Below are 143,947 nucleotides of genomic sequence, written 5' to 3' on the forward strand. Positions count from 1 at the left end.
CTACATACAACTAATTAATACAGTGAAAACTCCCTTAATGGATACCTCTTTTATCCGGACACTTCCCTTGGGCGGAGAAAAATTGGCCGACCGTGAATGTCCGGCCAAGAGAGTTTTCACTGTACTTATAATCAGAAAATGAAAACACCTTACATCTTAAGTTAGGTACTTATTTAAGAACAAATAATTAACTTCTTTTAATACCAAAAGCTCATTGCTGGCAAGTGCGAGTGCATCGGAAAAAAAACTAAGTTTCGCCTTTCTCGGGGTAGCTTTTCTACTTCCTGAGATCCTTATATAGACTGACAGGCGTACAGGCGGACGGACAGACACACTTGGCTTCATCGACTCGTCTTGGAATATTGATTTGTGGGTTCTCTCTTTCTCTGCCACGCATTCTTCAGACCTCCGCTCTGCATTAAACTTGTACGAATTTAAATACTCTTGCATCATTGCTTATGTTTTGCTTAGAAATTGCAATTGCTCTGAATGCTTTTGTTCGTGTCTCTGTTTGGAAGCAACTTTTCGTAGAAATTTGACGTTCATTTCTTTCGACCTTGCGCAATAATTACTTGTATGTAAAAAAACGGCCGATTTTCGGCAGGGTTAGTGAAAGTTGGCTCATTTTTTGGATTTGCTTCTCAGCTACAACGATCTCCCGCATTAATCGCATGACGAGCACACATACACATCTATGCAGTGCGGTCTAACAACTATTGGCTGTATTTAGAGGCCGAGAATTGAAATCAAACTACTAAACTACAAGTTTGGGCTCAAGTAGTGCCTCCCCATGGCAACAGAGTAGAGAGCTAGTGGATTCACTCAGCACCAGCCGTGTCAGCAATCACTTCAACTGCCAATCTAACATGATGGCGATTTTTGGTCCACGGGCCATGGTTATGTTGCAACCGTTGCCACCGTTGCCACCGCTACCACCACTGCCGTCAGCACCACCAGCGCCGTCTCCGTTTCTGCATTTGTGGCAGCTGACCCGAAATCCAAGCCGAATAACTGTCAGGCAAATCAAACTGAAAGCACTATGTGCCACGTTTTCAATATGGTTTGTTAGTGTGGCCGTTGATTTGGCGCGGCTTTCGTTTTGGGACACGGCTTTCGGTTTTTGGAGCACAGCCCGAAATGCCGAATATTGATTTGAATCAATTAATTCGTGCGGTTGTCGCTGGAATTACTCCCTCGAATCTAATTAATTTTAATGCACGACTACACACACACACAGACTCACACTGACACGAACAGTGCAGTGGTGTATACACACACGCATACAATGAGGCGACATTTTGGCAGCATTTTAGGTGCAACGCTGAAAATTTATATTGAAGTCGAATTATGCAATTTGCTACTAAATTGATTGCATTTGCACAGCTACACGCTGCAGAGGCACCACCTCTGCGTGTATGCGTGCGTATGGGTGTATGGGTATGTGTGTGTGTCCCAGCTCATGTGTGTGTAACTAGCATTTCAACTATTCCAAAAAGCTTCACTGGCGCCTACGTCTATAGGTATTTGTGTGTGTCGTGTGCGTGTGCGTGTGAGTTTGCCTGCACATGATTGAATTTCCTTTTAAAAATTATAAATAAATAATATTCAAATCGGCGGCAGCAATTCAAATCGCGCCCTCTGTGTGTGTGTATTAATTCAGCGAATCCCGCTTGACCAAGGCTTAAGGCCCAGGTTGCAGGCTGTTAGACCAATTGGCTAGTGTAGACAATATAGTTGGGCTTGGGTTTCAGCTAGGAGTAGCAGGGCACTACAAATGCTTACAAATGTAATGCAAAGTATCAGGAACATATACTTGTATACTATGTTGTTCGGATAATCTTAGAGCAGATTTTAGATGGCAATGTTATCACTGCCCCAGTGCCTGCAATAAATTTTTCAGCAGCATAATAAGCTAACAGCATACTCTTATATTGTCACTGTTGATAAGTAGTTATATGCAGGATATCCGGAGAAGAGAAGGCGCTTCCTTCAAGTAGTCTATCCACAATTAGTTAGAATATAGGCCAGACAAATAGCCCACCTAAATATTCATTTACAAAGGTTTCAGATCATTAGATGATTACTTTTCTTACTGAATTTTGTCTAATGGGTTGCCGCATTGTCCTTTTGTTACCATTTCCAATTCAAATTGCGCCTTGCTCCTCTTGAAGATCTTCATTCAATATTTCAGCTTATCGCTAAGCGAGTTGTATAATTTTTTTTCGATTTATTAATTTTATTTATTTTTAAAATAGAGGATTAGTTGCATATTGTTCATTTTCAGGTTGAAAAGTTCAGTCCGGTGTGCAGTCCAGAATGACACTGATCCGATCTGATCTGATCTGAGTCCAGGTCGATGTAATGTTTGATTAGGACTTTAACTCCAAAAACTCTATAGATAGAATGGTCTATATAATTAAGCAAAGTTGTGGAGCAACTGGTATATGTGGTTGAGTCACGTTATAGGACTTCCGAAACTATTATGTTTTCAATTCCAATCGCATCCTATGAAAATATTTGTATTTTATTGTAAATAACTGCAATCTCGTTGGACCTTTGTCTATTGTGATCAACGTAGTGTGAGCTGAAGCAGAAGCTAGTTGAGCATTGTACTTGTGCGAATAGGCCTTAGTGTACTGCATTGATTAGTGATTTGCCTAAAAGTATCATGTCAATATTATAATATTACGAGTATATACACATTCCAGATATGATTTACAGATTTTCTAGCCAATGCGTTAAGAAAACTTGGTTCAACATTTTAATGAGAACAAGTAAATGAAATAATTTCTGTAAATCGATGCCAGTTTTTTAAGGAAGTGCTATGTGTTTCTACAGCAGCGACGGTTGTGTTAAGGCTATCAAGAGATTTGATTGAGGAGGATAGTCATTTCATTAAACGAAACAAAATTCTAAAAACATCGGAGTAGAGCTGATATTACACAGCTTAATGACTTCCACCACCGCTGTCTTGCATAAAAATTACATAGCCTACGCCTGCCCTATTAATAGAAATGGATGACTGGTTTTTAAAATACCCCGTCATAAAAGTCTTTTAAGTTGCGGGCTATGGTATTGAGGACAACATTTATCAGCAGTTATTTAATAGGGACAAGTACTTGTGCGGTACACAACACAATTAAGTAATGCCATAATAAGAATAGCTTCAGCGTAAAGTGCAATAGTAATCGGCCAGAAAAACAAATCTATAGTCTGGAACGGCTACAGAAACAACCTGCGAGTGAATTGTTGAAGTGAAACGCAACGGCGAAATCAGGGATCAGCGTTTGCCAGAGCTATTATCCAAATACTATACAATATTATTATACCCCGTTTCCAAAGGATAAATGCTTAGTGTGAATGTATGTAGCACACAGAAGGAGGCGCGGAAGATCCCACAGAGTATGTTCTTAATTAGGATGACCAGATAAGATATAGCGATGTCCGCCGAAACGATCTTAAGAAGAGAGACAGCTATAATAACCATGCTATCCAGGTTCCCCTAAGCCCTAAGCAAATCAAGGTATTGTTTTTTTTTTTCCTCATTTTCTTCAAAATAATCACAGCATTTGCATGATCACGAAACATATTCAAGTAGAATGAGTGCTTTAAGCGGACGCCCTTAACGGCCTTCAGAATGGTGGTAAAAGCCTTAAACGTGCTTATAGCGCTTTTCTTTCATGGACAAAGTCAATTTTCCGAAAAGATAAAGACATACGGAACCAAACCAGGCGAATGTGGGAAGTGGGTAATGGCTGTAATGCGATTTTTAGCAACAACCGCTTACTTCCTCCTTCACAATATTCGAGTCGAATTCGCTTTTAAACACCAACATAAAAAATTAAATTTACAGTATAGGTGCGTCGATCTATGTGCTTCTAGATTGAAAACACTACAATGATGTCTTTCCGAATGTTAATTCAGATCAAATTTTGATTTTCAGTTTTATTTTGCAGGACAAAGCAAGTTTTGAAATATTGCACTTCATTTCCATTAATGTTACCGAAAAAGTTGGCTGATTTATGTTAAATTGAATCACGCATAAACAATTTATGGTGATAAATGCTTCGACAAAAAAGTTGTCCCGAGCTTAAACTGCCCTAAATACATGCTCCTATGTAGTACATATATGCAGATAATAGATGTTTCACTTTTAATTCCCTGTTAATTCGGTAGCCTTTCAACAATCGAAATCTACCCATATCATCACATAAGCTCATTTGTTCACGGAGGTGCTTAATATTTTTTGCATCACTTCTAATGGCGACTAAAATCATATTTCATATTTAATAAAATGCATGCATTCATGCATTATTATTATTATTTCTATTTATGCTATTTGGCTTAAAACATTCAACTAGCTACCGACCACTCAAAGCCAAAGCGGCGTGCGTTAGTGTTACCACACAAAGGGGTAGCGACACACACTAAAACGCACACACACGCACACACACACACACACACACACACATGCAAACAAACAAATAGTATTATTATTGTTGGGCATGTTTTGTTTTTTGTTATTGCTGCTGCTATTTCAGTTAGTGTTGCATGCCGCGACAACAAAATGATTTTGATTTCGGCAGCGGCTGCAACAATTGTGAAATAAATGAGATCATTTTAAAACAAAATGGCGTCCCCGCCAACACCAACAACAATGCGATGCCATTTTACGGCATGTTATGATGATTTTTAATACATTTTGGGAGTTTGGCGGCGGCTGCAGCGAAAGCGGCAACAACAGCAGCAACGGGCATGACAGCAACGGCCAAAATGATTTGAAATCGTTTTGCGGTTTTTACGAGTTGCAAATCATTTTAATTAAAATATCAAAATTAGAAAATGGAAAATGATTACATTATTCATTAGTTTTCATTACGCATGTTTATTTATTTGTGCGCGTTGCACTTTTGATTGAAAAACGATGCCGCGGTTCGCGCTCTACGGTTTCAATTTATACACTGTGGCGCCATCTAGAGTGCGCTCCAAAACCAGCAACAGCGAAAAAAATACCCACAAAGAAATGTCGGTACACTTTTAATATCCGTGCAATTTTAATAAGCGCCAAAAGCTTACCCAAGGAACTTTGCTTAAGAAAAATTTGACGGCAACGTCTTCGACTTCCTGCGCCGCCAATGCGAAGCCAATGCTTCTCTATATGGGTGTGCGTGTGTGCCTGTGTGTGTGTCTGTGTGTATGTTGACGTAATGCGCGCGCGCAGAACTTTTCCTTAGACTTTCACCCCTTTAATGCGTTGAACGGGGTCCTCGACAAGGACTCCAAGGGCTAGCATCTTGGGCACACTCAAGACGTTCTTTTTGGTGCTCGCGCAAACTTTTTCAACGTTCGCAATTTTTTTTAACCTTCCCAGGCACTGAAAAAAGTTTCGCAGCTACGCGCGAATCACGACAGATGGCGCCTCTCAAAAGCTTTCAATTATCTTCGTATTTTTCTTAAAATATAGCCTGTTTATTTCCCAAAATATGAATCTTTGATTGATTTCTAAGTCAACTCTTAGTCGGACGCCATTGTCTTGGGCCCGCACCACACATGCTTACATACACATTTTCGCACACACACACACGCATTCACACAGACCCACATGTTAAGGGTAAGTTGCCGCCCAGTCGAGCATAAGGCATTCCGACCAATTATAAGTTGCGGTTAACCGCAACATTTATTCAAGAAAATTTTCGGCATATGCACCAAGAGTGTGTGCGAGCGAGACAGCATTGGCTAACGGTAATGTGTGTATGTGTGCGTTGAAGCCGCACAGCCGATACTGCCGGGTGGTGGGTGTCGAACTCAAACCAATTGGAAACGTGAGCTACTTAAGCCTTACTGTATGATTACAGAAAAAAGTCATCTCCACATTTATGGCAAATCTAATTCCTATGCCCGATAAATTCATAATTTTCAGATCAAAATCAACGCGAAATAACTGCGAAAACAAAAGCCATAGCATATACATGTACAATACTTTTGATGTTATGATAAATACATTTTTTTAATGATGAAGTTTTTATGTAACACGAGTATGTTATTATACTATACACTATGCACTATTATTAGCTCGGAATGTTTTTACACAGAGAATATGTAATTTGTGCGTTTTTTAATTTTTCAGATCAAAATGAATTCGAAACAAATTTAATTTCTTATTTCAATTATCAACAGCTGTTACTTGAGAAACTCAATTCAAAAAATATAGAAATTTTAATTTTATCGCAGCTAAAATAGTTCAAAAATACTGAAAATGTTTCTGCTTTTCTAATTGGTTACTTTGTTAGTTCGACTTGAAGACAGGAAATGTAAGTAAAATTATTTGGATTGGATAACTCATTTAAGTAACATATTCTTACCACTTGAAAGCTGTACTGAAATCGGTTTTTGCAATCGGTTTTTTAAATGCAAATACTGTATGTATGCGAACAGCATGACGAGACGAATCCAAATCGCCTTGTCCATACAGTCGCACAGTCCAATCCCTTCTCCTCCTACAGTCTTACAGCTGTCGTAGATGGTGGATTCGGTTCGATCCTTCAATTTTGATGGACGCATATACAACTTTAAGATCGACCATGTCAGATTACTATGTATATCATTATTCTATTAATAGACACAATGAGACTTACAAAAACTTTTTGTACTATACGTACAAATTTTTGTTTATGAAGATATTAAAAAAACAATTGATATTAATGACCAAATGAAAAATAAGTAATAAGAATTAAGCATTAGAAGTAGAGCAGAGGCAGTGATTTATTTTTTCAGGTGTACCTTTCAATGTACAAGCGACATTCGCATTAAGTCTGCGAAAAGTAGCAAAGTGCCAAAGTAGCAACAACAATATCAGAATGAAACTTGGCCATTTTCCAAGGTATTAAGAATATTGAATACCATATTTGGTCATTATACAAGTAGAGGAGGTCAGGCAAATAGAGACACGGTAGTGACTCATCTGATTGTACTGATCCCTTTTAATGATAATGTTTTTCATTATGTCCAGGAGCTCAAATGAGCCATATGTGACCAATTTCATTTGCTTTACATTTCATGGCATGAACAAACTCGACAAATATAAAATAAGTGTTCCAAATAGAACCGGCGACAGCCTAAACATAGTGGGTTCAGACCTACTTAATAGAAACTTAATAAAGAATATTAGTTTAAGAAACTAGCTGTTGCGCGGGTTGCTTGTAGTGGGCGTCCTATCGTGGGGTTGGATAGTTGCACCTTTAATTGGACCCGGGTAATAGGATAAATTATAGATTATAAGCTAGTACACCGTTTTACCTTTAAAAAAGAGGATGAGCTATGAAAAATCTGAAGAAAGGACGCAGTTTGCATACCATGATCCTGGAGTTGTTACAAGGAATACTTACGAAGGTGCCATCTAATCTGGATTATGTTCAAAGCATCAATATGTTCTCACAGTAAATGATTTTATTTCCTATTTGTGGTACTTTAACTATATCTATTCTCATTTTAAGCATCTTAAACGACATACATATTTTTATAAATTATAAGTGTCTCGAAAAGAGAGATTGCAATTGGGGAGCTTTCTGCGCACAGATAATTAAGGCAATTAGAAGATGACAATCTCAAATTAGAAATAGAAACATAAACTGAAAAAGTCTACAAATTTCAGTTAAAATATATAAACTTGCTAGCGTGTGAATGAATATAAAAAGTAAAACAAATGCCTGTATTTACTTTTAAAAGATCGAAAAACAACTCCAAACAGGCGGCCATGTACGTATTAGAAAACAAAATAAAAGGAAACAAAATAAATAAAATAATTTCAATTTTATGAAATCTAGGATCTGATGGAGGAGAATTCACAAACCACTTCGACAAGCTATGCCACAATCACAAGTTACTTCTGTGAACGTAGACTAAAATTATAAAAAACCAGAAAGGAATGCTAAAGTCGAGCAGGCTCAACTCTTAAATACCCTGTACCAGAAAAAATGAACAACCTCGTCCTTTCTCGGGCTCAGGAGAATCTGTATACCAAGTTTGGTTATTCTAGCTCTTATACTTTCTGAGATCCTTGCGTTCATACAGACAGACGGACAGACAGATGGACAGACAGACGGATAGACGGACAAACAGACGGACATGGCTATATCGACTCGGCTTGTCATGCTGATCAAGAATATATATACTTTGTGGGGTCTGCCACGCCTCCTTCTGTGTGCTACATGTACACTCGCACAAAACTAATATACCCTTGTACCCTTTGGGTATAGATACTCCCATGGCTGAGGACAAACGATTTAAATGAGAAGAAATGGAATTTGGTCGAGGAACTGGATTTTTAAATCCCTTTGCTGAAGTTCTTGCCAGTTAGGCACGGCCAGATTCGAGGTACAATTCTACTCGTAAATCTGAACACATGTAATGTGTATGTATATACTACGATATGTACGAATGTTTTGTATACAAACATGTGTGGAAGGACACGCTCGCCAAAATTAATAGTTTGCCAAGTTAAAATGAATCGCCTTTCAAGTAGCAAGCCACCAACAATATGTTGACGAAGCAGCTGTCCACAAGAGCACTAAAACAATAAGATAATAAAAGGACGAACACGAACAGACACGAGAGGTGGGGGAGAGCCCACGCAGAGAGGCCACGCCTTGCCTGCTAGATTTTAGTTGACATTAGTTTAACGCTCTCTAAATCCATTAAAAATCCATACTAATATATACGAGTGTGTCAGCTGTGTGGCAGCGCATGCCACAGCGCATAATGAGTGCCGAGCTTAAAATAAGATGCCACACACTCGAACACACAGAGACACACACGTGGCACAGACACACACTATTTGTCAGACTGTGCTGCCTCTTCGCTTTACCTTTTGGCTTAAGCACAACCATGCTTTCATCATTTTTCAAAGTGCGGTGTAAACGGGTCCTGGCAGATGAGGACACAAGGAGATGAGGAGAGGGGATACGATGGGTATGGACTGGCTGAAGTTTAAAGTGCGCGACCTTCTTATTACACTTTAACAACACAAACCAAATCCACGAGCATTTTGTTGTTTTTATTGCCTTTGCTGCGCTTCTCTTGCCCGAGGGCCCCCTCGTTTTCTTTTCTCATTTTTTTGGTATTATTATTGATTTCGTGAAATGTTTTTATTAATAAACATTCGTAGAATATCCAGCTTAGCGCCACCCGCAACAACAAAATTCGAATATACACAATGGAATTTTTTAATAGACGCGCCAGACTCACACACACACAAACACACAAACACACACAAAATAGTACTAGGGGCAGGCAGCGAGGACGATGTAAACATTTCAAAGTTGCTACAAGATGCAAAAAATTGGCAACTTAAAGGGCATGCTCGAATCCTTTACACGTTCCAGCAAACTTTAATAACGAAATTGCCAGCGATCTAAAATTTGCAATGTGCGGGAAAAAATGTGAAATGCAAATAAAATGTGAAAATGCCCGAACAATTAAAATCGCTGTCAAGATGTTCAACGAGTTCCGCTGCGAAGCGGTGGTGCTGTGGCGAAGTTTTGAATCTAGCCGGGTCGGCCAGCCCAACCAAAAGACTTCAAAAAATGCCAAAAAGTTCAAACACTAATGAATTATCCTTTATTAGGATAATGTATGATGTGGTTCTGAAGAGTTTCCTTTGGCGTTGGCAAACGCAGCGCAAGTCCAACAGCAACAACCAACAAGTCAGAAAACTCAAAAAGGTTCACTACAAGCTCTTTCGCCTTTTTGTAATAGAGCCAAGGGCCCAGCATCATGGCATGCGAACTGAGGTGATGAAGGGCGAGTCTTTTGGCCGATGTGGTGCGGGATCGGGAGTGGGAGAGGGAGAGGGAGCGGGGCTGTGGGTGGGCTGTGGCGGCGTTACGTCGCTGCTGGGGCGATTCCGGCCAAAGCTGTTGGCAATTTATGAAAAGATCCAAATTAATCAGACTAATAACGAAAACACGCCGACAACGAAAAGGCGCAAGCGTTCTGAAAAAGAAATGGCCGAAGGGGAGCTTGCCAACAGAAGCAGAAGCAGTAGCAACAACAACAACAACAACAGCAACAACAGCAACAACCAGTGAAAACTTATGCAAAGTTTTCTTAATGAAAAGATTTACGATGGCAATACTGAAAATTAGCAAAAACTGAGGTTGTGGTAAACAATAAGTGGGCAAGGATGCGGGTGGGCAGTTGGCCGACCTCTGATATGATATAGAGCCGAGATGTAGAATGCAGTGTTTTCGGCCAAAACAGGCCGAGTGCAGATAGGGAAAGTGCCTGCTCACAAGAGCCTGGCGGATGGTGGTGTGCGGTTGCCGCTGGCCAGTTTACTGGAGCATATTTTTCGTATACAAGTATATATATGTATATATACTATAAGTACTATATATATGTGTAAAAGTTTCCACTATTACTTGGCCGGTGGTTGATGGAAGCAACTTGCATCCAAAGAAAAATTCGAACTAAACTGCAGCTATTTTCGGTTACTCTCTCTCTCTCTCTCTCTCTCTCGCTCTCTCTCTCTCTCTCTCTCTGCTTCTCCCCTTCTTCGCTAGTTAGATGAGGAAGGTGGAGAGAAATAACAATGATATTTCAATTATGCAGCTACAAATTATGTTTCAGTTTCAGCCCTTTGTTATATTTGTGGTCCTCAACACATCTTGGCCAGAACTTTTCAGCTTGCCTGCCAATTTGGACTTCTGCAAATGAAATGATTCGAAGGGCATTTTACGGATCGATTGAATACGGTATATACTTAGTATTACATAGCAAGAATTTAAAAGATGATGTACCTGAAAATAAAAGTAAATAAATAAAATGTGGATTTTTTTTAAATGGCTTTCTGAATGGTTCATTACGAGTTATTGAAGAGAAACTTAAAGTTAATGGTAGTCCGAGCAAGCACGGGCTAGCTGAGTCTATTCAATAGGTGTTGGGAAATAATTTATAATAATATGAATTTTGCGTCCTTAGATGTTTCAAAGATGGTAGGGCGAAATGAGCTGAGCCTATTTTCACATGAAGGAAGAGAACGATCGAGTTTCCAACACTTTCCCCGAAGAGAAAAAATAGAAATAGCTTCTGAAGACCCCATACACACAGGAGCGGTACTCTAAAAAAGCATAACTTAACTTCATCAGGAAACATAAAGACCTTTTCTAAAATAATACGTGTGGCCATCAAATGCAACATTAATAGGTTTTTAAATGGAATTCTAAGTACGATCCGACAAATACAAAACTATCTAGTCTATCAGATTTTATAGAAAGCCAAGAAGATTCAGTATCAGTAAAACTGAATTAAAGACTTTTCAATAATCTGTGGGCGGGAAATCAAAAAATAAAATAATCTCGTGATGTTTAAGGATAAGGAGAGTCTCCAGGAAGAGAGGCTTCTTTCTGCATGTTACATACTTTGCACAAACCTAATGTGCAGGGGTACAGGGGTACGGATACAGGGGTACAGGGTAAAAACAAAGCTATTGACACAGCAGAGGATATAAAATCGATAGAGCTGTCCACTTCTTGCCATTTCCTTTGCACTAGCGTTATTGCATATATTAATCGCAAAACTACTTAATTTTTGTTCTTCGGTTCTGGTAGGTTTATCAATCTTTCTCTTAAATTGTTCTTAATCAAATGTTGAATGAAGGTTTGGGGTTCTATTTGAGTTTTCATTTATTTATTTATTTATTTATTTATTTAAATCAACAAGTAGTTCTGTCGATTTATTTCAAAACAATATATATGTATTAACATATTATATATATATTAAGATTAAAATTAAAAATACAAATATGATTAATATAACAAAGTCTGAACTTACAAGATAAGAAAGCCTACAAAAAAGCTGTACAATAACGTCTATAAATGCCCCCGAAACGTTGGGGGAATTTTATTTGCCAGTTGGCCAGCTATGCCCCGATTCACAGCCATATATGGTCAGAGACATTATAGACCTGACAATCTAAACAAATAGTATGTAGAAGATGAAAATTAATTCTACTTAGGAGCTAAAGTAAGGAGTAGAAAGAGACAGAGGTAAAGAGGGAGAGAAAGGAAGAGGAAGAGAAAGGGGAAGAGAGAAATATTGCTTCATGATTGAATTACGTAAAAAATATTTATATATATATATACATGTACAGAATTTTGTTAATCTTATATCAACAATATGTTGCTAATTATTTAAAGCATGAAAATTCTTGATTTAAGATTTATTTCCAATTGGTTTTAAGCTATTTCGTTCGGGCGCACACTTGCCGAAAAAGCAAAAGTTGGGGCATAAAATCAAAAAGTAAAATTTTAAAATACAGAAATAATCTTGTAGTACTTTTATAGAATTTACTTAGACAAAGAGATAAAAATACAAATGTAAAATTAGTTTTGTACAACCCTGGTATTCTTACGGCGCCCTTAAAGTCAGATGATTTTACTATATGGTTCATTACTTTGAAAATATTTTGCTGCTACTGAAATTGTTCAAAGCAAATTCAAAGCAATCTAATATGGTTAATATGGGAGATAAGAGTGGGCGTGGTCCGATCAACCTAAAATTTTTCCCAATTTATATATTTATTATTACAATAAACTGTACCAAATTGGAAGTCCCTGCGAACCGCATTTTATTTTTTGCTTTTTCGGCCAGGGTGGAGCGTAGCGAAAATGAACGATATACTTGTACGAGCATAAATAAAGCCTGAAACTGATTTAAAATAAGTAAGATTATTTTCGAGTGTAATAAAATGATTTAATATCGGTGACACCCCTTTTACTTTGTACCCGAAGGGAAAAAGGGGTATTTTAGGCTTCACAGGTAGAAGGAAACATCTTCATATATAACTTATTATCTTATCAAGAATATAGCCTTGCAAGCCAGATAGATTTAGATATGTTCTGGACATACAAGGTGTGTTCCAAAGTAAACAGGACTTTTTGAATCTAGCGCCCCCTTGCGCTATCTATATGTCGACTGGTGCGTTAGAATCTGCTATCTTTATCGATTGTCCAGTGAGAATTTCATGGCATTTCATCGATTGGAAGTGAAGTTATTGCGTTTTAAGTGTCAGTATGTTTGTGTTATCGGTGCGAAAACGAGCTTCGAACAAAGAGCCAACATTAAATTTTGTTTTAAAATTGGTAAAACTTTTACCGAAACGTTTCAATTGATGGAACAAGTTTATGGCGCTGATTGCCTATCCCGTAGCAGAGTGCACGAGTGGTTTCCACGTTTTCAAGGTGGTCGTGAGGACATAAATGACGATCAACATGTGGGCCAATCAAAATTCGTGATCACCGAAAATTCCATCGAAACTGTGCGTGAATTCATCAAAAATCAGCCGAAATCATCATTGAAATTGATGGAAATGGAATTGAACATCTCCAAAACATCGATTTATCGCATTTTGACCGAACATTTGGGCTTACGAAAGGTGTGTGCACGGTTTGTTCCGCACACATTGACTGATGACCAAAAATTGCTCAGAATCCGTCTCATCGATCGCATTTTAACCATTAACCATTAACCACTCGCCGTATTCACCTGATATGGCACCGTGCGACTTCTACCTTTTCGGAAAAATCCATTTGCCCATGAAAGGAAAGCGTTATGCAGACGTAGAGGCCATTCAAAAGGCTTGCACCGGCATACTGGCGGCCATACCGTCCAACGAGCTAAAACACTCGTTCGACATGCTTTCGGATCGTGCAAAAAGCTGTATTGAAGCAGAAGGAGACTATTTTGAATAAAATAAATTGATTTTGCCAAAAAAAACCATTAGTTCTGTTTTTTTGAAAAAAAAAAAGTCCTGTTTACTTTGGAACACACCTTGTATGTAAGTCTCGCGCACTGTTCTCGTTTGTCTCATTTAATTGGTAAGCAGAGTATATATTAGACTCTCCTTTTTACAAACGTAAATTTTATGTAAGTCTCTACTTCCGTTTAAAGCTGCAACATCGGGGTCTCTCTTTTTCTTCTTTATTTTTCCTCTGCGATGCGTGCGGCGGAAGTCCTTCTGGGCACAGAATGCTCGACTGCATTGGAGCTTGAACCCAATTATCAAAACAAGTGATCGACAACCAGGTTATGGATGACGTGAGGACTTTGCACAACAATTGAAATGAAGATAAAAATGAATATATACAAGAATTTGTGCCCATCAATACCACCACATATACGAGTATAGTATACGTTTATTTGTATACCTCTAGATACGGACTTATTTTAATTGCGCACATGACATGGCATGTAAGTAATTGCTCGTTAGTGTAGCAATTGTTGTCGCTGTTGTTTTTACCAATCAAGATTTCCTTGGATAAGTTATTATTTCTGTATTAAAGCCTTGTTGGGGTGCTTTAAGATGTTATTTCTCGTTCAATTTGTTTTGGGGAAAATGTGCAATTGAATTTTTTAAATCGATGCCACGAAGCTGTGCCCCACAATTCACAAAGCGTGCAAATCTCCCCAGCTGCCACTTCCGCTCTGGCAACAAAAACAAGAAAAAGGGTTAAAACAATAGAAAATATTGCCAACGATGTCGGCGACGGCGAAAACAACGAAAACGACGAAAAGGAAAGCGAGCCTGTGGAGGGGGAAATTCGGCAACGATTCTTTATAATGCCAATGCCACCGTCGACATGGCATGGTTGACGCTTTTAAACGGCTCGTTCAGCTGTTGGGCTGTTTTCTGGTGGTTGTGAACCAAATCATTATTACAAAAACAGCAACATCAGAAACAATAACAACAACAACACTGGGAAACAGCACTGGGCACTAAACGCAAGTGCTGCGCCTTGACTGCCATAAGCTGCGCGCCCTATTTGCTCGACATTTTTCAGCTCGCTCGCTTGCTCACTCGTTCATCCGTTTGCTACTTACATCCTTGTGCGCCACGCCGCACGGACGGCCATCGAATCCTTTCGTTCATAAATCAAGTCTTTGGTTTAATTAAATCTTGTGTTGGCGGTAAAAATTGTGAAAAAGCCACTGGCTGTCTGCCTGCCTGCCTGCCTGCTCCTTGCCTGCCTGACTAACTGTCTGACTGCCTTGTTGGCTGGCTAGAAGGCATTCACCAAATAGGAGCAGCGGCCAAATGCTTCCACATACATATATACAAGTAGTATACATACATATAAAATATTTGCATAGCTGCAGGCGCACGCGAGCGTCGAGCGGAAAGAGGGTGGGAGCCAGGAAAGAATGTGGGGAAGAGCGAGGGAGCGCTTAATGCCCGGCATAGTCGACTCGTCACGTTTTAAATGTCGTCGCGGTTGTGCTTTTGATATTTTCCTTTTCAAACTCATTTCCTTTTCGGTTCGGTGGCTCTCTTTCTCTCCCTCTCTCTATGTGTGTGTGTGTGTGTGTGTGTATTTGTGTTTGCGCCTCCATGTGTTTGTGCATGTTGCAAAAACGACAAGATTCATACATGACTTGTTAGTCCATTTATTTCAATCTTAAAGATGTTTCGGTTGCCACCCGGTAATATTCTCCGAGACAGCTGTTTTTTATACCCTGTACCCGTAGGGTAAAAAGGGTATATTAGGTTTGTGCAAAGTATGTAACATACAGAAGGAAGCATCTCCGACCCCATAAAGTATATATGTTCTTGATCAGCATGACGAGAGAAATCGATCTAGACATGTCCGTCCGTCTGTCCGTCCGTCTGTCCGTCTGGATGAACGCGAGGATCTCAGAAACTATTAAAGCTAGAATAACCAAAGTTGGCATCCAGATTCTCCTAGGTCCGAGTAAGGACGAGTTTATTTTATTTTTTTAATTTTCCCCCCCTTCCTCCGCTACAGAATTTCGTCAATAGCGTCCACATTTCAAATGCTACCTAAACCAAACTTTGCACACATAATTTATTTATAATTGTCTACTGTTTTATTCAATTCGGTCATTTCTAAGAAAAGTTATTAGCGAAACAAATTCTCGCCAGTACAACCCCCACAAACTGCAGCAACAAGTTCACTCTTCTTCTTCCTCTTTTTGCTGCTGCTTTGAGCGCATATAACTCAGTGACGGAAGTTTACCTGGGTACAGGGTATTACACTGTCGGGCTTGCTCGACTGTAGCGTTCTCTCTTGTTTTTTTTTTTTGAGAAATGGTTTTTAGAACATAATAAATAACTACTTTTATAAAGACTCTTTGAATATTAAAAACGTTTCATTCATCTAACAAAAAGCTTACTTCCTCAAATTCTGAAGGGCTTTTCTTTATCAGACTCTAAAGTAGACGCGTCGGTTCGCAGCTTCCTCTTGGACTACCGTTGTTAGTTAGTCGCGATTCTTTAGAAACCATTTTCCCAATCTGTTATTAATTATTATTGACATTTTAATAATAGGTAATAATCGAAACACCAGAGTCCCCAAAGTCCACACATATAAGTAGAATATATAGTAATATTTTTAATGAGCTCATTCTTTGTTGAAATTACTCGTCCCCAGTCCTTAAAATACTATGTAAAAATACTAAGCAAAGTAAAACGTTATAAATACACCTAATTCTGTTTTTACACTTTCCTTTTTTTTGCACGGTTTTGATTTAACACGGTTTGAAAATTAAAAATTGTACATTTTTTTATGGTTGCACGTTTTTATTCCATTTGGCACGATTCACAATAATGATATGATCAATGGCTTTTTTACACGGCTTTTTCTGGAACCAATCTGCTGTGTAAAAACAGAATTGGGTGTTAGGAATAATAACAAGTATATATTTTTAGAGCTGCAGTTTTCGATACAGGCTGGCGTTGCACTGCGGGGCTTAGCTTGCCAAAATCAAAAATTTAATTAACGCTTTGGGGATCATAAAGATGAGCGTGTAATAGTATTGAGAAAATGTTACTCTCAAAGTAATCAGAATTATAGATTAGGAGATATACATATGCACACAAACTTGACCCCTTCTACTCAATTTTATACAAATGATACTTCTAGTTATAAAATTATCTTAATTATGGGTCGAATCATTGTTGTTTTGATTTGCATTGCAAAGTGTATTTATTTAATGGATTATTGAATTAAAACAATTTCTTTTGGATTTGTAGTATTCAAGAAACGTTTTTTTATTTCAAACTATCTATTTTTAGGGCGTTTTTTAAGTTTGGTGGAAAATAAAAAAAATTACCCCTCTCGCGGCGTTTCCTTTACTTTCTGGCCTTACACGTCGCTCCTGGATTTCCAGTTAGCCCTTTCAAGTAGGCTGGAATCTATTGAGCGTCCTGCGATGTCCACAATAAAGTATTCAAAGGCGCTGACGAAGTACTGAATCCAACGATTCAAGACTGGAACCTATCACAGAAATTATTTTTATTGTATAACAAATATTTATTGTACAAACAATAAAAAAAGGCAAGAGCAACACAAGATTGAACTAATTCCCATGAGGTTCTACTTAATACGCTGGCAGCAGGCAGGCATTCGGACCCAGTAAAAGCATACAAAAACTAAGTTGGAAGAAGAAACCCAATTATTAGATACAAAATAATAGTTTTAAGCTCAGAAAATACATATGTACACATATTAATCAATACCTCCTCAAACGAATTTGGCTCATAATACTAAAGCAACAAATTGACTTTGCTGGCTAAAAAGTTACAGAGCTTTTTCGTAATTGAAAAACGACCCCGAGCTACTGTGCGCTGATGGGAAAATTAAAAGGACATGCAGCATGCTTTCCCAAAGCAGAGTTTTTAACGCGTAAATATCTGTAGTATACGTATATGAGTATGTACATGTATATGGCCGCAGCTTTCTCTTGGCGGCTATCGCCGACATTTGTTTTTGTCGTACGAGTATTCTTCCATTTCTTTTTTACGAGCATGAAGCATATTTTCAATGTTTCCTCATGCTCGTACTCGGAGTATACTATATGGACTACTATTTGTAGTACGTGTTTGTTGTTGGCCTGCGTTGTGGCCAAGGCGACAATAACAAAGTGTTGCCGCTGCAGTTCCGACACTGAAGCACTTAAAGCCACTGTAATCTTGGCATTTAACAGACTGGAATGAGGGACGGAGTGAAAAGCGAAAACGCTAAATTGCATGCAAGACACGTTGCAGGCAGATTTATGGCCAAGAAATGGCCGCCGAGTGCAGACTAATAAACAGAAAGCCGGCAAAAGGGAAGACAACCGACATCGAAAAAAATGAGAAGAGAACAAATTATAATAAAAACAAAAAGCAAAGGCTAGCAACTGAGGCCGAGAAAAGGTTAAAATGGCGAGGCTTCAAATAACTGTGGAAATTAAAGACAAATACGAAACGCTTAGGCAAATACGTGCGGCAATGTCGGAGGAACTTGTGGCCCGGAGGCGAGCAAGGACCGGTTGACTTGATAACTGAGCGTGCGGCACAAAAGAAATGAAATCCTTTACCATAAGAATTTCACGCACATCAACACGTGTTGGCAGGCCAGGACCACCACCACCATAAGGACCAGCGCCACTGACAGAGGCAAGAGTAAAAACACGGCAACGGCGTTGACAGCAGATAGCCAGGAGCTCGCTTGACTGGGCCGTCGAGTTGTAACAATTTCTAATTCATATGTTACGGCAGAGGAACAAGGCCCGAGGAAGCGAGCGAAGGAATGAAGGTCATTGCCAGGGTAGGCAAGCCATGATGATTTATGATGCACGCACGCGAATACAAAATGAAAGGCGCAAAGCTTTGTGGGCATCATTGTCGTCCTCCTCGTCCACGTCCACGTCCTCGACCTCGTGCTCGTGCTCGTCCTGCCACAGTCCAGCCTTTTAATCATTCAATAGGCAATTTGTTTGGCCTCTTGGCTCTCTCGTTTCTCCGGCGCAAAGTGAAATGAAATGAAATATTTCACACATTAGACGTGCAGGACCAAGCCAACTACTTGTACTTACACCCGCCCCCGCACCCCAACCCGCTATATTTAATATCATTTATCTTCCTTGCAGGCCAATGTGCGGTTTGAATGTGCCCGAGCCCAGGTCGAATGTGTTGAGTGTGCGTGTGTACTGCTCTGTTGCTGTCGTTGTGATTTATGTTTATCAACGTATTTGTTACCTTTATGTCGAAATTATTTGCTCGCCCATAAATCATTTTGCCAAGTTCAGCGCTCGTGTTTTGATTAATTCCCCGATTTGGTGTGATTGGCGCCGTTTGATTGAAAACATACTCGCATCCATTTGTTGCTTGCAGTTTAATTACGAGAGGACACGTGCGCGCATAATTCAAAGATCTGATTGGTCAAGGCAAGGACCAGTTTCCAATTTCTTTTCGAACTCTCGGAGCTAAGGCGAAGTGCTGCCCCATGAATTATTTATTTGGATTTATTTGAGGCGAAGTAAAACAAATGACCTTACAATCGACACTGCCTAGTCGCATCAGCGTTAAAAAGGTCCACAACAACCAAGCAAATAAAACAAATAAAACAAATTTCACTGAGAGGCAACAACAAAGTGGAATAAATAAATAAACAGCAAAACACAAAGCATATTAGGCTAAGCTACTCGCGATTTCCGTTACATGGCCGGAAGGCAGACCAGCTAGAGGTGGGACCCACGAATCTGGTGCGTAAATAAAAATGCGGAAGCTGATTAGCCGCCACCCCCACACACCCACACCCACACAACACACACACACACACACACTCCCACATATACACGAAAACCAGTAGACAAAATGAAGTCGCAACGCCTGTGGGGACACTCGTCCTTCCGGTGCTGCGTCCGTTTCCTCAGTTGCTCCCTCGTCAGTGGTGGTTGAGTTTTATGAGGCACGAAAATTTACAACGCCTTAGAGGTAGAGATTTTTTTCTTGAAAGTCAGGATAACAACAACAACAAAAATGGGAGAACAAAGTTTCCAAGTCTCATAATCGAAATTGGTCACAGGTGGCCAGCCAGTTGACCAATAACCTGGTAATGGACTCGGCCATCTGCAGCTGTTGCCTGCTACGTCCGGAATGTCCTTGTTGTCCTCGACACTCGCTTATTGAAATTAAATGTTGTAGCCAAAAGATAATACCCATTTAGGGCGTGTTTAGTTAAGTTGAGTTTGATTCGGGTGCAGCTAAGGCTGTAATTTATTGTACGATAAGCTACTCCCGTTTGAAATCAGTACGAGTATTAGGTAGATGGGATAAAGGGTGGCGAGTAGCCGGTGAAGGGACAAGGGTGCATTAAAGGGCCCGTCAAACTGTTTATTTGATTCTAAAACAATGCACCGCCAGCTATTTATAAACGTATAATGAATTCTTTCAGTTTTTGTAACACCCAGAAGGAGTTATATTTATACTCGTATGTATAGAATGATATTGACTGCTTAGCAGACATTTACGTCTGTCCGTAAAAAATTAAGGGACCCGAAAGTATATAGCTGTAAAGTCAGCAAACTTGCTACAAAGAGCCCATTTATCATCGATAGCTATAGTCTCCGGTCTGCATAAGAATGGAATTCCCTGGAAGGTAGAAGAAAAGGAAGGCCCCGCAATATCTGGAGAAGAACTGTGCTTGCTAAATTGGATACCATTGAATCGAGATGGGCACATTTAAAAACAGTAGCTGTAAATGGAACTAGATTTCGTAGTTGGGTTAAGAGTGGAGTGAATGAAGAGTGGTCTCCAAATTGTACAATTCCCCTAGATCCCAGAAAGTACCTATTGTAATTTATTTTCAAAATATGTACGTGATTCAAACGAAAGAAAAATGCAAACAACAAAGCAGCGCTGTAACGCGTATTACAAGATATATATATATATATATTCTTCATCAATATGATGAGATTCTTGCAAGTCCAAAGACCAATTCCGTCTGAAGGAATATGGGAAATAGGAATGCTGGAATCATAGGTATCATTGGTATCTTGGTTCTTCTAAGTCCGAGTCATAATCTCTGCCTATGCAGTCCATGTTGTTGCTGTTTTGTCCAAAGTCAGTGACGAGAAATGCAACGGAAACTCTTTTAACGGACATCTCATTTATATTAACCGGAAATAAATACTATTTTTCGTGAAATTGAATTTAATTGCCATTGGTTTTGAATGACTTAGTAACAAAGAACGAAGTCGCAGCGAAAAACATTAAGAGATAATGAACCTGAATCAGAATATAAAGTTATTAATAATGATTCCGCTCAGACTTAACCACCATTTTAAGCTTGAAGAAATTTGAAGAAAGATTATATCAAAATATTTTTATGGATTTGAAGTTATAATTTGGTTTGTGTTTTTGTTTACTCGCCCTTTTGCCAATATAATATTAAAGACATTAACAAGAAAGGAATGCTAAAGTCGAGCAGGCTCAACTCTTAAATACCCTGTACCACCCCACGAAAAAATTAATTAATTAAATGTAATTAATTAATTAACTAAATTAAATATAAAATATTCCATACATACATACATACATTTACATTTACTTCAGAATCGTGTCTATGCGTGTTGGTGTACTTGTACATACTTGTATGTATGTGTGCATTGGGCCTGGTTATATGTCTATAACTTTATTTCTAATTACCCTATCATAATGAAACTTGGTATACGGATATATAATCACTAACTGGATGTGTCTACCAAATTTTAGTTCATTCCCAGAATTCCCAGAATTACGGGAGTTATAGAAAATCTTGAATAGGGGGAGTGGGGGGGTGTATCGGGAAAAATGAACAAACTCGTCCTTTCTCGGGCTCAAGAGAATCTAGATACCAAGTTTAGTTATTCTAGCTCTTATACTTTCTGAGATCCTTGCGTTCATGCAGACAGACGCACAGACAGACCGACAGACAGACGGACATGGCTATATCGACTCGGCTTGTCATACTGATCAAGAATATATATACTTTGTGGGGTCTGCCACGCCTCCTTCAGTGTGTTACATGTACAAAACTAATATTCCCTTGTACCTTTTGGGTAGAGAGTATAAAAATTTCACTTGAGGAAGGTGTAATTCATGTACGAATTCGTCTTTGATTCTTAATTTAACTTTAAATGAAATGCACTGGATACCATCATCTGTGTCCTTGTTAAATCAAGCTAAAATTGTTCTCTATAAATGTTTTCTTAATTTTCCCTAAAAACTTATTGCTATTAAACGTTGTTTAAAATTATTCCCAATTTAACTTTCGAAATTCTTACGTTGTAGGGAGACATGTAAGAACATGTTCTTTAAACAATTAAGAATTTGGGCCATCCGTCTGTTTTGATTGCCATTAAGGCTAATAAGGTGCATTGGTATAAAGCTGAGTTGAACGACGCACTTATTTGTTGGCGCTGCTGTTAATTCTCCCGAAGTGGGCCCGTCTCAGTGAAGCGTCGAAGCGGGTCCTGAGCGCCTCCGCGAGGCAGATTTGTTGCTGCCAGCACTTCCCCAGTCGCCTCGCTGGCGGTCCCTGCTGCTTTGCACTCCGGCCCGCTCTTGTCATCGCTCGGCTAAAGGACGATTTACGCTACAATACCTTTGGCTTTTTGTTACATTTAAAGATAACAGTGCCAGAACTTTTTCAAATGCAGCTAAAAGATAAATATTTTTAATTTTTTTTATGTGTTCCGCCTATTTTTACCATCAACAATAATCTGAAAGTTCATTTAAGTCAGTCCTCTAGTGACACCAATACTTTCTCTTACCATACCGGCTTACTGCAGTGTGCAGACGGAAGTTGCTGCGCTGCAGGAGGCTTCAAGACGCCTACCCCCTACCAATATCCATATACTAATCGGACAACCAAGCGACGCCTAAGCTACCAACATAGACATCTTCAGAATCATGTCTAAATGCCCAGCAGGTCAGTGTCAGCCTTATCGAGACACCAAAACATTAACGGAAACTGCATTCCACACGAGCTTCCGAGAGAGGAAACTAGTGCATTCATCTCTTCTGACAAGAAGGAAATAGGTGAGCTTCTTAACCCTTTCAGGCTGTCGACGCGCACCCACATACAGGAAAGGACACAGCAGCGCTGGGAAAAGATAAAATTGTGTGGAGCAAGACAACTTCGCTCCTAGAACTGAAAAGGAAAAGTTACTGCAGAAGCTGTAGATATGGGGAAGAGCTTCTTATTTTATTTTTGGCCAGCACTAAGCCAACGCTTCCAAAATGGAGAATTGAGATTATTAAACTAGCTTAATTCATTGGTAATACGGGGTGGTTTAAAAACGGTTCTAAAAAAAGCAATGGACTTATACAAGTATATGAAACAAATTGGTTATGGGGTATACGAGACTACAGACTTCCGAGCGTCCAACTCATTTGACAGCTATTGTGTATGTGCCAGACTTCTTATTTCGCAGTAAATATCGTTAAGAGTGTAGTACTTTTTGCAAGGATTAATTTTCATATCAACTGCGAAGCCTCTGCTCATTATCGCCATTATTTGCACACCCTCTTCCTTCAGGAATACTGTCAAAACAACGTCATGCATGTCTTTGGGTAGCCACCACAGCCGCTGCCTCCACCCCACCGCCATCAGCAATCACTAGGAAAGATTCCTGACAAGCTGACGCCACCTCCAAACCTCCAAGCCAACAGCAACAACAACGCCAGCCACTGCGAGCAGTAAAATGTGTCAAGTCAAGCTGAAGGCGTGATGGCATGACGTGTTGGCCGCTCGTCTCTGCTTAAATTTTTAATCAAATCTGCTGAACGACAGCAGTCATTAATTTTCCTTCAGTGGTGGAAGCCATGGGCCAAGACGATGGTCGTCACTGTGACGACTGCTCAGGACAAAGCGCTATACTATATAGTAAGTATTTCCTTCACTTTTACTTTTAACACACACGTACGGGTATATTGGCTCTGGTCTCATGCTTATACGGGTGTGTACAGACCTGCATCACATTTGCGTACGAGTAGTTAGATATGCAAAAAACTTGCTATTGACCAACGGGGCCAGAAGCAGAAGAAATGACCACAAGGGTTTGAACTTCGAATAGAACCACCCGCCCACGCCCCTAGTGCTCTGGAAGGGTTGTCGCACAAAACTTTTGATCTCTTGATTTGCCTACGCATCGCAAATTGAGTCGGTGGCCGGATGAGGATGTCATGACTTGCAATTAGAGCCACAAAACTACCCTCCATAGTCTAGGTAGTCTGTCGGATTACCCACGGCTATTATATATGTATACCAGAAGAGAATGCTGCCACTTTCTGGTTACATAATTAAGACATTTCAGGAATCAAAATGTGAAAGTCAAACGTGTTTAGACAGAAAACAAAATTACAATTTTCAAATTTGAATTGCAACACATACGAGTATAACATAATACATGTCAATTATTAACTCCTATTGATTAAAAAAAAACATATAAAGAGCTTCATGGCTCATGCTACTCATACTTGTATTGCAAATATTTTAAGATTTGTCCAAAACCCAATAGGAAAGCTAAATAAAAACTACAATGCACAACAAATATGTATAGTATGTACGAAATGCAAACCAATCGGTCGATAAAGCTATATTTAGTTCACAGTTTAATATTGAATATTCTTTTTATCGGTTATTAACTCTGATTTCGAAATGCTATGAGCTGTCAATGCTTTTAATTGTTCAATAGGCGCCCCAATGTACCATAAATTTTCACAATTTTCGCTTTATTTGTATTTAAAATGTAAAGAATCAAATTTGTTTTATTTGTACAAATAGGTAGGGTTTGTTTCATTAATATGTCTATCCTGTGATTTATTACAATTCGTCTACAAAGACTAAAAAGGGTGTGTGACGTTTGTGAAAATGTAAGTTATGTAAATTTAGTTAATTCTGTACACCTCTTGTGTACGTAAACCACATTTTGAAGACGTGTCTTTTGTGTAATACCCTACTTGTAATATCACAGATAAAAGAGGGAACAAAATGCCAGATTCATTCCAATTTTAATTTTCGGCTTATATACTACGAGTAAATGTTTTCTTACATGTTAATATAGACAATACTTTCTGCAACTTTTCTTAAACAGCACTTGGCAATCATTTCTTGGAAAACGAAAAATATGACCAAGTATAAAGATCAAGCTATTTATTATTATGCTTTATGCAGCACAGATATAGTTACAACAGTATTATGAAGAAGTCGAAAGACTCCCTTCTTTATCTATTTCCTTGTAGGTTATCGATCACGCAATTATTATCGAAATATATAGAAGCGTTGTATACTCACTTTTCATTTATGCAAAAAAAAAAAAAAAGGTGCAACATATCCGCAGAGATATTCAAGGCACATCTTTAAAACATGACAGAGCCAGGCTAGCGAAACGCTGCAAATGGGTTTCAGCGCCCTATTAAATATTAAAATATCAATGACACTGCTAGGACGAAGTATGTATGTTCTCTAAGCAAGTCAAAGTTAGTTTTATTTTCCATCTGTTTATTTATTCTTTATTCTTTATTTAAGATCTGTCCTAAATGAGCAATTCTTAAATCAGTTGATATCCCTTGAGTAGTGGCATCTCACAAATCACACGATTACATGCCCTTTTCCAATGCAACATGCAGATTAGAAATTAAGTTAAGGAAAGGATTAAAATTGAAAGTTACCCGGAAGACTATACTTGAGACGTCTGTGATCTCGTTGTTATCGAGTGCTAAATAAATGTCTTGGAGACGTTAACTATTTCCACGAGAAATATAGTATTTCCAAAAAAAATATCCCTAATCCGTAAAGCATATACTACAATCGCAAAACGACAGAAAATGTTATACTTATACTTCGTCGGTACATACAAAATTTTCAATGAGATAGGATTAAAACAACCAAAAGGGTTATACGAGTTTAGATACCCTTCACTTTATATATTGCTTTTGGTGTATTACAAGTAGTTTGAAGCACCCATAAAGAAGAACGGTACATGTTTGTCTGTCTGTCGGCTTCAATCGCGACTAATTTACACTTATCGCGTTAGAGCTTTAAAACAACAACTGGTTTAAGAGGCACAAACTAATTAAACAAAGCAAAAAATCTTTTTATTCATGTACATTTTGAATTTCAAATATTCGCAACAGGTTTGTTTTTTTTTTTTTTGCATTGGGGTAACACTATTATGTGAACTTGAACTGAGAGCACATAATCACTTACTATATACGATGAAGTTCTCTTGAGAATAAAGAGAGCTGTCAAAGATCATTATTAGCGGAGGTTTGTGGGGCTGCGTCCGGTAAAAACACCAACTTGCTTCGGGCATTGGAGAATTTGAATTCCAAGTCTGGCGACTCTGCTACACTTAAATTTTCAAAGATAATCGACTTGTATCCCCATTCCGAGTATACTTGAACAAATTGATTCAACAACTATTTTACCTTTGGAGTAAACGGTATAAACAAATTTGGAAATGGATAGTCAGTCGACAGCGTCAGCTCGCCACTAGCATTCCATTCTTGTTTAAATTTTCAAGCTACTTAGCAGCATTAGGGAGGACTATTAAGAATTTGTTAGTTACTCGCATTGGGTTTTTGCTACTTTAAGATGCAAACCAGTTACGGCTGTGCCACACGGCCTCTTAATTTAACTAAAATGCCAGACAATAAGCGAAGCTAAACAAACAAACCGGCAGGCAGTCCAGCAGGAAGCTAGGCAAGTCGCGGGTCGGCGCAGACGCCACATGCGATGGCATCGCAAGCTCCACAGAGGCACAGGAACCACAAAACATTTTGTTGGACAGCAATAGCCAGCAAAGGACAACGATGTCGACGGCGCTGGCGGCCTTTCTAGCTCACCCTTGACGCCGCGTCGCCCCAAACAGTAACATGACAAGTGGCAAACGTCGCTATCGCCATCGCCATCGCCAACGCCATCGTTCCCGTTGCCGTTGCCGTTGCCGTGACCATTGCCGGAGCCCGTGCCCGTGCCCGTGCCCGTGCCGGTGCCGGTGCTGTTGCCGTTGCCGTTGCCCACGCTTTGTCACAGGAACTGTTAATAATGTGCAGCGTTGAACGCTGTGGGCGCTACGACGGAACAAAATCAGCGTCATTGGCGCACCTACAACATGCGATGTTGCGGTTTGTGACAACTTCGTGCCGTATCAGCGCGAATAAAATGCCCAAAAATAAAACAGCCCATGGCCGTGGCCTCGACCTGCGGCCCACGGTCCGCGTCCCACCCGCCAGCCCCCATGCCTTCGAACATCAAGAGCGCAGCATGAGTGACGCAAATTCTGCTATTACTGTTCCCCTTATTGTTGTTGTCCGTGTTGTTGTCGTTGCTGCCCTCCACTTAAAGAAAAAACTCATCAAAGATCAAAACATTTGTTAATAAATAAGTTTGTTAATAAAAAAATGCTAAGAAAATAAATTATGATGCACGCTGTTTTAGAATCAAGCAATAATTAAAAGGTTCACAACTGCATTTTCAGAATATACTTGTACATAAGATCTGGAAACTTAAGAGCGGATACGATCTACAAACTACGGCTATATCTAAGGGAAATGATATGATAGAAGGGTAAAAGGGTATTCAGTTTCTGATTTCAGCTGTAATGTTTGAGTCGATCTTTATACAAGTATGGACTCCTGTGTCCGCCCGTCTCTCTGGAAAAATCCAATTTCATTTCGAAAAAACGATGAAGTGGATGTAGAGTACATACTATATGCTATGCGTCTAATTCCTGTCTGTCAAATTGTCTGTTTCAATCACTACTCCTTTGATACTTCTTATAGAGATTATATTAGATCCAAACTGCATTTTAGGAAGCTTCTCATCACGATAATGGCAATAGTGGGCATCTCTACAACGGAGAAGACAGTTAGAAAGCTAATCAGCTTGTTTAGTTGTGTACTTTTTTTATTGAATAGATAATTAAAAAAAAAAACAAAAAAACAAAAAACATGAATGGAATGCTAGAGTGGAGCGGGCTTAAATACTCTGTACGCACTCCCAAAAATAAGAAAAAATGTTGTATTTTAAATTAATTAATTATTTAAATAAAAATTATTCCACACACCCTTTGGGTGCAGGGTATAAAAACATGAATATAGGATTTCAAGTGTTTAACTAAATAGTTAATGAATTGGGTTAGATTTAGGTTGTAGTAATGGCAATAGTGGACATCTCTTCTATGGGAAACACAGCCTAATATTTCAGGTAGAAACCTTCTCAGCCTCTTCAGTTGCTTACTTTTTATTTAATAGTTAACAGACAAAAGAAAACATGAATATAGGATTTCAAGTGTTTCTCCAGATAGTTAATGAATTGGATTGCAATATGCTGGCAGCTGACCCGTATAATCGTCTAAACTGAGGCATCTTTTCTGCAAGTTGTTGTTTTGCTTGGCTTGTTGCTGCTACTGCTGTTGTTGTTGTTGTTGTTGCCACGGCATCAGACGCATGTAATTTTCATAGTTTTTCAAAAATTCAAAAACAAAAACGCCCCAGTAACAACGACGACAATCGTAGCAGCAACTAAAAACACCCAAAAATGTGTGGTGCCGTGCGGTGCGGTGCGCTGTAGTGTGGTGTGGGGTGGTGTGGGGGGGTGTGGGGTGGTGTGGGGTGGTGTGGTTGTCGGCGGGCATAAAACGAAAGCGCGCGAGCTCGCTGCGTGTGACAAGTAACAAAATGGCGGCCAACTTGCCGGCGTGGCTTTTTGGCGCGTTTCAATGGCAACTAGAATTATGCAACGTTACCTCCACCCTTGGCCCCACAGCCCCCGCCCCACTCTTTGCTCATCAACGCAGCTTTCCGTCGAGCATCCCCTACCCTGCACCCTGCCTCGTGCACCCTGCACCGAGCACCGAGCACCGTGCACGGCGTTGTGCATTATAACGTGTAATTGTTGAACGCTTCAGTCAGCGGCCCGTGAATGTGGATGTGACTGTGAGTGTCATTTAATGAGCGCCCTGCGCTTTAGCATAGAAACGGTAACAACAGCAACAACAATAACAACAACAACGGCAGCAGTTATAGTGCAACAGCTCTTTACAATTTTCATAGGCATTCCATGCATTTTGGTCAGTTTGATGTGGGTTTTCCAGCCTGTTGTTGCTGCTGCTGCGCTCAAAAAAAAAAAAAAAAAAAAAAGAAAAGAGCGACACGCTGCTATCAACGTCAACAAAAACCCACTCATATACACCCTCACACACACACACACACACACACACACACACATACAATGCAAAGGTATGCATGTGGATGTGTATTTTTGGCAAAATTCGCGCTAACGCAAACACCAGAAGCGTCCTGTTGCCGCTCCCCACACCGCTCCCAATCCGCGACCCCTCCCAGCTGCCAGCACCCATTGTTACCCATTTCCGTCGTCATGCTCAGCATCGTCGTCACTGTCACAGTCACCGTCACCGTCATCGTCATCGTCGTCGTTGTCGTAGTCGTTGTCGTAGTCGTCGTCCCAAACAATAATGAGTTCGTAATTTGATGTCGCTGCAGAAAATTGTTGAATTTGGCCAAGTGTGTGCGTTCGCATATTGGTCGCGCGTTTGGATGCCTCGCTAGATTGATGGGGGGGACTGGGTATGGGTATGGGTATAGGCATGGCTGTGGGTGCGGGTGCGGGTGTGGATGTATTGGTTCGCTGGTCAGCTGAACGGTCCACTGGCTGGCTATATGCTACGTTTTCAAATAGCCGAGCACCAGTCCCCACATCTCGGCGATTTCTATACAACAGACATATGTGATTTATCAATGTCCAATCGTCATCATCGCCATCAGCTAACCATTTACCCAACTAGTAGATCCTCCACCCCTCACCCCAAATATTATGTCAACAACATATGTTACATCATGCCTCACTAAAACTATAGAAACACTCGGGAAAATCAATTCTCTTGATTTTAGAAAATCGCACCATCTCTAATATCGTCCTTAAATTTCAAAAATATGGTTGTTGCCATTACAATTGCCATTACGAATTCCTTTATAGAGTTTGTATACTCTATAAAGCTTGAAAGCAATCAGTTGAAAAATCAACATTTTTCATACCAATATTGAAGCTGGTTTTCCACCTTTTGCAGTTTGAATTTTCCAAAACCGCTTTTTATAGCTCACATACTACACTTGATTCCAAATTGTAGTTCTTATCATTTGATATATTTTGATATCCAAACACTATAGTATTTACCTACTTTTTCCAGAAAATGGGGATACGCACGCATCCCTGAATTGAAGCATTTTTAATCTACATCGTAAATCTACTTGTATATAGATTGTATGATTGTACGGCTCAAAATATTGCATTTCATTTATGTTGCTATTTAAAATAGGAGTCTAAGAGGGAACTAAAACAGCCACTTCTTTACCATAACGGAATCAGCGGCGATGAATCATGAAGAATGCCAGAAGGAGCCTTTTCTATTATGAAGTGTTGTCGGGAGTAACAAATTGCACAATTTTTGTCTTGGCTACAACATTATCATGAATGCAATCAATATGCCTGATAAACTAATAATAAACTAACCGCAGGTCGTAATCATTAACATCATAAATAGTGGAAATTAAATTTTTTATGCAGCACGACATTATTGGCTGGACTGATTTTCTAAAAGACTTTGAAATAGAATGCAGAAAGTAGTTCATTTTATAGACAATTATAATCGCGAAGGAAATAAATTTATGTATACTCGTATTTATCGAATGCTCGACAGAACTTTCTCTTTCTCTTCAGTAGCAATCAGAATGTCATCTTGAAGGCACAACCTCCTGTATTTGACATCCCATCATTTTTCAAGTAGTGTAGTCGTGTGTTTGCGAGTTGCCGCATTTGAAAGGATAGAATATTTTTAACACAAAATTAACTCGGCTTATGGGTTGGAACTGACAAATTGTCTTGCCTGGCAAAATGTCATTAAAGTTACGAAAATTAACATTCTAAAAACCCCCAAAAATCTCGCACACATTTACATACGCGTACACATAGAAATATACTCGAACACATGCAGACAAGGACATTTCATGCGTTTGGGCAACCTAAAAATTAAAAATGAATAACACAAAATGTAACAAAGTGGAACGCTTCAAGTATACGAGTACGTATAACTTGGCCATGGGATCAGGGTGTGTGCGACCTCTCAAAAGCAAATCAACACGTCTGGGATCTCGGTCTTAGGGTTGTTTCCACTGACAACGCTGCCTGCCTGCGTCTTCCTGTCACCTTTGACACCGTCTGGTCAGAGGCTGACACTTCCTCCTGCCACCTCCTTCACAAACAAACACATGACAGGACAGACGGCTCCGACTCTGTCGCTCGCTCGCCTGTTCCTTCTTATCTTTTTCAAGCCAGAAATTTTTCTATAAAATTTGATGAGCCTCATGCTGGTACGGTCGAAGTTCCCTATAACGAATTTCCTCATATACGAGCAATGAGCAAAAATTATTGCATTATTAAGCAATTATTACCATTTAAGTGGCATGGCTAATCGATGATTCTGATGCCCTAATCAGGCTCCTCATTCTTCAAATTTTTCCCTAATATGACTAATATGGTAATGGTTATCGGTATATGTCCAATTTATCCAATTGAAAAATTATATCTTATTTATATGCATATATAGGTATTATATTATTTGTCTAGTTTGTTGTGAGTGTAGAGTAGATACTCTATTCCTATATGAAATTTGATTTAATTCCAGTTTGTATTGAGTTTTGAGAGTCAAGTGCCTCAAGTGCTGTAAAGCTGTGCGATAATGCAGATAGATAATAATAGATAATGTAGTCTGCCCCAGCTTATAAAGAAAACTGTAGTTCAACACTACTATATTTTACTTGTTATAGCCTGTACCCAAAAGGTAAAAGGCAACACTATTTGTGTGCGAATGTATGTAACAGGGAGAAGGAGGCGTGTCAGACCCCACAAAGTATATATATTATTGATCAGGAAGACAAGTCGAGTCGATATAGCCATGTCCGTCTGTCCGTCTGTATGAACGCAAGGATCTCAGCAAGTACAAGAGCTAGAATAACCAAACTTGGTATCCAGATTGTCCTAAGCCCTAGGCAGGCCAAGTTTGTTTTTTTATTTTGATACACCCCCCCCCACTCCCCCGCAATTCGTGTCAATTCTAAAAAAGGTAATGCCCATAAATAAAATCACTGCCCATGCTCCGCTTGTAGCTCTGCCCGCAGTTGTTGTTGCTGCTGCTTTGGTTCATATAAACACGCATAGACACGACGATGTCAATGTATGCTGTTGAAACTGTACATAAACATGTCTTCTATGTATGTATTAAATAAATTTTCTTTATTAATTTAATTAAATAATTCCATTTTTTTAAAAATTAAATTTTTTTTATTTTCCTTTTTTTGTGGAGAGTAGAGGCTATTTTACTATCGGGCTTGCTCGACTGTAGCGTTCTCTCTTGTTTTATTTGACATTTAATTAGTTTCATTTTATTTTATTAAATAACAATTATTGGGAGAATTCGCATTCTATTCTTGATTTCTTCGCAGAGCACTCTTTAATTCTTAATTTGAAGAAAAAGTCCTGAAAGGTTTTTCTTCGATACCTCTTCAAATAGCGCTGTTTTAATATGTATGGGAGACAGTTAGTATACAAATAACTATATATAGCAGAAAAACAGTGACCCATATTTGTGTAGAGTTCACAGCGCACAAACAAAATAAACAAGCAGAGAAGTACCCCCAGATCAACCAATATGTCATAAAGTCTATAACATATTCGGCTTGTGTTGGTGGAAAATACCCAACGCTGAGAACAGTCAATACTACATTACCTCATTTACAACAGATTAAGCAATTTGAAGCAAAATGATTCGAAAAGAATTCTTATCTTTCGAATCTTAATTCGTTTAGGACAGTTGTTGAAAAAAATAAAAAAAAATTGGGACAATGCTATCTTTTGAGGAAAGACCAATTTATTTACCATCCAAGAAGTTAAATATTATTACATTACAATCATATTTTCTCTAGCCTAAGAAATCATAAGTATTATCAGGTTGTAAGCTCTGGTGGAATCCAAGAGACACAAAAGAGAAGTGACCTGCAAGGGAATTGAAGAGAAAATCAAATCGATATTGGATTTTTAATAAAATGAATCTAATATGCAGAAGGAAGATTTTAAAATATATGTTCACTTAAGCCCATCATAAAAAAGACAGGCTAAAAAATTGTATTGGATATGCTCTATTAAATGTTAAGGAAGAGAAGAGGTCCGCTGTAGCACTGACATTTCGACAATTAAAAAGAGAGGGACCGACAATGTTGATGTGTAGCTTTAGGTTTGAGCAGAAACTGCTTTAGAAAAGTTTTAATTATCACCAAATTACAAAATATTTGGATTGGGATTTATCTAAAATAAAATAAAATAAAATCATTATAAATGTACGCATTTATTTGATCTCTTCGCTAAACTTAAGTACGTAGCACAACAAACTGTAAAATCTAAAGTTTAGAGAACTTCTAGCTCTAAGAACACTTTCCTATTGGATATGCAGGCGTAGAAATTTTCGTAACATGTTTCGAAAAAATAGTTGGTACCGAGGGATGATCTACCACCTCAAAAAATGTTTATTTTTTAGGCACATAAAACGCCCTAAGTTCTTTTTTTTATTAGAATTTGAATTACGCACATAAGTTAATCCAATTATAAGATAACCAAACAGAGAGATAATGATATCAGTTTTTGATCAGTTACATTAGCTTTTGTGACCCAACCGCAGCTTGTAATAGCAATAAACAACAATAATAAAATTACGAAGTGCATATTTGTATAAAATCTTATCAAAGAGGCCGAGATTTGGTAAAAGTGAATAAAGAATAGACTCTGAAGAAGCACATAAAACTAAGGTGTTGCTTGTAAGAATGAAATTTTCCATTATCCGACTTTAACTAAAACTGGTCTTCTCGCCCCATTCATTCAGTTTAATAATTTTAGTTATCTACCGATTGCGAAAGTTTGGAAGTTTAAAGCAAGTACAAGTATACGACATCAATTTCTGAATAAGGATTGCATCATAATAAATAAATATTTGGCATGCAGGATATTCGAGACAGAGAGCGTTTCTTCAGCTGCTTCTCTGCAACCGCGCTTTAAAGGAGACCCCTGCTTCCAACGTCGAAGCCATTTACAATTTTAAAAATACACGAGTAAGTGTATTGAACAGATAGTACGGCTAGCAGGCCATGTCGTGGAGAAAAAAACCGCAAATGGATGGAAAATTAATTAAAATATGAGACTTCAGTACAATATGCCAATCGAAAAGTATAGAAACACATATTCAAAATTTCCGATTTCATTTAAGTGGATTTCATAGCTGCTTGAATGCTTTTTTTAAAACAAATTGTTGATCCTAGTAATTCCGCTTTCGACGCTACACAAAACGTTGGACCCGCCGCTCAAAAGGTATGTATACACAATCGTCTAAATTTATATCGGAACAGGGAGTACATATGTATGTCTATTTCTGTGCATGTGTGAACAACAAAGTGGAAAGTTCACAATATTTATGACTATAATTCCCATTTCAATTGGCCCATCTGAAAATGTAGAAACTTATGAGTAAACGTATTACGCGAATACGATTATTCACTTCCGCTCTAGCTCCATACTTTTCGATGGAGATACAAATATGTTCTTTGGGGGATCTGCTACGTGTCTTTCTGTGCACTAAATTAGTATACCTTTTTAGTCTTTAGTCTTTTTTATTGAGTTTTTTGTGCAAATTGTTGTCTATTAATATTTGCAGTACTTTTCCGAATCCTTAGTAAATTTCGTAATTATTAAAGTGGTCTAATCTTTAGCCGATCTTTTTTCGAGCTTTCTTTTGTTTTCCCTTTTGAAGTTGCTGTCGTGCGGAAATAGTTTCATGGTTTCATAGAGGTTGTTGAATTGGTGTTTGATTTGTATGTATGAACGACAAATTGACATCAGTCGATTGCAAACAAAAGAAACACGTATAGTTATCAACATCTGCTGACTTCTCTACATCTTTTGTCCGCAAACTCGAAAACTGAAACAAACGTTTAAGTATAATTATTTATAATTTTATATTTCTGTGTTTCCATCAATCGTTGTGTATAAGTAGTTAAAATATAATTCAAAGCAGGGTGTATTTGTATGTTCTGTGTAAATATGGAAGTAGATTGCTTCTAAGCATTTTGTGTGGGAGATTCATTATAACGAGTTTCTACTGTATGTGTTTGTATTTTCGGAATGGAAATATATATGATTTTCTGTCTGGCGTTGCCATGACATATACTTGGGTCTTGGCTTGCGCACGCACACAGGCCAAGGATGTTGAGCAGAAATCTTGAGCAACGACACAACCTAATAAATTGTTGCCCAGGACAACGAGGACGAAGATGACGATGCTGCTGATGACGAGAACTTTGGCAACGACAAAGGCCAGTAGACAAAACTTTCACATTGAGTTTGAGGTCAAACAAGTTGAAATTAAAGCGCCCATTTGGCTGACTGACTCACAACCTCACCCCCACCACCACCCTTGCCGCCCTTCCCAGCCGAGCAATGTGCTGTCGCTCAAGCGTTAAATAGAAATTTTTATAGGTAGAATATGTGAATACAAATACACCTGCCAATATTTGTTTGTTTGTGTGTGTGCGTGCGCCCTGGCAACCCAAGATCAAGAATTTGTTGCCATCTCTGATAATTGGCTGAGGCACTAAGGCTGTGCAGTTGCTGCAACTGCCACTGCTACTGCAGAGCTTACTGCTCCTCGCTGGTTCTGGCCACACATGTGGCTCACCTTGTGTTCGCATTTCAATAAGTAGGCATTCAATTAACATGTTTGCCACACCCCCCCCCCCCTCCCCACTCTGCCCCACCAACACATAGTCACACATTCTCACGTGGCAACATGACGTGCCACCTACTGCGAGGAGGATGGGGCAGACAATGCCGCATGCCTGAAGAACGCGACGGCGACGGCGACGGCTACGGCGACATTGCCATCACGTTAGCAATTTGGCTTTACGTCATTATCAACGCCAAGTTGTGAGATTTTTGGCGAGGCATGCCAATGAGGCACACGTTCGTACACATATGTATGTATGTATGTATGTGCATATGTGTTCAAGTACCATGCAGAGGCGTTGCTGATGCTGTTGCTATTATTCTGTTGCCTGTGATTGCTGATGATGCTGTGGCCAAGACATAAGCCATACCTTCCGAACACACGCAACCGTTGGTTTTAGTGAACTGTAATCAAGACGCCTATAGAAATTTTAATAACTTGACACGTGACTATAAACATGTCGCTAAATTGTTCAGAAAAAAATCAAGAAAGAACGCTACTGCCCGACTGTAGCCATACAGTGTCATACCCTGTACCCACTCCTAATTACCAGATTTTAGTTTACAATTCCCAGAATTGCGGGAGTTCTGTAACATGACTTATAACGGAGGGCATCGTAAAAAAAACTGAAACTCGCATGTTCTCGTTCTTAGGAGAATCTGGATACAAAAATTCAGCCTTTGGGTACAGAGTATGGAAACGCTAACAAATTCCAAATAAAAATAAACGTAATTAAATGAATATACCACGAATAGAACAACAAGTTCAATCGTATTTACGTTACGCTTTTTAAATATGTATTGCTACATTAAAAAAAAAGTTGCCAAAAGAGAGTTGAAGTGCGATCCAGCAAAAAGAGCTATAAATATCAATATTACTGGGCATCGCGAGGGTTGCACTTAGTAGTTCGACAATGCTTGCCTATATTTCTGAAACTAATCAGGTCTCAGCATCAGCGTGTTGGAAATATTACATAATATTTTTCAACTGATTACCCATTTTAGATAACTGGTCCAGAAATAAATCAGCGACTTCAAAAGTCCGATTTCAAAAAAATTGGTTTCATCAACCATTTTCCTGATGATTGTAAAAAAAGGCATATTTTCATCACATCTTTGTAAAACATTAAACAGCCAATAACCAATGTGTTTTGGAATATTGCCAATATTTTATATAGGGTAGAAAGGCTGTATTAGGCTTGTGCAAAATATGTTACTCAGATGCCAGATTTACATGGGAGATAGGTTCCATAAAAAACCGTGTAAGAAAGACATTGATCATATGCAAAAATAGCTAATTGGTAATCCTTATGTGTTTTTCTGCATCATGCTACTTAAATGTAAAGTTATAGACACAAATTTTATGAAAATTGTATGCAATTGGTGAAATACAGATTGCAAATGTTACTTCTCTTATTATATCAATTTCACCAATTTATAAAATTTAATTTATACCAAAATGTTGATATATTAAATATATCTAGTATATACTATAAATATTTTATATATGAACGATTATGTACATACCCATTTATATATATTTATTCATCGTTAAAAGGAGCCGCTAATACCTTTACTTATGAAATTAAGTGATTATTTTCCTTGAAAGTAAATTCAATATTTCAAGAAGCTTATTAGATGTCGATGCCTCATTAAGTTACACGAGAAAAATAGGAAGGAGAACAGAAATCGTTGCCACCCGTCGCCATCGCCCACTATTTCCTCTGTCCCCAGCACTGTCTGTCTCTAAACAAAGGGAAAATTTTAATGTACTGTAATCATTGTTTGTAGAAGCATACAATTTTCGCATTTGCTTACGCTAAATTTGTACACTGAAACAAATTGCATAACACAAATAAATAATTACATATACATTGTTCTTATATCAAATATTCCTTTCTGAATGAAATACCCATGTGTTCTAATGAACTGCTCGCCGCTCAGATTTAAATGCACCTTAATACTTAGAAGGCTCTTAAAGATGGTTTTGCCCTATAATGGGCTAAAATTGATCAAAAAGTGATTCGAAATCTAATTAATTCTATTTAATTAATTATGGCCTTAAATATAATAGCGACTCGATTTAAAAAACCTAATGATAATGATAATGTTTTTAACTTCGTATTTTAAAATAGTTAATATATTAAATAAATATTTTCAGTTATTTGTCGTTATGCTACTTGTTTCGTTCTTGTAAAAGAAGGTGCAAGCTATTTTTAGTCAAAGCGATACAAATTATAGTAGGGGCACTTTTTGGAATGTTGTTAAGCCCGCAGTGAAGTTTAAATTTGAATGACATTTAAAAGACGAGTCAGGAATTGTGTTTTTATTATGTGTACAAGGTTTGGTTGATGTAAGTAGCTTTAGAAAAGTGAACGGTATTAAAATTCTGTAGCGGGGAAAGTGGTGAGCCGTAGGAGCGCCCTGTGGCACATTTTGCACTTACCTAATATACCCTTCAGGTACAGGTGCCCCGTCTTTGAAATAAGTGCACTCTGTACCTAAGTGCACAATAATTATAGAAGCTAAAAATTAGATTTCAAACAAATGTTTTAATGCAAAAAATGTTGATCGAGTATTGCTTATTCGATAAATATTGGGTATTCGCATCAGAATTGTATCTACATATGCGTGTCTGTGTGTGAGAATGTGTGCAGTGCCGAGTTGGGTTGGGCTGAGACTGCATTTATAGCTATAATTTCTCTTCAAATTGACATACTGATGAAGCTTCGCATACGAGCACATAATTCATAACTGAAGGTATTTGCCAAATTAGAAAATTCCGAGAAGGAATGAAATTGGTAAAATAATAATTCTGAAAATTAAATGCGAGTTATTGATTCTGGTAGGGTTATGTCATCGACAATAGTGCCTGGAGCTCGCGATATGTCTTTAAAGCTAATGCCTTCTATTTTTTATTTAATTTAAATGAATAAATTTATTGTAACATTCAACAGTAACTTATTTTATATTTTTGAAGCTATCTGATCCGACAACTCTTGATCCTTCATGCTCCCAGTAACCGCTGAAAAGTAACGTCTTGAGGTTCTCATAGCCATTTTTTATCTTTTATTAAAAAGTTGAGCCGACTCAACTTTATATTACATTTTGTTTTTGACATTTTAATGTAGAATTGAAGTAAATTCAATCAAAAAATACAGGCTATAATTAGAAGTTATTAACAGCAACCAAATGTAACTAATTTAAATACATATACAAAATATGAAGAGCCCGTTTCGAGGTATTTGAAGTAGCGCAAGAGTAAATTTTCCAATTTCATTATTTATATAACACTTTTGTTTTGATTATATTTCTTAAAGAAAGATATTTTTCAGTGGCTTTTGCAATTCAAAATCTTTCTCTAAATACAAAGAGTCAAAAAATGAAAATGCCTAAGAAATCACCTCTCTACTCTAATATTCACAGCATCCACATATATAGTACTATGTACTTTCTCTGGTAAACACCAATTTATAAATCTTTGAATTAAATTCGTGATATAGGAGACTGGATTTTCATTTTACATTATTCATTGTCCATATACATATATAAGTACAGATCTTCCATCGAGATTTAATTAATGTCAATTCCAAATTAAAAATACAATTAAAACTGAAATCATAAATGTAATAGGTGCTTAATTTTTTAGCAAAAATATTTTAAATATATACTAATCATTACGTTTGATCAACAGCTAGCCGATTTTTACGTCATGTGTTTAATAAATACATAGTAAAAGAAAACAATTGATGGAAAAAAGAGAGTAAAGATTTCCTTCTATTGTTGGCTTAGACATTTGATGTTGCCATATTTTGTGATACCTTTATCAACGGCAGCGTTAAGTTTGGACTTCTGTAAGTTGTTGTTGTTTCGTTATGTGAAGGAAATATCTCTTCTGCAAAAGATCGATAATCATCATAAATATTTCTAAGGTATTTCATTACTTGCCTTTATGCCGTAATGAGGCTTTTTTGTATACGATTCCAATATATGGTGTTTCAGTTCAATTGGATGCAGCTTCTTGTCGATCCCAAGTTATCGGATAAATGATGCTTATGTACTCTAGTTGGGTACAGGCGACACAAACATGAAATATTCCACTATAAAAAGGCATTTAGAATATTTCGAAGTGTCTAAAAATGATTCATAAGCTGCGAAAGATATACATAACTAATATATATTAATGTTTGTTATCTGACAGTAATAGGTGAGCGGCTATTTTTGTATAGCTTGTACCGGATGACCGAATAATTACATATGGTTTATACTATAAGTATATTTAAATTTGATCAGCATGAGTGGATCAGTTGATATAGCCTGGAACGCTTTTAGAATAATATATAGTAAATGAACTTGGTAACACGTTCTCTTAGAAAGGACAAGATTTATATTTATTTATTTTTTGGGGCACTCCCTACTTGTACTATTAGCTTGTTTTCAAACCTACCTTAACATTAGTTTCGTAATTGCATACTGTTTGTTGTTATTTGTTTTCTTATCAAGTTTCTCCTCCCAAGCTCTGCCGCTGTTTTTGGGTAAACACCCAGAAGGTGATTTTCATCAGTATAACGAAACGCGTCAATATAGTCCATCTGTATGAACGAAGATCTCAGAAAGATCTCGAAGTAAATGTGTGGTTTTTTTGTGCTACATTATCTGAAGTTATAACTTTTACACCCGAAAGGTGCAGAGGTGTACTGAGAAGGCTATAGGTACATATGTATGTGTATAAACATGACTAGATGAGCCGGTATGTAGAATTCTGTAATTCTAAATACTCAGAGCAAGTTTACTTCAAGGCATTATTATTATTTTGTATACATATGTAGCTCCCATAGGACCGATCGAAATGAACTCTTAGTGTGATAAGTGAAGGTGTTTGAAGCTTCAGCCAAATTCGTTCACTATATCAAACATATATATAGCTGCCATTGGATCGATTTATGTAACACAGTTTTGTCAAAGGAGTATTGGCAAGAGAAGATACAGGATATGCAAGTGTCAGCATTCCCATCCTGTTTAAGTAAATAATTATTGGGTACACCCAAAGGATAAATAGTTATAATACTTTTTATTTGTGTTTTGGATATTTATGGGTCGGGACAACACTATCATACGATTCGTGCTATTTCCTCAAGTGCTGTCTCCCGACAGTGTTTAGTTGTCCTAAACTGCCTATTCTGCATATGCCTATTGCTCCTTCCTTCAATCAGCTAGGACGATTTGCAAATTTGTCGCCTTCACACTTTGGCTCTGCTAATTATGTCATCATTCGAGTCGACAGACTCCCCAGCCTGCTTTCTTCCGCCAGATGTAATAAATTCAGCGCCGTCATCGCCGTTGTCGTTCGTCTCCCCCAAACCAAATCACCCTCCATCCACCACCCCCAACCCCCACCCCCACGCAAACCTAGACACTTGCAAACAGCCCCAAATTATGCGAACATCGTCTACTTCGGCTTATTGCAAATTGTTGTGTGGAGCGTTTGACTTGGGCTGCTGTTTATTATGACACCTACAGACGTGTGTGTGTGTGAGTGGGTGTGTGAGAGAGAGAGAGTGTGTGTGAGAGGGTGCGTGCACGTACGGGAGCGGGTGCATCAATCAGAAGTGCAGCAAGTCAGACCCACACGACTCCACAGCCTCTGCAGTTGGCATCGGCATCCCCCTGCCGATCCCTCCTCCCCATCAAAATAAACATAAACATGTGCGAAAGCGCTAATTGTTGCTTATTACTAATAAATTGTTTGGTTGCCGTGACGCGCACACAGAGTGGTTAGCAATTACATCTTGTTGTACACACACACACACATTTGAACACATGTACATACATATGTATATGTATATACTACATAAAAGCTAACGATGTTTGTTGCCGGCTATGCTGCCCCAATTTTTAGCCACAGAGCTGCATTCATAAATAAATATTATACAGAAAAATTGTTTATAATTTTTTCTCTCTTTGGAAATGTCAATTCCCCGAATGGTGTCTCACAAATACTTATGGGCCTGGCATAGCGCAACGAGCTAAAGGGAATCCGATAATGTGAGTTCGTTCCTGAGTATATGACTCGGTTCGAATCAACGCATAAAGCATGATTTCAAAATTACTTACAGTTTTAAAAACTCTGTAGGTCTCATATCTAAAAATGTTAAACTGTCATCTGCAGCATAAACAAAAATAAATAAAAAATACTTATTTCCTAAACTGAAATAATATAGTATACTCTGATAAAAAAAAAGCACGGAAATTTCAATATTTACACGTAGATTTAACTATTTTTACCATCGATTTTGCGCCATCGTGTGTTTTAGTAAATATGAAGTGTGCACACTTAAATTTAAAAATTTAATATTCAAATATTAAATTTAAAGTGTGACGATATTAAATCACAATGGGGAGACGTGGGTTTGATTCACGCCAAAGGTTCATTTTTTATAATTATAAAATATTTTTTCCACTTTTTTGTCTACGCTGTTTTTTCTTTAACCCTTTCCAATATTGACATTATCATGATGCATATTTTATTTCTATATATGTATATATATATTTTTTCTATAGAACCACCATTTTTAGCAGAAAGTAATTTTAAAGTTCTGTTGTTATCATAAATTAATTTTTTGATGCATTTTAATATTAATTTAATATTTAATAGATATTGTTTGGATCAATATTAATATTAAAAGTGAGAAGAAGCTGATTGATTAACACTTACTTGACACATACCTAATGACAATATTTGTATGTCAAGCGGTTACACTTTGTATTTATACCACACAAACGCTGAAAACCGACTTGAGAATTCTAGTCAATTGGAATATATTATATAGTGCTAGAATATTTAAATCGGCTACAAAAAACTTCAAATTAAAGTTGAGATAAATATTATAATTTACTATGGAATATAGTAAATTTAAATATTTGTTTTTTGAAGTGTGTGCATATTAATATTTAATATGGTTCAACATTAAATTGAATATGACACACTTTAATAACGAAGTTTTACACTTTGTTTTGAATGTTATTCATATTAAAATCACTAATTGAATATGTTTTTATTAAAATTTACGATGTTTTTATTTGATTTGAATATAAAATAAGTGAACATTAAATTTAATATGAAAATATTCATCCGTACTATGCAACTTTTTTATCAGTGTATGAAATATTCTGTTATCATATTGATATATTCTTATTCCGGAATGGTTCTACTTGCCGATTAATTACCCATTTAGCGAAAATAGTTCCATTTTCATCCGTCTGTTAAATAATATGTACCCTGTATCCACATCAGCAATTCATTAAATTAAATACAACTTTTGAACTTTGTTTTGTGTAAATCTCAAAATTCAAATTCAACTCCATTCCGGATCAACTAGAGTTTCCAAATAACTTTGAATTTTAGTCTTCGAAGCTCCATGTTAAATTAGAAAATTTATGCAATTTTGTCATTGTAAGATGCCACTTCTCAAGGCATATGAATTATTTTAGGACAGATCTCAAATAAAGCGTCAATTAATAAATAAAAATAGCTCCAGCACTGTGGGGAAGTAGCGATTGAAATAAACAGACGGACATCGCGTTTTGGATTCATTCATCGCTCCCAACTCGTGCTAGTTTCCGGCTTAGTAGTCGCGCTCTCCTTCCCACAGAACTTAAGCTCAAATCAAATTTGCAAAAAATTAGAATATAAAATCGAGATCGTAATGTGGCCGATAGTTCCTATAGCAGCTTTAAGTTATGAAGCATCTATTTTATTAAGAAATAGAGATATAGTGAGACAGCTTGGCTACGAATTCAGAACAAGAAACGTTGTTACAGTCAAGCAGCCGGACATGTGTGTAGAGTTGGAAGATGAAAAGCCTCCTCACCTGTTCTTATGTCTGCTCGGAATGCAGATGTCCAGCTATGGCAGGAATTGAAGCAAAAATAGGCAAAGTACAAGTATGCTTCCTCCCAAGTTCCGCCGTCGATCTCCTGATACTTGAATTGTTTTTACATCTATAATCACCCCGTAATCTTAAAGAATAGCCAATGTCGCTTATACATTCGCTAATTGCTTTAGTCCGTTGATAAGCATCCGCATGTCCTAAGCTCAGTCCGTCACCTCGTTTTGGTGCCGCTCCGGTCCTCATTTAATATGCGCTTAATGCTCATTCATTATTCTCGATTTAAATAAGCTGCTAAAGTGCATGGCAATTCCCGGACGAAAACCAGAACCCAGATATGCTAACCCCTCGTGCCCCAAACATGAATCCTTCAGCTCTGCCCACTCCAGCACTGTGTCTTGCCCCAGACCAGTTCTAAGGCGCGTCAACATCGGTTTTCTGCCCTTCACTTAGCCGCACAGCCCTTTACAATTTTCTCCCGCCTTTGTCACTTTCCCACCCACTCCACGCTCCCAGTATTTTTTCCCTCTTTCGTTTTACAAGTTTGACCATTTATTTAAACTTTTTATACGCCTGATTTTTATTTGCGCCAAGTTTACGCGGGTTCCAGCGTATTCAACGTGTTTAGCGGGCCCAGCCATCGCTTGGCCTTTTAACCCTTTGCTGCTGCCCCAAAAATGGGCAGCAAAAGAAATGTGCATTAATTTTCTTAAAAGCTTTTCTTGGTGGTGCTGATTATCTTGATGCTTTTCTGACTGTGTCTGTATGTATCTATGTATGTGTGTATGCGTGTGTGTGTGTGTGTGTCGCATTTGGCTGGAAAATGTAAAAAGGCGCATAGATTTAAATAGTCGCACAAACACTCGTATACTAAGTATACGAAGTCGAAGCGGAGTTCTCCCAAAGTGTTCTTCTCTTTTACTTTTGCTTGAAATTTTATTTTAACGAAATTTGGCACACAGCCACGCTACCTATTTACAAAATCTCTGTGGGTGTGTGGTTGTAGGTGTGTTGTCTTAAATTAATTTTCAATAAATTTTAAAAGATTTCTCATTACTTTATGCATTTAAAAAAAATACCAGTTGCTTATTTCTAGTTTAAATATTTGAAAGAAAAAAAAAACAAGAAGAAAAGCTTATTTCTTAATACACAGAGCTGACACGGTTTTCCATTTAATGTACAAACATCTCTAACGAACTTCTGAATTCAGTTAATTTTTTAGTTCATTTCAGTGGGAGAGAGATCTTACGAATCTGATTGAGATCAGCACTAAAGGTACCAAAGGAATTACCTTTTTAAAGTTATAAACTAAATTTGAATTGTTATTGAAAATGATTTCAAATTGCAAACAACACTCATCTGCTCCTAATTTCCATTTTCTTGATTGATTGTTCTAAACTATCTAATAGTAGTCTACAATACTTGCAGCTGACTGAGGCCAACTTCTTTCTATATTATTGGAGTGAATAACTGCACCTTCTTGAGCCAACTAAGCGCATATCGATTACATTTACGAATAAAAATATTATATAATAAACAGTACTGTTCTCATATCCGATTCTAGTAGAGATTTGGGAGTCGACTCACAGTCCGACATTGGGCTTGCTTTTACTTTTTCATTTCAATTTTATGTAATTTGAACAACTTTTAATTCAATTGTAACAAGCCAAGTGATTTGAATTTAAGACTGGGACCTCGCTTTAACATTTCGAAAAATTGTACTGAAATGAAAACTCAATAATAGTCCAATTGTCCACTGCTATTCGTAGGATCGGTGAAAAATAGATCTATTTGATTTCATATTTTTTTCCTAGAATTGGATTTACCTATTTCCTAACATTCTTTAAATTGCAATCAAATCTCCACATAGTTCTGGACAAAGTTAGGTATTTTTTCTTATGGTTCATAGATTTTGAGGCTAACGCTTTCCACAAAATTAGCCACTCCTTAGAACTTTTACTATGTGTACAGTTTTATCGGAATAAATCCGAGAGAGGAATTTAGAGCAATAAAATTGTAACAAAAAAAACCCGACCTCAGGTCTAGTGCATGGCATTTTTTTTGTTTCGAGGATGATTTTGAAGCAACAGCATCCCGTTCAGGAATAGACTTTTCAACTATTCGCACTAAATCAGCCATGATTAAGGTTTTCTCATGCATGCGATTGTGAGAACTGGACCAAATTGAAATAGGACCATTCGGGAAGATCCAGCTTTCAAATTGAAATTGAAAAGGAATCATCAAAAGCGGTCGAATGTACTGAACTAACAAACATAAAAAATACAGACAAATTGATAACCTCCTCCTCTTTTGAAGTCGCTTAAAAATGTAATCTCTGCCAAAGTCCGATGCATATGTGTGCAATTAAAGAAGTACATCAATAAATGCAAGTTATTGGTGCTATATTATTTGTTTAACTATGTATAAGTAATCAAGTAATTATATTAAACTTAAGGAATGGAAGTGAAAACATGTTCTCGTCACAAGAGTGGATTCCTGTTCCTTTTATTTTCTTAAATGAAAACCGTGTCTTCTATACTCGTACTGTTATCTGTGAATTGTGGGCTATGCTTTATAATTGATTTAAATTCGATATGTGAGCCACTTAGTCTAAGTTTTAAGTACACAAAAAAAAAAAAAAACAAATACCCTTAAACTAAATTCTAAACGCCTTGCCTCGATATGCCTAAAAGATAATTCACAACTCGAGCGGCTGCGTTGCACCTCCAAAGCCACTGTCAGAGCCTGCCCTCAACTTGTCCTCCGCCTCACTGCGCGCCGCCAGGCAGTTGCCCAGGAAGGCGGCCGCCAGCCGCTAGTAGGGACGCCAGACATCTGTCGGCTTGGGTGTGCGAGAGCGTATGGGTCCAGCGCCTCCGCTTCCGCCGACGCCACTTCCTCCGCTGCTGCCACTGCCGGAGCGCGAGGTGGTGCTCACATCATCCAGATCGATGGTCTCCACCGGCGATGGCGAACGTCGCGTAGAGCTGACCGGCGGTGACGCATTCGGATTGGCATTCTCCGCATCCGGTGGATTGTGCGTGATCAGCGTGACACATCGCTTGACCAGATTTACGCCATCGATGGCGCCACTATCGGCCGCCGGGCTGGATGAGGAGGGGGCAGCTGCTGCTGCCGCCGTATTCAGCGGTCCGCCGCCACCATTGCCAGCTGCCGCCGCCGCTGCTGCCGCATTCCGTAACCAGGGCAGGTCGCTGTAGTTCCCATACAGCTGTGTGTACAGCCATTGACTCGACTGCGGCAGCAGCGGACTCTGCAAGAAGAGCTGAGCGGCCAAAGCTGGATTGAAGCTGTGAGCGGGTGCAAAATGCTGAGCAGCTGCAAAACCGCTGAAAAGCTGCTCCGTGGGGTTTTTCCGCAGCCCCGCCGAATTGCGTTGTATGAGAGAAGTGAAGGCACCGCCGCTGCCAGGTTGTTGTTGTTGCTGTTGTTGTTGCTGTTGTTGTTGCTGCTGCTGCTGCTGCTGCTGTTGGGTGAGTTCTGTGGCCGCTGTGCCAATGTTCATGCCCATGCTGCTGCTCGCATCGGCACTGAGCAGCGTCGGCGATCGACTGCCCACATCATCGGATCCGAGACTTTTCCGCGGCGATCCAGTCACCGAAATGCTGTCGCTTTCGAAGCCCGCATCGATGTTATTATTATTGTCATTCTCACTGGTCGTTGTGGTTAGCGGTGGCGAGGTGGTTCGACAAGGTGGTGGTTGAGCGAAAGCGCTCAAAGCTGCTGTCGCCGTTGTTGTTGTGGTGCTCGGGGAGCCCTCCGGACTGGTTGTGCTATGCGCCGCCCCCACTGTCGCCAGCTGCTGAGAGTCGGCTGCAAGCAAGGATAGAGCTTAGTATTGGAACAATCTACACTTAATCGTAGACTCCTACATAAAGCCGAATTAATAATCGGATATTTCTTTGACTGTCTGCCCGATTAAAACAAAATATCACCAGTCCTCCTTCTGGGTGTCGCTTTAACCCATTTATTTATTTATTTTTTTATTTCATCAACAAACATAGCTGTTAATGTAAAAGAAAATGTATACAATAGAAAACTTAGAAAAAATCAAATTAAAGAGTAAAAATAACTATAAAATTTACAATAATATCTAATCATGAATCCGACTCGATGGGGAGATTTTAATCGCGATTCACAGCACAAAGTAGTTAGACCTAATAAAAAGAAATGGTGATGAATAAGAAAAAATTAAAGTCAAAAACAAGTAAAATTCAATTAAAATACTTAAATAATAAAAATATAATTAAAAGTTAAGCAATTTGAGAATCCCTGACCTTTCTCCTCTGAGAACAAAAAATAAATACATAAATAATCATAAAATTAGCAATCAACTAAATAATATTGATAATATTACTATTACTAATACTAATAAAACAAAATCTTCTCTGTTAGTGGTGGGAGATAGATCTTTGCTCCTTATTGCTTCAAAGCTGAAGAATAAATCTGCAACTTTCTGTGCAACTTTCAATAGCTACTTGTATTATACTACATCTTTATACAGTAAAGATGGCACTCACTGGGAAATTAAGCTTGGAACAAGAACTGTTAATTAATAATAATCTAGCAGCAAAAGGGCCTATTTATATAATATATGACTTATGCGACTTTTAATAGAATATGCTAATTAAAAGGGATACAGTATGTATACTATAGTATTTGGATGTTACAAAATATGGCGACGTTTTTACAATCACAAAAATAAAATAAAACTGGCTGGCTTAGATTTCTCTTGAACAAATATATGTAAAGGGATAAAAAGAAAGAAATTGAATGCATAAGTATTAAAAATTGTTGTTATCTCTCTCCCAAGAAACTTATCATTTTCATGAAAGTGCTTCAACACACAATATTCTTAACAAATGTTTTATTGAATATGTTTAATGCTGTTTGGAGTACTTCTGTCTCTGTCTACGCTTCGGGGGCCACCTCTACTTACCGCTCAGTGTCCGCAAGCCTTGTCCAGCAAAAGCTCCACCAGCTCCGCCGCCGGCAGCCGCCGCCGCTGCAGCTGCATGGTGGTGCGGGAAGAAGGGCGAAGTGGCTGCAGCTGCCACCGCTGCATGGGCGAAGGCGGGACGCACACCCAGAGCCATGTGAGCGCGCCAATCGGGCGCATGCAAGTGACTGTGCATGCCCACCAAATGATGCGCAAAACCTGAAAAAAACGATTTAGAACAGAGCGAGGTATAGTTAGTTTTCACGACGTATGCGTAATATACGCCATATGTTATACAAGTATATGCCATTGAATGCTGAGAGGATTAAGTCTAAGAAGAAGAGTTTCCAATAGAGATATGCGCCCATTTTCGATTGAGATCCGTAGGTAGAATATTGAAAGGAATTAACGCCTTCCAACTTTTCTCTTTGTATCCATAATACATTATACAAGTAAATTGCAGTCATATAAAGCAGAAATCTGATGCATAGAGGATGTAAAGTTTTCCATGTCATGAGGGAAAAGTCAATTGGTCTGCATTGTTTTCCCATTGCTAGCCAAATTCTCATCACAAAATATCCTTCGGCACCTGGCATAACTCAACGAGCTAAACGGATTCCCACAATCTGTGTTCGTTTCTGACTATGACTCGGTTTGAATCGCGGCATATAAAGAATGATTTTAAATTACTTACAGTCTTAAGAGGAGTCTCATATCTAAAAATGTCACAATTCGCAACATAATTAAGAAAATAAATTTAAATAAATTTCAAATAAGAACAAATTATCTTTCATCATATTCGGATAAATGATGTCTGATCTGATTCCGCTTTATCAGAAATTGACTTATCAAAGCAAGAAAATTAAAAGATTTAAAAATTTTAAAATTTCATTCTGGTGTGGAATCTTTTTTCCAGAAGACTGACAAGCTTTTTAATTCATTTTGTACAAACATTACAGACTGCGTTAACTTTAGAAGCAACCATCACAGATCTGAAAGCTGAAGAAAGCAATCAATAGGCATTTCTTTTATTCTGTCGTGAAATCTTTCTTCCAGAAGACTGATAAGATTAATCAATACTTTTGTACAGACATTGCTCTACAGACTGTGTTAACTTGAGAAGCAACCATCAAAGATCTAAAAGCTGAAGAAAGCAATCATTTATTTCATTCTGTCGTGAAATCTTTCTTCCAGAAGACCAATAAGATTCATCAATATTTTTGTACAAATATTTCTCTACAGACTGTGTTAACTTGAGAAGCAACCATCTAAAAGGTACAGCTAGCAATCAATAAGCATTCAATCCAGATCTACTATAATTAGTCTGCTTCAAATGCTAATAAAAAAGTGACCTTTCATACTCAAAGAAAGTCTTGCGGAAATTATGACATGCGCTCGGAGCTAAAATATTTGCTCATTTTTAGCAACAAAGGGAAGGGCAACAACAAGAGCAAAGACTAAATCAACTGCAACCAAAGACACCGACCACATATAGCCAACTGTGCAAGACCAAAAACGTTGCCGCACATTTTGGTTGCTGCAAAACGACAACAAGAACAACAACAACAACAACATGAACAATGCCTTGGGCATGGCCGCCATTGCTGCTTAATGCACACACACATACGAGTGTGCTTACATATATGTATGTACACACTCGTATGTACGTATGTAAGAACTCCACCTTCGATGTACACGCACGCACACACACGCCCACAAACACACACAGACACACAGCGACAAGACTCTTCGAAATGCTTCTTGGCCAAATCTGGTAGCGAGAACGAGAGCCACAGAGCCCACACATAGACACACAAGCACAAATACACAAACACACGCACACACACACCTACAAGTATATACTTACTACTATATCCACGAGAGGCAGCTCAAGGCAAACTCCTAAATAAATTCATTAAAATTATCCCTGATGCCAACCGCTCCGCCCCCTTCCACTCACAGACACACACACACACACACACACACACATACACTTTCCCTCCCTTCCCCTCATCAGCTTCTTTTTGGCCATCTTTTGTGCCAACGACGCGTCGTCCAAAGTCCGTTGCCGCCATCAAGTGGCAGCCCACATTTGTGGCCCAGTCGGAAAAGGAGGGACGTGAACATTTGGAGTGTAGCCTCAAATGCCAGGCCGCAGTCGCACATACTGAGCGGTTGTGAAGATGACGATGGCGATGATGAGGACGAGGACGAGGACGGCAAGCATGACGAAGACGATGAAGACGATGAAGACGAGGTCGACGACTGAGGCGAGCAGACGCTACAAAGACAACGGCCCAGACAATGAGCAGATGATATTGTAGGAGATGAAGAAGCAGCAAAAGAAGCATACGAATGTATAGCAATAGTGGAGTGGTGGGAGTGGGAATGCAGTGGAAGAGAGTAGGGAGGGGGGAGAGGCTAAGGAGGCCACGTTCCTTGCTGTCTGGGCATTACAGGTCAGAGACTCATTGCCGTTGTCATTGTTGCTGTTGCACATTTAGCTTCGAATTTTCTTAAGCGCGAATAGAACACACACACACACACACACTTACATGACGCTCTCCCTCCGCCCTATGGCACATTCGAGCTGCCCTCCCCTCCCCCTCGCTCACTCGTGGCCACTGTCGTCGTGAAGGCACGAGACCAACTCTCATACCAAGCCACACCACAAAACACACACCCACATGAGCACGCGCTCGCTCTCGCTCTGTTCCTCTCCTGCACACACGCTCTCCCATGCTGGTGTGCTGTCTCGCTCCCGTGCACTTGACGCAAATACTTGGCCAAGTTTTGCCAAAGTTTGCAACCAAAATTTTACCGAAAATGTGACACCAACGAACCAACCAACGAACCAAGCTGGCAACCAAAACAGCCAACCAGTCAGACAGGCCAAATAGACGGTAGGCGGCAGACGACGGCGTTGGCGGTGGCGGCGGTGGTGGCAGTGGCAGTGGTAGCGTCGTCGGTGTGCCACTGCAACGTCTTAGGAACGTGGCTCCGTCTGAGGCTGAAATCGAATCTGAGACGGGGTCTGAGCCTAAGACTGTGGCGTCTGCCGTAGGATGCGACGGCATTTATGACATCGGTTCTATTTTCCAGTTGACGGGGGCTGCAACTCTTGATTGGCATGCTGCATTACTTATGAGACACAATCCGTACGCATGTGTATATTCTAATGAGTGTGCGTGTGTGTGTGTGTGTGTGGGTGTGTGTGCGTGTGTATGTATGTGACACACACACACCAGAGCACTCGACACTAGGCCAGAAAGTGGGTCAAACAAATGCGCACTTTAAGGACGCGTTGCGCCAACTGCACTTCATATATTTCTATACCTACTACTACCATTAGTATATGCCTCGATTATAATCTGAATTAGTGGTTAGGGAGAAAAGGAAGGGCAGGAATTGTTAATTTGTAAACATTATTTATTATTTTATTGTGAAGCGAATGCAAGTTTCATTAATTGATGGACGATTTTTCATTTTAGTTCTACTTGTATGTCAAAGTTCCAGACGAAAATGTTTTGGAATTAATTCACTTATAAAGTACTATTAAGAGATACTATTAATTTCATTTCAAAGCCTTCATTGAATAGCTTTAATATACAAATATTTGTATTTTTTCATGTTTCTAATATTTTCCGCCTCATCTTGCTGTTAGTGATCAAAATGCATCGTACATTTTTTATAAGGCAAGATAATTGGAAATGAAAGATTAAAAGCAAGGAATAATAATGTAATTTTAAAGCCTTTTAAAATGTTAAAAAAATATACTTATATGTTTTAACATTTTAGTTTATTTATTTTAAAACATACATATTTAACATGTAATTACTTCTACAATTATTGAAGGCCGAATGTAGTTAAAAAGAAAATATTTCAAAACTAAAATGGAATGCTGGCTTGACTCTTAAAAACTCTGTAGCACTCCAAATAAGTCGCATTCAAATTTTTAAAAATTAGATCCAGTTTTTGTGCTCTCTACATATAGTCGATATGGCAATATCCGTCTGTCCGTACGTTTGTATGAACTCAAGGAACTCCGAGAGTATAAGAGGTAGAGCAACAAAAGTTTGAAATGCTTATTCCTCTTTGTCCTGAGTTTGCATCTCCCACTAATACACAGCCAAAATTTAAAAATTACATCAAATTAGCAATAAGTCTCTTTATGTTTCATCGTGATGTGTCAATTCGAAAGGAAGTTGTACTCATTAATTTAATCTCCCCTTCCAATCTCATTTCCGTTGACAGCTTTGGCTGTACTACACATACTTGTATACTCACAAATAGTCACCAAAGCTATACTAATATATTTTATTTCATTTATTTACTTCATTCAATCAGGTTTTTTTCTAAGGACTTCCATCCTTACACTGCTGCTTGACAGAGTAGGTTCAAGATTAAGCGAAGGACAGATCGAACTGAACAAAAATATATCTAAACTAAACCGGTATTACGCGCGTCCACAATTACTTAAAGCATAAAAAGACAATTCCACTATTTTAATGTTAAAGCAGAATTAATATACACATTTTAATATGATTTCAGTTTACCGCATAGTTCCAGTAGCATCCACAACCAGAGATTATGTTTATCTCAAGTGATATTTTGATCCAAATACATTTAAAAGTATTGTTATTCTTTCTTTCATAGATTCAAACATTTTAAGTGAAAGTGGAGCGTGTTGTGTAAAAATTTACAACAAATATTAATTTAACAATCTCAAAAGTGGACCATAATCAATAATTATGTGTAGACTCACCGTACTGGGTATATCTACTGCTTTAAATAAAGTCAAAAGCTTCAATTGTGTGAAAGTGTTCCGAAATAAAGAGAATTATTGCTCCATGAAGACACTACATTTCACAAAAGTAGCTTATTGTGTTTGAAAATCGAATGTTTTCATAAGAATGTCTAAACACAAAGCGCACAGGATATTCGACCAAATATAATAATAATGCTGGGCAAGTTTTTGGAGACATGTATGCCGATTTTTGTAAACGTCCTAGCTTGCAATATTGTTTTTGTAAATTCACATACATATCTATGCATGTATAGATAGTTAAGTAGCATAGCTAAGTTAGTTGTAATACCTAGAAACATACAGACACATACATGTAATTGTCAGTACTTATATGAAAACAATACATACATATAGTGCGAGTATACTACAAGTATGCTCTGAGCTATGCACATACAAATTTTATAGTTAGTATTAGTTGTGTCACACAAAATGGCAGCAGTAACAGCCCACAGAAGTACGACGATCAGAGACCGACACATTCGCACTCACACCCACACCCACACTCACACATACAGAGGCAAAGGAAACGCCCGCCCACGCTCGAGTGCTACTTAAAGTTAGCGGCGACGGCTCCGACGGCACCAAAATGCGCAGCAGCAGCGAAGTCGATGACGAAGGCGAAGGCGAGGACGAGGACGAGGACGATGAGAACGAGGATGGCTGGATAGCTGGATGGTGATGGCGTTGGCGATGGCGATGGCGATGATGGTAGAGGCAGTCATTGAGCAAATTGTGTTTCCATATAATATAACATCGCGTCGATTTGGGTAACCCAAAATATGTATATAGATATAAATGTACGAGTATATACATATATGTATATATAAATATATATGTAGGGTATATATGTACATATGTGGGGGGAGCTTGGTCAATCCCACCCATAAACACAAACACACACACAGACACAGACATTCCAACACTTCAGCTCGTCAACATACGCTTGCCCAGAGAGCGAGACTAAGGCGCACCGATGCTGGCGACAGTGAAACCCCATAACAAAAACCTAAATATGCGGTCCTGTAAGGAAACCCTATGTGCGATAAAGGGTTAGCCACGTTGGTGTCAGTTTGGGGTCGGGTTTTCTTCGGTGCGCCGCGTAACGGTATTCGTTCTGCACGTCCTCTTCGTCGTCGTCGTCGTCGTCGTCGTTGGCGTCGCGTCGCCTCGGCAGCGGTTTTGTTGTCGTCTAGGCAGGTGCTGCCTGGCTCATACATGTGTGTGAGTGGCCGCTCACTGGCATGCATGGGTAAGCCATATGTGTGTGTGTGTGTGTGTGTGTGTGTGTGCGTGTATGTGGGTGTGTGTGTTACCCAGCTGGCGGGGCATAACGTGGTGCCATTGGTGCGCCACAAAAAGCTTTCATGAGTCTGCTGCGTTTTTTACACTTTTTTGCGTTTTTCTGCTTTTATTGTCTTTATTCCAAGCTGCGCCCTTTTTTCTCCATGTGTGCAGTCTTTGTGTGATGGAGTGTGTGTGTGTGTGTGTGTGTGTGTGTGTGTGTGCTTGTATGTGTGTCACATGTGCATGCATTTAATGACATTCAAAGTTTTTTAATAAGTACTGTTTCAGAACTTTCGCGATTTGCCGTCGGAATTTTTGTTTTCGCCTTACCGACGGCAACACGACAGCGTCCCACAAAACCCTGTTGCCAGCAACATGAACAACATCAACAACAACAACAGCCACTAGAGCAATAGCAACAACAACAACAACAAAGATCCAGCAGCAACTACTCTCGCAAGAAGGGAAAACTTAATGCGCCCAAAGAAAAACTCAAAAGTGCGCAACAATTTCTCACCACAAAACGTCTTGGAAAAAAACGAGCATTGGAAGCAGAAGCAGCACCGCAAACAAAAAAACACACACACTCACCCACACACACACACACACACACACACACACATATACAGTGCGCATAAACAAAAACGTGCAAAACAAATTTTGAACTCACCACAAGAAGAGCAAGTAGCACCAGCGATGATGGCAGCGACGGCAGCGCCAGCAACCCCCACGCACACATTTGAGTGAGTGGAGCAGAGAATCAGGGGAAATAGCGCCAGTACATAAAGAAACAAAAGCGCTCAATCCCGTTTCACTCAAGTGCGAGAAGAGCGACGGCGCGTGCGCCAACAAGCACCACGACGATGGCAGCGGCAGCAGAGTCAGCCGAGACAGCAGAGACAGCCGTCGAACAGTCAGAGGCAACACATATTTGCTTTTGTGTGTTGCCTACTTTTTAGCGCGAGCCAAGATGTTAGCAATACTGGTGCTGTTGCTGTTGCTGCCGCTGTTGTAGCCGCAGCTGCTGCCGCCGCCACCGCCGCTACTTCTGTTTCTCTTCTAAGACGAGAGTAGAACGCGGTTCTGGCCACTACATTACCGTTAGGCCGGACACGGACGCGGACAGCGGACAAACATTGTGCTGGTCACTCTGGTGAGCACTTTGTGGTGTTGATGTTTTTCTCAATTTACGCCTGCTCATTCCTTTGTGTTGAGTTGGAAGTGAATACATTGAGTCTTGCAATACTTGAGGGCAGCTCAAAATGTCAAACACAATTCCTAGTTATAGCACTATATAACCAATAATAGGCACAAATAGGCGATGACTTCTTTTTACAGATGCACATAACAATGATAGCACGTCTAAAATAATTATAGGTTTTTGCAAAACAAACTCTGCCTCAGTCGCCTGCCAAAGAAATATATAAGCCTGTCCCCTCTCCCTTAGTCCGACGAATTAAATATAACTTATTGTTACAATCGTTCATATATTAGCTTTATTAAGTAGTGCACCAATTTATATTAAGCTGTCAAATATATTGAGATCTTATTGAAAAAAAAGAAAATAATTCCATAATAGGCGATCGTAAAGCTGCTATACAAACGATTTCTCGCTAACATAATAATGAGGTATTATAAGATTTGTGGTACACTCGGTTTGCACATGATTAAGGCAAGTCAGCAAGTGCGGTTTTGTTATAGCTAGCTATATCGGTTCGTTTCATCATGCATATCATGTACGTATATACCTATAATATAGACCGTGTTTCATAAATTCCGGCTTTTTAGAGTGAGAGAACAGACAATTAACAATTTCATTAACTGGACTTAATTTATTTTTAAATCAATATACAACGTGTAATAGGGCTGGTGTAAATAACCTAAAATCATAGCTAGATCTGAATTGTTTTGACCTATATTGATTTTTATGTTGCACACTGAACAGAAACCCTTTAAGATATAACAGTTAAAAATGTATGTACAATAAAAAGAGATGTCCAAGGAATTGGATTTGAGCAACTTACCTTATTAATTAATACGTTTATAAACAATAAATGCTTATGATTTCTAATATTTGTACACAAAAAACTCAAAACTTTAACAACAACTCTAACACCATGCTGACATGTGTACTAACTCTAGAAGATACACTCATAATTAGGTCGGATACATTTATTGATGTCCGAGTATAAGCTTGGATATTTGATGGTGGTTAACATAAATATATTGCAAGGTGTAGTAGTTATAAAATAGATATTTTAGTAAAAATTACATGTTCATTACAATAAATTGAAAGCATCCATTTTCACAATATTTTCCTCGATTTGTTGGATGCCCCTCCTTGCCCCAATTATTTACGGATTATAAAATTAATTTTTTTAAATGTTCACGGCCTAAACAGCTTAACAAAAAGGCTAGGTGAAAATACATAACAAGAAATTCCCAGTTGGGAATTTGGTAATTAGTTGTTAAGATGCACTTTGTGAAGAAAAATGTTAGGTTTCTTGTATATACGAATAGATTTAAAGACAGAAATATTATTATGGTGGTTTCGAACTTATGAAATGAAAATCCATGAATGTTATGGGATGTTTAATTTAATTGCTATTTAATGTTAATTAAGAATTTACAAAGAGTCTAAAGTATTCCCAATTTGTGATTTATAATTTAAAAAATTTATTTTTTTTTAGTTAAGGTATTATTTGATTTTACAAAATCACATTTACATTTTATCTATCAGAAAACTATCTTTAGCTGTCTCCATTCAAGTTAAAATTGTTTAGTAGTTAAAAATAACTAAACGACGATAAAAAAGTCTATCATATAAAGTATTCTTAAAAACGAGTCTAATTATGGGACGAACATAGAGAGACACACTAAGAAAGAAGTTGCATAGAACACCCAATTCTTTTATTTTTAGTACAACATTTTTTTAATTACAAGTTTTGTATGCAATACATAACACCTGAAAAGATTTAAATATTAAACTGTCGTCTAGTGCCTATGACATGGCTTTCCGGTTCGAAACAACTTTTATTTTCTATTAAGAAATAAATTTCAAAATAAGCAACATTGTTTACATGCTCGGTATATATGTAGATAGTGCAGAATATTTAAAATAATAGTTGTAGAGAAAAATCATCCATAATGGCTGAAGCATAATAAATCCTTGAACTTAATATTACTGTCTTTTATTTCTGTCGCAAATTTGTGTAACTTAACTTCATTATGCTCTAAGAGAATGTCAAATTTAATCGAAATTCCTGGAGTTTTAAGAAGCTTCAACAAATCGCCTTTAGCGGAAAAGTGGGAAGTACCTTCAAAAAAAAAAAAAAAAAAAAAAAAAAAAACATAAAACTTGTCTTTAGGATAACCTACATTTTAATTGTGGAAAGCTCTCTCCACTGTCTTCTTATGGACTTACGGTTACTGGAATAATAAATACAACACTATATTGTAATATAGAAGAAGTTGTATTTGTCCCTTCATTGAAGAAAAAATGAAGATACGAAAAATGCACCGGTACTTGTCAAAGAACTAGAACTAATTTCTTAAACCAAAAACAGTCAATAACTGTTTTGTATAAAGCCTAATTAGCATGAACTATAGTATTTCCTTCAGTTAAAATCTTTCCAACACCTATACACTTCCTAGGTTTTCGGCAGATTTGTTAGTTTGTAAGGCAATTTTAAAGCGCTGTCTGTGACTGTTTAAAGCAGCCATCCTATTTTTAGTGAAAAGCTGCTCAATTATTTTGTAGACGCAGTTATATTTCTAACAACTCTCAGAAGCTGTCCTGGAATCCAGTATCCACAAATAGAGTGCCGCAGTCAGCAGAAGTTAATAGAAAATAAGCCAAGACAAGTGACTTGCCTACTCTCCCTTCATGCATAGACATATGCCAGAAAGTGTGTGTGTGTTGGCGTTTAAGTGTGGGTGCGTATGTGTGTGAAGTGTTTGTCATATCGGTATTTACACGTATTTGTTGTAGATTTGCAAATTGTTTTGGCAAATTTGTTGCCATTTTGTAAGGCATGCCAACCCACACTCTCGCACACACCCAAGCACAAGTCAATAAACTCAACCGACCCAGACCTTATACGCTGCCATACCTCATCCACACCCACACCCACACCCACACCCCCACCTTCAGCCACCAACCCCGTGACCCTCAACACACGCACAATACGCACAAATTTTTACCGTGGCACAAGACACACACACTCACACACATGCAAAGGCAAGACCCGTGGTGTTGACAGTAAAATGATTGCTGTTGTTGTTGTTGTATGCCATCAGCTACCGAATCGGGGTCTACGGCGTACAAACTGGTAACAGGCCGCAAGTTATCGAAGAAAAATGTGTAGAATACTTCTTTGGGTTCGCCAAAAATAAAAATTGCTTAGGCGTCGTCGTGCGCTCGGCAAACATATTTTCGCAAACGCTATAAATAATTTTAAACGCATCCAACAACAACAACAACAGCGACGACAACAAGGACAACAAAACGATAGGACACGGCAAAAGGTACGCACGAGCCATTGGCATATGTCAACCACACCCCCTCAGCCCCATTCCGTGTACGGCTCGTTCTCGCCTTCTTGCCGTCTGCCCAGCTGGCGTATTAGTGTCGCATTGACACGTAAATTGACATGAAATTGAATCAATGCTGTAATATGTCCTTGGGGGCGTTGCGTGTGCTGTCTGTGAAGAGGTGAGGTGGGAGGCAGGAGCCGGGCATGTCCTGGGGCGTTCACAAGCGGCCGAGTTTGTCAATGACTTTAAAATTTCTCTCTTTTCTAAATTGAGCTGTAGGCAGTGCGCCTTGAGGGGTGGACTGCGTAAGCATGTACTTAAATACACATATACTTGTATTCATATGCACGTATGTATTTAAGCTTTTTTTGTGTGTGTCTGTCTGTCTGTCCTTTTTTCACTTTTTTAGGCAGCGCTTTATTAACTTGTTTAAAGTGGCACGCCTAACCCTTTGAGCCTTTTCTTAAAGCGCACGCATGCACAAAACAACCACCCAGCAGCAGCAACAACAACAACATCAATGCAAAACAAATGTGGTACAGACGTTTTGTGTGTTCAGTGTGTGTGTGTGTGTGTGTATGATTATTTTGCTTGTCAGCACTTTGATCTTTGCTTTGACGGCGAAATACCAAACAACAACAAAAAAAGGCATCAACCAAAAAGGGGTATTAAATAGTCTTAAATAAAATGCATTTATGCTTCAAATTTTACTTTAAAATGCCAAGACAGCCTTTTTCGCTTTTAAATACATTACTGAAATCAACTCAAGCATAAAATTCATTTAAGACATTAACCCACGCACAACTTCCCATATGAAATAATTACGCGCACATGTGCCGCCGTTTCGGCTTTTTTATGACACAAATTACATCAAGCGCAAAATTTTAATATAATTTGCACTAAAAAGTGCGCAGCAAAAGTTTTTGTAGTTGTCAACGTTAACATTGTCAACGCTCTTGACTTCGCCGCCCCATCCACATCCTCATTGATGCTCGTGATGAAGGCAACTTCAAAAGGCGTATAGGTAAGCAAACACCAGCACGCACACTTCCACTGTCATATTTGACACGCGCCCATGCGCCCATGTGCCCACCCGCCTGTATGTGAGAACGGAGTGAACAAGGATATCCGCTCCGGAAGCTACAAATTTTCCACACTGACGACATGACCAAGGCCTCACTCACTAACGCTCTGGCTAACTGGCGAGCACCTTCGTCTCCAAATTTGTTACCCAACAGTCCTTGTCACTAGACGGGCATGCACTGGAAAATAGATCCACTTACTTGGTTTGATCCAAAATTTAAAAATGGATCTAGACATGTCCGTCCATCTGTCCATTCATCTGAGTATACTTAGCAAGTAGACGCTCCTTATCGCTAATTAACACGAGATTTATTTTTATACCCTGGACTCAAAAGGTGAAAGAGTATACTAGTTTTGTGAGAATGTTGGTAAACCCATCAGGGTGACAAGCCGAGCCAATGTCCGTCCGTATGAACGCAAGGATCTCAGAAGGTATAACAGCTATAATAACTAAACTTGGTATCCAAATTCTCCCATGACCGAGAAAGTACAGATTTGAGTTATTTTTTTAAATAAATGTGGGAGTGCGTACAGGATATTTAACTGTCGGGCTTGCTCGACTGTAGCGTTCTCTCTTGTTACATTTTATTTTATAATTTTCTTCAGAATTTTGTCTATATACTTACATACGTACTGTCTACAATTTCATAGCTACATAAACCTGACTAGTTCCTACATAATGCTCTACATCTACTATAACTTTATTATTTATGGCTAGTTTATATTTCATTAGAACCTAATTGAATTAAGTTTAGAATAAAAAAAAAAAAACGTTCAATTCTATTAAATTCTATTAGGGTCGATTTTCTTCTTTTTATACCCTGTACCCGTAGGGTAAAAAGGGTATATTAGGTTTGTGCAAAGTATGTAACATACAGAAGGAAGCATCTCCGACCCCATAAAGTATATATATTCTGAATCAGCATGACGAGAGAAATCGATCTAGACATGTCCGTCCGTCCGTCCGTCTGGATGAACGCAAGGATCTCAGAAACTATAAAAGCTAGAATAACCAAAGTTGGCATCCAGATTCTCCTAGGTCCGAGAAAGGACGAGTTCATTTTATTTTTTGGAATTTTCCCCCCCTTCCCCCGCTTCGTCAATAGCGTCCACATTTCAAATGCTACCTAAACCAAACTTTGCACACATAATTTATACATAATTGTCTACTGTTGTTCATTCAATTTTATTCAATTCGGTCAATTCTAGGAAAAGTTATTAGCGAAACAAATTCTCGCCAGTACAACCCCCACAAACTGCAGCAACAAGTTCGCTCTTCTTCTTCCTCTTTTTGCTGCTGCTTTGGGCGCATATAACTCAGTGACGGAAGTTTACCTGGGTACAGGGTATTACTGTTGGACTTGCTCGACTGTAGCGTTCTCTCTTGTTTCTTCTATAATAATAACGCTCTGATAATAATAAAACCTGTACATTATCCCTTTTTAAAATTTCAATTCAGTTAATTCTTATACATATTTAGTCTATTGTTGTTCATTTTTGATATCAAACAATGAATTTAAAAGCGATTTATCCAATTTGTTCGAAAGATAGATATAGTATAGTATGCTTGAAATTGATCGCTTCAAAAGATAATGAGAATTGACTTCACCAAAAATTTATTTTGGAGAAGGACTGTCCTGTTAACTAAGACTCGAGCCAATTTAAGGCGCTGAGAGAAAAAAGGAACTATTGTTTCTCGAATCACAATGCGATCATAGTGTGTTAATTCTTTCTAAATATGATCCGTAACATGTCCTTCTGGTAATGTAGGTCATAGCCCAAAAGCGTCGATTCGAAGATTAGAAGCTGCCTTCAAAAAATCCAACTTTCGGCGTACCAAGTTTTGCCTTCGGGCCTCTTCCAGTGCTCATACAATTAAATTTTCTTATTAATATGCTTATTTTGTTAAATTAATTTTGGGAAGATAGAAAAAATAATTTAACTGCCTAGAAACTGTGTTATACATATAACTACGATTATATCATCATGGCTCCCAAAAATATTTACAACAGCTAGCTAACAAAGGAATGTTGTTATATGTTAAAGGAATTTATTGGGTGGCTGATCGTTGAGGATCACAAAACATATTGTTAATAATATATAATAATAGTACCGGCAAACACTCCAACAGCTCACACTATTTGTGTCATTGCTATATAGCTCCATCGTAACGAAAGAATATTGGTATAGATTCTAAAGATATATGTGAAATATTATATGCAATTTTATTTATATTCATAACCTTTACCCAACGGATACAAAGACTAAGACTACAATAGACGTGAAGAGGCTTTTCAGATTCATATAGTATAGTATAAGATTAGCATGACGGAATGAATATCAGAGATATGTCCGTAACAGCCAGAGACGCCAAACTTAGTATATAGATTCTCCTATCCATAACAATTTTATTACAAACCACACCATATATAGCTGCCATTGGACTGATCAATGTAAAGATCTGTCTTAGTGGGATATTTTTATTGTCTACGAAGATATTCTAAGGAAATTTGGTGTAGTCGATTTTTAAAAAGTGTCCCAAAAGTGTCAAAATCAGTCGCCTATATCGTACAGCTGCCACAGAAACTTGTTTTACAACCGGTTGTCGCTAATTGGTAACAGCAAAGGAACTATAAGTGCAAAAATCACACCACCTATCTAAAATTCTATATCATATGGCTGCCATAGAAATTATTGGTAGAACGAAGCTTACTATATTTTATTAGAAAGGTTGTCGAGAAAAAAACAGTACGCTTTTTTCTGTTTTTCCGAAAAAGATATATTTTTTCGATTTTAAGCACTGAGGCACACTTAAGATAGCTTATTAGTTCATTAAAAGGGGGGTGCAGAGTAAACATGAGTTTAGCTAACACGATTATAATATTCCATTCTTGATTTTTGTGGCTACGGTGTGAGAACACTTGAACCCGTTTTTACTATTTAGTAGGAATTTGATGACAAATAGTGCTCAGAAATACTATTGAATAGCCAACGATTCCGATTCCTCAACTGCAGGGTAGATTCGCACGTGAACTGTAAAACTATTACGCACCATGTACCACCCTTCACTCAGCAGAGAACCAGGACCCTCATCCCCATCCACCATCCACCATCACCTACACCCCTGCCATCAGGGAACACTATTGTGACTGCTTACGATGCTATTTTATATTTATTACTGGCGTTTCAGCAACGCAGTCTTCACTTTTTGCCAGCTCAACTATTTTTTGGAAACTTTCACACACACACACACACACACACGCACCCTCACCCAAACACCCATACACCCACCCAGTTGAGTGCGCCTTTTAATCATTCGACAAACTTTCTGTGACACGAAGCCGCCATCAAAAGAGTCGCTTGGATAACAAGTCAAGTACATTTTGTGTACGGCGCTGAAACTATCGCAGCACATTTTTGTTGCCTTTGCTGCTGTTTCTGTTGTTGTTGTTGTGGATGATGTTGGCTAGCATGAAAATGTATGCCTTTTTAGATTCTAATATAATTTCACAGCTTTTTATACGAGTATATCACATGCATGGGGAAAGGGCCTTGGATACTTGCCACATACCCGTACTTGTATGTACATCAGTTTTTCAAGCATAATATTCAGAGTATGTTCTTGTATGTACGTGTATGTGCAATAGTCAAAAACCTAGAGAGTATACGTGTGCACTAAAAATAAGAGTGCTTGTTCTATTCAATATCGAAACCAACTTCATATTGGAGTACAATATGTACGTCGAATCTGAAAGAACTTATATATGTAAAATAAATATGAAGGAATGAATGGTACATTAAATTAACTGATGTATTTAGTGAAAATTGGAAGCAAGAATTCTGCGCATGTATAAGCTGTACGACTGTCAGAAAAATGGTGAAGGAATTATGCATATTTTATTCACTTCACTCAAATTTGGAAATAACTGGAGTACAATTGAATGTCGAATTTACCAAAACAGCTCATAAATGCAATTTTCGCCATCATCAAATAATTATGAAGGATTGGTAATATAAAATAAATGATTTTTGGGAATCTTAATTTCGGGTTGGACAATTAATAAAATAAAAATTAATAGTATAAAATAAGAAAAAAAGGTAATAGTTAAAGCTAAGGAAAATGTTTCAAAAAATATAAGAGTATATACGAATAAAAACACAAACAAATATAATATATATATAATAATTGCAATGTTCAACATCAATTAAAACTAAATTAAATTAAATTAATGTAATGACTAGCGTAATAACTTAACATAAATTAACTTACTTCTACCGTTGGAATAAGTTTATAAATAAATAAATACATTTTATGATAACTTGGAAACGTCAATCATGCTTCTGTCATGATGGTTGCTGCCTACTCAGGAACAAACTCACATGGTGTTATTCCTGCTAACTAACTTGTTAGGTTTTGCCAGACGAAATAAGGAAAGCAATGATGTATTTTGAAAAAAAAAAATTGATTTGAAAATAGGAAGAATTAATTCTGCTTTCATTCATGTAGAGCTTATAAATCGAACTTGCATCCAATGTGGTATTCCACGCATAATTCTATATGTTATGTATGAGCTTGACGACTGTCAGAATAGTGGTGAAGGAATTACATTTTAATTATTTCTCTCAGTGCTTTGCGCTCACTTACTTCAGAATTTATGCCCAACTTATCTGTTTAAACAATTCATTTTTTTAACACACATTATCATTACAAATGCGTTTGTCGATGACTTTTTGAATAAAAGGGCACGCTTCGGCTAATAGATCCTCGTTTACACAGCTTACGATAAGTCTAATACGATCGGCGATGAGCGCCCTTAACAGCTGATCCCAGCATTAGCAAAAACCTGCCCATACGAAGTAATTTGACTTTAGCTTACCCACTTTTTCGATTAAAAATAATAATACTAAATTGTGCAAAAAAAGCCATAAACAAGGCTTCAATGTTATTAGCGAATAAGTTGATTTCTGTAGTTGTAGCATTGAATTCTAAATGAAACCACATTGCATGGAATGCTAGAGTTTTCTAAATGGAAGCTTTAAACAGTTTCTTAGCATTTACATCAGCTTAAATACAAATAATATTATGCAATACTATTACATATGCAATGACTTCCTTAAGAATTGACCTATCATGATGATGCTTGACATAAGAAAAGCACTAGTTGGAGAGCACATAGTACAGGATTGTCGGGGGATTAACTAATAAGTAAGTGGAGTATAGCAAAAAAAAAAAAAAACAACACGAACTGGCCGTGCTTTTTATAATATGAATACAAAGTTTGTTTCGAATAGCTCTTTTACTATCTGATATATATTATACTCGTACTATAAATATAAACCTACGAGTAAGTCATGTATAGGAAACTTGTTGAGCTAATTTCCTACACGGCTTTATATAATGAAAAGGCAGCTTTATATTAGTTTTTGAACTGTCGTCGCTTGACATTTTTTTGATCCCCTAACTCCCACTTCGGGCGGCCCTATTATACCCTTTACCGAGGACAAGGGTTGTATAGACGTCTGCAAAGTGAAATGTAAGAGACAGTAGTAAGCATTTCCGTCCGTCCGTATAAACGTCTAAATCTCAGAGACTATATGAGGTAGGGCCACAAAATACAAGTGTATTCTTAAATTTTCCCCCTTCTCCCGCTATAGAATTTCGTCAATACTGTCCACAAGCTCAAAGCTACATTAACTAAACTTTGCATTCATAATAAATACGTAATTATTTTTGTTAATTGAAAATTAATGTTAGTCGCCCAGTTCTAAGAAAAAATGTTACTCTTCCTGTTGCTTCTACTATGCACACATAGGGTATTTCACTGTCGGGATTGCTCGACTGTTGCATTCTATCCGGCCTTTTGTCATCATTTTACTTTGCCAGAAAGGCAGTAGTTGGCAGAAAGTTTATTTTTAAATTATTTGCGTAGCAACATTGTGTCGTCTGGCAACTTCTGTGACCAGCTGAAGGCTCGCGTATGGACTTATGTGGCCGGCACTAATACATATGTATTAACATACACACACACACACACACACACACACAGACACACTCGCACACCCACTTACACACCATCCTCAAAATTGAAACGCGCCTCATAAATTTCATAGCGAAATTGTTAAAATTTAATAAAATCAAAGCGTATCAAACGCGATTTGTTCACCAGACGACGCCTGCGTTGCTTGGGACGAAAGTAAGCTGTCGTTCTTGTAACTGTTGCTGTTGTTGTTGTTGTTGTTGTTGCTGCTGTTGTTGTTGTTGTTTCTGCCGTCATCGAGGAGCGGCCGCCGCCTTGCCTTTGCCTATGCCTATGCCCCTTCCCCCTCGTTATCCTTCTTGTTCACAGTCTGGTTATATCGCGTGTTTATTGTTGCAACAGACGTAGCAGCAGCAGCAGTTGTTGTTGCTGCCGTTGTTCTTATTGTTGTTGCCTCTTTAAAATAATTTAACGCCGGGGGTTGCAGGGGCGAGCGCACACATTGATGCGCACACACAGCTGCCGTTGCCGTTTTGTGACTCGTTAAAGGATTAAAATCATTTTAATGGATTTTTCAAGCTGTTGTTTTGTTGTATAATTGTCGCCTCTTTTGTGCTGATGTGTGTGCGTATCTATATATAGTATAACAATGCCAACATTTTGTGTATGTGTGTGTGTGTGTGTGTGCGTTATGGGCGCGAAAATAGGGCACAAACACATCGACATTCTCAAAGACAACTTCGCCTGCCTGCCTGACTGCCTCACTGCGTATTCCTGCCTACCCCTGACCCTTGTCTACTCGACTGGCACTGCTCATTTGTCATCATCCTTATGCTAATGACTTGAGTTGTAAATGAAGCCTTGGATCTGAATGATGAAGGTATCATGCAGTAATCCGTAAACTGTTTTATAAAGAGCCTTAAGTTCTATAATGATAAGAAACATAAATTGTCACATTTTGACAAAAAAAAAAAAAAACACTAGTGCATCCTTGATACCGAAATTGATGCTAACTTGATATAGCTGTAGAGCCCACAATGTCGTATTAAATAAATTAAATTATAATTAAATCAAATCTCAATACCAAAAAAATCAAGAAATCAGTATGTTGAGTCCCATTCGATCAACGATCAAACCGATCGTCATCAACAATTACCAATTTAATTTTTTTTACGAGCGTCATTCCCATTTTCCATATAATTTCGCATTATAATTCTTATACTTAGAACGATAAGCGGAATCTCTGAATATTAGATATGGAGAACAAATTATTTCATTTTCTTATTATAAGCTTTTTATTATTTTGCTAATATATCGATTAATTGTAGCGAATAAAGCTGGTACTGTACAAATTGGTGAGTTATCAAAACATTACGAGTAATTTCTCCCAAAAAGCCGGTTGCGTTCATGGTGAGTCCTCTGCCGAAATGCTATGTCAGAATTGTATTGAAGTGGCCAAGAAAAGTATTCTTCTTGTTTGGCTTGCTTAAGAGTTTTCCTTTTAACCTGCAGTCAGCTCAACTCTTTGTTTTTTTCTTTTTAAATATTTTATCAGATAGCTCTTACATAAACCATTGCCTATCAGATCAAATAAAAACGACATAATAAACGAGGTAACCCGTTTCTTTCTTTTTACATCTTCGAAAAGCCTCAATTTTTAATTGTAAATACAATTAGCATGAGAATTATGAGCCACTTCAAAGTTTTTTTTTTAGAAAATTCCGCCCAGAAGTGGGATAAAATCGAAGGTTGTGAGGGGAAAAACCTCAAAAGCTAAACATCTGAGTGGCACCATTCACATTATTGCATAAATCTAAAATTAACACTTGGAAAATTTTGACTGTGCAGAATGGATTGATGAGAGAGCTTTAATAATAGGCTTACTTGAAGAGGATTTCCTAAAATTAAACGATCAGTATTTTTAGGACTAAAACACAAAAATTAAATTAAAAAAAACCTGCCTGAAAAAAAAGCTTCCCTTAAACAAGTTTTAGAATTTATGCGACCCAAAAAATTATAAAGAATAATTTTGGTAAAAAGGAGAGACATATTCGATTCAGGGATAGGTTGGGTGGAATGTACTCGTATGTATAAGATTGTAATGAAAATGGAATTGTTATCACAAAATACTTTTAGATAGACATGGGGTAGTACTTATCACAAATTTTGCAACCTATACTATTTGTACTCTATTTACTAACTTACAAGAGTAAACAAAGTATTTTTCCAACATTTTTTAGACTACATCCACCAAATGCAAATAAAATAGATCGTTGACTCAAACTTTTAATTTTATACTTTTCATAGTGAGGTAGCGGGCTCTTCCAAAATGTGTCATGCAATTTATTACGCGGCTTAAACCCAAAAACTCCAACAAAATAAATATTTGAAAGGTGTGTGAAGCTTTAAGACTTCATCCATCCACCGTCTATACTACATTTAAAGCCTATTCTAATTAGCTCTTAAGTATGAACACTACACAATATTTTTGCAGTTTTCTTCGTAGTAACGGAAGCTGGTTTATAGCTAAACCGAATATGGGGCGGTATCAATATCCTACGAGCTTTCGATGCAAATAGGCCTAATGAGTTAAAGCTGACCCCAATTGAATTTATGCCGGCAGGCACCACAGCTCACCAAAGCAAAGGAAAAAAGGGAAAGGGAGAGGGGGAGGGGGAGGGAGTACTATCAAGTTTAAGCAATTGGCTAGAGGCAACGGTTGTCAGCTTGTGTTCTCAACCCTTTCGAGCAGCAAATTACTGGTATTTATTTACAGCTCATTTCGTAAGGTGCCTGGCAGCCCCAAAAATAAGTATACGCTTCCCACCCCAATGCCTACCCATTGCCAGATAATGTGTTGCGTTATTGATATGCCTTGTCAAATTGCCAAAGCCCAATAACCCACGCACTTGAGGCAGTTTACAAAAACATACATAGGTACATCCATTAAAGCGGCTTAGTTGCGAACGTTCGGGACTAGAACATAAAACCCAACCCCCCAGCAGTAGATGATGATGATGATGCGATGCTTACCTGGCAACTTAAAAGGCAGACCGGCCATAAGAGGATCCGGGCCGAAACGTTGCGGCCCAAAGGCAAACGGATGAAAGCCTTGATGACGCACCTTGGAGCGTGGCTCACGCGGTCCATCCACCGTCACCTTGATGGCCTTCGTATAGGTGGCAATTTGTATGGGATTCGTCGATATGACAATGGTCAGTGTGAAACTTTTACCTGTGTCGTGCGAGAGGTACATAGAGAGAGAGAGAGAGGGGGGAGGGAGAGAGAAAGATGCAAAATTAATTAGTGTTCAATTTACAAGTAGATCCAAGTCCAACGAAAACCACCAGCTATGTAACTTGCCTCAGCGACGCATAAGCGCTGTGCAGTTTATTTGCCACCGGTACACAAATCACAGAGAGCCACCCAAATCAAACCACCCAACCACCCAACCACCCAATGACCCGAACCCACAACCAGTCGGGCAATTATGCTGTGAATTTATAGATTTTCCATTTGCTCTGTTGGCAAATGCAAAATTTTGTGCATCGAACTACAACACGTGGAATTAACCCCCATGGAGTTGTAAGCGGGCCGCGACTCTCAGATCCGCAAAACTGGCGGCTGATAAAATGCAAAAATGCGTCCGCAATGGCACAAATGAATGAATGCATGAATGAGTGGGCGGCGGACTATGGTGAGAAGGCAGTGGTGGCATCTGGAATGGGCTCTGCATAATGAGTCTGGCGTTGCACAGAGATCCAGGGAGAGCTTCACTCAAGCATTGAAGCCCCGAACAACTGATAAGCGCACTGACTTTGACAACTCAGCCAAAACATGGCAACCCACGAACGAAGGCATGCCGCACGCAATGTGACCAACTATTGTGGCCGTCCTTCATGCCTGATGGCTGATGAGCGATGGGCGATGGGCGACGGCTGCCATGGCGCCCAGGTCGAGAAGGGCAGGTCGTCGTCATAAAGGCACGCTCGCGTGCCCGTATGTTTTACTTCGCAGCCGGGCACATATTTCGAATATTCATAAAGCGCGCAAACATGAACAGGAATAGCACCACGGAAATACGCGACTACAGGATTAGGGGTATGCAAGAATACGAGTGTGGCTGCAAAGAACCCAGGACGTGCGACTTTTTTGTTGTTGTTATTGTTCTCTGTGTGTGTGTGTGTGTGTGTGTGCGGCCGTTGTGCGTTCGCCCGCGCGAAGGTGAAATTCATTTCGAAACATTCCGAATGCCAAACGCGCGCACCATTGCAAGACCAAACGTTCGGCTTATGACAGCGACTCGGAAGGGGGCGGTACATCTAATCGAAGGCGGCCCAGCTCTCGCTCGTGCCCTTTTCGCATAGATACTAAATTATGAAACACTGCTCCGCACTTTATTAAGGCGTGTCAGACGGGCATTACAAACGGCGGAGGCGGAGGCGGAGGCGGAGGCGAAAGCACTCCAAACCGGAAGCAGCACCACATCTTCGCAGCATTTGAAATTTTCTATGCGTGTATCTGTGTACTTGTGTGGCGTGTGGTTGCAAATAAAGCCAGCAAGCTGAACTTAAGCCGCACTTTAACATATACTTTAAGATTATATATGTAGGAATATATTTTTGCAGAATTTTTGAGACATCAAAAGCATTAGAAAGAATCAAAATATGAATAAAATTACAGAATAAAGTTGCTTAGAAGCCGCCACAAACGATACTATATCTTTTTTCTCCAAAACCATTTGCAATTTGTTGGTAAGTCCTATTTTAATAATTTACCATAAAAAAGTATACATACATATATTTATAGCCTGTACCCAAAGGGTGAAAGGCTATACTAGTTTTGTGCGCATGTATGTAACACACAGAATGAGGCGTGGCAGACCCCACAAAGTATATATATTCTTGATCAGGATGAGAAGACGAGTCGATATAGCCATGTCCGTCTGTCCGTCTGACCGTCTATCCGTCTGTCCGTCTGTCTGTATGAGCGCAAGGATCTCAGTAAGTACAAGAGCTAGGATAACCAAAATTGGTATCAAGGTTCCTATAAGCCCTAGGCAGAACGAGTTTGTTTATTTTTTCTGATACACCCCCCCACTCCCCCGCAATTCGTATTTTTTCTTATAACTTCCGTAATTCTCGGAATTTTGAAATCAATTTTGGTAGGTACATCCAGTTAGTACTAATGTGTCCGTGTGATCATGATAGGTCAATTCTGAAGAAAGTTATAGCCATAAGTAAAATCGATGCTCATGCGCTGCCTGCAACTCTGTCGGCAGCGCTGCCCGTAGCTGTTGTTGTTGTTGCTGCTTTTGTTCAACTTTGTGCTACATACATACACGCATATAAACACGCATAGGTACGTGATGTACGTTTAAACTGAACATAAACATGTATTCTAATTTAATTAATTATTTTAATTAATTAATTCATTCATTTTTTTTAATAATTTAATTTAAAAAAAATTTTTTTTTTTTTTAAATTTTTCCTTTTTGTGGAGAGTACAGGCTATTTTACTGTCGGGCTTTCTTGACTGTAGCGTTCTATCTTGTTTATTTATACAAAGACCGGCCATCCACACAAATACCTATATTTTGTTAAGGCACGATTACTCCATTTTAACAAATTATTTCCTTGCCGTTATTTCTACATTTCTAAATATATTTCTAAATTTGATCGCCTTTATCGCCGATTAAACATTAAAAGAGTATTATTATTTTAAAATAAAAACTGTAATTATGGAAAAGAATGCGGGAGGCACCGGAAATCTTTCTCGGCTGCTCTTCCGTCCCGTGCCATCATTGCAAGATTTCCCTATAGTTAATATACGTATAATACAAGTATCATTTTTTCCTATGGAAATGTACTTATGGTATTCGAGAGACCGAAATGTTTTTAGCTTGACAATGAAATCATTTTTTCAAAAGATTTTCCCCACCGATGCGCCCAGTTCATATTCGCCATCCTGATCCTCAAAATAATTATTTACGATAAGAATCTGTCCATCGATTGTTGAACGATAATTATAATATCGATATGGCTAAAAATTTGACGGAAACACATTAAAATATTTTATATTACGTAAAATATTTCATTCTCTATATTAATTTTGCTGTTATGATTACAATATTGATTTGATTTATGTAGAAAGTCGTCTTCATGGCCTGGCTAGAAACATTTCGGACTGCCCTCCTATATAGTATAGATCGTAATGGCATGGATGACATTATTTCATTTTAATCACGCAAGTCAGAGGATTCCGATTACTGATTTATAATTGCTGAAAGTAATGCATAATTTTGACAAAAAAAATCAATCGAAGAAATAGTAATGACTTCGTTTGCGATTGCCCTTCTGCCTGTCAGTTGTGCGAAACATTGTCGAGGAACTGCCAATTAACAGACACTATTTTTTGTGAAAACTATACCAGCGCACAGGATACGAGAGAAGCTGCTTAAAATTCTCGCATCATGTACTTCCAGTCATTTATTTAAGAAACCAAAATGTAATTCTTTAAAGTCTACAACTTTTTAAGGCTTATTCGCTTTTACAGAACGATGCCAACAGAAGCACTACGGCGCGAAATTGATTTTGTTTATACCTCATGTACTCCTTTCTTTTTATTTAATTTTTTTTTTTTTTGTCTACTATATTTCATTCCACATTTCAATACCCATAGAAGAAAAAGAGGAGATCAGAATAATCAAGTGCTTGAACAGCTCGGAAATTCTTATATCAAGAATCAGTATGTTCTGTCACTGAAAAAATAATCACAAACTATAAACTAAAGTAAAACCAATGTTTTTTTTTCGCAGGAAACCGGTCTTCAGTTTTTAGGGAAAACAAGCTACGTAAGTTGAATGTGTTCCATTTATTGCTATATTGCGTCATAAGTAAATCCGGAAGTGTCGAAACTTTAGGAATACTTACAAATATAATGACAATGTTAAGCATAAAATTACATCTGCAAATATCTAAATATAGTCCCTTTCCCCGGGTCGCCAATGATAAGTGGCAGAGAGGGGGATATATGAGAATAATTCGTTTCATCTAACTTTTGGGGAAATTTAGGAAATCCACTTAAACAGTACACTTTATGGTATCCACTCTTTTCCCATTAACGCACAGAATATTTTAAATTGTTCAAGGGCCCAGGCTCTCATATTCGCACCCACTTCAAGGCCAGTTGTTCGTACAACTTCTTAAATTAATATTAAATTAAACGAAGCATGCAAAAAACGCAAGAAGGCGGTAATCATTAAGACAAAAGCAACAACACCACCAACAACAGCAACAACAAGAAAAAATAAACGACAACAAGATGACGCCCTAGTGTAAGAATAGAGGATGGGGGGGGGGATAGGAGGGTGGGGGACGATGGCTGCGAAAACCCCAGAAAACCTACACAAGAAAACAAATGAACATAAACAGCCGAAACGAACCGAGAAAACCAACAAAATGAAATGAAACTTTTTTAATTATGCGCCCTCAACGGCGGCAAAAACAACAACAACAACAGCATGGAGAAGAAGAGGAAGAATATAAAGAAGAAGCAGAAGCAGAGCAACAAGCAGCGAAAACAAAGAGCTTGGTGTCGGGGCTGATGGGGAGGGGGGACGGTTAACTGGGTATCTGCTTTTAGCAAACGTCAACCAACTAACGAGAGGAGCAGCAGGCGAAGACATTGCCAAAGTGGCCAAGACAAAGCCAAAGCCCAAGCCCAAGCCCAGGCCCAGTCGCAGGCCGAAGCCCAATTCGAGGCGTGCCGGACGGTGGCTGGCGAGGGGTAGGGGGAGGGCTTAGGTGTTGTTGTTTGGGCCGGCAAATGAGCAGGAATTGCAAATAAATCTGTAGCCATTTTGCAAGCCAGAAGGCCAGAAGGCCAGAAGGCTAGAAGGCTAGAAGAGCTGGGCGTGACACTACAAAAACGCAGACACACACACACACACACATATGCATAATCAGGGCAGGAGGCAAGCGGGGGGAGGGGCAATGCGAATGCGAATGCGGCGGCGACAAAGAACTTTGCTGCTAATAAGATGAAAACCATTAAAAGTCGACACAAGTCGCTGGGAGGCAAGCAGTGGCAGGGGCAGGGGCAAGGGCAGACCGAGAAACGACAGTCGCGTCCATTGCTGGCACACCCGCGGCGTTTCTACTTTTAAGGTGGGGTGGTGGGGGATGGGTGTCTGTGCCAGTGCCAGTGCCTGGGTTAAAAAGTTGTCATTTTCGCAACAAAGCAGAAATTATCACCACTTTGCAAAAGGCGACGACAACGACAGTAAAGGCAATGGCAGCAGTTGACTTGCACCCTTTTAAAGGGCAAAAGTGGCACACATACATCTATATCTACAGTGTGTGTGTGTATTTGTGTTTGTGTCTGTATGTATTGCTCTGCACGTACTCACTAAGTGATTTTAAAACAAAGTTTTTTAAACGTTTTACGTTCCCATTTTTGTGTGTGTACTCGTAATAGAAAATGTTTCGTAGTTCGCCTTTCGCCTGCATTTTAACTTTTGAAGCTTATAATGAACACACACACACACACACACATACATACAAAGATGCCACCAAGGGTGTGTGCGTGTGTGTGTGTGTGTGTGTGTGTGTGTGCAGGCATAGGCAATTTAAAGCCGTCAGCATCGAGGCTAGATGACTGGATGGCTGGCTATGGCGCCATTGCTTTTAATGTCGTTAGTAGCATGCGCCATAATTATAATTTGACGTAAAACAAGAAGTCTGAGGTTGACAACAAAATGACATTTTAAATACACACAGCGGAAGCTGCCGGCAGCAACAGCAACAACAACAACAACAACAGCAACAACAACAACAGTAGAAAAGGAAGCCAAAGTCCTTAATGAATGGACGCCGTTGCCTGCCATACTTCAGACACCCTCTCCACAACGCGGCTGCCAGAGCCCCGCTCTTCTGCTCGACTTGGTGTGCGTATTTAGACACTTAAGAGATCATAATTTTAACACTTTACTCTAATGCCGTACGCCAGATAGGCATGTGGGGCGACTTGGCTTGGCCTTGCCCAAGCGGTGGCGGGGGGTAAGTAGATGCGTAGACGTGACTATCCATGCTTTTAGATCATCATTTCGGATATAATATAGCTGTAATTTTATAAAATGGTATACAACTTTCAATTGGAATTTAACACAAGTACAACAACAATGAGTCATGTTCTTGCGATAATGGATGCAGGCTTAAGAGCTGCATCCTAGAGATCAGATATACCACCACTTTTCGACCGAACATAGCATGGAAGAATTACTATATGAAGAAGAATTGTGTAATACTTGAAACGATTTTTGCAAGTGACTTTTAAGAAAACAAAATCTTTTATATGACAAGTCATTTTGCTGATTCTTGAGCTAGAGTTCCCTACAGAAGTGTCAGATTCGATCTTACAGAACTAAATTTGCTCATTTCCGAAATATAAATGACGTCTATATTTTAGGTTAAGCTATGCCGGTGGATCGGTTGGTGCTTAGTGTTGCTGGTGGAGCGGCTTACTGATCCATTACGCCACTGTGCTGTACCGGAGCATTTCGCTACCTCTATGTGAAATACGGAAACATTGAAATATCTCGCTCTATAAGGTAGAGGTGGTGGGCAAGGTGTTTCAACATTTCCTTTGTGATGCCATCTCCTAAGCATGCACCTGTTAAGAATCTGCACTTCTTCTTTTGGGTTAATTTAAGGACCTTATCATACAAGTAGTACATTGTATGCGCGACTTATTAGTTGACGGTGTTTTCCCACCATGCACCAGCTTTCCTTCAAGCCTTATGCTTCCTTCTAGAGCGTTCTCAGTGACATGCATAGGCATGTGGTTCCAGTCTGTCTGCTCCTTCTTTTGCCAAAAGTTACGTAACTTGCGTAACATATTTAAAAGTTTTTAGTGAGGTTGGTAGGGGTGCATAAAAAAAGGTTAAGTTGTAATTGCATTAATACTTTCTGAGCTCCTTTTGTTCGACTGAACCCAAAATACTGAACAAGAATATTTTTGTGGAGTCGGCAACACCTGCTCTTGGTTGGTTCAAGACTAAGTGTGTCTAATCTTAAAAGGCCGAAATAATCGTATATGGCATTAAAACATATACAAGTAGTTCACCTATTATGTTTTTATAACCTTACAAGTACTGCCCATCTGGCCTCGGTTCAGCTTCGATATAAGCGCCAATCTCGTCTCATCTCGTCATGTTGGTTCACAACTAAATGTATGTACTATAATCTTGAAGGGCCGAAATAATCGTCGATAGCGTTAAAATTAGTACTGCCCATCTGGCCTCCGTTCAGCTTCGATATATGCGCCATTCTCGTCTCATAAGCTGGAATAATATTTCGAAAACTGTAGTCCATCTTTTGAAGATAGTTTAGTAAATGACTTAAGCAATCCACGGCTGAATATATTTTCTTGCATCTTCTGGATTTGTTTTTTCCCAGCTAACAATCTTGTATGCAATCGTACGGTGCTTGGGGCGCTGAGTTAGTTGCTGAGAATGATAGTACAGCTGATACTTGCTATCATTAATGTTAACATTTCTATTGCCAAGCTCAACAAAAATCACTTGAAAATACACACAAATCTGATTGGGTATGTGGGAGGAGATTGTGATGGCGGCGCACAATACTTCATGTTACTGGCCAAGAAACAACAAATAAATTTGTTAAATTTGGATTGTTTCCTCATCTATTTTTTCGTTGGATTCTTTTGCCTTGCATTGCTGTTTAAAATGCGATAAATTAAATTAAACGGCCAATGTACGAGCGCACTCAATATATAGCCCATGACCCAAGGCATAATATGCTTTTCTTGTCCGCTTTTCTGCTTCTACCCGTGAGGTGGAGAGATGTGCCGGGCGTTGGCTTTTATTTAGCTACTTACAGATTATGTGACATTTATTGTTCACGCTTAAATCTTGAAAATTGCAATTTAGCGGCGTTTGGGTCGCCGTTTCGACGTATGCTTTCCTATGTCCCTGCCTGGCTGCCTCCCTCCCTGTCCGCCTCCCTGCCACGCAGTCCGTCCACTTTCCTTCCACCCTGCCTGCCTGCATGCCTGCCTGCCTGCCTGGCTTCCTGCAGGCCAGCTTCAGTTTCGTTCTCCTCGACCAAATGATTTGGCTCGTTTGTTGGTCTGCCCGGCGGCTTATCAGCGTGCAGCATCGATAGCAGTAGCAATTGATGTTGTTCTTGTTGTTGTTGTTGTTTTTGTTGTTGCCACCACCGAACTTGTGCCATTGCCGTTAATGCCCAATCTCCCAAGGACATTGTTTGCCTTGAAGTCGAGAATTATTTGGTCGTTGCCGCTGGCGTTGTTAACTTCTTTTAACTTAACGCCGTTCCCGCTCGACTTTGTGCTTTATATTTCATTCCATTCAGTGACATAGCGCGTTTCGTTTTTTCTTCCTCCATCTTCGTCGTCTTGTTGTTCTTTTTATTCTTCTTCTCCTTCTTCCCATTCTTCTTTGCCGCTATCATCTTCGACTTGAACATCATCGTCGTCGACGCCGCACAGTTGTCTCGAGTTTCCGTTTTAATAAACGTCGATTCCGGCTTCCTGTTTGCCCAGCCAGCAAAAGTCCTAAGTATATGGCCCATTTGTCTATGTGTGTGTGTGTGTGTGTGTGTGTACATGCACACATACAGATCTTTATAAGTAGTATATACTCGTACGCATATACTCATATATGTCAATGTACAGTAGAAAATATTTAAACCAAACATGCAACTTACTTTTGAAGAAAAATCTTAAAGATCGCTTTGTTTCGATTCTGAACCCCCAACCCGTTGAGTCTTTCCCAACAACATAAACTATGTACAATACTTAGTTTTTAAAGTTACTTGATTGATTTCTCAGTTAGAAGTAAAATAAAAAAACTTCTCGAGTGATGGAAGCTTCATCTTATCTTTATTTTATTAGTTGTTTTAGTTTTAAGCACAGACTGGCAATTGTTTTAGTTCAAGTTAGACAGATTTCAGAATAATGTCAAGACAAAGATATACTTTCGCAATAAACGTATCGCATTTGTCACGTATCTGTGCTCTGGATCTAGTTGTACTGGTCTATACATAACTCTGTCGACTAATTAGTTAACTATTTGATGAAAAGGGTAAGTGTGCATAGCAAAAAAAAATTACAAATTATACATAGAACAACAAAAATATGTTGACGCGAGAACAAAAACATTATATTATATCCCGCAGCTTTAAAGAGGTATAAAAAATATAAAATAATATTACTTTCAATAATCTTTAATAATTTATAAATTAAATTTGTTAAAAAAATATCTATATAAAATATCATATTGCGATCATTTTCGGGGATTATCTTTTTCTATGCAGTAAATATATAGCGACAAAAGCGTATCTGCGTCAATCTGGTACGCTTTGTGTTAAAATTAAAGTATGTCCAGTATAGTATACTTTTTTCATTATCAACGACCAAAAATATCAAATTCGAAGAGTGTATCATACAACTATGGAAAACATATCGCCTTTAGAAGGAAGACTCATCTCACTCGAGTAGTTATGTTTTATTTCAGATTTGAAAAACACTAGTACGCTTTAACTAAGACCCTTTGATATAATTTCAAATATCCGATATAGAATGATTATTAAATTGATAAAAAAAATTATATTAAGCGTGCTAAGAGTAATCTTCTCTTGCCCTGCATCTATAGGTACACCTTTCGCTATGGTTTGGAGATTTTCGTACGTCTTTTTCTGCTCCTCACTTTATCTTGATAGCTCTTAAGAAGAATTAAGTTTTCTCCTCTACTAACTATTTTTGTTTTCAAATTTGTTTGGTCTATAATGTCTCCGACCACATATGGCTCTGAATCGGGCATAGCTGGCCAAATGGCAAATAAAATTCCACCTACGTGGCAAGGCATTAATATACATTATTGTATAGTTGTTTTTGAGGCTTTATTGTAATATAAAACATCGACAGCACAATTTGTTGATTTCTTAAATAAAATTTTAAAAAAAATTAAAACAATTCCCCCATGGAACTATAAACCCTACTGTTTCCATACTATCTTATTTACAATTAGAGAGCATTCATGACCAAGAAACCTGATGCACAGCAACGCGATGGCTTGTTCTACTATTGTTCCTCCGAGTGTTAGAAACTTACACATCAAAGCCCTTATACCCTTACTCTTTAAAGTGAAATACAAATAATAGATATCAGATTTCGAAAGCACAAGGCCTACATTTTTTTGGCTGAATTGTATTATATGGTAGTAGAAATCCGAATCCAAAAATATCCATCTTTAGTAATAATGTGTACAGTTTATTTGATTGATTTTCACGACCTTTACAACATAAGGTGACTAGAATTTATGGTTGGTTTATTGTTTTGACAACCATTTGAAAAAATTAGCTCGGTTTTTTGTACTAACCAGCTCTATAAATCTTTGACTAGATTAAGTTATTGACATAGTTACATTGTACTTAATAAGCATTGTATGCCACGGGTTGTTGCCTTTCTATTAAAAAGCAGCCGCTTAGCTGTTGATATTTTTCAATTAATTATTCTGCCCTGAACCGATAGACACTATTTAGCTCACAAGATATATACATATATTCTTGATCATTAAGCAGGCTGCTCGCCTATGTGAATGCAAGGATCTCGGAATGTTTAACCTGGCATCCAGATACTTCTAGGTCCAAGAAAGCACAAGATTTTCTTATTTTTTATTTTTCTTGTCCATTTTCCCTCTTTTAGGTATTTTTCATTACTCCATTGTACCCAACAACTACATCCGATTATAACTTCTGTATCCTCTTGTCTAGTTTATTTGCGGCAAAATGTAAAATGTAAAGTGTAAGTTCGGCTTTAGCCAAACTCTGCACAAACCAGAATAGACACAAGCCCGATGCAAGACCGGAGAAGTACCTTCATATGTCATCGAAATTAAAAATATAAATGTTCAAGTTTCTTTTACAACACTTATTGCAGGGTCTTATTCCAGCGGTTTATTTTAGAACCATTTATGTCTCAAAGACTAGGCACTGGAAAATTAGCAACAGGGACGTGCGATGCATATGTTTTTATATAGAAGATTGCACAAACTGCTCAGATACTTGTGTGTAGTGTTAGCGTAGGGCATGTTTCGCTTCAGCAGTGTTCACTGTATAAGCCAGCAAGTATATTTAAAAGCCACCCTGAGAGAAGCTCCTGTTGGTAATTGCTGTCTGCCTGACTGCCTCTGTCTGGCTGCTTAGCTGTTGCTTCTTCCCACTGTTATTGCTTGCGTCTTCATTTATTGGCAATATAATTTTTGACTGTTGAAAATTTAATTTCCTCTCTTCGGCTGCAGTTCGCTGGCATGCGAAAAAGTTTAGCGTTTATAATTTGTAGCTCTCAAACGGACTCCGGCACACACCCACCAAGGTTTTGCGAATTTTCAGCGCAGAAACATTTTACAAGTCTGCAGCAACAAGAATATTTGCAAAAACAACAATGGAGACAAAACAAGTCACTGCTGTCGACACTGACACTGCCCTTGGGCCATGTAGAACAAATCGGGTTAAACGGCTGCCATATATGTATGAATATCCTTACATACTTATAACAAAGCGGATGTCAGGACACACACACACACACACAGACACACAGAGCAGGGCAACAGCAAGCACACAGAGCACACAGTATTGCCAAAGTCGCGTTAAAAAGGGTTACAATTTATGATTATTAAACCAGGGCCGCTACCCAAACGAGAAAGAAAAACAGAAGCGGCAGCAGCACAAGCGGCAACAACAACTATCAGGCATGAAGTGAAAGCCAAAAGCAGGGCGTTGGTTGCTCTGGCTGCTTTTACAGAGCCGTGGGATCAGTTCAGGGCGGAGAGGGGAGGGTGCTGAAAAATGTATCATAAGCAAGTCAAGAATTCATGGCGGCAGCCAGCGAAACACCAAAGAAAATTTACAGACTACTGCCGTTGTTCTTGTCCTCCTTGATATTGCTGGCAAAGTACGAGTACAAAATAAACATGTTTACACTAAAAACAAATGCCCGAAATCGCCTTTAAATGAAAATGATGGTAGCTTGCCTGCCACACTTCCTTGTGGCCTTATCCTTTGTCTTGAAAATAATGAAAATATTTCTTATAATCAAAAAATATTTTTAATAATTGCGAAATAAATGCGAAAGCTATAAAGTGTATATTAGGTTTGTGCTAAGGAAAGGAAACATTTCCGACTCCACAGGAGTGTTCCTCTTATAATAGTGATGCGACGAATCGATCTAGACGTATCCGTCCGTCCGTATTTCCGGAGCGTATTAACCTAACTTGGTACGTAGATACTTCTAGCCCTTATGCAACTCAAGTTTAAGAGCAACATAAACTAAAAACTTAATTTTTTTGGTGGTCAGGATATTTTCCTGCTGCTTGACTGTGGATTTCTGTTATGTTAGAGCCTGTGTTGCCAACGGAAGATTTTCCACGAAGAACTACAAAAATCTATGATTTGTTAGATTTTCAAAGAAGCGATATGGAATTAAAGCCGTAACTTTTTCAAAAAAAAAAAATCATTTCAATATCATTTCTTCTTAACACGCAACTCAAACCATAACTTACGTAAGTTTTTTGTTTCAGTGCGATTTTTTAAAATCAAGGCAACTAATTTTTTTGAGTGTATGAATATTTATGGCTGTCTATAAATCTGTATGTATATAATACAAGTCTGTATATTTATAATACAAGTTAGAGAGTTGGTTAGCAGAGGGGTTTTATAAATGGTGCAGAGGGGTTTTATAAATGGTGCTTTTTTTTACCATGGAGTTATCGGGCTTAACTGCGCCCCAGATAGATCGGCCAATGTGGTATATTAACCTCGAGTCGTAGTGATTTTGTAGACTACAGATGCTCTAGTATGAAGCGAAAAATGACTTTGCAGTACTATCTATCTTAAATAAGTAAATGCAATAATCAACGATTAGAGATTGTCCTTTTGAACTCTAAGCAGCTCTCTCCTGATTGCTAATACTTATGAGAATATTAAGAGGTGGAAATTTTACTCAAATTCACAAAAAGAAAGGGAAACACAGCAATTGGAAAATGTAATTAAATTAGTTACAAATAAGAATAGTGTCCATCAATATATTGTGGAGAAGGTGGAGTGCAAGTTCCGATAAAGAAAGCAAATAAATACAAATGCATAACTTCTTTTGATTAACTAAGCGTACAGAATTTCTTTAATGGCATAAATTTTTCGAGTTATCTCAGATGACAGTCTCAGATGGTCGACTTCTCCATTTGCTTCATCTTATATATTTTTGCTGCCTTTTTAGTTTACGATTCCCTCAATAACGCCTAGTAATTGGTTGTTTCTCAACCATGTCATATGTTAAGTCTTTTTGAACTATACATTATGGTTTCTCTTCGTCTGCGGGTATACAGCCAGGAAAATGTTTACTATACCTTGACAAATTCTCAACATCAAAGAGATTTTTAGGGAATTACTTTTTAAATTTTGAACGACTCGAATGCGATGGTCGGAAAGGAAGCAAAAAGTGTAAACAAATGTAGCAACAGGTGATGAGCTATGGGATTAAAAGCAGGCACTCGTAAAATATTGCCATATCAGACTGGCTTGTGGACTATATTTTAAATATCTTCGTTATATTTTACTTGTCACTGACCTGTGGATGGGATTTAAAAAGAAAACTTCCTACTAACACGGCGTTTTATTTAATTTTGTTCACTCAAAAGTCATCATTTGATTTGATTTTTAAATAGTATTTTAATTTTCAAAACATTTTTTATCCCTATTTTAAGAAGATTTTCTTTTTAAATATTGGCGGAAACTCTACTTTAAAGTTTTTTTCTCAATGCAGTAGTGTTAAAAAAAGAGATTTTTCACATTCATTTTTTTGTTTTCAATTAATAGATGTTAATAATTATTAATTTCTAATTCATTCTGGGCGCTATAATTGTGCCCACAGTGCGTATACTCATTTAAAATTCTAGCCGATCCTTCTTAGTTTTAAATTTGATTTCGATTCTTATTTTATGACGTACGCTCACTGCGACAATATCTGATCACCACAACGAGACGAATTAATATAAAGGTATTTCCTCTTGTCCTTCTGTATGGGCAGCGAAAACTTTTGAACTATAAGAGATATGGAGACCTAACTTGGTAAGTAGCCTTGTTTTCCCCACGCGTAAAAGTATAGGGAGTATATAACAAACCATATTTTTTAAATAGCTGCGATATGACCGATCGGCGAAAAAACCTTCTTAGTTTAACTAAAGCAATATTCGTATTTATGAGTTATTAATTATAGTAACTGTATAATAGGAAAGTCGCTGGTCTATAAGGATGTTAAGACATTGTAAGCCGAACAATCTACTGTATGATTTATAAGGAGCTAAAAATTGTGAACACACAGCTCTTATCCAAGCACATTATGTCACAATAATAGGTTTTTTTCCAGGAAGTTGAAGCCTCAACAAATGTTTCTTCAACCACATTTTTTGCTAATTCATCTTTTCATTCTTTCTCTGACTCTTGATTTCTGGTTTCTCGAAAACTCCCTAGCTTCCTTAAGTCTAGTTTCAAATTTTGAGAAATCCCTAACTATTATAACTCCTTTCCATTTAGTTTAAGTTTTCGTAACATATTTGTAATAGCATTGTCTTTAGTTAGCCTTAGAAGATAATTTAAACCAATTTTGTTAAAATAAGAAGCATATTTTTTACAGTCGAACAGGCCCGATAGAACTGGATTGATTCGCTTATAACTTTTCTTAGAACAGACCGATTGAGGTTAAATTTAAAATAAAAAGTATATAAATTTAAGTTAATTATGCATCGACAGTATTGACGAAACTCTGAGGCAGTGGAAGAAGGAATTTGAAACACATTTGTACTGCGAACATATATAAAGGCATCTTTGTAGAACATCTTGTGTGTTTAGCTCTTATAGTCTCTGAAATATAGGCGCTGGCTGTTACATTTTTCCCTTCATAATAGTTCACCCATCAATTAATGTTTTGAAAATTTGATGCAACTTTTATTTCCCTAAATACAGTACAATATATACATATAGGACAAGAGGAAGGTAACAATCGTATTTTAATTTTATTTACTTTGTAGAGCTAAGATTCATTTTGTGGCCATTGGTTCACAGAGACTAACTGAAAAAGTGAAAAAATCGACAAAATGTGTCTCTGTTAGAAGCAGCTCTACAACACCTCCTTCCTGCTTCGAACAATGTTTGCTGCAGAGGACATTTCCTTATGCAAATATAATTAAGCACGAATCAAACACTAATAACTGTAAGTACGAGAATGTGCATGAGTGTGCGTGTGTGTGCATGTGTGGGGGCAAGGACGTGCGTCAAGAAGGACAAGAGGACGAAGAACGAGAAGAAGAACCGGAACTACAACAACGAAAACAACAAACTCCTGCGTCAAGCTTAAAATAGGTACATACATATGTATTTATGTATCTATTTATGTATGTATGTGTGTGTGTGTGTGTGTGTGTGTGTGTGTGTGTGTGTGTGTGTGTGTGTGTGTGTATGTGTGTGTGTGTAGGAACGAACAGGCAAATGGCGTTCGCATGCGGGTGGCAGTGGAAGCGGGGCGAATGCTGTCCGCCAGCGATGGGGGAGGAACGGAGGAGTGGGTCGTCACTTTTGCTTTTCAAGGCTGCGCAAATGTTAATGAAAATTAAAAATTCAACATCAAGGAGTAGACGAGGACATCAAACAGCTTTGACGGGGTGAGTGGAATCAACGGGTCTCTGAAGAAGAAGTGTTAATGTGTTATCTGATTTATTTATGTGTAGGAGGGCGCATAAATACGGACACATATACATGCATATGCTTATAAACAGGCACACGAGTATGTATGTACAAGTATACGTCGTATGTGAGCGGCGATGTGTGTGCGTGTGCGTGTGCCTGGCTTTTACAATAAATTGCTTGAATTTGTGAAATCGTGACTTCAATTAAATTCCATTCGATACTCAAGGAATTTCAACTGATGATGCGCAAGTAATTTCGAAATTGGATACTGTGTGCCAACAGCAAACAGACAAAGAGACAAACAGAGACACGCATATGGCATATGGCATATGTATGCAAATGCACATTTACATGTTGAATGTGTGGGTGTGTCCCTGGGTGTGGGCGGGTGTATATGTCTCTGTGTGTGACCACACTTATTCACATACATGTACGTACATGTAGGTGGGTGTGTAGATATGTATGTATGTATGTACTTTTGTATTAAATCAAATTTTAATTGCGCATACTTGTCCCTCAGCAAATATTTGCTTCGCAACATTCGCTGCCTCGCTGCCTTTGATTGTTGTTGCTGTTGTCATTTTAGAGCAAAATGCTTTAGCAACAAGGAATTTAAGGCACACACCCATACAACCATGCCTCTGCAAACAAACATTATGAGCAAATAAACAAACAAACAAACAAACAGACAGACAGACAGACAAACAAAATGGGGCACAACTCGCCCACCTACTTAATGCCCAAATAAGTAGAAAATGCTAACAAATCGCGCTCTGCTGCTGCCTAGACGCAACCTTTTGGCTTTTCAAGCCAAATCTGTCAAATGTCAGAGGCAGCCGCCGCTCCTTCCCCCCCATATACCCCCATACTCAGACGCCCATGCCCCCTCCCACTCCCACCCCCACTCCCACACCTCGAACACCTTTGCCAACTCATTAAAAAACTCACTGTAGTTGACACCTGGCTAAAGTTTTTGGCTCTGCCAGCATGCGCACAAAATAGCAAGTGAGTGCCGTGGCATACCAGCTAGTGGGTTGGAATTTCGGGAGCCCGGGGGGGTTGCTGCCACTGCTGCCACTGCTGGGACTGCTGCTGAGTGGGCAAGGGCAACTGGAAATGCGGGATGCCACCATTTTGGCCCGGTGTTTATCACATTGCTGCTATTAATTAAGCTTAACGAGGTTACCAGGCGCAACCTCAGCCTGTTTCGCCGCCCAATGATCATAGACAAAAGGCCGTCCAAGCAACAACAACCTCCAACAGCAACGTCTTAGCTGGCGCACAAATCCCCAGGCAACATTATAATGAAATTTCGCCCTCATCTCATTAAAAGTATTAAGCATTCCCTCACTACACACAGAAGTACTCGTACATACATACTTGTATATATAATACAGCCTTACTTAAAATTGAGGCACGACACTCGAGCAGGAGTGGTGAGGCAAGTGACAAAAAAGGGTTGGACCTCACGAACTTCTTAGACGTCGCACGAATTTGGGGAGGACACCGTACAAACAAACTATATACAGCTCGTAAGACTCGGCAAAATAACATATCGATGGCGTTTTCCATTTCAAACTAAAAGTAATAGTTACATTGATAATAATTTACGTTGTTTATTTGTTGTGAGGTGGGGAAATCCCTTCGAATCATCAGATTTCGACACATCCGCTATGTGCTAATTCCACTAAAAACCTCCTGAGAGTTTCTGCATTTGGGACCGCGTATGCATAACTCCGTTTAGAGACTCAGGGCATCCATTGCTGCATCTATTTGTCCTGCGTCGAGGCATTTTCTTTTTTTATACCCTGTACCCAAAGGGTAAAAGGGTATATTAGTTTTGTGCGAGTGTACATGGAACACACAGAAGGAGGCGTGGCAGACCCCACAAAGTATATATATTCTTGATCAGGATGACAAGCCGAGTCGATATAGCCATGTCCGTCTGTCTGTATGAACGCAAGGATCTCAGAAAGTATAAGAGGAGAATAACCAAACTTGGTATCTAGATTCTCCTGAGCCCGAGAAAGGACGAGTTTGTTCATTTTTCCATTTTCATTTTTTTTTTTTTGTGGGGTGGTACAGGGTATTTAAGAGTCGAGCCTGCTCGACTTTAGCATATCTTTCTATATAACTGGCCGCCCAATTCTCCCATTTGGTGTATTATATTTTCTATTTTCCATTTTCGATGGCTTCATCTCCAGGAAGGCATTTCCGCACATAGCCTTGTCCCGACAGTAGCAATTTACCTATCCAGTCTTCCTACCCTATCTTTCAATCCTTGGAACCAACCTTGCAGTTCACCTGCTTTTGGAAGAGTTTTCCCAACATTCTTGGAGCTATTGAAGTGATATTTCTCGTGGATGCTAGATCGGCAAAATTTGCTGTGATGAAACCAATAACACGATAATAGGCGCACATAAATGAACAGCAAGTGACGGAGGGTTTTCTATCTATTCCTAAGCGGGTTTTCTAGCTATTTATGGCGGTATTTCTAGCAATTTTTAGCGATTTTTCTATCTATTATTCGTGAGCCTTCTGACTGATTTTGGTTTTCTACACTTTTTCTAGCTACTTATAATTGGTTTTCTAGCGGATTTTCTAGCCATTCATATCGCATTATTAAGCCATTTTCTACCTTTTTTAGCTTAATAACCGAAAGCAATAACCATTTTCTAGCGATTTTTTTTCAAGGCAATGTATATTAGCCAATAATAATTGATGAGCAATTGAAAAGGATCCCCTCACCAGCTTAGAATTAAAATTATCGCATGTCGCCCTGACACACATTTTTTTCTTGCATTTGTTTCGTAATTGATGTTGGATCTGCGTTCTGCTGTAAGACATGTACTCCATATTTCACTACCATAAGGGTCGTCCCGTATTCTCCATGAGTTTGTTGAGCATTCCGATCTTTCGAATCTTTCACCCACGCTTTTGTACAGATGTGTTTTCTTGATATCGATTTATAAACTAATTCTTATCATTCTGCGGATGAGTTTTGTACCAAACGAACAGATTATTACGCCTTCTTCTACCTATTACATACTTTTGGCACTTTGTCTTTCTAGCATACCCTTCAACCCTGTGGATACAAGGTATTAATAGAAGTAAGCATTTTGCATGGAAGGACATTTTAATATACGAGTACAAATTCTATTAATTCAACTGGAATTTTCTTCATGTTAAAAACAACATTTATGTAGTCAGATCGTGAAATCCACCAGATACGAGAAATCTGGGCATATACATTGGACGAAAGCTTTTTTCGTGATTCGCTGAGGGTTTCCAATTTATCTGCAATATTGATCAACCATGTTAAAGAGCGGCTTAACGATTGCATTTCTTGCATATTTTGAAGCATCTTTTACACACTTTAGCAGAGCTTTCACTTTTTGACGCATTTCCTCTCACAGCCCCTTGACGGGATTTACTTGAATTGCTGATCTTTAACTTCTTCTTTGCCGTAGGATCACAACTGCTTGCTCTTTCAGGTTCGCGTTTCACACAACACAACAAACATTCGGAATGACTTCTTTTTAGAGACAGACGGGTGCTTCCACATGCCGAGAAGCCTGTACTTGATTCTTGTTTGACGACCACCGAGCAATCACTACCACTCTTTGTTTGGATGCATTTTGAGGTCCATCCTCTTGAAGAACACCGTGACAGAGTTCGCACGCTATCCGAGATATTAATTGTGGAAAAACATTCTTTATTTACACAGTAAACATCGGAAGAACGTGCTTCACTCATTGAGCGACCTCCATTTCTCAGACTTGGGATGCTTTTGCTTTCGATCAGCTGTGTACTTTCCGAACGGGTTATATCAATGGATGCAATAACGCGCATAGAGCCCTGAGCCGTAGAGCATTTTCTTCCTTTATTTATACATACTATTCTTCTGTTGCTAATCGCCATTGTTGCTTTTAATGCCGATACCCTTCCTTTGTATACAGACGGTCTCTTTCTTATGCTGACGGTGCCTTCGGATTGGATCGTGCATTTAAAAAACCTACAACAGTTCAGTGATAAACACCTACCTGTCATCTGCCACCTTACACATGTCACAGGCAGACCTAGTGCCCTGGCAGTCGCCCGTGAAATTTCTGCAGCACTCAAAGGCCTGTTACCTTTCCTTAGCACTTCTCGTACTAAGCTGCCATCCTCGAAACGTTTCAGCATCGCGCCAAACCAACAAAACAATATACTAATATACTAATTTAAAAACGAACAAAAAACAAAAGTTGTATGTTTAAGGGAGTCAAGAAACGAATTTTAAATGAACTGAAACATAAAGCCAGAATGAAATGCTAGAGTCGGGCGACACCAACTCCCATACACCCTGTACAGTATTCCACAAACAATGAAAGGAAATTCACATTTTTTTAAATATATTGAAATATTTAAATTTTATTATGCCACATATGCTTACTATATGTAATTTATGCTGAGCATCAATTGACTTCGGGACAGAATTGACTCGTCTTGTCATCCTGGTATAGCATATATACTTGTATGTACTTTGTTGGGTCTGCCACTCCTCCTTATGTGTGTTACATACATTCGTAAAAAACTAATATACCCTCGTACCCTCTGGGTATAGGGTATAGAAATAAAATAAAGTATATTGCTTGGCTTGCTACTTTAGAGATTTTATATGAACTAAGCTACGAAGATATTCTGCTCGGTGGCGAATAATTGGACTGCGAAGGAACTCTTCTGTGTTATGCTCTATAAATCCAATTTTATGGCTTATATCTACTTGTAGATATCTAATATTTATAAGTTTCAAAACTATTCTAAGCCATCTGCTATAGGGACGATCGGTGCATCATACAAATGTTTAATAACTTTTTACTTTAAGAGAATTATTTTTTTTATAATACCATTGTTAAGTCTTCTGTTTTGTATCGTAACACATGCACAACATTCTTCTATGGAGGACGCTGGGGAAAACTTTTAGAGAAGGAGTACGATCTAAAAATATGCTCATAGAAACTTTTATAATGACCTCAAACACACAAAATCAAATCATCAACACATGGTGTGAGAACACTACACTACAAATATTAGATCTTATTTTGGGCTTTGGACATGCTGCACCAATCGAGATGGTCGGTATACGACTCGAAAGGTACAAAGTATAAGAGCATTTCCATATCGCTTTTTTGATCCGGGAATCATTTTGGTGTTGCTGTAACTCATTAAATAAGTTTTTGCGTGTTTGTTTCAATAGAATTCATTTAAAAAACCTTCAAAGTAGTCCTTAAGTTTCCTTTAGAAGATATCACGATGCCAAATTTTCCCTTTATTTATAAGAAATAAAACAACAGACATTTAGTTACGTGATGAACGAATTTAAAAAAATATATTATTGATATTGGAAACGAAATTCATAAGAAGATATTTTTTTTAGACTGCATAACAGTACCTACAACTAATTAGGTTAAGCAATAATAGCAGAACTGGAGTCTTGTGACTTGCAGTTCTACTTTCCAAAATGTTTTTATTATTGATTTCAGCTACAAAATTAACAAATACAATTTTATTGTAAAACGTAAAGTTGAGTTTTCTTGTTCGCTAGAGAATCATTTAATCTAAAGAATAATGGTTTTAATGATTGATGTATCCTTCATCGTTCAATCGTCTACATTTTTACGTATATTGAAAACACAATACAGCACTTTTTTGCTTAAAATGTTCGACTTGATTAAAAGTAGAGATCTGCATTTATTAATTATTATATTTATTTCTATGCTCAAATTTTGAGCATTTTTGTTGCCAAATCAATCAACAAAATGCAAACAAAGAAGTCGAGTTCAATGAATTACGCGGTTAATATATTATTTACAATATTTATAAGTATATGAAGGTGCGCTAATTTAGACATTTGTTAGTCTACAATTAATTTAAGGAATACAAGTATGATAGCTTAATGTCTAATTCAAAGAAGAAAACCAAAACAGACTTTTGTGTCAGGAGCTCTGCTAATAGACTATCCTTTGAATACTTCCTACTATATTTCAAATATAGCTTTCTGACAAAATGCAGGGCAGATTACTGTCCTTTTAAAAGAGCAGCTAATTGCTCACGCTCATTTCCGCTAGGTCCAAGGCCCCAATACGCCACTCAAATGTAATACAAAGCCATAGAAAAGTTAAAAAGAAGGCAAAGGAAATAAAAAGGGCACAGAATCAGACACAAAGAACACAAAGTATTCAGACGAAGACGGCGACGCCAACGTCGATGCATATTAAATGTTTAATGAAGTTTAATGGATGCCGGAAGTTTAAAGCTAAGGCAGCCAAGGCACTTTGGTGCTAGCGAGGAAAAAGCAAACGGAAGAAGCACAAAAGTATGCTATTAGTTGTTGCTTGGCTCGCGTATTGCTTTGACGGCAGCCGTAGGTGGATGTTGTCGTCTCCGTCGCTGTTTGTCTGCCAAATGTGCGAATAAATGGCAACTTTTGAGCAAATTGCGACCCAGTTGCAAACCAATCGGGCTCATCACGTGATAGGAGAAATTATTATATTGTAAGTTGTATAGTTTAGTATGTACAGTGAATCAATAAAGTGTTGGCACAGGCAGACATTTTTATGAAAAACGTGTTTAATACCTATTATTGATGGATTTTGAGAATTTTTTTTGATGCAGTTAGTTTTTTTTATTTTATTATCTACAAAACGCATATTAAGTTGCACCGTTATTCCGCATACAACTTAAAATACACATCTAATATTTTGTTACACCGCCTTTGTCCTGGATAACTGCTTCTAAGGGCCTACGCATACTACCAACTCAGATAAATGTCTTCAAAGGTGTCCATTTAACCATAGTTTTTATCCACACTTGGAAGGACATTTTCTTTGAATATATTGAGGAACACATTTTTGTCAATTTTCCCATCAATAAAGACTAAGTCGGAAGAAGTTTTAATGGTATTTTATTCTTGAAGCTGTTTTCAGGTTTTCGCCTAATTTTCACCAAAATTTCTGTCAATCATACTGCAATAGTGTGATATTCAGTGACGAATCAAAGATTAACTTATTTGGTTCAGATGGTATGTGCATGTGTAAGCGACTACTGTAAGTTGAATATGTATATATTTAAGAACCGAATAATTGTATGTGGACGTGAATATTCAAATGATGTAATTAAATAGCCGATTTGGTATCCCTCAGAATGTAAGCTACATATGCCAATGCACGAAGAAAGAGTATGCATTATTCTTTCATCAATTGTAATAGCGTAAGATCCTGGTATTTATTTGTAGATATTCAACCCTGTTAGCTGTAAGTTGTAACTTTAAACTAACATTAAATAAATAAAGAGTATATAGGCTGCCTACGCAACTGATTCCAACTCAAAACACATTCTTCCCTTCACAGGTCATGATAGTAAAAGTTGTAGCCATCCCATCCATCCAGGTTGAACTTTCTACTTTCTGCCATTGTTTGTCCCAGGTCATATGATTTCTGGCAAATCGTAGGTAGTGGTACTCTTTTTATTTGTAACTTCTTTAAATGCTTGGCATTCCGTTTTGCAGTTACTAAATTGCGCTTACACCGCATTCTTCCCCGATTTTGGCCGCAAAACGTTGAGCATTAGAGGCGGTTCTAAGAATTATTCTTGGTTCAGCTGGAGTTGTCGCCTGCGGACACGCTCCTCTCATATTTTTCCCGTAAGATCTTTATTGCGCACAAAAATAAAAATAACATTTTGACTTCTTCCGATTTTCAATGCAATTTCGCGCTGATTTGGGCCGGAATTGAGATAACCTTTCATTTGACCTTTTTCGAAGTCATTTTTCAATTGTATTCCGCTACCTAATCCACAAAAAAACATCGGTCTAATTTCTAATTTCAAATAGAAAAAAAGTTGGAACCATTTACTTCACGCGGTCGATCACAAAGTCAAACTGGAGTAGTTGAACCTATTCTGATGAACCAAAAATATGCTGCCTTTTTAGCGAATGTAAGACGAAAGCAAAATTCTGAACTACCTTTTAAAAAATACCGTTACTTTTTTGTGCTTTGTTAAAGGTAAGCAAATGAAGGATCACAGTATAAAATTAAGAAAAATGTATGTGCAGTACAAGCTAAAATGTTGAACGAAATTTTTCTTTGAACCTATTCAGATGAGCGGCAGTGTATGCAGTTGTGAGTAAGGAAGGCCAGACAAGTAAAGTGGTTGAAAAGTGTAAAAAAAGACCATTGATTAAAAGGAAGATTTCGACTAATGCATAAAACAATTGTCTTGTTTAAGTTTCTGTCATTTTAAAGGCCCAAACATTTTGATAATTAAAAAAAAAATTACTCCAAAAGTGAAATATTTATTAACAGATTAATCTTGATAAAAAGAAAAATAGTTTTAAGCGTAAAAATGTTAAAGCAGCTTAACATCAAATTTAAGAAGAAATATAATCTAATTATAAGCCGTTTTCTAAACATTTTTCTTGCTTTCAAAATAAAAGGTTTTGCGATTGTTAACTGGCCTTTAAAGGATATTTGTAGCACACCTTATAAGGTAAAATTATTTTTTCCAACTCTCTTATCAACTGAATTGGTCTGTCAAAGGAGAATCCTTTTTGAAGTGTCTTAGACGAGGTGTTTAGCGTTTAAAAAGATGGAGGGGAGCAAATTTATAATCGTGCTACACCGAGTTCGCGCTAAAAGACGTTCGTTTTAAAGGAAGGCTACATATTGTATTGCGACCCCCAGACACCCCCTTAGAATATTGCAAAGATAAAACATAATGCTCAAGAATGGAAATATGAATAAAATCTATTAGACGGACTCCAAATAAATTCCAATGGATAGGTGTCATTAAAAAGGCGCTTCACTCATTTCAGATTTTTTTATTGTCCACTATACACCCGTATTGTAAGCGCATTTAAGTTAGATAATATTTGATTTAAAGTTTATTTGATTGTGATGAAGGGCTGCTTCTAATTTATTGACTTGTTACATTTTGTTCCTTTTTAATAAGAACGTGTGAACAAAATTGCTGAAGAAGCTTTGATAACTTTAAATAAGACTTCAGATGATTTTAAATAAATGCTCTACAATGTTCACTTGCATTGAAATGGGAAAGATTGCCAAACTCCCATTATCTTCATTTATATGTAGGCTAAGTTTGTTATCGCAATCAACTAATGCACCTTGAACCATTGTTCCACATTCGCATTTATAATGACGATTGAACGTTCCAGGCAGTAAGTAAGATAGAGCGGCACGGACTCAAAGGCTCTATTTATTATATTGCTGCAATAGATAAACAGAATGATAAGCATGCCACAATCGCAGAAGGCAGACGGCAGCTGGCAGCTGCTTGCAGTTAATTAACATATTAACGTAAATGCAATGCGTTCAGCAGCAGCAACAACAACAACAAGTGCCTAAGCCACTGCTGCCACTGCAACTGCAACTGCACTTTGTTAATGCACTTCAAAGTGCTTACACATCAATGCAATGCAATGCAATGCAACGCATTGGAACTGGCAACTCATTTGCATATGCAACAACAATAATTACATGTGTTTCCGGGGCGTGGCAACAGACTTACGCCAAAATCCAGGCACCCACACCACACGTACTCCCACCAATCCCACCTCCAGCTCCAGCTCCACCACCCACTCCCAAACCCTAGCCACGCCCAAGCAATTGTAATTCATTAGTAGACAAGAGCGTCGTGTCTATGACCAAATGCATTTACAATGTGTGTGTGTGTGTGTGTGTGTGTGTGTGTGTGTGTGTGTGTGTGTGTGTGTGTGTGTATTATAGAGTGTGGATTATGCAGTTCCGCTTGAATGCTTCTTGCCCCAAGTCGGGCATACGGAGGGGCGGGCAGACAGACCGACGAATGCGCTTTGCTCTAGAGATGGCAGAGTGATGGCATCTAGTCTCTGATACTACATAGGGTCGAGGCATGGTAGCGTTTCCCTCTCAAGTTGCTGCGTAAGTTCGCCTGCATTTAGACAAGAAAAAAGTTGCTGCTGTTTCTAAAATAATACTGTTAAGATTGAGCTACTTTTCCGTATTTATTCAACGGTTTATAGCAAGGCTCTGCGAAACTATGCAACTTTTGCAGCTCGGCATATCCAAAGACTCGCCATAAGTCTGTGCGAAAACAGTCAACACACAAGACCTTTTCCACTTTTCTCAACATTGCAATGTGGTCTAAATCGGCAAGTTTTTGGCACAAACTCCAAAAATTATGGTATCTTCAACATTGATGTTATTAGAAATTACGGGGCTAATCGGACCACTGCCACTCCTACCTCTCATATGAATCAATGCCAGCATTTTAGTTTGTTCTGTTGTTCAAGATTTTACTTATGTTGTTATACGATTTTATTCAAATAGTGAAATATTTCTAATTGATTGTAATACCAATTATAAAATAATATATATATTTCCCCAACATCTAACTCGTGTTATATTGAGTTTTCATTCTCACAAAAGGATTCAGAATCGTCACAAGTATAGTTTGAAGCATTTTCGACGTCTGGTATTTTAAAGAGTTCAATAACTTTTGTTGATACATTATTTTTACGCCTTTTTCTTTCGCTAAGAGACGAACTAAACGCACAAGGATCAGAGGTATCACTTGCCTTTTCAAAAACATCGGCCAGATTATTCGTTCGACAATATTCGTCGGTCTCTTTGATAGAATTCGTTTCGCGCATCTGAGAATTTTTCCCAAGACAAGTTGGTTGACTAATGACGATGCAGTGATCTGCGAACCGCGAACTAAAATTTTGCATTGCAATTTCATTTACTTAACATGTAAATTTCCAAAAATTTAACAATTTAAAATTGACCACTTTTAAGAGTTATTGCCAAAAAACCGGCAATTTAGAATAATGTCATTTTTAAGGTAAAATTTTATAATAATTCAATTACAGATTGATTTTGAATATAGATTTAGTAGAAACAATATATATTTATTTCTTTATTAAAAAATCACAAAAGAAAGCAAATGTAATCGATTGCAGACGAGGAACATGATATTGTAGAAACCACAGGTCACCGCTTCCCTACACACCTTGCTTTCCAATATAAAAACTGAACCCTTTGGTAAATGCGGGTTCATACAGTCATGCTAGAGCAGCCATCCACACGATCAATGTGGCTATCGCTAGTATTGATGTAACCGAAAGGTAAATAATAAGGTAAGATATATAAAACATAACTCATGTTTTCTTGTTGAACATGAAAAAAAATGCTTAGTGCAGGAACTTCTTCGGCTAATACTGCTCGTTCCTGTTTCGGTGACAAAAATAAAAGGATTTTTATTAAATTTAGCCTTTACATGATTTTTAATTTAATTAATTGGTTTTAAAAGGCTTAACTCGAAGAATTTTGTTCTAAATTAAAACCTGAGTATACATATATGTTTGCTTAAATATTGGTTTATTAAATTGGCAATACTTGTAGAGCAAGAATGGCCAAAAATGGACCTATCCCACTTAAAATCATTGGTTAGCTCTATGTCATTTCGTTTAAGTTCGGTAATAATGAATAATGGGAAGCCTATTGGTTACTAAGTTCACTAAATTATATCGAATTTAATTAATTTAAGTTAGCTAATCGTATAAGTCGAAAATATCATGAAGAGTCACATATAATTCTTTATAATGAAGTAAAATCTACATTAAGTATTGTATGATTCCTGTGACTTTTTTCTTATTTTCTGTTTTCTATTTCTATGCTTAATAGTATGCAATAGAACTGCGAACCAATATGAGACACATATAACTCTTTTACTGAGACATATTGACGATTCACGATTCGTCTGGCTTTGAATAGAAGAAAATGAATGAAGAAAATTTAAGACACTTTTTTAAAAATTAGTTGCTTTAATTTATAAACCGATGCTTCATTGACATTTCGTTGTTATTTAGCGTGACTCACGACATATCTGCCATCGCCAAGCACGCATATGGAGGGCGAGCACTGATCGCCACTTTATCTAATACGAGGTATTACGCATACGCCCCCACTACCTTTGTGTGTAGGGAGTGATGGCGGCGTTGGACCAGATTTTATCATTAAAATTACATAAAAATGCAACAAGAACCATTACAAGATTCACTGAAGCGCAATACGCACTCAGTCACACCCATACACCCAAATACTCGTACGTACACACACACACACACACACACACACACACACACACACACTTATGGATGGACAAACACGTTATTAGCCGACGCGTCTGCAGCCTTGACTACTGCAAGTGGCATTAGCGTAGCAATAAAAGCAACAACAACAGCAACAACAGCAACAACAGCAACAACAACATTTACAAAAATTGCAGCATTACTTTTTCCTAGTACAAGAGATTTGCATTTGTTTGCTAATTGAAATTAAACAAACAGACAAGCAGGCAAGGAGAGAGTGGTCGGCTTCTGAATGTGCCACCGCTTGACCCAAGTAATCCTTTTGTAGCGCATTAAAACGGTATAAAATGTCGAAAGGGTACTGCACGATAATTTAAATCCATTTGTTCAACATTTGTGCCGCCAACCCACCAACCTATCGCTTCTTCAAATGCTCGGCTCACATCAATTGCTACGCAGCTTTTGCTCGGTAATTAGTGAGCGGAAAGGCAAAATAAAAAGGAACACAAAGGCACAGAGTCCCATAATCAAATGTTTAAAAAAAGATTTGCAAGTAAATCCCAAGGAATTATTTGCCACTTGAAACGTTTAAAAATGCCAAAAAGAATCTGTCGATGTTGCTGACGACACTGTCGCCGGCGCGCACGACTGATGAGGGTGCAAACGCGACAAACAAAAAATACAAAATAAGAGGGAACAAAAAACAAACAGGAAAAATGGAAAAGAGAAGAGGAGAGAAAATAAAATCGCACCCAGCTGGAGTTGGAGGTCAGACAAACTTAATGAGCAAATTGTCAAATGCCGTGGCAAGACGCGCACTTAAACATGCCGGCTGGAAGGCCTCGTCAGCGCCATCACCAGCACCAGCGCCATCGCCATCGCCATTGCTAACTTCAGTCTCGGAAAGAAACAGAAAACAAAAAAAAAACATGAGGGGATGGTCATAAGAAAAATAACTTAATGCACAAAAGTAGCAAAAAGTAAAAGTTGCCGCCACCGTTGTTAGCTATGTTTGGGGATTTGAATAAACAGTTACGCTGATTTAATTTGGCCCGCGTCCGCCGAGCTGCCATCCTGCCATCGGGCCATCGTCCCATCATCCCATCGAATCTTCCACGCATCATCGCAGGCTGGCTGGCTGGCAACAAAATCATCAGCAAGGAAAAATTCTATCACAGTATGTCGTCTGTCACCCTCGATTTGATTTTTAAATTGCGTTCGTGATAAATTGACGAAATGAACAGCAATAACGTTCGCTGTTGATCCAAAAAAAAAACCAAAAAAAAAAAAAAAATGGAAATGTAAAAAAAATTCAAGTCAAATTGACAACTGTCAGTGCGCGGCCTGGACGCGGAGGGTGGCATGCAGCGCGCCTGAATAGACATATAAAATTAACTGCAGACTACTTATCTTATTTGTTGCCAGGGGTGCAGGGCGCAGCGCAAAAAGATGAGCAAGAAAACCAAAGTCGTTTCATATACGAGTATGTACGAACAGAGCCAGCCAAGTGGTTGACCAATTGCCAAAGTTGTGGCTTCCTTCACATAGTAGTACTCATAGAAGAGGGGCAGCAAAGTACTTTTTAAACAGAAGCAGGACATATAACCGGATTCCAAAAGCAACCCATGCAAATGGTCCCTTTGCAGGCGTATCTGGTAAAGGCGATTACTAAGCTTTGATACAAGTAGGAATCCTATATTTGCAACGTTCTCGAGCAGCTGAGAAAACACAGAGCATAAAAATACTCTGTATCCAAAAGGGTATTTTAGAAAAAGTTCACATTCTTGATGAGCATGAGAAGTCGAAACATTCTAGAGATGTCGGTCTGTTTGTTAGTTCTATTAAGTCCCGAAAATTACAACTGTTTATGCTTCTTACTCCACTTTTTAAAAAGCAAATGAGTGTAATTTCGATATAAAGATAGTTCAAAAGTTCGAAGCATCGTCGACCTCACAGACTATATATATATATATATATATATATATATATATATATATATATATATATATATATATGTGGGTTGGTTGGTAAAACAAAAGCGTATAAAGAGAAGCACCCTAGACAACATTAAGTAGGTCCGCGTAGGACAGACGCTCCATCAACGACAACAAGAAGAGTTCGCTTTGAGACGGAGTTAAGGACAGACCGTCCGCCAACGATATAAAAGACAAGCCAACGAAGTTTAATGATTTTTAATAACTTTTGTATTTCAAAATTTCCTAATATTATATTGTATCCCAAATATCAGCCTAACCAATAAACCTAACCCCACATACATACCCCTCTTAAGATGTTAAAATCTACCCAGACATATACATACTCCTTATATCCGTCTATCTAGAAGAATGTCTAGGGCACATTAGACGAACGTGTTATGTAGACAATCGTATTGCGCAGATATTCCAAAATTCCACAACTCGATTAACTTAACTTTGCACACGTAAGTTATATGCCTATACCTCCATTTCAAATACCATTCAAATTCTAATAATCCAAAGAAAAGTTATACTAATGTGAAATACTATACGACTAACCCAGCATGAAAAACTTTCACATTCCTTAACAGAAGATGATCGACCTCGGGGTGGAGTTATTATTAATGGAAACAAGAAAGCAAAAATTAACTGACAAGCTTCTCAAACTAACACATCAGTGCATCAGTGCATATGTAGGTGTGACCTACTCAACCCAACGCCAGCTCAGAACCATACTTGAAATACTCTTCCTTAATAAGCTGAAAGAGCTAGCGGTCTGTAATGTCAGGAAAATATAGCAAGAGAGCTGCGTAAAACTTGCCGAGACAGGCTCCATAATACTAATAACATTTGCTACACATACCCTGCCTGAGTGCACACTGTTTGGATTCCCTTACTCACGCGATGGAGCAATTGCCCCAAATCTAGAATTATCAAGAAAGTCTGCCAAGGGACTCGCATTACTTACGTCCAAGGTCAGAACACTGATACCAACATTATCCAATCGTGAAAAAATTAGTCCTCCCAGCTGCACATCTACAAAACTAACCAAAATCAGGGTATAACAAAGAGTCATCCACTGATTAACAATGTCCAATACTTTTCAAATAGTACACATTACAGTACCACAAAAAAACGGATAGAAAATCTGCTTTTCTCTCTACCACACCAAACATAGTGACAAAGACAAGGCATCAGTTAACAACAAACATCCCAACAAACATGCCAGTCCAGATATCGCAGATAAAACAATAACACACATATCCAAATCAAACAGCACAGAGAACCTTAACAACAAGAATAGGGATTCGGGGTCATAATCCAAATTGCTGAGCCAACTGCAACTAGTGACTTGGCAGATTGTATTGACAAATACATGGCTAATAGTAGTACTATATCATAAAGTCTTCTGGTTCAGAAATGGAAGTAACAGGCGGCAGGTCGTAATACGATTCTAGAGTGCCTGGCGGAGAGAGGAAGAATCCACTCCCTCACCAGTTAGCCACAGAGGAGCCATAAGTTCACAAAGCTCACAATGGCCAATTCAATGGAACGGATATACAATTATATTTAACAAAGCAGAGTCGCCAAACGTTATTTCATTGCCAATATCATACATTTAAAGACATGGACGAAGACTCTCGATCAGAGGTGAAAATAAAGGTTTCAAAACTCTTGGCGGAAGCACAAGGACTGGGCGTTATTCAGCAATACAACAATCATTTTTTATTAGAGACACATGTAGATGATGTCTTACCAGATTTGGGAAGTGATATGGAATCGGGTGGAAGTAGCTCTGAAACTTATCCTTCGTGTACTGGAAGTATATCATCCCAAATGTCGACATATTCCTCCGATTCCTCCGATTAAGAGAAGTTATCCAAATTAGTCAAATTGTTCATTTTATTTAAGTTCGAATCTTGTTCGAAAAGTATGTACTCATAGTTGCTTGATTTGTGAAAAAATAACTGTGCAATTAAAACTCTAGAAATGTCGTGGGTTTACATTTCTCAGTCTTGAGTGAACAAGTACAGTATTTTGATTGAAAAAATGCTGAAAATAAACAAACCAATTGTTTTCGAGCTATATTCAAAGCAAAAATGGGAAAAGTTACCGTTGAAGCGTTGAAGACGAACCACGTCCAATAAAACCCTTCTATTAACAATTAGGGACATTACTGATTCTGTTGGCCTTTTGAGTAGATCAATCACACGATTTTAAGAGAACTTTGTGCCTCGTAAAAGTCAAATGTCGTTTGGCCCCAAAAAACTTGCACCACTTCAGTCGTTCTTTCTGCCCATATCGCCAAAAATGAGAAACAAATCGGTCCACAACCACCGTATAAACTTGATTTAGGTCAGTGGAACTTCTGGATAAATTGAAAGAGAACTCAGGGAACATCGTTTTGACACGTAACATTCTAGAAAAGGATTTTTTAGACTGCTTTGAGGATTAAAAAAAGTGTTTGCATATGTTATACAAAATTTAAAATCGATTTTTATAAAATACCAAGATTTTCAAAATTATAACAATAAGACCGGGTCATATACTTGTATATGTTCACAGTAGTACGATGTTATATGCGCGCATGGCAGAAGCAAGAAGAGCGACCGGCACACATTCAGGACGTAGTACTGGCGTTAAATTGTTACCCACTTCACCTTTCTATCCTATTAACCGATTGGGAAGAAACACTTGAAAAAGAAGTAGGGACTTACTTATACAATTACGATTGTACGAAAGTTAAGTTTGTTTTGTTTTATATAAACCAAATATTCGCCTATTATGCTTCGGGTACAGGGTACAGCATACCCATAATTTTGGTATCGGCGTCTGTTAGCAGGATGTGTATGTACAAGGATAATTGGGACGATTTCCCTATCGGTAGGTAATTTTGAGATCTCCAGCTTTTAACTGTGTAGCATCTGAATAAGAGATTTTTGGCTGCGCTGTAGTTCTTGTAGTTAACTCTTCATAAGAGCCATGAAATTTATAATATTTTCTCACAATTGTTATAATACTAGTTTGGGATCTTCGGATCCTTTGTGGTGCAAGGCCTTGTTGCTGAGATTTAAAAAGAGTGGTAATAGGGGCAGATTAGGCGGCTATATACGATAAAGGTAGTGACACTAATTCGAGCATTTTAGCTCCTTTTTCCACTGCATTAGTAAATGACATCTTCAGGATCATGGTACATATTATACGCTTGGACATAATGGGTGGGTATTACTTTTTGTAAGATATTCATCGAGGAGTTTTTCAAAAATATCTCCACCATACGTTGCATTATGCATTTTAAAAGCAAAAGTGTGTGATTTCATTTGCAAAACGCATACACTAACATATGTAATTATTGATTTTTGTAACAACTGCCTGTGCTCAACATTATTACCATTAATTAACAAAAAACTAATCACTCTATTACTTTATGAAATGCTTGAAAGAAGGTAGATATTTGCCTATTTTTGAAGTTAAACTTCTTATGTGAGGGCTTTAAATGCTGGATTGGCCACCTTATCTGTGATGAAACCAATAGCGCAGGGTTTCTTCCTTACTAGTCATTTTTTGGAGATTGTCCAGCCATTTTCTACCAACTCATAGTTGTGTTTCTAGCCATTTTCTTCGATAACCGACAGCGATAACCATATTCTAGCCATTCTTTTCAGGCCAAATGTACGAATCTAAAAAATTAAATCAAATTAAATTACTTCAATATCTATAACCCCTAAGTCTCACTTCTATCGCGAGTCGCCCTGACACACAATTTGTATGCAGTTATGCGAGTATTCTAAAGACATTTTTGATTAGGAGGCCAGATGACAATGAAGTCCGATGCCAGTATAAGACACACTTACACAGTTGTCTAGTACTGTTGCAATAAATGTATTAAAGTGAAGTCGATCTCATCAAAAGACCTAGAGCTATATTCATTTACGAATATTGCAGTACTCACCCCTTCCGCTGCGGCCCACGAACCGCAGATCGTTGAACTTAGCAACCTGGTTCTTCATCACTGCCGTGCAGTTGCGCAGCTCACCGCAAAAGTTCTCATCGTTCCCTGCTCGTATGGTTACAATCGTGCCGTCCATAACCTCGCCCAATGCCAGGACCTTAAAGGCAATGGGCAATGTTTTATTGGACCGCCAATGCGTGGGCAAGGTCGTGCAAACCTGAATATGGACAAAAATCACCATTAGAGGGAGCCTAGGTAAATGTATTATTATTGGGGGCCTCTTCTTCTTACCACATGCGGTGACCCTGTTTTGACAAGCTCGCCGGGATGCTCTGCGAGAAGGACATCGACGGTACGTTCGATTAGATTTTCAGGTGTTAGGTACGGACTTGTATCGACGGGCTTTGTTTTTGTATTGTTGTTGTTATTATTATTGCTACTATTGTTATTGTTATTATTATTGTTCGACTCCGCATTGCGGCGCTTCGTTGTGCTTGTTGTTGTACTACCTGCCCCGTGTTGTTGTTGTTGCTGCTGATTATGTAAGCCCTGTTGTTGTTGTTGCTGCTGATTGGAGGTGGTTGAACTAACCTCGACAGAAATGTGCATTATTGTTGCTCTTGCTGTTATTGGTTTCCTCTTAATTCTTATCACTTACTCAATGTTTAGTCTTTGTATAAGCTGTGCTCATCTGAAAAGATAGGTTTAGGCATAGGGACATTTAATTAATTAAAAGCGCTGATTTCCATCAAAAAATCTGTATAAACAAGAACTATAGCATACATTTGTGCGCCACAAAGGAAGTACACCTAATTCTGTTTTTACACGGTGGATTGGTTCCAGAAACTACTGTGTAAAAAAAGACATTTATCATATGCAAAAATAGGTATAGATGTTATATCACAATCGTGTAAAAAAAGACCGTGTAAAAACAGAATTAGGTGTTCATATGTAGATGGTCGATATGTGAACCGAAATAAATTGCTATAGGTTTTATCGTGGCTTAAATGGCTATTTTGTACTCAAGACTCAAACTTCTGGATCACTATGCGTTTAAAAGGTATAAACAATTATTGCGATGTTATTTTAATTCTTTGAAAATAAAGGATCGGTTATGTGCATTTACATTTCAAAAACTGATGTACATCGAAAGTGCCCTCCAATTTAAAATGATATTCGATCACTGTGGCCGAATCGCTTAAAAACAAATTGTTTATTTCTAAAGATGTAGGAATCGTAAGTTGCGAATGGTGACCATGAATGATCAAATGTAATATAGTTACAAAAAAGTGTTTCCTAACGAAAAATAAAATAGAAGTGTAAATAGCTTGCGACCTCTAAAAGTATTTAGAAAGATGAAACTATCGTACAATTGTTTATGTTATAGCGTGTCGGCAAATTATCAAGCAAAGCTCGAAGCACAAATTCTAAAGGGGGATTCCAAAGAGACAGATCTGCTTTCAACGACAACTAAAAAGTAAGATGAGCAAAAAAACGTAATTTCCTATTGTCTAACATATTGTGAGCATCCATTCCATTTAACTTACAAGTTTTATTATTACCAGTGGTTTTAAATGAATAAATAATTAATTAGCATGCTCAATTATCAGTACAAATTGAATGCCAAACAATTGTCTATTGGTATTGGGGTACTTGTATTACGAATTGGAAGTGTGAGTTATCTGCACAACAGATCTCCTCTATGGTCAAGACTTTTCGTATTGGTGCCCCACAGGCTAGGGTTCTGGGCCCGATTTCATATACGCTGTTTACGCAGAACATGTCAGTTGGCTCAGAAATACCAATCTGAGAATCTTGTATCTTTTATTACCATATCCTTTCTTTTTAAGTTGATTGTACTTTGTGTCTTTTGATAATATTTATGTAAGTTATTCTAATAATAGCAATTAAATAAATGGATATGAATTAAATTTAATTAATTCATTCCCTATTAAACTAATTTGGTTTTATTAAGATATCTATATTAGCTTAAGGCCACCGAGCTATTCAATTTATTTTGCACACTTATATATACCTTCGTTTCAAATTTCATTCAAGTCGGTTAAGTACACGAAAAGAAAATAATTTCCACCGATACTACACCCCCCTTATTGCAACGGCGAAATCCTTAATATTCCTCTTTATTCCTGCTTCTTTTATGAGCGCGTCTAAGACTGCAGTCGACTGAGGGGCTTCCTCTTGCTTTTCTTGTAGGCTCTCCAAATATAATCGCGAATAGCTTGGAGCAAATCTCATGAAGGTCGTCTAGGAATTACTGTTGCACCAGAAAAAATCAATGCTGTGCATAGGTTCATAATGCAAAACGACATGTTACAAAGGACAAGGATTCAATACATATATATGAACGAATATTTGTTCGCATCTTGTACTGCAATCTAGCAATCGACCGTATCGGCCTTCCAGGACGAGCCACTGGCAACAACATCCAGCTTCTTTTGAAAAACTGAACACATATTTCTCAGTATAGCATTTTTAGCGAGTGTTAATAATAGCATTAGCGTCATCATCGCGAATAGTGCCAGAGTAGACCAAACAGGAGATTTGGCAAAGGTGATTTTTCATGCTTAACCGTTTAATTGAGGAAATTAAATAATTTCTTTTATTAAAATCTATTAATATTAATACTGCCTCGAATTGTTGATGACACCATGAATGTCATCATTTCTGCATTTAAAATTTGTCTAACAAATGTGCAGTTTTTCCTGCATTATTCTAATATTGTAATCCACTAAAAGAGAATTGCTAAATTGCAAAAAAAAAAAATGTATTACATTACAACATCTTTGTAAGTGCTAAATAATCTTCAGTAAAAAATTTGATTCTGTGAGACACGATTTCCTCTTTTTGAAGCTTTATCTTATTGGATTTCCTACAGTTCTACAGTTCTGGATTGAATTCGCTCGTATTTAAAAAATGACTCCGACTTCTAGTCTACCACGAAGTAGTCGTCATCGTGGCCCTTTATTGTTCATTCTATTCTATCTTGTCGAATTTCTGCATACTCATGTATGGCGATAAAATGAATCCCAATGTATCCTCGACCCTATGAATCAAATCAAAGTCTGCAGGATGATGGAACTCCATGCAGGCATCCTTTGTTAACCATTTGAACTAAATGTCAATCTGTACTAAATGTAAGTTCATGATTAGTCCTTGTTTGTCCTCCTACTCAGGCAAAACTCGTAGAAAAGCCGTTAATGTTCTCCCACAAATTAAATGTCGGGCAAAAGAAATGTCTCTGTCCCCTTACCAACTATCTTTTTTACTAAAACTTTTTAAGAATTGAGAAAAGCCGACAAAGGAGTTGCTTCGCTTTACTTCTTCTTCTTTTTCCTACTGCTATTCTAAAGGAACCTTTACATTTAGCTCTCTATAATAATTATAATGAGTTGATATTGTCATGTTTATGTTGGTTATAACAGATCAAAAGCCCATTACCAAGTTTCGTTTTAAAAGATCTAATGATCGATAGATAGATGAACAAAAGTTCAGCTTCAGAAACCTTCAAATCGTTTGCCCAAGTCAGTAAAGTGAAAATAATTTGCTATTTTCAAATGCAAATCAGTACCCTCTCATTACAGGCATTCTCTGCCAACTGTTCATTTGTTTGCTTTAAACTGAATCTTTGGTATTTTCTTAGAGTGGCGTACAATCGAGAAGTAATTCCTGAAAGTATGCACAGTTCACTTAATTGGTAGTTTCACTTAATTGGCACAATTTTAATTTGAAGTAGAATCGAGTCGAAGCATCCTGGGAAGACACACAGAATAACCGAAAGGTAAAAGACTTACTATGCCATTTATTTGGAAGTGGGATGTTGGACTAAGTGTTCGCACTCATTCACTGTTCCGTTTCATGTATATTTTGGAGATTTGATCTTAACTTTTTTGCTGTATACATTTGCACTCTTTCATGTCATCGACTGAAATGCTAATCCTAATACTTTTACATTCGTTATGAAAAACCTTTAGCGTCTGCACAACCGCACTACTTTGCGCACAATCCGCATTTAAGCCATCGATGTCGGTCGAACTCAATTAAATAATAAAAAATCATAGCCGTAATGATGAGCTAAGAACAATTGGGAGTGCCATGCCTGCACATATACTATACATATACAAATACATACGAGTATTTCATATAAAAAATAAAAAAAGACATGTGCATATATATTTATACATATATACAAATATTTACAAAAAATCTGGAAAAACATATTGCGAACTGAAGTTCTGTAAAATGCCGAACGTTACCGTTGCCGCCACACAAATGCGCCAGCTGTTTCCCCATTTGTGTTGGGGCACCAAACACACACAAATATACACACACACACACTCACACACACTCATGCCGAAGCCATCGCTATTGCCTGATGGTTGAACAAAAAAATGTATGCTGTGCGTTTTATAATTTTTGCCATTCAAATGTGCGGCCTCGTTCTCTGTGGTGCCTGTCTGTCTTTCCGTGTACTCGTATGTGTGTTTTGCTTTTTTTCTCACTTTTTTCGACAACTATTTTTTACAGCTACAGCATCTGTCTGTAGGCACAAGTGATGCTCAAACACATACAAGTACACACACTCCCTCCTCCTCGTCCTCCTCCCCCCCCCCCGCACACACACACAGACACACACACGTGTGCATGTGTAATTTTTTCGCAATATCCGTTTGATTTTTTTGTTTTTGTTTCACACATTTACGCAACTTGCCACCAAATGGTGGCATATGTGGCCACATGGTAAATGCCAGGCCAAAGAGGAGTTGGGGCCGTGTTTGTGCTTTATCCACCACACAATTAGAATCCAGCTTGGGAGTAAAAGCTTCAACATTAAACTAATTTCCCGTAAATCCCCCAATTAACAATGGTAATCCTGAAAATATAATACCGAACACTTCAATCAACAACTACGGCGTTTGATGGCAGACGCTCAATCGGTTTCGTAACAAAGGAAATGTATTTAATCCTAAACTAAGTTCAGACCGGCAATCATTTCTTATCAAATAGCAATATCATCATTTTAAAATTCTTCAAAAGTGCCCCGATTTGTCGCAAATTGTATCCAAAAAGGCTGTAAATTTTTTGCTTGGCCAAACAGGCAACATAGAGAATATAATGCCCACAGATCATTAAAATGAAACAAAAGGTAAAAAATATATAGATGTACTTGTAGTATTGTAGTATTGAGCCAATACGGACTCTATGTGTAATATATATGTAAGTATTGTAAACCTTTTTCTCATAACACAACTCGACTCTAAACAATTATTAACTGCCTTGATCTATAATCTTATTTCTGTTTGGTCTAATTACCACGTAGCTCTATAGCTCTGATGCAATTATCAATGACCACGATCTTAAAAAAACGACTCTCTTTAATTTTAAATTAGCGCCAAAATCATCCATTTTTGCACCATGGGCTCGATGTCGGTTTCATCGAATCCCCAATGAGGCAACAAAGATTTAAGTATGAAATGAGAAAATCAAATTGCAAGCCAGATTGCGACAAGCCTTGTATTGTTTGTGGTTGTTTTTTTGAAATGAGCGTCCATAAGTAGGACGAGTCTACATTTGAATTTGATATTTTCCCCGATGATGATAAAAGGATATTATTAAATAGTTCGGTTCAAACTCAACCTACTTATGGACTTGGACAGTCTACATATAAATTTCCCAAAATACAGCCGTTTTTCAGACAGGTCTAGATCGATTTATCTCGTAATTTATAATTTTTGTTGTTCAAGTTTCACTTCACAAACATAATATACCCTTTCAACCTTATAGAGGTATACTTGTAAAAGTAGTATACTATACTCGTTCGTTTTCTGACATCGATGTAATATTTCGCAAATGGATTTTTAATGTGAGAAGTAAGAAAAGATCACCCAACCAATTTTCAAGTAGTTGGTAGTCCAGTTTTTTTAGCAGGAGTGGTCGTCAGTGGCCATAATCTTTGGCAGCCACTCTTGTATTATATAGGCTTTGATCGTTGCCTTCATCAAACTTTTATTTTTAATCGGAACTTTTGAGTGCTTTTGTTTCAATTATCGAAAGAAATCTTTCCATTTGTCTTAAAATGCTCTTTTGATTATCTTAATTTTAGTGTAGGAATCAAAAGAATTTTGGTTTCATCTAAATGAGAATAGAATGCTTGAGTCAAATGCGGGCACCACCAATTTAAAAACCAAAATATAAAATATTGTGTCTTGCATCGACAAGTTTTTAATATTTTTGAATCATACTTACTATAAGTAATTGCAACCCAATAATGACAACAAGAACAGCGCCCATCGAAAGATTTCCACACAAAAACTCTTTCAAAATCATATAATATGTGTGACAGCTACCCTTATAAGAGATAGATAAATGACATCTGACATGATCTTAACATATTTTGTAGGCTAAAAGAGGAGCTGTTAAAGGTTGCAATGTGAAAAGTCTAGAACAGTGGGAGAACCACTAATTGGAAAAGATAGGCGGACATCGCCTGATCACATATAAGCACATATGTATAGTATGCCTGTAAAATGTTTACCATTCTTCCTTATGGAAGACAACCAAAAACATCGTGGATTCAGAGTATATCAATAACCCGTACATGCCATTTAACTTAATTTATTTTCTCACACAAACTGAGTAATGTTTATTTCAAATATTACGTTGGTAATCTTGGCCCATTTCCCGCCCTTTGAATTTGAAATGTTCCTTCCACTGATCGCCAATCACCAATCGTCACTGAAGACAAATTTGTTGAAACTGTAGCCTAAACTCTTACAAAAAACAATATGATCTACCAGTAAAAAAGAAAAATAAATAGAAACTGTTGATCCTAAAAGGCTTTTTAAAAGGTACGTGTAGGCGAGACAACGCTATTGTTATATTGTTCGTATTTCCAATACAGCCATCAAAACTATCTGTACCATTTCTCTTCAGAAGAAAAATGTGGTCTGGTTGAGGTAAGTCTGCTGGGCGGGGTAGTCAGGCTACGTCGAAGCTAGCACTGCCTCGACTGATTTTAAAAGTATGATACGAACTAGTGTCGCTATCGGATATAAGCTCAACATTAAATTCCAATACTACAATTATGATGCAATTTTAATTAAGAGCCAAAGATTGTAAAGTCACATTCTCTTTTGAAGTAATTATAAGTATATCTTTGTACCCAACAACCTAAAAGGTACTTATACCAGGTTAGTGTAACACCCAGAAGGAGGCATGGCAGACCCCACAAAATATGACGAGACGCGTTAATCTGTTCGTCTGTCTGATCGCACAGATCTCGCGGAATATCCAAGCAAAAATAACCAATCTCTGAGAGTTTCACACTAAAGGCACTAATGGCCATGAATGTGATAGCAGCTTTAGTTGTTGCTCCTGCTTTGGCTGAACACATACCCACAATCCCTGTGGGGTACGGGTGGGGGGTCATCGAAAAGGACTGAACGTGCCCGTCCTAAGATCTAGAATATATGCCATATTTGAAAATGGTAGCTTTCTTACTTATCAAGACTTTTGCAAAAGCTTGTAAAAACTTATTGGGGGTGGGGGAAAGTAAAATGAACTCATGTTGCCCAATCAGTAGGAGAGTCTACATACCAAGTATGGTTAATGTGGGGACGAGGCTGCTTATTAAGGAATTGCAGGACAATTTACGTGTGGCAAGACAGCAGCTGTTCAACTAGCTCATATTTCGAGGATGATCTCGATGATCTCAACTGATCTGTCAATCCCATTGAAACTTCAATTTGCTTCAATTTCTTTTAAAAACATCTTTCTCGTTAACTACTATCAAGTCCCTACGAAAGGAATATTTTACTCATGGCCAACTGTATGTTGTATTATTGGTCGGAGCTTCTGAAAACCAAATTACTTTGCTGCCACAAAATAAAACAACATCAAATATCCTGTATAGAGAAGTTCTGACTCAGTAGAGAATAACCTAAAACTCTAAACAAAAGAAAAACATAAATCATTACAATAATAATATCCCAACTATGTTTATAATTTTACTTTTTTTTTAGTAACTCATAGCAAAAAGAAGGGTGTATGTTTGTATAAAATTCATAATTTTTAAAATTTTTTTAAAATACGGGACGCTTGTTTATTTATAAAGTCCGAGATGCAGTCCGATCTTTCTTGGCATGCCTCGTCAGACACAGACAGCCTTATATAGTCTCATCTCAATAAGTTGTTTATTTGTAACGATTTTGTTACCACATTATCCTTATCAGCATCCTTCTTGAAATATTTAAACATGATATTCACTTACATTCTGGTTTTAAATATTCGCGAGCTTGCAGCAATGTTCATCCGAATTTATAGATACATATGCACATATGTATGTATGTGTGTAGGGATGTTTTTAGCAATAACCAGTATTTGTATTATTTTGTAGACATTTAATGTAACTTTTGCATTTTTATACACTTGAAAAAAATATAGATGTGCCGTACATTTTTTAAAATTTAAAATTTTAAATTTGTTAATACATTTCACGAAGTATTCACTCTTAAAAAAATGTGTTATTATTCCAATGGCCGCATTTTTTGAAATATATATTTTGCATTAATTATTGAAAATAGGCGCACTAACACACGCACAAGGGTATGCACACACACACACCTACACACGCGCGACACTACCGTTACGCGATATATGCAAAATGGCGACTAACTGCTTGACAGACAGGCTGACAAGCTGACTAGCTGACTAGCTGGCTGACTTTCTAACTTGGCTTTCTGGTTGGCTCAATTGCTGGGCTGCTGGGGCTGCTGGGCTGGCGATCGAATCAAACGACACGAAGATATTAAACTATTTTTTGCGGTAACCATGAACGCGACCACTACGAGCAGCGGCGGCGGCAACGGCAACGACGACGGCGACATTGGTGGCAGCGGCGGCGACGGCAGCAGCGCTGGCAATCATCATAATCATGGGCAGCCGCCATTTGCCATTGCCAGGCCAAAACGCAACTACACGCGGCAACGCAGCCGGCAAGAACAACAACAGCAACAACAACAATCTATGATGTTGATAATTGCCGCCCAGTAGTAACTACGATGGCAGCCACAGCAGCGACGTCAACAGCAGCGCCAACGTCGCCCCAACCGCCAAGAGTGCCGCCTCTTTTTTTCCAACAACAATGCGCTCGGTATATAATTCTTCTTTTTTTTTGTTTTTGTTTTTGCTCTGGCTTAACATTTACCGCGAGAACCAGTAGCAGTGGTTTTCGCTTGTGGTGTGCTCAATACCGCACCGAAAAAAGCTGGCGAAGGAGCTGCGCTGTCCGCTGCCGCCGCCACACGAAATGAGGACGAGAGTCGACATTCGGCAGTCGACAGTCGACAGTCGACATTCGAGCGCCGAGAGGCCGAGCGTCGAGCGGTTGACGAAGCTGTGGCTACTGAGGCTGCTGATTCTGTAGCGTCGCGTCGCTGCCGTCTTGAGCATAAGAAGAAGAGCGACAAAAAATGCCAGCAAGTGGAAGAAAAAAAAAGCAACCAAAGCCAAAACCCAAAACCAAACCGAAAACCAAAACCAGAAAACGTCAACTACAACACAAGCACAAACACAAGGCCGCAACGGCGTCTTCAAGTTGTTGCTGTTCCCAATGTTATTCTAGCTGTTCTTCTTCTTCTTGTTGCTGTTGCTGTTGTTGTTGTTGACTGCTGGTGGTGAAAAAATGCGCTCAATTTCTGGAGCGCAACACCTTCGCGGCATGCCCTAAAATGCTGAAGCACGCGTCCGCCCGCCCGAACGCCCGCAAGACTGGAAAAATTGGGAAGTAGCGAAATGGGGAAGTGAAGGTGGGGAGATGGGTAGATGGGTAGATGGGGGAATGGGAGAATGGGAGAATAAGTAAGCAGCAGCAGCATAACACAAAAAAATTGAGCATAAAATTCAGCTTGGAAGTCAGTTGCCGTTAAATGCGGGAGAACATTTTCTTACAATGCTCGCTCAGCAATTTCTTCCCGCAGATTTTTTTTCTTAGCGCTCTCCCCCTCCCTCACAAGGCTGCTGTGTGCTGCTTTTTTTGTTCGCTTCTGTCTTCTAGCGCCTTTTGGCTCAGCCAACTGGAGCAGCAACCCCTAAGATGCGATGCGATGTGGCGGCAATGTCTTGGAATTGGAATTGACTCAAGCAAAAAATCTCAACGTGGTAAAGGCGCGCGCGCCAACCTCAAGAAATGTTGCTGGACGACGGCACCTTAGACTAGACGCTACGACGGACTGTGGGAAAATTGTGTGTGTGTGTATGTGTGTGTTGCCAAATACTCGTATATATTTCGCTCTGTCCCGTTCCAGCGCGCGCTGTCATCGCACTTTCCATCTCGCTCTTATTCGATGACATGGTATTTGTGGGTGGTGCGGTGCCGCCGCCGTGGTAAAATCTTGCGGCTGCCATTTGCGGCCGAACGACGAACCAATATTTTTACTGGCACCCAACTGCGTTGCGGCAGCAGGAACAACAACAACAACAGCAACAACAACAACAACAACAACAACAAGAGCAGAGCACTCGGCACCTACTTTTAAGGATGGGCCGCAATGCCGACGCATTTTTTGAGTGAAAAATTGTAACCACATGAGCTGCGTGTGCCATGTAAGACGCCCCCTTGCACACACACACACACACACACACTCACACACCTATATGGTGGGTTTTTTCTATTTTGGCACCAGGGCGGAGTTACGTTAGAAGTGACACGCATTACCTTCAACCCTCCTACACTTTGCGGTTTTAGTTGCGCGGCAGCAACAACAACAACAGCTTACCAAAGAAGCAGAAGCGGATGATAAAAAAGAAAGGGCTGTCTTGGTGCTTTGGTGGTGGTCGCTGGTCCACTGCACCGCAGTTCCGCAGCTCAACTGGACGTGGTGGTTGTGGTGGTTTATCGTCTCAGCGAGTGCGCACGCACTCATCTCAGGGGTGTCTATGTGTGTGTGTGTGTGTGTGTGTGTGGTTGGCATTATGAAACCGCAAGAATTATTATACGCTGCGGTCGATTACTATATCAAAACTCTAATCAAGCGACCAACCAACCAAACCACTCCGCTGCTTAGCGGCCCCCGTGCAGCCAATGAGCAACCACTGCGCCCACTAAGCCACGCAAGTAGCTTCATTCCCAATTACAAATGGTGGACTCTGCCAACTAAATAATGTAGCGTAAAGCCTACGTACTTTATTTGTTTTATTTATATTCATGCTTCAACTTTACATTTTAAATTTAAAATTACAAATTGTAGTAGAACTAAATGCCAGAATATCTTCAGTATAACAAATCCGATGCGATGTGGAAGCTTCCGTAACACGTCCAGCGTGCTCCCAGCCGGTAATAGAGCCTAAAGTGTAAATGATTCAAATAAACAACAATTTTAACATACAAAAACCGACTTCAAACACTTCTAGCACAAATTAATATGCGCCAACAAGTAAAAAAGAAAAATTGCGTATTCTTCTGCAATAATGTAGGTTCAATAACTCTTATTTTTGGAGTTGGTGTCCGCCAAGAGAAAGAATCGAAACGAGTCGCTTGATTTGTTCTATATCCATACCGTCCTTCTAATGTTCAATGTTGGCTATATTATCCAATCAACGCTATCTGAATTTTTGTCGTTTCAAGGTCACAGATATTGTTACAGTAAGTATACGTGTATTATCGTATAAAAGTTAATTTGCAAATGGGTTTAATTAGATATTGGTATTCTGTCACAGTACAAGTATGTTGTCGTTCGTATAAAAGTTAATTTTAAAATAATATTTCTTGCAGTATTCTCGTATTATTACTGCTAGGTATATTGTAGTGTTTCCTTGGCTGACATCGGCTCCAAAAATCACAATAATCCAGTCTAATGTTCAGTAACAAGCAAAAAACAATAAAGGAATGCTAGAGTCGAGGGGGCTTAACTCTTAAATACCCAGGGAGGGTACGCACTCCCAAAAATAAGAAAAAATTTTGAATTTTAAATTCATAAGTTAATTAAATAAAAATTACTCAATACATACATACATAAGTGGAAACATAAGTGAAGTACAGAATTATGTCAACAAACATCATCAACAACAACAACAGCGCAGAGCTTGGGCAGAGATTGTATTTATGGCTAAAACTTTTTTCTAATTGATCTATCATAATGAAACTACTACGTACCATACAGATACATAATCACTAACAGGATATGACTACCAAATTTTAGTTCAAATTTCCAAGAATTAGATGAGTTATAGAAAATCGCGTTTATAGGGGGAGTGGGGGGTGCATCGGAAAAATGAACAAACATGCCCTGTCTCGGACTTAGGAGAATCTACATACCAAGTTTGGTTATTCTAGCTCTTGTACTTTATGAGATCCTTGCGTTCATACAGACAGACAGAAGAACGGACAGGCGGACATGGCTATATCTACTCGTCTTCTCGTACTGCCACGCCTCCTTCTCATTCGCACAAATCTAGTATACCCTTTTAACCTTTGGGTGAAGGGTATAAAAGAAACAGACGAATGGATAACCTCCTTTTCTTGAAGTCGGCAAAAAACGGGTAAAAATTTGGATATGATGCATTATCAAGCCCGTCGTGTTCACCCGACGCACATAAAATGTACAAGAGTATATTAGGTTTGCGGGTGCTGAAAATTTAACAGGCAGAAGGAGGCGTGGCAGACCCCACAAAGTACATATATTCTTGATCAGCATGACGAGACGAGTCGATCTAGCCCTATCTGTCTGTCTGTCCGTCTGTCCGTATGAACACCTGCATCTCAGAGACTATAAGAGGTAGAGATACCAAACTTTGCACAAAGATGCGTTATATATGTACGCTGTGCAAGTTTGTTTTATTTTTCTTTGATTTTCCTCCCCACTTTTCCCGATTTACCATTAGTATAATCGCCTATATCTCGGAGACTATAAGACCTACGAGCACCAAATTTTAGTCCCAGATGCCTTATGTGAATACGCAGAAAATTTATATTTTGGAATTTCCCTCCCACCCCCTCTCCCATGCAAATCGCGATTTTCTCTAACTCCCGTAATTCTTGGAATTTCGAACTAAAATTTTGCAAATACCCCCAGTTAGTTATTATGTGTCCGTATGCCGAGTTTTACGATGATAGACCGATTTAACGAGAAGTTATAGCCATAAATATATTTGCTGCTGCAGCGCTGCTCAAGCGCTGCCCGCGGCTGTTGATGTTGCTGTTTGGTTGACTGCTAACATGTTTACTCAGACACGAATATACGAGCATATACATACATACACTCACATAGACGCAATTGCTTTGTATATGTGCAATTATACACCCTTTACTTGAGTTCAAATACCAAAAGAAGTAAAATCGATCAACAACTTTTTTTGTAATTCTCTTACTTTTTTAATTTCTATAATTATTCTAAACATATGTACAGAGTATTTCAAAGTCGGGACACCCGACTTTAGCTTTTTTACTTGTTTTGGAATATAAATGAAATATTTATAAATAGACACCAACATAGAATAAAACTTTTTGTTTGAGCTTTGTTGCATCCCTGTTCATTTGGCCCGCTCATTAATTCAACTGATCGGTGACAGCCCTGGCATTTGCAAGTTGGCGAAAACTTTCTGCTAACTTTCGCTAATCATAAAAAATTGTTTTATTTGAGTAAACATAATGTAGAATAAATATCAAGGTATACCAGTGTTTTGTGAGTGTCTATTTAGCAGGAATATAACATATAACAAAAGTAATTCTGTTTGGTGGAGTATAACTTTCGCGGTCAGATCGGCCCAAAATATATATCATATATATCATATATCCAATTGAAAGTGTCTGGCAATTTTTTTTGAATTTATGCCAATTGGGACCATTTTGGCAATGATTAACATCAAAACGAATCCATTTGGCTCATTCATTATACAGTATTGCACATCCAATATATTCTTACCGATTCAGCGGCACCTATGTAACAATGTCCTGTGAGAAGGACAATAAATAAAATGATTTCTTCACTTTCAAAATGTGATTTTTGGAGACACTCTATTTAAAGGCTATACTAGCTTTGTGCGAATGTATGTAATAGGGCGAAGGAGCCGAGTCGATATAGCCATGTCCGTCTGTCCGTCTGTCCGTCCGACTGTCTGGATGAGCGCAAGGATCGCAGAAAGTACCAAAGCAAGAGCTACCAAACTTGGTATACAGGCTCCCCTGAGCCCTAGGCAGGACAAGTTTGTTTTTTTATTCCGATGCACCCCCCACTTCCCCGCTATTAGTGATTTTACATAACTCCTGTAATTCAAATTTCGATCTCAAAATTGGCAGTTACATCTAGTTTGTGATTATGTGTCCGAATAGTTTCATCATGATAGGTCCATTCTAAAGGAAGTTATAGCCATAAAAATAGTCTCTTTTGTATATTGAATAATTTGTATTTAATTTAATTAATATAATTTATTAAAATTAATTTTTTTTGTGGGGTGTACAGGTTATTTAAGAGTTGAGGGATAATTTCATTAATTATTGAAGGTGGTAAGAAAAAGAAATAAATCAAATTTAAAAAAAAAGAAAATCCCCTACCCAATGGGGGAAATTTTAATCGCCTGTCCGGCAAGCTATATTGCCGACTCACAGCCATATGTGGTCAGAGATTTCCCCCAAAATAGATAGATGGAATCGTTCTTGTACAGTGAAAAGGGAATTCTGCAAAGAGTACGTGCAAAGATTATTATAATTTGAAGGCATACATCTGTGCAAAGCAGTTGTGCATCTAGTTAAGATAATTGGAATACCAGCTGAATCCACGGACTCAATGCATTCTTGATACTATTTCGAGTACTCAAGCCCAAGGCATACGAGTACAATTTAAATACACAGAAGTTAATTTAAAAGCGATCATAAAATGACGCCAGACAAATTCCAAAAAAGTATCCCAAGATCTCAAACTGTCTTGTATCTTATAATATACATAAATACTAAAAAGTAAGTAAGTAAGTCCTCCTCGTAGCCAAGTGAAAGACTTAACGTACTTCCGATTAATGCCATTGAATGGGATCAAATCTATTAGAAAAAAAGGACTTACTTATCCATATCAAAGATGTCAACCAACCCTTTAAAGCATATCCTTTTTTTTTTCAAAACATACACTTTAACATAAAAGAGAAAGAAAGTTATAAGCTTAAAGAATAAAATAATTAAAAATTTAAGCTTATTATTGTTAAAAAAGTTAATACTAAATTTGATTGCCTCCATGGTGGCTACAGCTATAACATATTTGTTCGATCCTACTGTTGGTGAATCATTATTCAAAGCCAGAAAAATAATTAAAATCTAAAGAACTGTCGAAAATACTCTGGTACAGAGCGGATATAATAGTCACAATAGCCCAGTACAATTATTGGCACACAGAGGAGGAGTTAGTCCTGGCTCACTAGTTGACGAGCCATAAAACCGACTCGTTCTGCACCTAACTAGTAAAGCATTTATAGATTTATAGGGGCTTTAAGGGTGACTTTCTTAATCTGTTAAAGGAGCCTGATTGACTCTATATTACTTATAAGTATGTCTGATTAAGGCCTCGAAAGTAGGATGAAAGTATATATGTTGGACTCAAGTCCTTAACCTAGATTTTTCCTCACTGCAGTATGTTGCTTTCCAAAATACACTTCTCTCAAAAGTTTATACTTAGTATATATTTCGTGTTGCAACAGCTATGCAGCAAAGCTTTATTTCTGCAGAACCATGAATTACACCAAGACCGATTATATCTTATAGCTATCACAGCCACAAAGAATATGTCTACAAGCATCTTGGAGCAGAACAGCCCTTTCAGAGTGTAGTTATCATGACTGTTGGTGTTCCATCACTCGTGGTTAAAAATGAAAAATTAGAAAGTAGCGACGCACTGGGATTATGTATGATTTGTAGCCGATAATTAATATTTGAAATTGTGCCGGAAAGTACGTAATACAAGTTTTAAATAAATAAATGGCTTGCAAAGCCGAAAATTAATTCTATTAACTATAATTATTTATAAAATAAATCTATTATAATCGTAATTATGGATAATTAAATTAAAGAAGTATTTGAGATCTGAAATTACTCACAATATTAAAAATTAATTCATGCTGTGCTGCCATAAGGCATAATTTTTTGCAGACACAAAAACAATCTTCTTCGTAAAATATCTAATCTATCTAGGCGTCTTTAGACGCTAAGATAAACTCTCTTAATATTATTTATTATAGAAATAATAGCAAGACAACAATTAATTTGTATACTCAATTTAAACAGCAAGAAAATAATATGTTATGGGTGGATTCTAAGAGGGTGAGGGCCCTGTCTTCCTGTTTAGTCTGCCTTTCTGCCTGAGTTCGAACTGATATCTCACCATGTGGACGGAATAATCTACATTCTGTCACAATATATTAGCCGCTTCAAAAATTGTTCTCTTCTCGTATGCTGGAAAAATGTACTGTTATTTATTTTGACTATCCTTTGTTACAACATTCCCATTAGGACATTATTAATCTCAAGTGCTTTAGAATATTTTTATAATGGAAAGATAATTGAGAACAAGTTTAAGCTCTGAAATTTCGAGAGCTAAGCATTTGAATAGGGCCATAGAGTAGTTTCAAACGTTTCCGATCCAAAATACTCGTATTCGAAAATCCTAGCAATACTTTAAAGAGTATTCACGAGAACCAATTTGTTGAGAAGGCCATATTTGTTGTCAAGCCACTCTTGGATTGTGCATCATCAAATTGGTGAAAAGCCTTTTAAAATCAAGCATTCATGTTTATTTTATTAAATCACATATACAATGTGTATTTACACAAGCATAGTTATTAAAGAAAACAAGAAAGTCGAGAGGGCTCAACTCTTAAATACCCTGTACTATCCCACAAAAAACACAATGAGATTAATTTTAAAATTGTAATTAATTAAATTAAATATAAAATATTCAACACATGCATACATAGGTGTTTACCAAATTTGATTTTGAAATTCCAAAAATTACAGAAGTTGTGGAAAAAACACGAATTATGGGGGAGTGGGGGGTGCATCGGAAAAAATTAACAAACTTGTCCTTTCTCGGACTTAGGAGAATGTGGATACCAAGTTTGGTTATTCTAGCTCTTATACTTTCCGAGATCCTTGCGTTCATACAAACGGACAGACGGACAGACAGACGGACATGGCTATATCGACTCGTCTTGTCATCCTGATCAATAATATATGTACTAAACTAGTATAGCTTTCTACCCTTTGGGTGCAGGCTATAAAAAGATATGCACTCTAAGCTTAAAAGTATGCAATGTAAATTATTTAATTAAATAAATTTATTTATATGACAAGTTGAGGAACTAATACCATTTATGTATGTATATAAAACAACTATGCTGTGAATGTTGTGAAAAACAATAGGCTATTCAATGTGCATGGTAAAAAACTAAAAAAAAGTTAAAATAATAATCATAAATGCAGGACCATAAATTTAATTGCTGTCATCATCAGTTAATCGAATTCGCTTGCTTCGAATGTGAATAGAATCGCTATCATCGCTGGGAAAATTTTGAACTGGTCTTTCTCTTGCTCGTTCGGCATTTACAGTTTTAACAGTGAACTCTGTTATGAGCCGTTGTTAGCCAATTGTTGCTACCTTTTATGTATAATTCTCTGTAACGACCCATACAAGAATGGTTTCTATGTAGCAGTTTTATGTTGCGTGTTTATTTCTCTGCATTGTGCTATTTTGAATCATACTAAATGGAATAAAATCGTGCAACAAAGTTTAATTATATTTTCAAACAGTGTCAAAAACAGGATTAGGTTCTCTCTCCTACTTCGAAAACTGAAATTGCTGAGATAACGAGAGAGAAGGACTTGTTTTTCTTTGGAAAAATATGTGTAAATGGCAACTATTGCCAGGGAGATGAAATAAATGTTGATGATTAATTGATTTGTGTCGTTTATAATTACTCAGTCCCGGCTTTATTCGTATTGACCGAATGTACAATGCCGACGCAATGCAGCCTCGTGGCAAGCCAATTAAAATGTAACCTAAAAGCAATTCAGAAACAAACAAAGGGAGCCAGAGTGTTGGAACAGAAATATGTACATACAAGACGATATATACGTGCTATATAGTACATATACATATACAAGAAACGAAGTCCGCGTCCACTGCGACCGCGAAGCAACACCCCAAACTAGGGCGGCTCTGACTATGGAAGATGACAACAATTATGAGCAGGCAGGCAGTCAGGCAGTCAGGCAGCAGCAGCAGCAACAACAACAACAAATAAAAGTAAACAACGACAAAAACTGAGGCCAGCATAGCAGCACTTGAGGCCGGGAGGAAGAAATTCTGGACAGCAAGATTTTGTGCAAATAATTCATTCAAGTGAGAAAGCAAAGAGTAAACGTTCCAAGTGTTGGCGATGCAGGTGCAGAAACGGTGCGGGGGATCGGGGGATCGGGGGATTGGGGGTGCAAGTCAGCTTGAGGGCTTAAGAGCATAGAAGGAGCATTTGGAAGTGAGGGCGACGCCCCAGCGACAAAAAGCTGTCGACGACGCTTTTGTGTTGATTTTTCTTTTAATTGTTGCGGATTTGCATTCTGACACATTTGTCAACCTCAGCGGCGGCCTCAGTTGCGCGGCTGCCATACAAAAAAGGGTTGCTTATGCATACGTGTGCAAATGTGTGTGTATGTGTGTGTGTGTGTGTGTGTGTGAGTGATTGAGCGGGTGGCTGGCGGGGGGTGGGGGTCTTGGCGAACTTCAGACGCCAAACAACGAGTGGTAGGAGCCTCTATTATTTATTAGCATTAACGCGCCGAATAGCACATGTGTGTGTGTGAGTGTGTGTGTGTGAGTGTGTGTGTGTGTGTGTGTGTGTGTGTGTGTGTGTTTGGGTGATGGCGGGTAGGCTAGAGCCAACAGTATCCAAGCCCGTTGGGATAATAATAAATGCGGCGGTTAAGGCATTTGTTAACTTCTGCCGCACAGTGACCCAAAACTAAAATATCTGGCCATATTCGAAAGTGTGGCTCACATGCACCTAATTACTAACTATTTTCTCCATAGCCTGTTTTCAAATTTCATAATGCTATAAAAGGTTTAGAAAAGATCTGACAAATGTGTACTTACAATACTGCCTTGCTGTTTTCAATTGTAACGTCTTCTATTATTTTAATTAAGAATGAACTAACAGAGACTTAAGTAACACACAGTGGGCTATTGATGCTTAAATCGGCAAAAAAAAAATGTAGTTTGTTTGTTTGTTTTGTACCATATTCTTTTAATAAAATAAATACCACCCACATATGTACGCTGTAATAAACATGGGCTTCATTTCGAAATTCAGTTAAATTTTTTGACACATATTTTGATCTCAGGCACCTCGATATGCCCAATATTTCTTGGTTCTTCATTATCCGGACTCTTCAGCTTTTACTTTATTGTAGATTAATATTTTTCGTGAACGCTCGAAACCTATCGAGACGTGCAGGAAGATTTTTTGTTCCCAAAATGGTAACGCTTTGAAGAAAATGTAATAAGAAGTTTAAAATTAATATTTTAATGATGAGATAAATTTTCGTAAAGCCAGGACACTCTCTTGTGTGTCAAATAGAAACTATAAACGAAAGTCTGACAACTAATTGTGGCACTCAGTCTGGAGATATGTCACAAAAAATAATCCCTATTTCTAAAAACATTAACATTTGTCAACAGAAACAAAGAAGTTCAACTAAGTATGCACCTTTCTAGTTAATGAATCGATAAAGTATTGTTTTGTTGTTGTTTATAACGGAATCGGCTCTCTGTTAATTGTATTTCACTTTCTTCAAGACTTTCTAGTAACTTTCGAAATATTATTTCTGTTCATGCAGCTAAGGTTTATAAAAGTAGCTCTAGAAGTCGAGCTGCGTCATTCCTTGTCCTGATCTTAACAATCTGTTCTTTTTACGCATTCTAATTATAATTTCTAATAAAGATTTGTTCATGCTTTTAAACAAATTTCAAATTAGTTTTGTTGAGGTTCTATTGTTCTTCTAAAGCAACTTCTAGCTTTGGTTCTATAAAAAATTGAAATAAACTTTACTTCATGGGGTGGAAAATACTCCCTTCTCCCGGGTACAGAGTATACCAGGAGTTTAAATCACTTGTAGTACAAAGTAATAGTGACTTAACATACAATACTTATATACAGAATTTTATATACAAATTATTGCCGGCAAATATTGTTTGTTTAAATCAGCTCCGAAGCTATTATATATTATTATTTCTTTAACAAATGGAAACAATTATTCCCTGATATATTGCTGTAACATTATAATTATAAAAATTCTTTTGTTTATTTTATTCATTCGTTTACAATTTAATGATTAATTTTGAGTCTAACTTTAAAAATTAACCAATGATCATTACTGATGAGCAAAAAAAATAAAACTCAAGCTGTAATATTATCGTTTTCATAAGAATTAAGGACAAAATTTGTATATATCCTTAATCAGTGAGTCAAGGCGTTCGATTAATTAATTAATTAATTAATTTTTTTTTAATTTCCAAATGCGACTGAATTTCGGTTGGTGTGTGCCGATATTTCCCCTGATCTCTGAATCGAAATAGTATTTTGTCTTTAAAAAAAAAACATTTAAAGTATATTTCCCGATAGAAACAAATTTAAACTCCTATGTGCTTAGAAGGAACTCGATTATGACGATTAGGAAAAGATTACTTAAGAAAAGGTACTTTTTGTCCAAAATACTGATATTATAAGGCAAATGCCATGCAAAGACAGGATATACTATTTAGTAGCCACTTCTGAACAAGTAAAACTTTTTTGTCATTTATAGTAAAATGGCTTAATGTTTCGAGGATGATTTTGAAGAATAAAATTTTCAGCTATTCGGACTAAATGAGGTGTGAGGTAGTTTTCTCATAATTGCCATTTTTAGAATTGGACCAATGTGGAACTATTCGGGAAGCACCAGCTTTCAAATGGTATTCATCAAAATCGATCCACTCAATCGAATATGCTGAGGTAAAAACCAAAAAAAGGTCAATAATGTAATGCAGTACCCACATCAAAACAAATTTTTTAAAGTTTTTATGTTTTTGATCAGCTGAACACTTGACTATATGAATGCAAGAATCTCGAGCCATTAAACATTATCTGCAGACTCTCTTAGGTCCCTTGCTTTTAAGCAACCTGTAGTTCTTGGATTTTCGATTTCAACAAAAATTATATACATATTTGTTATTGAATTAAATGAAATACGTATAATAAAAGAAAACATCAATTTTCAATTGCACAAACGTGTGTCGCTACCAATTCCTGAGATTTCAGAATGAAAGCTTACTTGGACAAGATTTGAAGGAAATAAGTAAATAAAATAGCTGAAAATGTTCGAGGTGCTTCAGATTTCACAAACTAAATTAGTTTGAAAATTGGAAAATAAATAAAGACTGAAATTATTCTGAGCCACTGTAGGTTGGGGACAATAACACCTACACACACACTTATTTATTCAGAGACATATATGGTACACACATCTACAAGTATGTGTGTGAGTGTGTTGAGTGCACATGGCAAGTGTTTTGAGTGACATGTGTCAAAACTGAAAAACTACGCGAATTTGTGTCAAAAACCCTTGTCAGCGCTTTTTAAGTGAACCACTTGACTTCAAGTGTGAATACCAGAGGTGGACGGCTGGGCTGAGAAGGGGCGTGGCAAGATGTGAGTTACTGCTGCTGTTGCTGTTGCTATGTTAAAGTTACGCTGCCAACAAGATAAATACACCGAGGCATGTGTGTTAGCCCTGCTTGTCTCACCGTTTGTCTGTCTCTCTGTCATCCCAAAAGAGTTGAGTGTGCGCTTAAAATATGATACGGAAATTGTTGCGACACTTGTGAACTGAACCATTTGGGCTATCAATTTTCAGGACGACAAATGCCATTGCATTCCTCGACGGATTTTAGAACTTAAGTGGAGCTGTTGTCAACTAAACTACCTATAATCCGTCATACACTCGATGAAAAACACTCCTGGAACGAAGAATACGCAGCTTGACAATACGCCAAAGGGCCCTTCACACTTTTAAATAGGAACATTGACAGATTTACAAGTTTTCTTCAATCAAAATCTTATCAAATTAAATGTGATAGCCTGATTTTTGGCATACTCTATGCCATATTTTCATGAACAGATTTTGTGGCTCTGATTTTATATTTTGGAAATTGATATTCTAATCACATTTAATTGAATAATTAAACTTATATAGTTGCGGTCAAAGCCAAATATATGATTAGTACTTTGTTTGCATTTCCCACGTGCGAAAATTTCTAAAAGTTTAAAGTTGTGTCATTTGTTCAGTAAATATCTTTAAGTTATATTTATAATGGAAAACGAAGAGCAAGATATGTTTCATATAAATTCCAAGTAAGAATTGTTTTTGTTGTTAAAGCGATTTATGTTTAAAAGTAAACCCGAGTGCTCGTGAATTGTGGAGTAGAACTAACACCCTTTCAATCCTTTCAATCCAAAAAGTAAATATGTCTCGTTTTGAATAAAAATATGCAGTTTTAGAATATATTCATATAATCATATTTGCGTATTTTTTTCGTTTTCCAGAATATTTTGCATGTATTTGCAGCTACTTTTGTCTTCACCAATTTACATGGAGCAACAAGAGGACAGGAAAGTATATTTCTGATTGGATTTTCGGTCAACTCGGCTTGGCTGATGTTGACCTAAATACGAAAACCACAATTCATCAAATATTTCCAATTTTTAAATCAAACAATTACAATGACTTTTAATGAAATCGTATGTTAAGCTGGATCCTGAAAGACATGCTACACATTTGCAAAGTAAAATGGAACATCCCCATCTAGGTTATTCGGAAGCAGGCTCAAGACTAAAAAGAAAATTGGCTGCCGATTTGGCAGAACAGAATCCTGCAGCTCTGCTGCTACACGCGGCAGCAGTTTCAGCAAAGAAGTCCAACGACAAAGATACTTCATTAAAAAACAGTTTTGTCTGATCCAGTTCCGCTTACTCCACAAAAGGCTCAGTCATTTTTACTGGAGAATTCTTTTAAAAAACAACTTTGTGATATACATAAGTGTATATCCTTCTTATGAAAAGGCGCAGCAAGCCAAATGCAGGCCCAAAAATATATCAGCGACAGAAATCAGAGCTGAAGTCACTTTGCAAAATGTATTACACCACAATGTCAGCAAGAAGTTGTGATCAAGCGGTATAAGAATATCACAAGCGTCAAACTAGGGGCTAGTTATGGATTTGATGGATCAACAGGATAATAATTTGAAATAATTTTGAAATATTTTATTTCTTTCGTTAACATATTATAGTAAAAATAAACTGAAATAATATTTTGGATTTTGAGTAGCATTTCATTAGAAATGAAATCTGGGAACTTAAAATTAATACAAAAAAGGAATGCTAGAGTCGAGCGGGCTCAACTCTTAAATACCCTGTACACACTCCCAAAATGTTTACATTAATTAATGAATTAAATAAAAATTATTCAATACATACATACATACATATGTATGTGGAAGCATTGAAAAATCACCATTCTATGCTAGGCAAATTAAAATCACCTATCGTAGTTATATACCTATCGCTATATGTATTTATTTATTTATTTTATTTTATTTATTATTATTATTATCTCCCCCGCAAATGCGATTTCCTCTAACTCCCGTAATTCTTGGAATTTCGAACTAAAATTTTGGAAATACTCCCAGTTGGTTATTATGTGTCCGTGTGTCAAGTTTCACTATGATAGACCGATTTAACAAGAAATTATAGCCATAAATATATTTGCTGCTGCAGCGCTGCTCAAGCGCTGCCCAAGCGCTGCCCACGGCTGTTGTTGATGTTGCTGTTTAGTTGACTGCGAAAATGCTTACACAGACACAAATAGACGCACATAAACATACATACACTCACATAGACGCAATTACTTTGTATATGTGCAATTGTATACCCTTTACGTGAGTTCGAATACCGAGAAAGGTAAAATCGATCAAATTTTTTTAAATTTTCTTATTTTTTATACCCTGTACCCAAAGGGTGAAAGGGTATACTAGTTTTGTGCGAAGTATATATATTTTTGATCAGGATGACAAGACGAGTCGATATAGCCATGTCCGTCTGTCTGTCTGTCCGTCTGTCTGTATGAGCGCAAGGATCTCAGTAAGTACAAGAGCTAGGATAACCAAAATTGGTATCAAGGTTCCTATAAGCCCTAGGCAGATCGAGTTTGTTTATTTTTTCTGATACCCCCCCCCCCCCCCCACTCCCCCGCAATTCGTGTTTTTTTCTTATAACTTCCGTAAATCTTGGAATTTTGAAATCAATTTTGGTACATCCAGTTAGTACTAATGTGTCCGTGTGCCAAATTTCATCATGATAGGTCAATTCTGAAGATAGTTATAGCCATAAGTAAAATCGCTTTTTAATAATTTAATTTTTTTTTAAATTTTGTTTTTTTAATTTTTCCTTTTTTTGGAGAGTACAGGGTATTTTACTGTCGGGCTAGCTCGACTGTAGCGTTCTCTCTTGTTTTTTCTATAATTATTGTAAACATATGTACACAGTATTTCAAAGTCGGGACACCCGACTTTAGCTTTTTTACTTGTTTCTTGCAAACTATGCGGCGCGCCCTTCTGCAGGGATTTTTCATTTTCTTCTTAGGGCAGGCTTGGCTTTTCGGGATGCATTTCGGAGGACATCGCACGGGGCATGGCTTCGCTCCACATTCCTCCATACGCTTTTGGTGGCACCCGGTAAATTGCCGTAACGCCATTTCTGGTCCAATGTTAGATGACCCCAGGCACGAGCGGCTCCCAACACCGCCTCGCTGATCGACATACCAGTATTCTGTTGCCTATAAATACGCATAAAATTCCTATATCCAATGGCCGTAGAGTCCGGGCTCTCAATTATTGCCGATTTCAAATATCGATTGCACCAATATCTACAAGATTCATACTATTAATTTTCTGAAAAAAAAATAAAAATCACAACAATTTCTTGTCACTGATTAATTTCTACAAGATTGCATTTAGAACTCAATAATATAAAAAAAATAAAAATGGTAAAGACAAAGTTTATGCCAACTACCACTTTTCCTCAACCCTCTTCCAACACAACGGAATGCCCGCATTTACAAGCTATAAGAAATTCTCTATTCCCCACAATAAGCCCCGTCCAATCCCTTTTTGATCTCAATCCCCCTAATATAGAAACGATAATCCGATACCTCAACAACAATAGCAATACCCTTAAGACCCTATAACATAATTTGTACATACAAATAAGTTAAGCCCCGTGCTATACATATATTTATATGTAACAAATTTAAAAATCATTAATTGTTATTTAATACTAGCTTAAGGCCTCGTAGCTATAGCTAAATATTTGTTCGCCTGTACATTTTACATTGCAGCCGAACTGTTAATAATAATAAAAAAATTTGGATATAGACAGATTTAAAGAACGCGACAGAGGGAGGCAGCAAACCAGCCGTGCATCATTCGTTCGCCTTGCATTCGAATACAAGTATGCACCAGACATTAATTACTCTGCACATTCTAAGATTTCAATTGGTGCTATGGATAAAATATGTCAATATTGTCAAGCATTAAAATTCCGGAATGAACCACCAGGTATAACTGAAATTTGCAATATCAGATCTGATAGACGTAATTTTGAAACGACATTCAGAATCAAAGGACAGGTTTATCATAAGATTGGGTCCCTAATACCGATGCCTAATGAGGATCCAACGTTTCTTCAAATTTATTTATTATTTATTATTTATTATATTTTATGGGCGGTTGTGAGGAACGTGTGACAACTCGATGTCTGCATGATTTCTTTGAAAAGGCAGAAGAGAGATCAATTGTGGAAACATCGGACGTTTTTTTCCGAAGATTGTAATCAAACTATTCAATTGCTTAAAAGAGTATCGCCACATTTCAAATTGTCATCAAAGCAGATAAAGTATCATCAGGGGAACATGCTGGCAGGTTCAACGCGCCGACCGTAGATGCAGTTGCTATTATTATGGTTGATGACCAAGCTAACAACAGAGACATCTGACTCACACGTCGAGACAGAACTGTGAGTGTGATTTCAGATGTTAATCCTTCGTATGCCGCACTTCAGTATCCCCTGATATTCTGGCAAGGGCAAGAGCAGCCACAAACAGTGTGATCCAATCACTGTTACGTCTAATATACAAACTATTTAATTCCATATTTTGATGATTTTTGGAGAGTACAGGGTATTTTACGGTCGGGCCAGCTCGACTGTAGCGTTCTCTCTTGTTTTAATTTTTCTTTTTTTTTGTGGGGTGGTACAGGGTATTTAAAAGTGGAGCCCGCTCGACTTAAGCATTCCTTTCTTGTTAAAGTAGTGCTTGGAAATAAATAAATAAACGAAAGCTGCAGATTCATTTTTTGTGCATACTATATGTGGCAAGGAACAAGGAGCACATAAATATAAAATCAAAACAGCACATCAATTGGTTTTTCATATTTTAAATTTTTAGCAAAATCCAATTCCCTTGATGCCTGCATTGGTTTTTTTCTTTTGCAACGCTTTTGTTTTTGCTGTAGACGAAGGCGTGTCAGGACATGTTGCGAAACTGCCAACCCTCACGTGCCGGCCATAAGCCTTAAAGTAGCTAACGTTAAATGCCTGCGATTACACACATGGGAGCTGTAAACCGCGTTTTATGGTTTGTTTTCATTGATCAAAGACATTTTTTTATAAACATAAACTCCGCGACGTTCTGTTCTGTTCTGCTCTGCTCTGTTCTGTTCTTATGTAGCTCAGATCAACCCTCCCTTCCACATACTCGCATGCATATAGTATAATTTTTTTATGAAAGTAAATTGAGACATTTGTGTGTTCTTGTTTATAGCAAATGGACGCTGTGAGTACACGTTTTACGAGTGGGAAACATTTCAGTCACGCTCCCCAGAATTTTTGCCAGAGCAATCAAGTTTTTTGCCGCCTTTGGAAACGTTGTTAGAAATATTCGCTGAGCCTGACACAATTGCATTCTCAAACAAGAGAGAACGCTGCAGTCGAGCAAGTCCGACAGTGAAATACCCTGAATCCAGACAAACTTCCCACACTGAGTTATACTTGTAATAATAATAATTTCTTAGAATTAACCGGTTTTGATACAATTACAGCAAAAGTCGATTTTTTGCAAATTTTTGTTTATGTTGCTTTGGACATGTGGGCAGTATGGACGAAAAGCTGTAGCGGGCAGAGGGGAGGTAAAAAAATAAATAAATAAGCCCGTATAGACTAGGGACTAGGAGCACCTGCATACCAAGTTTGGTTAATGTGCGCTCAGTCGTTTCCGAAATCCAGGCGTTCATCCAGACAGACATACATACATATACTGTATGGCGTCGTTCTGCCTGTTACATACTTTGCACGCACCTAATATACTCTTTTTACCCTACACGTACAGGGTATAAAAAGAGGCTAAGTGCGTCTATATCTAGCTATGAAATATATTTATATGATTTGTAACCTATCGACGTGATAGACCGACTCGTCCTGGTGGTGGTGTACTGATCCACGGCCGGAAAGACTTCGAACAAAGGCACCAAACGATTCTGAATTTCTCGCTGCTTAAAAAAATCCTTCAATTATTTATTCTGCACACCTCCTACTCTCATATTCCATTTCTAATTTAGAGATTTATGTGAAATATATAACTTGTATACAAGAATTCTCTATGCGTTTGTTGTTTAATTTGCCGAACTTACAATCGACTTTTTTAATAGCATAGTGTTCATTTTGACATTATTTGCTGAATATTTATTTGCCTCATGGCACTATTAGTTCTCTTTTTGATGTCCATATCCCGAATACTGACATATCGCCTGCGTCTACAAATTCTCCTTGGCTTCCACCCAAGCTTTAAAACGTTTAAACATTACATCGAAATGCTTTAAAAAGAAGAAGCAGTCTCATCTTTTTCTCTTCTCTCTTCTTTTCTATCTACCTCGTTTTTCTTAGCTTCTCATTTTATATGTATGTACATACCCGTATATATGTATATGTATGCCTGGAAATTCGATTATATCTTTAAAATGCTTCATGCTCTGCTGCGTCAAATAACATTCATATGGATGTACATATGTAGTTTTATAGAATCGAACGTTATAAACTTTGATAGTTTGTATACCCTGTACCAAAGGGTAAAAGAGTATACTAGTATACTAGTATATTAGTGCGAATGTATATAATACACAGAAGGGGGCGTGGCAGACAAAGTATAAATATTATTGATCAGGATGACAAGACAAGTCGATATAGCCATGTCCGTGTGTCCGTCCGTCCGTCTGTCTGTATGAGCGCAAGGATCTCAGAAGGTACAACAGCTATAGTTACCAAACTTGGTATCCAGGTCCCCATAAGCTCTAGGCAGGTCAAGTTTACTTTTTCATTCTGAAAAGCAACTATGCCAATATGTCCTTTTATGTTAAAGGAATTATGCATTTTGATGCAAAAATTATCGTGATATGGATCCTTTTCCACCGATTTGGACAAAACCTTAATCTCCATTAGAGCTGCCGGGGCATTTTCCTTATCTTTTAAAATCTTTAGAGATTTATTTTCATTATCCCTTGTGTCCCAGACCTTGACCACGTGCCCGAAAGTTCCCACTCCTAGGGTTGCCTCAATATTATATGCATCTATTTTCACCGTGTTTCCAATTTTTCGCTTACTTCAGAAACTTTTATAGTTATGTGGAATCAGTAACATCTTTGGCTGGTTTTCCCTTCTAATACGGTAAATAGCTTCTATGGAGCAACAAAGCCTGGTGGAATTTAAAATAGTAGCTGTACTGTGAATGAGTATTTTGCAACTTACAGCGACAGGTTTGCAGCTGAAATCCCTGGTTGACCACAATTGACACAATTGGGGCGTCTGCGAATATTTCCTCGCCCATTGAAGGCGCGGCCTATTAAGGTGCCTGTACCCCTTTTATTTTGTCTACGCCTAACTGCTGCAGCTCTGGTCTACTATATATTGGTAGTGAGCGACCTAGTGTAAGAAAATATGTACAAAATACAAGAAAATACAAAATTCGCAATTCTTAGTAAAAAATATTAAGCTTACGGCAGTGATGCGAATTTGAATTCAAATCTGGTCATCTGGTCTGCTGAACTTTTGGTTTGGGCTTGTTCATTTTACCAATCGGATAGCCGCGTGCTCCGCCACCCGGCGCTGCCGTTGTATTCGTATAAATTTGGGGTACACGCACGTCCAAAAAAAGAATAGGTTTCGGTTTAGAGGTGTAATTACTTTCCAACTTCTTTTCTGTACATAAGACAGCACTTTTTTTGTTTTGTGCACACATTCGAGCATAAGAATTTGCTTGTGTTACCACATCCAATTTAGCAGAAAAAATGTTGTGAAGAGTTTCTTGTAAATACTGTGCAATCATTGACCAAAACGTTTGGAATGGTTCTTTAAAGTTAAAAGTTTGCTTCTCACTGTGAATGTCTTGTCAACGTATATTGTCGCTGAGTAGTAAACTTTTTTTCCGTTCACATGGTAATTTTTTTGAGGCTGGGAACACCGTACTAGAGTTTTGTGCCAGCCAGCTTATGATCGCACTCCAACTTTGAATTTTGTTTTGTTTCTTCTTCGCCTGGTTTATCTGCGACTCTCATTTCTTATTTACAGAAATAGGGGAATACGTTCATTAAATGCTAATTGATGCGAGACAAGAAGAGTTCCCGGCCTTGTTTTCGGAGAAATTTAAGAATTTCTTTGAAGTGATGAATGAAGATGAAGATCGTGTGGACTTGCATGCTAATTTGTTGGAGGACAAGGAGGCCCTATGTATGCGCAACGTCAATGCTGCCACAGCGCCAGGGCTGACAGACAGCAGCCCACAAGCGCCTTTGGCCGAGATGGAGCGACGACATGAGCGCCTTAAGCCACGGAAAGCAACACCGGTCTCAACCATTTGAGCTGCTGCGGCGCAGGCGCCCGTGCATGGTCGTGGCCAGGGGCAGCTACACGCGCTAGGCAGTAGTGGCAATTTGTTTTGCAAGCACATCAAATAATGCTGCCTGCATCAGCAGGCAGATGGGCAGCAGCACCAGCCACCAATTGGGGCGAAACGCACACCCACAGCAGCAGCATCAGAAACAGCGGCGCTATCTACCAAGGATATGCGAGCGACCCACGTCTCGGGCCCAATGCCGAGGATAATAGCGGCGATCTGGTGCCGGTCTCAGTCGCTTGCTGCCCGATAGACCCAGCACAGCGGCAGCTGCAACAACAAAAGCGCCATTCGGTCATTTTTGGGTTGGCGGGGTGATTACGCTATCGCAGCGGAAACGGAGCAATACCCGATATTGACCATATGCACATTTGTACACCCAGATGACCCACATTGGGGCGTGGCAATACAATAGCTAAACACTAAATAAAGGCATAAATGAAATGAATAAATGCAAATTTCTAACTAAATAATAAATAAATAAGTTATATTTTACCTACACTTTCAATTTGATTGTAATCCGAGCATACGGGAATTATATCGTAATAAGAAAATATGAGCCGCCACCGTATCTGGTATAGTACTTGTAGAAGCTAAAGGACGGATAGCCGGAGGGAAACATTAAAATAAAAATTATATAGCTACATACATATGTATATTCAATATTTATTAATTGTCATAAATGTATGTACATATCTGAACAACCAAAGGTTTTCTTCAATATCTACATTTAAAGTTCAAGTTTTTTCTTTTTTTAATTGTTAGAGACATTAGTTTGCGCCGTTAGCTCCATTACTATTCGATGGCATATCATCATTTTTTTGCAGTGCTTCAGGGTCTTCGGGGCCACTATAACGAAAAGAATTTGTACGCACATACATACATATGTATGTATGTATGTATGTGAGCTCGATTGCTAACAAAATGAAGCAAATTATAAAGTTTGCATACCCTCCGTTTGAATAACGGCTTTCCGGTGCTTTCCCATTTTCCTTGGCCAAATATTTAACCTTCACCATTAGACGGATGGTATTGCCGTTAGCTCGTGTAGCGTCAGAAACTTTAACGCGCATCACGATTCCCTCGGAAGGATTGTACATCGCCCGCCACTGACGAAGTTCGACCAAAACATTTAAATCCCTGACTTGATCTAGCAGGTGACACAATCCGGTAAAGAGGGAAGTGGAATCAGCTTCCAACAGCCAAGTGCTGTTGCTCATGCGCGGCACGCTTTTGATTATCGCGGCCACGTTGCGGCCCTTGTACTGAAATATATACACACACATACACATGTATGTATGTACATATGTAGAGTCAATCGGAAGCTGTAATTCATATAATTTCATACCTTGAATGTTAGTAAAAATCCAAAGAATAATCTCCTGCAAGAACTGCAAATGCGCTTCATTTTTCTAAATTATTTTTCAACAACTTTATTTGACGAGGCAGACCGTATCTTTCACCGTATCTTGGCAAATAGGATGATCTAAAATGAGAGATGACCGATAATAAATTCTTTAATATATCGCGCGTCTCTTACTATCGATACTTATTGCTCTTTTGATTATATCGTAGGACTAAAAGTCGTGAGAATATAAATTGTTAAAACTTTTGATGAATCCTATATATGTATTTTTTCTTACGTAATACGGTTGGAGATTATTTTGATTTCTTTATTTAATGTGCCCACAAATCGAAATTATCGGCAGTGCGAGAAGCGTACAAATATCGATATTGAAGCACCTCTGCGCAATGTAAGTCGATGGGAAAACATCGATGTTGATGTACACCGATGTCTCTTTATAAAAAATGGTCGATGCATCGCAAAAGACATCGACGTTTTAAAAAAATTAACTTTCCATGGGAAAAAATCTAATATTAGGGAGAAAATCGACAGAGGTGTTTGAAATAAAAAATGTTTATATATCAAGAGAGACTGTCATAGTATTTTACTTATTGTTGTCGACCAATAAAGTACTCGTAATATTGACGACTTGTACTTAAAAAAAAAATTATACATATACAGTTTTAAAAACAAATCATTCCTATGCGTTGCAGTTACGCATTTAAGGCATATTAAGTCTGACATTAAATACGAAAAAATGAAGATAAAACGCTTAACAATATAAAATGTATCTCACAAAATACACATTTTAATGAAACCATCAAAAAATTTATAATTCAAATATACATTCTTCGCTAGACCATACAAAAAACTTTAACAATTTTCAATTTTGGACAAGCGTCGAGGGATCGACGATGCACCGTTAACAAAAAAAACCATCGGATAACATCGATACATCGTGGTAGAAACATCGTCGATGCTCGATACATCGATGTGTTTTTTACATCCCTACTGCGCAAAGCACTTCCCTGAAACTTAATTTTCAGCAAAATCAACGCATGCTGCTCAACCGTTAATACTTATGTACAAGTATATTTATAATGCATGTATGCAGGCTCCAGCGCAGCAATACTTCCAAAAAGAAAATAAAAACTAAATCATCATTAAGAAGACACTTTAATGAACTATATTGCATTCGAAGCTACGACAGTCCACGACAATCCTCCATTTTGTACTCCACGAAACAAAACTACTTTGAGGTTAAGCTCGCCCACAACACAACAGCACATTACAAAAACACAAAAAAAAACAAAGGATTAAGCTATATACAGCTATATTAAGCATATACAGAACTCACTTAAAAACAATTATATTAAACATACTTTAAATATTATTTTCCATTTTTTACCTTAGTTGTTTAAAATAGATTTCCTATTTTTTTAAGCTTTTAAAGTGAGAGGAAATTTTGCCACAAGCTACACCACATGTCCACTAAAAACTTAAGTGTAAAACAAACAGCCGACTCTCAGGGCCTTGCTAAACTTTCAGGACTGCACTAAACGCACCAGACGTAAAATTCTCGCTATCTAGAAAGCCCTCACCATTAAGCCAGTATTAGCAACAGAAAATATCTGGATATCGGATCAGAAAAGCATCAGCTGTAAACTATTAATTCGGAACCACTTTGAAGCTGAGCTCTGCAAACTAAGCAAGAAACCAGTGCTTGGCTTGGATCAACGAACTGTGTCGGAATTTTGAAGCGATGATGATGATTTTGAAGAAACCTTGACCCCCCACTTCGGCGATTGCAGAGTCCACGAAAAAGCCGAAGAATACTCTCAAGTCGAAATTCATCCAGGCTTCTGAGTGGGTCTAAAATATGCGTAGAAACGCAGAATATTAGATGCAGACGGAAGTGGAACAGTCAAAGCGGCAGCAGAAACTGCCAAACTGTGGATTAAGTGAGTCAAGGACAGATCCCTGACGACCGCGCCTATCCACCTACCTATCTACAGATGCTGAAAAGGTTTACTATCTCAAATTTGGTAATACTTATAATAGCCAGGGGAAAGGTTATGTCGAGCAAGACCGACAATGAATAACCGGACCCAAACAAACGTCTGCCGCTGTATAATACTTGTATGCGTTGTTATTCGTGAATTGAATATCCCATAACTGCTACTTTGATAAATTTGAAATTGTGAACAAATAAAACAACCTAGTTTGGTTAGTGTGGTCTCAGGCGTTTCCGAAATCCAGGCGTTCGTCCAGACGGACGGACGGACATGTCTTGATCGATTTTTCTCGTCATGCTAATTGGGAATGAATGTACCCGCATGCATATAGTACTCTATGGGGTCGGTTGCACAAACCTAATTGTATATCCTTTTCAGCATTATTGTACTGGGTATAAAAGAAAAGGGCATAAGGAACAATAAGTGGAGTGAATAGAAATGAGAACAAGTTAGTTAGTGGGTGAATTGCATAGGCAAGCGAGTAACTAAAAGATTTTCAAGTCACAGAAATTGCGTGGAAATTTGTCTCTTTTTCTCTTCTTTTCTTTTTGTAAAGTTTACCAGGCAAGCTGTTGGTGGTCATAACAACAGCAGCAGGAAGAACAACAGCGAGGACATAAAAACGAGCAAGGGCAACGGCAACGGCAGTGATAACGACAATAACCATAAGCAGGATGATAATAATAAGTGAGTGACTAAGTGAGTGAGTGAGTAAGTGAAGGCGCACGGCTACAAATAATGTTAATAACGACCCAAAGTCAGGTTACCAACAGGAAATTGATGCTGCCTAAAAAAAAAAAAGAAGTGGATGTAAATACTCGTGCGAGTATAGTATACGAGTGTTCGCTATTCAATAACCACACACGCACTGCCATGGCGACGAAGAACGAGGCTGGAATCGAAGAGAGTGGGGCATACTTTCAGGCGCAGGCGGAAAAATTGAATTGAACATTTCCCTTATGCCACACACACGCAGAGATACGGAAACCGAACGCGTGAGCTACAGAGTTGGGGTTGGCGCTTATGGCAGCCATGTGGGTGTGCTGATTGAACCACGAGGACAACGACTAACAGGACAACGAGCAGGACGAGCAGACGATCAGAACGGACGGTCATTGGTATGCCCGACACTGAATGACCCATTCAATTAAGCATGAAAAAAAAACGCTTGCGTGCGTCTGGTTGTGTATGTGTGGGCGATTTTTATTTTTTTATTTTTTTTTTCTTTACAAGGACAATGATAGCCGGGGCCATAAAAAAGGGACATCACATGTGAACAGCAGCACTTAAGAAGCGACAGCGGTCGCCGCAACAAAACACGCATCACTTGTCACACATACTTAGGACATACACACACACACACACACACACACGATTATATGTAACCACCCGCACTCACACACACGCATAGTTGTAGAGAGCGAATGCCTGTAGCCATACCAATAATGCCCCAGACGCATGCTTATTGTCATGTCCTGGCGTTGTTATTGAGGTGTAATACAATTTTTTGCTATGATACCCAACAATGCGCAAAAAAAAAACTGGAAATAAATAAAACGTCGACACAATCAAAAGGATAACGAGCAGGACGCGGCAACAAAAACAACACGTTGACAACTACCACGTCACATATGGCGGCATTAGTTTTAGCAACAATGGCGGCCGAGAGCACGAACCGTACCCTGCACACACTCGTAAACTTGCAATTGAGCCAATTTGTAAAAGTGCGGCCAGCACATTAATGACATTGGGCTGCCCAGACCAAGACCAGGACTTGTCGCTGGACTTCAGTCCAGCACCTGCGTCGCTCCTTGCCAGCCCCGGCACCGCTTTGGGGTCGCAAGATTCTACAACAGTACTCTGTTTGAATTCAATCAATAAAAATGTATTTGAATACACACATCGATAAAGAGCTGCTTTGTCAAATACTAGTACAAATTATGAGTAAGTGCAATACGCTGAGTTATAAAAAGTCTTCTACTTTAAATTTTAATTTTGAATTTAATAATTTGTCTTTGTTTTCTGATAGACAATCAATTTGAAAAAGTATTTTAATAAACAAGGATATAAATTATTTCTATCAATATTGTTCTTTAAATTATCATCACAATTGATTGGTTAGTTTAACCCATTTGTTAGTTTAAACATAAAGCCTTTAAATTTTAACAACATCTTAAACGTCATTACTTATTGTGTAAAAAAATATCCCTCTTTATCCTTAAATTAAGTCGAGAGAGCATGTATTTGTAGGTATGCATTGAAATACGCTGAGTTATTAAAACTCTTCTATACATGGAAATAATATGCCGTAGATTAAACTTGGGCAGTTATTGAATTTAAATTTAAGATGAAGAAACTAAAATTCGACGGATTTGTCTTTGTTTTCTGATAGACAATCAATTTGAAAAAGTATTGAAATAAACCAGGATATAAATTATTTCTATCAATATTGTTCTTTAATTTATCCTCACAATTGATTGGTTAGCTTAACCCATTTGTTCGTTTAAACATCAAGCCTTTAAATTGTAGAAAAATCTGAAAATATTTCAGATTTCCACCATTATATTATATACGTTGTTATATGCGGAAGCTCCGATACCTTTACATGGGATAAGCCGATTTGGATCAGTTTTAAATCGAACGTGAAGAATTTAGTTATTGTATCTTCTCTCTGCGAAACTCATAACAAGTCCTCAAATCGTATATTAAATGTTAGAAAAACTCGGCACGCTAATCAGGTAGATCAAATACTCTGCTGTAGAGTTGCAAAATAATCGAGGTCGACTGGATCGATCTTTTTCGATTTTCTTCAAAATACAATCGTTTAGTCGGTAACTGAACCAAACTGAATATTATTGTTATTTTCGATGAGATTGTACATTATTAGCGTCACTTTTAATCAACTATTTGCTTATCCCAAAAAAATTAAAATTGAATTTAGATTCTGAATCGTTTTTTTTACTGTACTGGTAGGACAAGCAGGTTCAGATAAGCATTTAGTTTGTCGGAATTGTAGAATTGTAAAAATAACACTAAGTAGAATAACTTCTGGGTTAAGCATTTGTTTTTCCATAGGTACGATTGTTGAATACATTGATTTAAGAAATTTGGTATTTATCTAAGATGGGAAGGTCGGGCAGCGAGGCTGGCGGAACTCCGAGAAGCAGGTACCGACAGTACTCGGTACTCACTTGGTTTAAAATAGTTATATAGTTATATATAAAAAAAACAATTTACTTAAAACATAGAAAGACATACCCCCAAAAAACATACAAATTTTTTTGATACTTAAAACAGCATGATGCATCGATGTTTCCTTACATCGCTAGAATAAAATGGTCCGCCAAGAGGAGGCAGAAGTCGGGGGCCATCAGGTGATGGTCGAAGCAATGCACACATAGGTGTAGACAGGATTTAATCTTGGGAGGGACATGATTTTTTCCAATTTTTTTTATTATCGAATCATAAAAACATAATAATATAAAAACTAGGAAAACATTAAATTCAAAATAATGAAAAAGTATTCATATACATAGTAAAAACGTATTTTATTCTCAAAGATAATAAGAACCATAAACTCACATTATTTGGGAAGTTCAATTTATAAAGTAAAGTATTCAAAATTTAGCTTAAGCAAATTTTCAGGATGGAGCAAAAGCTAGTTTATTCTTCTTCTTCATAGAATCTATTTTTTAAGCTATGTGAAGCGAGTCAAAATACGGAATATAAATTGACCTTTTTCAATATTCTGAGAGTGTTGTCGCGCAACTAATCAGTGCTTGAGCAAAACCAGCTAGATTGCCAAAAAAATAAAGCTAAAAAAGCTAAATCCAAATCCAATTTTCTTGTTTAAATTTAAGGAAATATCTATTTTAATGTTTTTATATTAATTCTATATTCTTAATTCATAATTTATAATAATAATATGAGATTCTTATAAAAATAATAATAGAAAATTCACATTAAAATCAAGCTAAAAATTCTACAATTCATCTAAACTCTCTGCCTCTTCGTCAAGATAATTTTGTTGTTACGATTAAGTCCGTAACTTAAATTGAAATTTAATTAATATAATTATGAATATAGCGTATTTAAATTCATCCGATTTCTTAATTTGTGTTTAACTAAGTTCACATGGCTGAAGACCCGCTCCACTTCGCGAACACTTTATTTATACACTTTAGACTTATCTTAACGCTGCGAAGAAGAAAAAAACGGCTTATGCTCGAGCCTGGAGGTGATTTGATAGATTTTATTATCGAAAGTCGTTTATCACTGCTTATATTCATGATTTTAAGTGTTGACAAAGATAAGGAAAAAAATTTATAGTGAAATATAAAGTAAAGCTAGAAAAACGCTAAATAAATTTTTCCGCTATTTTCGAATTTTTCCCGCGCTGGCATTCAAAAAAAAGCCACTTCTAGCGGGAAAATAGCTAAAATTACAGCACTGCGACTAATATTTGTGTCATATCTGCCCCAATAAAATAATTTATATATTGAAATGTACAAGAGTATATTAGGTTTGCGGGAGCTGAAAAATGTAACAGGCAGAAGGAGGCGTGGCAGACCCCACAAAGTATATATATTCTTGATCAGCATGACGAGACGAGTCGATCTAGCCCTGTCTGTCTGTCTGTCCGTCTGTCAGTCTGTCCGTCTGTCCGTCCGTATGAACACCTGGATCTCAGAGACTATAAGAGATAGAGACACCAAATTTTGCACAAATATGCGTTATGTGTGTATTCTATACGAGTTTGTTTTATTTTTTTGATTTTCCCCCCCACTTCCCCCCTATGGGGGTTTTCCCGATTTTCCATTCGTATAATCGCCTATTTCTCGGAGACTATAAGACCTAGGAACACCAAATTTTAGTCCCAGATGCCTTATGTGAATACGCAGAAAATGTATATTTTGGAATTTCCCTCCCTCCCTCCTCTACCCCACAAATCGTAACTCCCGTAATTCTTGGAATTTCGAACTAAAATTTTGTAAATACCCCCAGTTAGTTATAATGTGTCCGTATGCCAAGTTTCACTATGATAGACCGATTTAACAAGAAGTTATAGCCATAAATATATTTGCTGATGCAGCGCTGCTGCAGCGCTGCTCAAGCGCTGCCCGCGGCTGTTGTTGATGTTGCTGTTTGGTTGACTGCGAAAATGCTTACACAGACACGAATAGATGCGCATAGGCATACATACACTCACACAGACGCAATTGCTATGTAAGTGTGCAATTATACGTGAGTTCGAATACCGAGAGAGGTAAAATCGATCAAATTTTTTTTTTATTTTCTTAATTTTTTTATTTTCTATAATTATTGTAAACATATGTACAGAGTATTTCAAAGTCGGGACACCCGACTTTAGCTTTTTTACTTGTTTAAAATAGAATTTGTTATTGGAAGTCCAAAATGTAGGATTGTATTACATTTTCAACCGGCGCAAATATTAATAATATTATATTATAAAAACTGGCTTCATTCCAGCGGAATGGAGCTGAAATGAAGACTTTTTAGTAACTAAGTTGCCTTGTACATAACACTTTTCTGAATCGGCTACGATACTTAAAAATTTTTCTTTAAAAAGGGCAACACTTTTATACATTGGCGACCATCGATTTTCGTACACCAACGTTGTATTGGGAGCATACCTTCTTCTTAAGCATGATTTTCGATCAAATTGATTATATCTATATATTATTTCTTATGCAAAAAAAAAATGATTTCAAAAAACAAGTTAAGTGGACAAGTAAATCACAATTGACATACCAAGATTGACAGCTGCTGGTTGAGTCATTTCCGAAACTTCAGACTGATCAAGAATATATAGTATGTGTATACCTAAGCGCCTTTTGAACGGGGCGGCTTGAAGCTCGTATTTAAAACGGGCAGAGAAGTTTGGGTTGCCTTTTTGTACTTAACTGCAAATAAATCTAAAACGCGCACATTTCTCAAAGTAAGGGCAGCAACGGCTGTTGATGGATGTGGCAGTACGCACTCACAAACACTCACAAACACACACACACACACGAACACACACACACAAGAAAGTCTAACTGACCAAACGAATGGATGGCGCTGCTGCAGGATGCGGGCCACATTATTTGGCCATCGCTTCGCAGTTTCAATTTTGCATTTACATACCCACATGCTTTATATATGTGTGCATATATAAATGTATGAGTGTGCGTATGTATGTATGTATGTGTGCAAGCTTTGGTCCCTTTTGTTTTAGTTCTTTTTTTATATTCTGTTTGCCGCTTTGTTTTAAAGTCCTTGCGCACACAAAACAAAAAATAAAGTATGCAAAAAGCAGGATAAAATAAAAAATAAAACGATGGCAGGCAAGCAACACAAAAGGATGCTACAATAATATCCTTAAGCTACAAATGCAACATGAATTTGTCTTTGTATCCCAATGCTGTAGCAAAGCGTAACCGAGCTCCGGAACACACACACGCTCACATCCACAGCCCAGCAGACAGACACACCCAACTATTTTGTATTGCTGATGTTTCTTCCAGCTTCAAGCTAAAACAAAAAAAGAAAGAAAGTAAGGGATAAAGGATACTCGAACTTTACAAATGCATGAGCATTAGAACGCAGACCCGTACGACTCGTACAAACGTATATACATATAAGCATTCATTTGTGTATGTGTGCGAGCACAGCAATCTTGTGCGTCTCATGTGAACATTCCCAACTTGACTTGGTGTCCTTTTTTCCTTCCTCATTTTGCCGCTTTTGCTTCGACACTTATTTTAATTTATTTCATTTTCATTTAAGTCCTTTTTGCGAGTATAAAAGTGTGTGTGTGTGTGTGTGTGTGTGTATGTCTGCGAGTGTATGTGCCAGCATGTAATTAAATAATGTAGCAATTTTCAACAGAACTAAAGGTCATAAGTACTATACTACTTGTATATAGTATACTCGTACAAAAGCTGACTTTTTGTAAAGCTTTTATATTCATTATAAACATAAAAAAATGAAGATAAAGTATAACTATGCATAACAGACCAAGGACATCATTTAAGATAGATGAACTCCTATATTACGTTTCAAAAGTCTGTGGATAAAGAACCTTCAGAACTTCTTAGTTCAACGTAAGAACTGGTACTCTGGGTTGTGTTTATATCTCAGCAGAGTGCTTTGCCTCTAATTGTATTTGTTACACAGTTAATTGACTTACATTTACATATATAAGTATATGTAACGCCTTTCATTAAAGAAATTTAGCAAAGGATGCCATTTCGAATTGATAAAGTATACATTTCAACTTTGTTCGTTCCTGAGATTTTATTAAAAGTATTCCAGAAAGAACACTTTTTTTCTCACCCAAGCCAAAACCTACGAAGCCAAATTGTTTAGCTGAAATTATAAATCCAGAACTGGTGTTTGTGTTTTGAGAAGCTCTTTTCAAGTGTATTTTGGTTTCGTATGTAGGGTTTGATCCGAAAAATCA

At 37.9% G+C, this 143,947-nt stretch overlaps 1 protein-coding gene and 2 long non-coding RNA genes across 3 annotated transcripts; all 3 read right to left on the reverse strand.

Moving 5' to 3' along the window:
- Positions 1–46,373: 46,373 nt before the first annotated feature.
- LOC115627570 (centrosomal and chromosomal factor) lies at positions 46,374–103,655 on the reverse strand. Its single transcript, XM_030523294.1, has 5 exons — positions 103,338–103,655; positions 103,047–103,263; positions 69,240–69,440; positions 48,519–48,737; positions 46,374–47,392 (listed from the first exon to the last, which is right to left on the reverse strand). Exons 1-5 carry the CDS (start codon positions 103,653–103,655, stop codon positions 46,374–46,376), a joined length of 1,974 nt encoding a protein of 657 aa, XP_030379154.1.
- LOC115627571 lies at positions 88,106–89,255 on the reverse strand. Its single transcript, XR_003995704.1, has 2 exons — positions 89,032–89,255; positions 88,106–88,974 (listed from the first exon to the last, which is right to left on the reverse strand). It is a non-coding gene; the product is annotated as an uncharacterized LOC115627571 (long non-coding RNA).
- Positions 103,656–133,871: 30,216 nt separating the features above from the next.
- On the reverse strand, positions 133,872–134,534 carry LOC115627646. The gene is made up of 3 exons (XR_003995720.1): positions 134,471–134,534; positions 134,074–134,387; positions 133,872–133,971 (listed from the first exon to the last, which is right to left on the reverse strand). It is a non-coding gene; the product is annotated as an uncharacterized LOC115627646 (long non-coding RNA).
- Positions 134,535–143,947: the final 9,413 nt, after the last annotated feature.

Source organism: Scaptodrosophila lebanonensis, unplaced genomic scaffold (genome assembly GCF_003285725.1).
Source record: "Scaptodrosophila lebanonensis strain 11010-0011.00,11010-0021.00 unplaced genomic scaffold, SlebRS2 tig00000096-arrow-pilon, whole genome shotgun sequence".
Classification (NCBI taxonomy): Eukaryota; Metazoa; Arthropoda; class Insecta; order Diptera; family Drosophilidae; genus Scaptodrosophila; species Scaptodrosophila lebanonensis.

Bases quoted from the DNA above. Each gene is read 5' to 3' on its own strand.
- LOC115627570 (XM_030523294.1), bottom strand. From the start codon at position 103,655: ATGCACATTTCTGTCGAGGTTAGTTCAACCACCTCCAATCAGCAGCAA. The intron at 103,264-103,337 runs GTAAGAAGAAGA...GTCCATATTCAG, and splicing joins AAACAGGGTCACCGCATGTG to GTTTGCACGACCTTGCCCAC. The intron at 47,393-48,518 runs GTAAGTAGAGGT...CCTTGCTTGCAG, and splicing joins AGGCTTGCGGACACTGAGCG to CCGACTCTCAGCAGCTGGCG.